Source organism: Panulirus ornatus, chromosome 18 (genome assembly GCF_036320965.1).
Source record: "Panulirus ornatus isolate Po-2019 chromosome 18, ASM3632096v1, whole genome shotgun sequence".
Lineage (NCBI taxonomy): Eukaryota > Metazoa > Arthropoda > Malacostraca > Decapoda > Palinuridae > Panulirus > Panulirus ornatus.
In genome coordinates, this window is record NC_092241.1 from 32,599,946 (window position 1) to 32,744,124 (window position 144,179).

The 144,179-nt window shown below is 42.0% G+C and overlaps 2 protein-coding genes across 2 annotated transcripts; both read right to left on the reverse strand.

The window, feature by feature from the left end:
- Positions 1-2,639: 2,639 nt before the first annotated feature.
- On the reverse strand, positions 2,640-9,079 carry LOC139755025 (uncharacterized). Its single transcript, XM_071672963.1, has 3 exons — positions 8,689-9,079; positions 7,887-7,991; positions 2,640-3,511 (listed from the first exon to the last, which is right to left on the reverse strand). The coding sequence occupies exons 1-3, from the start codon at positions 9,077-9,079 to the stop codon at positions 3,312-3,314; spliced, it is 696 nt and encodes a 231-aa protein (XP_071529064.1). The 3' UTR covers positions 2,640-3,311.
- Positions 9,080-13,691: 4,612 nt separating this feature from the next.
- Positions 13,692-92,536, reverse strand: LOC139754934 (paired box protein Pax-2-A-like). The gene is made up of 10 exons (XM_071672754.1): positions 92,476-92,536; positions 51,585-51,750; positions 43,930-44,127; positions 38,968-39,185; positions 25,036-25,121; positions 20,836-20,942; positions 20,484-20,633; positions 20,213-20,319; positions 14,503-14,886; positions 13,692-13,804 (listed from the first exon to the last, which is right to left on the reverse strand). Exons 1-10 carry the CDS (start codon positions 92,534-92,536, stop codon positions 13,692-13,694), a joined length of 1,590 nt encoding a protein of 529 aa, XP_071528855.1.
- Between the last annotated feature and the right edge of the window lie 51,643 nt (positions 92,537-144,179).

Sequence of the window (144,179 nt, forward strand, 5' to 3'; positions counted from 1 at the left end):
CCATTGACGTTCATGGTGAGGATTTTCCTCAGTAATGAAGAAGCAGCCGATCACAATTAGATCCATCATGGAAGATAAAAGTAAGGATTCATGCAACACACCATGTCAACTTTTCTAACATTAACTATACGCCATTTGACGGCAAAAAGAAATCTAACTCGAATGCATGGGCCTCCTTACCACAATGATGTAATTGCCCTCTAAGGTTGATTGGGCTTTAGGCCTATCAACTACCTGGGTCATTAAGGCCGTCAACGTAAGCAACATCCACCAACCGAAAAATCTTTAAGACCTTCTTCAGGTGTTATAGATAGTTCCAAGACCACATATGTACAGTCACTATGCGTGTGCCATGCCTTCTAATGCTAAAACGAAGAACGATGAATAGTTCAACTCCAGGTATGAACCAGGCTGGTGTTCAGATTCCAGTTATGTGGAAGACAAACTTCTCTGAAAAAGATGTAGTAAAAAAAGCCAAAATGGAAGCTTATGTTCTATAATTAAAGAAATATATGAGAAAACCGTAAAATATCACAAGCAAAATAATATTCATTTGGTGAAAATCAGAGAGAGTCTGTGTATCTGCGTACTGTCATGTCTTTAATCAAGCCCTTATAGATAATGATATATATAAGATATGATGTACATATTAATATGAGCCGCCGCGAAAGGCTGCTTTAGGTTTGAAAAATACAAAAAACGACAAAATGTATTAAGATTATCAACCCACAAAATGAACTGAACTGAAATTTGAGTTTTCTGAGGGTCTCAAATCATGTAAGAATTGTAGAAACTTGAGATGATGAAAGTTATCTTGTAGTCACGTCTTTTCCATACTCATTTCATATATGAGTAAAGTTATGAATTTTTTACTCAAAGACTTACGAATGATTTAGGGAAAAAAGGAAGATACCGTCCTACTAGGGATGCATAATCAAGTTTCCAAGACAACATACAATCAAACTGCATCACACCAGACTCATACGAGGTTTGAACCTCCCTCAGAAGGACGATATGTTGCTGGTGACAGCAATAGCATAAATGATAATTTCTGGATTAACGTCTCTTGATGGTGAGCGAAGTTCAAAAACTCAGATGTTGTAGAGGGTAACATGATTATCGAACGACATGAGAGTCACATACGTAAAGTAGCAAAATAGTTCTCATTGCTCTCGCAGATTGACAAAGGAATATAAGAGAAATAGAGGCTAACAAATTATGAAGAACATTTATCACATTTTAAAACTTAAAGAACCGTTATTACTGGCACTATTGCTAACTGAAGGTTTTGGGACGTATTTTTGCATTTCCTTCAGAAGATGAAACTTTCGATACCCGCTTATACTGCTGAATGTTACATCTGACATGAAATTCATTGGGATCTGCTATTTGTTTGGGAGTAATTCTACATTCGTGTATTCAAAAAAATTTCTTTATACGTACTATGTAATTTCAGGAACTGATTCACACCGCAACCTTCTTGGAGATTTGCCGTGAGGTTCCATGTAGTATGTTTGCCACATTAGCCGAGCTGCAGTATATAATTTCTCTATATTCTTGATATACTTAAATTTCATAGAAATCTGAAATAGAAGAGCATCTAATTAGTGAACAAAATAAGGAAGAATGTGTGGCTTAAAAAGAGTTTTTTGAGAAGATACACAGTCTTGTCTGCATTTGCAAGACAATTATCATTTCTGGATTAGTTTCATCTCATGGATTTGTAGCATCACTGAAAAAGCTGATTTGACACTGATTTGCAGACAACTGCTAGTAGAGAGGCAGACATTTTATTGGAGGGTTTAGATTGGCCACACTGGAAATCATCTATTGTGGCGCTTGTACAGACCCCTTCTCGAACAAATGTACGAGATCATTTAGACGACTGTATTAGAAATATGATGCTATGATTCATATATGTAAGAATGTATATTCACTGACTGTACTCGAATGATCATTATCAAAAGTGCAATTATTTTCTAGGTCGGACACTCTGCTAAGACACTGTGGCTTATTGGTCTGTGAAGACCCTCTGTCAATATAAGAAATGAAATAGTGATAACAAACAACAAAACTATATGCGAGAAAAGATAGCTCTGTAGTATGATGAACTTAACATTTTTACTGAAATCCAGCTGGGTTCCAATGTCACTCTTATATATAAGGAAAAAAAACAGTTTTTTTTACCTCAACATAACGGTGCACCACAGCACAGAAGAGATGACTTGATTTTTTCAGTGCATCCAAATGAAAATAGCCAACGACAGAGTATAAGGTTGTCTGTTGTTCTTATGATTTTTTTGTTATTTGGTATTTCGATTTATGTATTTATATGATACACCAGATTTCACATCAATTTACAGAGACAAGTTCTGGAGAAGAAGACAGAAGACAGATCTTTAGTAAGACCTATTGAATGGTAAAAAAAAAAAAAAAAAAAAATGCATCTACCAGTTAGAATATGATATTGACAGTAATCTTCTCTCTGTCTCCTGTCGTTCCTATCCTCCTCTGATGTTTTTATATGTATAGTGTATGAATCATATGTGAATATATATATATATAGGTATTCATCAACTTACCGTTAACTTCTTGTGCAATTATACAGTGCATATTATAAGAGGTAATCAAATCTCAAATCATTGTTTTACAAACTCTTTTATTAGAAAAATAGACGTAGGGATTAGGAATGCCTTAGATCGATGCTAAACACCCATGATCTAGACCTTGACAGAGATAAATCCCGAGACCTGAGAGAGTAAGTTACTGGCGCTGGGGAGATGCCAAAAGCCTCCGACAACGGGAGGACGGCTTCCCGCACCCAGAGTGGAAAGATATGGGTGTGTATCTGTGTGTGAGGAAGATCTCCATGAATCTCGCTTACCTCCTTCAGGTATGTGAGGAAGGGTTATGAGGTGCTATGTATAAAAGATGGGGTTTTATGAGGTTCTCTCCCGAAGGTATGCCTAAGGAAGAAAGAGCCCAGTGGAACCCTGGTTCAAGTGAGCTCTTCGTTTCAGAGATATCTTTGGTATCCTAGCCAGAGATCGGTCCGTGCTGCCAACATACACAGTCAGAACTTGTTTTCTCGCCGCCCGGTGGTTGTAGAGACGTCCTAGATTAACCTACAGCTCTTGCTCCTCTCTTCTCTCTCCTCCTTACGAGCTTCTGTACCTCCTCGTTCACCAGATGCGTTGCCGGACAACCAGTACGCAGGAGGCGAGGTAACGAAGCCGTTTGTACTCGCAGTTATCTTGATGAATCAGACATCTGTTTATTAGCTAAGATTACAGCGATGTGGATACGTAACGCTACGTGCCGAGGTCTTGACTCAGGCACGCTGAGGAGCTAAGAGGCGACTGCAGTGTCCTCAGACGAGCTGCATTGTTACTGAGGTTACTACTGTTGTTGGTGCTGTTGTTATCGTTAGTGATGCCACCGTTTGTACTGCTACTGCTGTTGTTCCCAACTCCGATGTTGGTAACATCGTAGCTGCTACAGTTTCCCATATCTGTAGAATGCAAATCAAACATTAGGACAATGAAAAGTATACACAATCGACGAGCATCATCGGTAAGACCGAAAGATGTAAATGACGCGTATTATATAAAACTAGAAAATAGTCGTTTAATTAAGTATGTAGAAGAAAAAGCTAAGAAGTATCTAACATGGTGCGCTAATGATTATCAAAAACAAAGAAGCATATAAAGAGAAGGAAAGATACATTTAGAGCAGAAACTCGTAAATGATATACGAGTAGGTTCACTACTGAACTTAGAAAATATTTTAAACGCACGCAAAAGTCTTGTATGAATATTATCAAGTAACAACTGAAACCAATTTGCAAAAGCGTCACTCTCACACGGGTATCACTACCACCCGCTACAAGCAGTGTGCATGACACGCCTCTGCCAAACTGGGGCGTGATACTTTCGCCCCAGTTGATATCGCTCAGCAATGTCTATGATTCATTGAGTGACTCTACACAGAAAGCAATGGTTCCTAAGCATATACCAGGGAAAAAAAAAGCTCATCAAAGACAAAGTGATCAGTGAAATGACACGATCATTATCTTTGAAAGATTATTTTGTCCCAGGTGCTATATTGATTCACGTGAAGTCTTACTTTGGGTCTGTTTAGGTTAGATTTAGAAATACTAACGTACTATGAAAAAAAATGCTGGGACGTAAAGTATTTGCCCGTCCTATGAAGTTAGGTAAAATTAGTTCTCAGAAGATTGGTAATTCAAACTCTGCAAATAAATTCAGACGGGATCACTATATATATATATATATATATATATATATATATATATATATATATATATATATATATATATATATATATATATATATATATGTTCATTTATGTTCATTATACTTTGTCGCTGTCTCCCGCGTTAGCGAGGTAGCGCAAGGAAACAGACGAAAGAATGGCCCAACCCACCCACATACACATGTATATACATATATCATATACTCCCACAACTCCTGCTTCAGAAATATTGTTACTCCTTCCTTAGGTCTTGTCCTCTCACCAACCCCTGACATTACTCCCAAGACTTTTCCGAACCACTCTTTCCCTTTACCCTTGAGCTTCGTTTCACTCAGAGCCAGAACATCCAGGTTTCTTTCCTCAAACATACTACCTATCTCTCCTTTCTTCACATCTTGGTTATATCTACGCGCATTCAGACACCCCAATCTGAGCCTTCGAGGAGAATGAGCACTCCCCGTTTGACTCCTTCTGTTTCCCTTTTTAGAAATTTTAATTCAAGGGGGGGGGCTTTCTTTCCCTCACTCCCGCGCCCTTTAGTCGCCTTTAGTGAGTGGTGGGATTAAGAAGCAAGATTGTTATTGAAAGAGAAAAGACAGGCGTTTGGACGATATTTGCACGGAAGTAGTGCAAATGACTAGGAGATGTATAAAAGAAAGCGGCAAGAGGTCAAGAGAAAGGTGCAATACTTGAAAAAGAGGGCAATTGAGACTTGAGTTGAGAGATTATCATTAAATTCTAGGAAGAATAAGATGTTTTGGAAGGAGGTAAATAACGTGCGCAAGACAAGAAAACAAATTGGAATATCGGTGAAGGGATCAAGTGGGGAAACGATTACAGGTAGTGGTAGAGTGAGTATTCTGAAGGTTTGTTGAATGTGCTTGATGATTAAGTGACAGATATAGGGTGTTTGGGTCAGGGTGGTGTAAGAAGTGGGAGGGTCAGGGAAAATGATTTGGTGAACAGAGATGAGGTAGTGAAAGATTTTCGGAAGATGAAATCTGGCACGTCGGTAGGTTTGGATGGTATTGCAATGGAAATTATTAAAAAAAGGGGGTGGCTGTTCTTGATTGGTTGGTAAGGATATTCAAAGTATGTATGGACCATGGTGAAGTGCCTGAGGATTGGCGGAATGCGCGCATAGTGCCATTATACAAAACCAAAGGGGATAAAGGTGAGTATTCAAACTACAGAGGCATAAGTTGGTTGAGTATTCCTGGGAAATTATATAGGAGGGAATTGACAGAGTGAAGGCATATACAAAACATGAGACTGGGAAAGTGCTAGAGGATATGTGGATCAGGCGTTTGCTTTGAAGAATGTATGTGTGAAATACTTAGAAAGCAAATGGATTTGTATGTAGCACTTATGGATCTGGAGAAGGCATATGATAGGGATGATAGAGATACTTTGTGAAAGGTTTTAAGAGTATATAGTGTGGAAGGTAAGTTGCTAGAAGCAGTAAAAAGTTTTTATCGAGGATGTAAGGCATGTGTACAAGTAGGAAGAAAGGAGAATGACTGGTTCTCAGTGAATGTCGGTCTGCGGCAGGGGTGTGTGATGTCCCCATGGTTATTTAATTTGTTTATGGATGGGGTGGTTTGGGAGATATATGTAAGAGTACTGGAGAGAGAAGCGAGTATGCAGTCTATTGTGGATGAGAGGGCCTGGGAAGTGAGTCAGTTGTTCGCTGATGATACAGCTCCAGTGGCTGACTCGTGTGAGAAACTGCAGAGGTTGGTGACCGAGTCTGGAAAAGTGTGTGAAAGGAGAAAGTTGAGAGTAAATGTGAATAAGAGCAAGGTTATTAGGTTCAGAAGGGTTGATGGACAAGATAATTGGGATGTAAATTAGAATGGAGAAAAATTAGAGTATATAAAGTGTTTTAGATATCTGGGAATGGATTTAGCGGTGGATAAAACCATGGAAGCGGAAGTGAGTCACAGGATGGGGGAGTGGGGTGAAGGTTCTGGGAGGGATGAAGAATGTGTGGAAGGCGAGAACGATATATCAGAGAGCAAAAATGGTTATGTTTAAAGGAATAGTGGTTCCAACAATGTTGTTTGGTTGCGGGGCTTGGACTATGGATAGGATTGTGCGGAGGAGGATGGATGTGCTGGAAATGAAATGTTAGTGGACAATAGGTGGTTTGATCGAGTAAGTAATGAAAGGGTAAGAGATGTGTGGTAATAAAAAGAGTGTGGTTGAGAGAGCAGAAGAGGGTGTGTTGAAATGGTTTGGAGACATGGAGAGAAGGAGTGAATAAAAGAGTGACAAAGAGGATATATGTGTCAGGGGTGGAGGGAAGAAGGAGAAGTGGGAGACCAAATTGGAGGTGGAAGGATGGAGTGAAAAAGATTTTGAGCAATCTGGGCCTGAACATACAGGAGGGTGAAAGGCATGCAAGGAATAGAATGAATTGGAACGATGTGGTATACCGGGGTCGACGTGCTATCAAAAGACTGAACCAGGGGATGTGAAGCGTCTGGGGTAAACCCTGGAAAGGTCTGTGGGGCCTGGATGTGGAAAGGGAGCTGTGGTTTCGGTGCATTGCACATGACAGTTGGATACCGAGTGTGAACGAATGTGGCCTTTTTGTCTGTATTCCTGGCGCTGCCTCGCTGGAGTTGGTGGGGGGATGCATATTCTTGTGTGTCGGGGTGGCGACGAGAATCATTGAAGGCGGCAAGTATGAATATGTACATGTGTATATAGGTATATGTCTGTGTATGTATGTTTATGTATACGTTGAAATGTATATGTATGTACATGTATGGGTGTTTACGCATATACATGTGTATGTGGGTGGGTTGGGCCATTCCTCGTCTGTTTCCTTACGCTACCTCGCTGACGCTTGAGACGGCAATCAAGTATAATAATGATATATATATATATATATATATATATATATATATATATATATATATATATATATAGGGGATTAAGAATACTTCCCACGTATTCCCTGCGTGTCGTAGAAGGCGACTAAAAGGGGAGGGAGCGGGGGGCTGGAAATCCTCCCCTCTCGTTTTTTTTTTTTTTTTTTTTTTTTTTTCAAAAGAAGGAACAGAGAATTGGGCCAGGTGAGGGTATTCCCTCAAAGGCCCAGTCCTCTGTTCTTAACGCTACCTCGCTAATGCGGGAAATGGCGAATAGTTTGAAAGAAAAAAGAAATATATATATCCTAGCCTGAGCCAGGTGCCCATTTTATCGATCGACCCCTAGGGGTGAATGGACAACTGGTTCGACTGTGGACCGACTGCTGCAACCAGGATTCGAACCCATGCGTTCGACCCTGGGCGGCCCGTGAATGCGCCATGGTCAGGAACGCTAACCGATTCATCACAGGAGTCCATATAGCTAATGACGTCAAGTTTACTTTGAAGACCACATATCTTTAGTGAAAGCTTTCCTTTCTGCTACGTAGGTAGGTAATCAGATTTCAGTCAACAAGCAACTTCAGATGAAATTTAGCTACCCTATCGATGGCAAGCAGTGAGAGGATGTAATCATAAGGGACCCAAAACATAACACAATGCCTCCGTGGCACATACTTGGAGTGACAACAACACATGTAACCGTAACTTACACCAATACTCACAGTTACTTACTGAGGAGGCCTCCGGTGCCATAGCCATAGGCTGGGTACGTGGACGGGTACTGGGTGTACGGCGAGGAGTACGTGTAGTCTGTCATCGACGCTATGCTGGCTGTACCTGTAGAGAACCAAAGGATGTCTGTGTACAAAAGCATTTCCCTTTTACGAGTGTTACAGAGAGGACGTAGGGTCGTGAAAATATTTGTAATCACTGAGTTGGACCAAAAGGGAAGTGATGAGGAACAAGTAGAGGAAATTTTCTCTTATGATTTCATCCAGGAGTTTAGAATTAAAGTTTGAGGGATGTTTTTAACCAAGGAATGTGGAATGCAAGTTGGATCTAAAAGACAAAAAAAAAAAAAAAGAATAGGTCATTTTGTAAAAGATTGACTATCAGACATGAGGGACATGTAAATCTAATGGTTATATCAGCACATAAAACCCAAATGAACGTTATCACACCAATTCTAGATTTTGGTTTCCTATGAGACAGAAACAATGAGAGATGTCACACATATTGTATATCAAAACCAATGTTTTGCATGTGACTGGTATTTCTTATTCGAAACCAAAGTTGATAATTCACGATTGATTATGCGAGCCCAAGGATAAAAACCTACAGTAGGCCTTGAATGATCTGAAGATGGGAACAAGATGCAAGAACGGAGATGTATCAGGGAAAAGTGATGAGCAACGGCTGTCTTTGCACCGATACAGGACGATCAGGTTTCGCTGCTGACAGATACTTTGACGATTTTTTTTATAGAACTTAAGATAGAATACCAAGACGGATGGGGTATGTAGGTGCAACTTACCTGAGTAGTGTGTGATGGGCGAAAGTGTGGTGTACGTTGGGTCAGGTGGTGTGGCTGCTACATAGGCATGCATGGGTACGTGGGCATGCGTTGAGTGCACGTGGGTAGGTGCATGCGCCTGGGTGGATACATGGGTATGGTCAGTGGCAGCGTGAGTGTGTGATGGTGGCTGTGGGACCATGATGGTCGTGGAGCAGGGTGTGTCGGCCTTGAGGGGCGACGAACACGGCGCCACCACCAGGTTATCCAAGGGCGTCACGTTATCGCTGGTGCAGTTGGTGGGCGACACGGGTGTTTGCTCAGGGAAGGGGGTGGCCAGAGTGCTGCTGTATCCGGCGTTGGAGGTAGGCTGGGTGGTGCTGAGGGACGTGTACACGGTGTCTCCTGACATGCAAATAACAACTGACCGTCACAATCACAGTCTACTACTGCCATAATGGTACACTCTACGTACTAACGCGACCATGCTCTAGTAAATAACCCTCTTTAGATACTCCTCTTTTCTTAACTTCCTATAATTTATGATACTAATCTATATGAAACTTAGTATTAGACTTAAGATAATTTAGAGAATATTGAAGGCATTTAGCATTGGAAGATTCTTTAAAAAAAAAAAAATAACCAACAAGGATTCTGCACAAGATTCAGATTGAAATATTTGATTACGTGTGATGTCGGCTCAGAATGGATAAGGGCAAGTAATACAGTACATCTGGTTTAGATAAAGGATACATTCCCGACTACTGATCTGTATAACTGGCGACAGCAGGAAAGGTGTGATCACCTAACCCCTAACGTGAAGGAGGAACCATGCAGGTGAAGCACATCTTCTTGCGAGTCAAACAACGTTGCTACCACCGCTCAGTTAGCTCGAGTATGAATTTGACAGAAACTATGGACTGTACTAGATGCATTGTATCCTCTCCATGCGACCCTGAGGTGCAACTTGCAGATATTTATTAAGTACATACATGGTCAGGTGCAACGTCAGTTACAGAGTTCGGGAAGGTAACTTAACACATTGTTATCTAATCTTTGATCTGGCACCTGAGATTTCTAAAACTCAAAGATATCAGCGATATGGTAGTAGCGAGGCATGCGTGATCATGCTGGCTAGATCATGCCTTCTGAATTCCCATATAGAGTCATGCAAACATGCGGTGATGGATACAAGAGGTAGTACTTGTGTGAGGAGAGATAGGCACTACACCAGCAGGGTCAGGACAGAATGGCGTCAACCAGACAAGGCTGACCTGTAGGAAATAGCTTAAACTTTGACCAACAGAAGTGTGGTTATTTGGAGGGGGCAGCAGCTAGAAGGTTTGAGTGAATGACACGTATCGGAGATACGATTAACATATCAAGAGAGGATGGTGGTTATCATGGATCAGAGTTGAGGTGGCAGGTAGAACTGGATGAGCAAGAGATGTATAGAAGCAATCCGTTGCGTCTAATGATAAGAATACTATAGTTAGTAGTGTGGATGATCATCGATTGATTCTGAAAGAGTGCTGATGTGGATGAAGCTGATGGAGTGTCCCTGAACGTAAAACTTATAATGCACAAACTGTGGTACTGATGCACTGCTCTGCACTTTAAGACACAGTCTACATTCATGACTTACAGGCGAAGTTTACTACGTCTTACTATGCTATGAGCGAGCGCCAGAATTCAATCAATCGATCAAAACGTTCATAGATTTCTCTCTTCTTTTCCGTTCAGCAAAATGGTGATAAATTCCTTGGCCGAATATCAATTGGCAACAATCACACTCACCGCGGTCCCGGGCATTTTTTAGCTAACGTAAGATGATTCACATTCCGAAGCAGACCGTCTCTTCCCTTTATATAGCTCGTAAATCTGTAAAGCTGACGTTTCTGAGGAAGCCAATGAAGCACACGAAAGGAAAGGTCTTCTATGTGTCTTTTTTATCAAGTTAAATCCTAAGAAAAGTGAGGGAGGGAGAATTAGATATGGATCTCCTTGGTGTTGTGATGGTGACTGTGACGCATTCACGGGCCATCAGGGGTCGAGTTCGCAAAAGTTCGAATCCTATTAGGTACAACATTTTACCCAGCTGTTCATCTTCCGCTAGGGGCTGGTCGATAAAATGGGTGCCTTGCTTAGGTTAGGGTATGCACACACACACACACACACACACACATATATATATATATATATATATATATATATATATATATATATATATATATATATATATATATATATATAAAAGAAAGAGACAGGAGGTCAAGAGAAAGGTGCAAGAGGTGAAAAAAAGGGCAAATGAGAGTTGGGGTGAGAGAGTATCATTAAATTTTAGGGAGAATAAAAAGATGTTCTGGAAGGAGGTAAATAAAGTGCGTAAGACAAGGGAGCAAATGGGAACTTCAGTGAAGGGCGCAAATGGGGAGGTGATAACAAGTAGTGGTGATGTGAGAAGGAGATGGAGTGAGTATTTTGAAGGTTTGTTGAATGTGTTTGATGATAGAGTGGCAGATATAGGGTGTTTTGGTCGAGGTGGTGTGCAAAGTGAGAGGGTTAGGGAAAATGATTTGGTAAACAGAGAAGAGGTAGTGAAAGCTTTGCGGAAGATGAAAGCCGGCAAGGCAGCAGGTTTGGATGGTATTGCAGTGGAATTTATTAAAAAAGGGGGTGACTGTATTGTTGACTGGCTGGTAAGGTTATTTAATGTATGTATGACTCATGGTGAGGTGCCTGAGGATTGGCGGAATGCGTGCATAGTGCCATTGTACAAAGGCAAAGGGGATAAGAGTGAATGCTCAAATTACAGAGGTATAAGTTTGTTGAGTATTCCTGGTAAATTATATGGGAGGGTATTGATTGAGAGGGTGAAGGCATGTACAGAGCATCAGATTGGGGAAGAGCAGTGTGGTTTCAGAAGTGGTAGAGGATGTGTGGATCAGGTGTTTGCTTTGAAGAATGTATGTGAGAAATACTTAGAAAAGCAAATGGATTTGTATGTAGCATTTATGGATCTGGAGAAGGCATATGATAGAGTTGATAGAGATGCTCTGTGGAAGGTATTAAGAATATATGGTGTGGGAGGAAAGTTGTTAGAAGCAGTGAAAAGTTTTTATCGAGGATGTAAGGCATGTGTACGTGTAGGAAGAGAGGAAAGTGATTGGTTCTCAGTGAATGTAGGTTTGCGGCAGGGGTGTGTGACGTCTCCATGGTTGTTTAATTTGTTTATGGATGGGGTTGTTAGGGAGGTAAATGCAAGAGTTTTGGAAAGAGGGGCAAGTATGAAGTCTGTTGGGGATGAGAGAGCTTGGGAAGTGAGTCAGTTGTTGTTCGCTGATGATACAGCGCTGGTGGCTGATTCATGTGAGAAACTGCAGAAGCTGGTGACTGAGTTTGGTAAAGTGTGTGGAAGAAGAAAGTTAAGAGTAAATGTGAATAAGAGCAAGGTTATTAGGTACAGTAGGGTTGAGGGTCAAGTCAATTGGGAGGTGAGTTTGAATGGAGAAAAACTGGAGGAAGTGAAGTGTTTTAGATATCTGGGAGTGGATCTGGCAGCAGATGGAACCATGGAAGCGGAAGTGGATCATAGGGTGGGGGAGGGGGCGAAAATTCTGGGGGCCTTGAAGAATGTGTGGAAGTCGAGAACATTATCTCGGAAAGCAAAAATGGGTATGTTTGAAGGAATAGTGGTTCCAACAATGTTGTATGGTTGCGAGGCGTGGGCTATGGATAGAGTTGTGCGCAGGAGGATGGATGTGCTGGAAATGAGATGTTTGAGGACAATGTGTGGTGTGAGGTGGTTTGATCGAGTGAGCAATGTAAGGGTAAGAGAGATGTGTGGAAATAAAAAGAACGTGGTTGAGAGAGCAGAAGAGGGTGTTTTGAAGTGGTTTGGGCACATGGAGAGAATGAGTGAGGAAAGATTGACCAAGAGGATATATGTGTCGGAGGTGGAGGGAACGAGGAGAAGAGGGAGACCAAATTGGAGGTGGAAAGATGGAGTGAAAAAGATTTTGTGTGATCGGGGCCTGAACATGCAGGAGGGTGAAAGGAGGGCAAGGAATAGAGTGAATTGGAGCGATGTGGTATACCGGGGTTGACGTGCTGTCAGTGGATTGAATCAAGGCATGTGAAGCGTCTGGGGTAAACCATGGAAAGTTGTGTAGGTATGTATATTTGCGTGTGTGGACGTATGTATATACATGTGTATGGGGGGGGGTTGGGCCATTACTTTCGTCTGTTTCCTTGCGCTACCTCGCAAACGCGGGAGACAGCGACAAAGTATAAAAAAAAAAAAAAAAATATATATATATATATATATATATATATATATATATATATATATATAGGGATAGGGGAGAAAGGATACTTCCCACGTATTCCCTGCGTGTCGTAGAAGGCGACTAAAAGAGGAGGGAGTGGGGGGGCTGGAAATCCTCCCCTCTCGTTTTTTTTTTTTTTTTTTTTTTTCAAAAGAAGGAACAGAGAATTGGGCCAGGTGAGGTATTCCCTCAAAGGCCCAGTCCTCTGTTCTTAACGCTTACTTCGCTAATGCGGAAATGGCGAATAGTATGAAAAAAAAAAAATAAATATATATATCCTAGCCTGAGCCAGGTGCCCATTTTATCGATCGACCCCTAGGGGTGAATGGACAACTGGTTCGACTGTGGACCGACTGCTGCAACCAGGATTCGAACCCATGCGTTCGACCCTGGGCGGCCCGTGAATGCGCCATGGTCAGGAACGCTAACCGATTCATCACAGGAGTCCATATAGCTAATGACGTCAAGTTTACTTTGAAGACCACATATCTTTAGTGAAAGCTTTCCTTTCTGCTACGTAGGTAGGTAATCAGATTCAGTCAACAAGCAACTTCAGATGAAATTTAGCTACCCTATCGATGGCAAGCAGTGAGAGGATGTAATCATAAGGGACCCAAAACATAACACAATGCCTCCGTGGCACATACTTGGAGTGACAACAACACATGTAACCGTAACTTACACCAATACTCACAGTTACTTACTGAGGAGGCCTCCGGTGCCATAGCCATAGGCTGGGTACGTGGACGGGTACTGGGTGTACGGCGAGGAGTACGTGTAGTCTGTCATCGACGCTATGCTGGCTGTACCTGTAGAGAACCAAAGGATGTCTGTGTACAAAAGCATTTCCCTTTTACGAGTGTTACAGAGAGGACGTAGGGTCGTGAAAATATTTGTAATCACTGAGTTGGACCAAAAGGGAAGTGATGAGGAACAAGTAGAGGAAATTTTCTCTTATGATTTCATCCAGGAGTTTAGAATTAAAGTTTGAGGGATGTTTTTAACCAAGGAATGTGGAATGCAAGTTGGATCTAAAAGACAAAAAAAAAAAAAAAGAATAGGTCATTTTTGTAAAAGATTGACTATCAGACATGAGGGACATGTAAATCTAATGGTTATATCAGCACATAAAACCCAAATGAACGTTATCACACCAATTCTAGATTTTGGTTTCCTATGAGACAGAAACAATGAGAGATGTCACACATATTGTATATCAAAACCAATGTTTTGCATGTGACTGGTATTTTTTATTCGAAACCAAAGTTGATAATTCACGATTGATTATGCGAGCCCAAGGATAAAAACCTACAGTAGGCCTTGAATGATCTGAAGATGGGAACAAGATGCAAGAACGGAGATGTATCAGGGAAAAGTGATGAGCAACGGCTGTCTTTGCACCGATACAGGACGATCAGGTTTCGCTGCTGACAGATACTTTGACGATTTTTTTTATAGAACTTAAGATAGAATACCAAGACGGATGGGGTATGTAGGTGCAACTTACCTGAGTAGTGTGTGATGGGCGAAAGTGTGGTGTACGTTGGGTCAGGTGGTGTGGCTGCTACATAGGCATGCATGGGTACGTGGGCATGCGTTGAGTGCACGTGGGTAGGTGCATGCGCCTGGGTGGATACATGGGTATGGTCAGTGGCAGCGTGAGTGTGTGATGGTGGCTGTGGGACCATGATGGTCGTGGAGCAGGGTGTGTCGGCCTTGAGGGGCGACGAACACGGCGCCACCACCAGGTTATCCAAGGGCGTCACGTTATCGCTGGTGCAGTTGGTGGGCGACACGGGTGTTTGCTCAGGGAAGGGGGTGGCCAGAGTGCTGCTGTATCCGGCGTTGGAGGTAGGCTGGGTGGTGCTGAGGGACGTGTACACGGTGTCTCCTGACATGCAAATAACAACTGACCGTCACAATCACAGTCTACTACTGCCATAATGGTACACTCTACGTACTAACGCGACCATGCTCTAGTAAATAACCCTCTTTAGATACTCCTCTTTTCTTAACTTCCTATAATTTATGATACTAATCTATATGAAACTTAGTATTAGACTTAAGATAATTTAGAGAATATTGAAGGCATTTAGCATTGGAAGATTCTTTAAAAAAAAAAAAATAACCAACAAGGATTCTGCACAAGATTCAGATTGAAATATTTGATTACGTGTGATGTCGGCTCAGAATGGATAAGGGCAAGTAATACAGTACATCTGGTTTAGATAAAGGATACATTCCCGACTACTGATCTGTATAACTGGCGACAGCAGGAAAGGTGTGATCACCTAACCCCTAACGTGAAGGAGGAACCATGCAGGTGAAGCACATCTTCTTGCGAGTCAAACAACGTTGCTACCACCGCTCAGTTAGCTCGAGTATGAATTTGACAGAAACTATGGACTGTACTAGATGCATTGTATCCTCTCCATGCGACCCTGAGGTGCAACTTGCAGATATTTATTAAGTACATACATGGTCAGGTGCAACGTCAGTTACAGAGTTCGGGAAGGTAACTTAACACATTGTTATCTAATCTTTGATCTGGCACCTGAGATTTCTAAAACTCAAAGATATCAGCGATATGGTAGTAGCGAGGCATGCGTGATCATGCTGGCTAGATCATGCCTTCTGAATTCCCATATAGAGTCATGCAAACATGCGGTGATGGATACAAGAGGTAGTACTTGTGTGAGGAGAGATAGGCACTACACCAGCAGGGTCAGGACAGAATGGCGTCAACCAGACAAGGCTGACCTGTAGGAAATAGCTTAAACTTTGACCAACAGAAGTGTGGTTATTTGGAGGGGGCAGCAGCTAGAAGGTTTGAGTGAATGACACGTATCGGAGATACGATTAACATATCAAGAGAGGATGGTGGTTATCATGGATCAGAGTTGAGGTGGCAGGTAGAACTGGATGAGCAAGAGATGTATAGAAGCAATCCATTGCGTCTAATGATAAGAATACTATAGTTAGTAGTGTGGATGATCATCGATTGATTCTGAAAGAGTGCTGATGTGGATGAAGCTGATGGAGTGTCCCTGAACGTAAAACTTATAATGCACAAACTGTGGTACTGATGCACTGCTCTGCACTTTAAGACACAGTCTACATTCATGACTTACAGGCGAAGTTTACTACGTCTTACTATGCTATGAGCGAGCGCCAGAATTCAATCAATCGATCAAAACGTTCATAGATTTCTCTCTTCTTTTCCGTTCAGCAAAATGGTGATAAATTCCTTGGCCGAATATCAATTGGCAACAATCACGCTCACCGTGGTCCCGGGCATTTTTTAGCTGACTTAAGATGATCCACATTCCGAAGCAGACCGTCTCTTCCCTTTATATAGCTCGTAAATCTGTAAAGCTGACGTTTCTGAGGAAGCCAATGAAGCACACGAAAAGAAATGTCTTCTATGTGTCTTTTTATCAAGTTAAATCCTAAGAAAAGTGAGGGAGGGAGAATTAGATATGATCTCCTTGGTGTTGTGATGGTGACTGTGACGCATTCACGGGCCATCAGGGGTCGAGTTCGCAAAAGTTCGAATCCTATTAGGTACAGCAGTTTACCAAGCTGTTCATCTTCCGCTAGGAGCTGGTCGATAAAATGGGTGCCTTGCTTAGGTTAGGGTATGCACACACACACACACACACACACACATATATATATATATATATATATATATATATATATATATATATATATATATATATATATATATATATATAAAAGAAAGAGACAGGAGGTCAAGAGAAAGGTGCAAGAGGTGAAAAAAAGGGCAAATGAGAGTTGGGGTGAGAGAGTATCATTAAATTTTAGGGAGAATAAAAAGATGTTCTGGAAGGAGGTAAATAAAGTGCGTAAGACAAGGGAGCAAATGGGAACTTCAGTGAAGGGCGCAAATGGGGAGGTGATAACAAGTAGTGGTGATGTGAGAAGGAGATGGAGTGAGTATTTTGAAGGTTTGTTGAATGTGTTTGATGATAGAGTGGCAGATATAGGGTGTTTTGGTCGAGGTGGTGTGCAAAGTGAGAGGGTTAGGGAAAATGATTTGGTAAACAGAGAAGAGGTAGTGAAAGCTTTGCGGAAGATGAAAGCCGGCAAGGCAGCAGGTTTGGATGGTATTGCAGTGGAATTTATTAAAAAAGGGGGTGACTGTATTGTTGACTGGCTGGTAAGGTTATTTAATGTATGTATGACTCATGGTGAGGTGCCTGAGGATTGGCGGAATGCGTGCATAGTGCCATTGTACAAAGGCAAAGGGGATAAGAGTGAATGCTCAAATTACAGAGGTATAAGTTTGTTGAGTATTCCTGGTAAATTATATGGGAGGGTATTGATTGAGAGGGTGAAGGCATGTACAGAGCATCAGATTGGGGAAGAGCAGTGTGGTTTCAGAAGTGGTAGAGGATGTGTGGATCAGGTGTTTGCTTTGAAGAATGTATGTGAGAAATACTTAGAAAAGCAAATGGATTTGTATGTAGCATTTATGGATCTGGAGAAGGCATATGATAGAGTTGATAGAGATGCTCTGTGGAAGGTATTAAGAATATATGGTGTGGGAGGAAAGTTGTTAGAAGCAGTGAAAAGTTTTTATCGAGGATGTAAGGCATGTGTACGTGTAGGAAGAGAGGAAAGTGATTGGTTCTCAGTGAATGTAGGTTTGCGGCAGGGGTGTGTGACGTCTCCATGGTTGTTTAATTTGTTTATGGATGGGGTTGTTAGGGAGGTAAATGCAAGAGTTTTGGAAAGAGGGGCAAGTATGAAGTCTGTTGGGGATGAGAGAGCTTGGGAAGTGAGTCAGTTGTTGTTCGCTGATGATACAGCGCTGGTGGCTGATTCATGTGAGAAACTGCAGAAGCTGGTGACTGAGTTTGGTAAAGTGTGTGGAAGAAGAAAGTTAAGAGTAAATGTGAATAAGAGCAAGGTTATTAGGTACAGTAGGGTTGAGGGTCAAGTCAATTGGGAGGTGAGTTTGAATGGAGAAAAACTGGAGGAAGTGAAGTGTTTTAGATATCTGGGAGTGGATCTGGCAGCAGATGGAACCATGGAAGCGGAAGTGGATCATAGGGTGGGGGAGGGGGCGAAAATTCTGGGGGCCTTGAAGAATGTGTGGAAGTCGAGAACATTATCTCGGAAAGCCAAAATGGGTATGTTTGAAGGAATAGTGGTTCCAACAATGTTGTATGGTTGCGAGGCGTGGGCTATGGATAGAGTTGTGCGCAGGAGGATGGATGTGCTGGAAATGAGATGTTTGAGGACAATGTGTGGTGTGAGGTGGTTTGATCGAGTGAGTAACGTAAGGGTAAGAGAGATGTGTGGAAATAAAAAGAGCGTGGTTGAGAGAGCAGAAGAGGGTGTTTTGAAGTGGTTTGGGCACATGGAGAGAATGAGTGAGGAAAGATTGACCAAGAGGATATATGTGTCGGAGGTGGAGGGAACGAGGAGAAGAGGGAGACCAAATTGGAGGTGGAAAGATGGAGTGAAAAAGATTTTGTGTGATCGGGGCCTGAACATGCAGGAGGGTGAAAGGAGGGCAAGGAATAGAGTGAATTGGAGCGATGTGGTATACCGGGGTTGACGTGCTGTCAGTGGATTGAATCAAGGCATGTGAAGCGTCTGGGGTAAACCATGGAAAGTTGTGTAGGTATGTATATTTGCGTGTGTGGACGTATGTATATACATGTGTATGGGGGGGGGGGTTGGGCCATTACTTTCGTCTGTTTCCTTGCGCTACCTCGCAAACGCGGGAGACAGCGACAAAGTATAAAAAAAAAAAAAAAAAATATATATATATATATATATATATATATATATATATATATATATATATAGGGATAGGGGAGAAAGGATACTTCCCACGTATTCCCTGCGTGTCGTAGAAGGCGACTAAAAGAGGAGGGAGTGGGGGGGCTGGAAATCCTCCCCTCTCGTTCTTAGTTTAACATAAGAAGGAACAGAGAGGGGGAATAAGTGAGGATATCACCTCGAAGGTTCAGTCCTCTGTTCTTAACGCTTCTTCGCCAACGCGTGAAATGGCGAATAGTATGAAAAAATAGAAATATACATACATACATATATATATATATATATATATATATATATATATATATATATATATATATATATATATATATATATATATATATATATCATTGATGAGATAGCCTTGATTAGGGAATTTAGTTGTCCGTGCCGTCTCGAATAACAATAAAAAAAGATGGAGATAACTGGATGCATAGATAGATAAGCAGACAGGTATATAGACAGATAGATTTGATATACATCTATGTAGATAGATAGATAGACAGATAGACAAATGCATAGAAAATAGTAAGGCGGTTAAGTAAAGAGAGAGAGAGAGAGAGAGAGAGAGAGAGAGAGAGAGAGAGAGAGAGAGAGAGAGAGAGAGAGAGAGAGAGAGAGAAAAGGGGAATGAAAGAGTAGAAATGTCCAAGGGAACGAGGATTATAAAATCTTAACGTGTGACTATAGATGATCTTGTTGTGATGCGATTTCACCGAGATGTTCCTGGTTCAAGACTAACACACCAGTTTATCAACAGGGATGTGATACCTCTGACTCTACAGCGTACAAGTGGCTCGCACGCTGACGTCTTCAGTGGTTTACTATACTGTATATCTAACAACGTGACATTATTAATGAGGAAAGAAAAAAGAATGATTGCGTAAACCTACAATGTTTTTTTCATGAATACCAAAAGTTTCTGCATGACCCAAATTTAAACTTAGATTATGCGATGGTTCTTAAATAAACTCTGTGATCTAACTCTTCCACGTACGAACTTATGGCCAGCAGTTCCCTCGACTTTATCGCCAAAGTTGGTCCCCCTTTCTGCCTTAAGAGGTAATTCCCACAGGCGCAACAGCTTGACCAGACGACTTCCACAAGATACGCTGTGCTGTTCTAACTGTTTCCAAGATTTACTTGGCGAGATGATGATGATTTCAAAAAGCATTCCGAATTACATAACTGCTTTTTCTACAAGACGGAAGATATAAGGATGTAATTCTCTGTATGGAATCGTTGATGGTAATGAAATGTTTCTTTTGATAATGATCATTTTTTTCTAATGTGTAACTGATCACACCTAATTCCCCGAGAGCTGATGTTAGCCATGACAGTGATGATGATAGCAGTAAGATAAGAGTCAGTAGCGGGCGATGGTATTGGTTATGGACCCTTACCTTGCTGATACTGAGAAACAGTTGTGTCAAGTACTGAAGATGTTGCCGCCATGACTGGCTTGACGTCTTGCATAGTGATGGGTGTGAGGGGCGTCAGTCCACCTGCGCTACCTGTAGATGGCAAGCCAGAAATAGAGACAATTAAGACTCTGAATTATGCTATTTTGGAACTACGGACCATCATACCCATCACCATGAATATTAAATTGATATTCCCATTCATGAGGAGATTTACGAATAGAATATGATAGAAACAGCTTTTCAAAGTGACCTACCAAGTGTGGCAGGGAGAGGGGGAGAGTAGACGTGGCTGTTGTTGGACTGAGTCACTGACATGGTCTCATAGAGAGCGTCCGTAGGTATTGAGGAGGCCGACACCGACGGGTAGCTGGTCGGGTGATCTACGAACGATTGTATGCTGCTGGAGACAAAGTGAGGGTTAATAATCTTACCTAGGAAAGTAATCATTATAATCATCTCTTCATCATTTTCGTCCATTTGAAGCACAACAGCACCTAAAACAAAGGTTATCATTGTGAAAATGAGATCATAACGTCTTCCTGACATGGATGGAGAAAATGAAAAACCTTATATAAAAGCCCCCTGAAGGGAATCTGACTTACCTGTAGGGGGACATGGCGGCGCTAGGTACTCCTCCTCCAAGTTCAGGTAGGAAAGCCTTAGCCTCGTCTTCGGTCTTCAGCGTCGACCACTGCTTCGACCACAGCATCTGCGGAGATCAAGTGGGGTTACTGTACTGTACATAAATCACATAAGGAAAACAGAACGTGAGTCTCATTCAAAAGTGTTATATGAAGCTGCTGGGTCCATGCGTCCCATCTAGGCCGACAAAGCTACTCTTGGTTGCTGAGGGCTTCGCGTAAACTAAACTTTACAACACTCATACATCAGGCAGATGGTAATTACAAAAATCCAAGGTAATCGTATGGATCTATTATGTCGACCTCAAGCGCAATCCTCTCCAAGTCCTTGAGGAGCAGAGTATAATAAATGATGGGGAAATTCTCTTTGATAGCAGTTCGAACCACTCAGAAGAACGTTCGAAGGAGTTACCTGGGGCCTTTCTTACTGTTGTGAGTATATCAGCACAAGCATGTTCACACGGTCGCTACTGTGTATGCAGTCTTTGTATGACGTTAGAGCGCAGGGATGTTCTGTCCGTTACTTATTGCTTAGGTAGCTCAGGATCTTAATATGCAAATTATATTCATACTGAGGTAATAGCGTGTGGTCCCGGCCGTGAACGACTGGCGCAGATGTTGCTAACCTCTCTCTCTCTCTCTCTCTCTCTCTCTCTCTCTCTCTCTCTCTCTCTCTCTCTCTCTCTCTCTCTCTCTACTTTTTTATTTATTAAAACTCGCCCTTACAGTTTCTCAGAATTTTGTGACGTCAGTACAACTCATTCAGATTTCTAGGATCAAAATATTTACAAAGCGAAGATAAACAGCAGAAATAGATTTTCCGTACTGGCGTTTCTTTGTATCAGTATCGTATATCGTGCTACACTAAAATGATACGACAAAGTTTCATTTCTCTAACTGCAAACGATTTTGGTTCGAAAAGCAAACAACAATAGTAGTAATGTCACTGAAACGTTGAGGGGGACAAGGTACCTTGAGTGCGAGATAAGTTTAACTAGAGGATTTTCAATCGGTTGTCCAGCCATGATCATTGTCGTACAAATCGGCTTAACTGGGACATTTGTTGGCACTGTAAGAACGATCAGTTTGGATACGAGAGAGTTGGTGGATCAGAACTTAATGATGAGGTGTGTTGATGACGGGAGGTCTATTTTTCATGACCTTTTATCTGTTAGTGTTATATCTCAGTGCTCATCAAACATGCATAATGTGAACGATGGGTTGGTATACAAAATAGTAGATATATATATATATATATATGTGTGTGTGTGTGTGTGTGTGTGTGTGTGTATAGTAAAGTTCTCTGTGCTTTGAGGGCGTTGGACAACACGAAAGAATGGCATTAAGAGCAAATCAACCAGTTTCACGGAAATGGGAAAGAATGGTAATGCCGGTCCACACAAAGTGTTGGAATAGTACTGTGACTAGGTAGCTGTGGCTAAACAGGGTCCATCGTGTTCCACCACCACAGCTGTTACCACTATACTGGGAACTTTAACCACTCCCACCACGGAAAGAAAGCCTTGGGTTTCTCCAGCACCACAGGAGAACATCAGCAACCTTCAATACTGTGTGGGAGCCTCTACCACAACCACCATCACTCCACCATCACTGTATGAAAACCTCAATCACCACTACCACTTTATGACAACCTAAGCCACGAGTATCACCTCTATATGAGAACCGAACCTCAGCCACCAACACTACCACTGTATGAGAACCTCAGCCACCAACATCACCGCTGTATGAGAACCTCAGCCACCAACATCACCGCTGTATGAGAACCTCAGCCACCAACATCACCGCTGTATGAGAACCTCAGCCACCAACATCACCGCTGTATGAGAACCTCAGCCACCAACATCACCGCTGTATGAGAACCTCAGCCACCAACACTACCACTGTATGAGAACCTCAGCCACCAACACTACCACTGTATGAGAACCTCAGCCACCAACACTACCACTGTATGAGAACCTCTGCCACCAACATCACCACCGTATGAGAACCTCAGCCACCAACACTACCACTGTATGAGAACCTCAGCCACCAACACTACCACTGTATGAGAACCTCTGCCACCAACATCACCACCGTATGAGAACCTCAGCCACCAACACTACCACTGTATGAGGACCTCAGCCACCAACACTACCACTGTATGAGGACCTCAGCCACCAACATCACCGCTGTATGAGGACCTCAGCTACCACTATCAGTTTGTACAAGATTCTCTGCTTCGGCACCATCCCCGCAGGGATCTTCTAACATCACCACCTTCGCTGTACTAGACTGCACACTATCAACTCTAGTGTATGGATCCTATGCTACCACTATCCTTCAGCGAGACCCTTCGTCACCATCATTACCACTATACCGGAACCTCCGTTTTAGCAACCACGATAAGGGATCCAACGTCACCATCAACACTGTGGGGGATCCTCCTCTATAGCCACCACTAAGGCGCCACTATACAGGATTCTACAACACCGCTTTCCCTGTAGGACCACCACTACCACCACCAGTGTGCGGGATCCTCTACCACTACAGACAGAGACTTAAAGCAAAAAATTGCGCCAAAGTTAAGTCGCAATGATCCCTGCGCATATAAGTGGGCGAAAGAAGACTGTTCAAGGACACATAAAAGGGACTGTAACTCTCGTAAATTAGCTACTCCAACAAACTGAGATTGCCACGGTGCTTCTTGGAAATTCATTGCAGGAAATAAATCCTCTGATTGGCTCTCGCAGAACAGGAAATATGATCCAGAACGTCTGATTGGCTGCCTTTGACCCGAGCTTCATATCAAGGGATGGCAAAAATATTGCAAATGACCTCTCTACTGGGAAACTGTGAAAGATATGATAGATGTTTTTCGGATGAATTGGAGGACCAAGGAATCATCAATCTCTTTTATGGTTCAATTTTGTTGTAAAACATCTGAGCAGCTCACTATTTTCGTCGAGGAGGTGGAATAGGATCTCTTTGTCTTCGGCCATGAGACGGTGTTGTGCCAGTGGGTGTAGAATCAGTTTTAGAAATCAATTTCTCTAATAGTCAATGGAAAACAAATTACTCCAATTTACATTCGACATGCTGATGGGCACTTGGCTCATAGGTTTTGCATGTGTGATATTGTGGACATATGTCCACAATATCATTTCCGTCTTGATCCCGAAAAGAGGACATTTCTCTTCTCTTTTCTTTCTGGATGAAGTCCACTTCCTCCAAGAGTTCTGTCCGGGTGTCATACATCAGAAGGTGAACTTAGATGAATTGAACTAGTATGGATTTGTCTTTCCCGTTATATATTCCATATAGCTGCAACTGTCGTGTGGCACAGCGCATGAATAGATATAGTTAGGTGACCAAGGATATTTTAGTTGCTTTTTGTACTAACGCCAACAATTGCTACTATAAACACTATCAATATATCTTCTATCACTACCACTACTATTGATATTGCTACTGCTGCTGCTTCTACTATTTCTACATTCACTTCCGGATACAGTCTTCTAATGATGTAATTTCTCAGTTCCTACTTGTTTTGGCAGGCATCTCAGCGAGTCTACACATGCGTTTTGGTAAAAAAGTGAAGCCTGTTTGGATCAGGCCCAAAATGACTTCCACTGGTACTTTTTCGCGATAATTCACAATGACTCGTAATAATCTTCTACGTGTTAGAGCAATTAAAGAAAATTCATATACGAAATAAAAGAAATCATTATTGGAATGATAATGATAGCAACAGCAAAAACAATAAAAGTAATAATGATAATACTGATAATAATGATAGTAAAAAGAATAATGATAATGATAATAGTAATGATAATAATGATGGTAAGGATAGTAATGATAATGATAATAATAATGATAGTAATAATAATAATGATAATGACAATAATAATGATAATGATAATTATCATTATTATTATTACTATCATTACTGTTATTATTATCATTATTATCATTATCACTATTATAATACCTATTATTATTATTATTATTATTATTATCATTAGAATGAAATAAGAACTGTTCTCACTGCAGTGATGATTGGGATAGAAATTATCCGTCATTAACATAAACGCAGACTCTCCCACTGCCAACACTGGTAACAGTCATCACTATGTTAGGCATCAGTAGTGGTATTCTACTCACATTAGTATAGAGGGGGTCGGTGTTGTACTGAGTTCTGGGGCGTTTGAGGTCATCCTCCTGCTGGCTGGTCACGTCTCGGTGTTCGTCTGGAAACAGGAAGATCAGCTTCATGGTTGGCCAGCAGAATCAATGGAATATGACCTGAACACCAATGGCAATGAATGACTGTCATACGAATGGGCAGCAGACCCAAAAAAGAATATTGCCTTTGATATGGTGATGATATTATTGTGCAGGAGACTTTGATGACAGTGAGAGATTTCTCATTAGGTAGCAGACCTAAATGATTGGGATGATATGAGTCATCTAGGAGGCCTAGAATTATAACCATGTGAAGAAAGGTTGAAGACTAGGATGATGGTGAGGATAGTATGCTGTACAGGTTAACTAAGTTGTGTGGAAGGGTGGCAAGAGCACCATGAGCAACTCGTCTATCCTATGATGAGGACTTTAAATATTCAATAAAAAAGAATATACATATAAATATATTCTATAACTGATCGCCGTTTCCCGCATTAGGGAGTTACATAAACGCACGCCTCGCACACATGAGGGGGGAAGGGGTTGTTATTTCATGTGTGGCGAGGTGGCGATGGGAATGAATAAAGGCAGACAGTATGAATTATGTACATGTGTATATATGTATATGTCTGTGTGTATATATATGTATACGTTAAGATGTATAGGTATGTATATTTGTGTTTGTGGACGTGTATGTATATACATGTGTATGTGGGTGGGTTGGGCCATTCTTTCGTCTGTTTCCTTGCGGTACCTCGCTAACGCGGAAGACAGCGACAAAGCAAATAATATAATATATATATATATATATATATATTATCCCTGGGGATAGGGGATTAAAAATACTTCCCACGTATTCCCTGCGTGTCGTAGAAGGCGACTAAAAGGGGAGGGAGCGGGGGGCTGGAAATCCTCCCCTCTCGTTTTTTTTTTTTTTTTTTTTTAATTTTCCAAAAGAAGGAACAGAGAATTGGGCCAGGTGAGGGTATTCCCTCAAAGGCCCAGTCCTCTGTTCTTAATGCTACCTCGCTAACGCGGGAAATGGCAAACAGTTTAAAAAAAAAAAAAAAAAAAAAAAAAAAAATATATATATATATATATATATATATATATATATATATATATATATATATATATATATACACGATGCAAAGGAGCAGAAATATAATAAAGCTGACTTCATTTAAAGGCTTAAATGAAACCGTGAAGTGGAGTAAACGATACTCCAACACCAGATTTGTATTAAGCACGACAAATGATTCTTATAATGAGTTTTGAAAGGAAATCTGAGAAAATTCCAAAATTGAAGGGTAAACTCTAGCTCAATTTTTTTTTTTTTAAATTGAAAAATAAGATATTCAAATACTTCTATACTTGAAACACTCATAACATAAGATATATGCTCTTAGTCACCGGGACATACACAGTGATACGATACAAAGGAGTAGAAAGTATTCATTACTGAATTCATTTAATAGCTTAATTGAACGTCATAAAGACGACTAAACGATATTCTAACGCCAAATTTGTATTCAGCATAAAATATACTTCCCATAATGAGTCTTAAACAAAATGTATTATTCTGAGAAAAATGCAAAAAATTGAAGGTAATTCTTCCGGGTATCTTTTGCCTCCAAAAACGTCTTGTTTCAAAATTGAAAGATAAAATATATTTAAACACTTCTACACTTGAAATAATCATGGAAAATAAATTATACTCCTCTCAGTTACCGATACACACCCAGCAAATGCGTTGCAAAGGAGCAAAAAATGTTACGAGATTGACTTCATTTATCAGCTTAATTGAATATCTAAAGACCACTAAACGATATTTTAACACCAAATTTGTATTACTCATGATATATACCTCTTATATTGAGTCTTTAAAAGAAATTTATTTCTCTGGCAAAAATGACAAAAACAGAAGGTAACAGTTCACGGTATTTTTTAGCTCCAAAATCTTTGTTTCAAAATTGAAAGGTAAGATATTCAAACACTGCTATACTTGAAATAGTCATGTAAAGTAAAATGCTCTCAGTTACTGATACATACCCAGTAAATACGATGCAAAGGAACAGAAAATATTATAGAATTGACTTCATTTATCAGCTTAGATGAATATCATAAAGACGACTAAACTATATTTTAACACAAGATTTGTATTCAGCATGAAACCAGTTTTATAATGTTAAAAAACTATTTTCTCTGAGAAAAATGCCAAAAATTGAAGGTAATAGTTCAATGCATTTTTTAACGTAAAATCTTTTGTTTTGAAATTACAAGATAAGATGTTCAAGCACCATTGTAACTGAAATACTCATGGAAAATATATCATAATGCTCTTATTCACCGATACAAACCCAGTAAATACGATAGAAAATATCAGAAAATATTTCAAACTGAATTCATTTAACAGCTTAATTTGATTTTATAGAGACAACTAAACGATGTTTTAACACCAGATTTGTATTCAGCACAAGATATACTTCTCATAATGACTTCTTAAAGGAAATATATTTTTATGAGAAAAATGCCAAAGATTGGAGGTAATAGTTCAGAGTATCTTTTAGCTCAAAAAACTCTGTTTTAAGATTGAAAAATAAGATATTCAAACTCTTCTATACCTGAAATAATCAAGGAAAATATATCAGTGTTCCCAGTTACCGACGCATACCCAGTAAATATGATGCAAAGGAGCAGATAATATTTTAAAAAAGACTTCATTTAACAGGTTAATTGAATGTCATAAAGACAACTAAACGATATTTCAACACTAGATTTGTATTAAGCAGGAAAGATATTTCTTATAATGAGTTTTTAAAGGAAATCTATTTTTCTGAGAAAAATACCAAAAAATTAAAGGTATTTTTTAGCTGAAAAAAATTTAGTTTCAAATGTGTAAGGTAAGATTTAGAAATGATTCCATACTTGAAATAATCATGAAAAATATATCAATGCTCTTAGCAAGCGATATATACCCAGTAAATACGATGCAAAGGATCAGAGACTATTCTAAATTCAATTAATTTACAGCTTAATTGAATGGCATAAGACGAGTAAACGATGTTCTAACACCAGATTTGCATTAAGCAGGAAATATACTCTTGATAGTGAGTTTTTAAAGGAAATCTATTTTATGTGAGAAAAAGGCCAAAAATTGAAGGTATTTTAAGCTGAATTTTTTTTTTATTAGAATTGAAAGATTAGATATTGAAATACTTCCATACTTGAAATAATTGCGGAAAATATATCATAATACTATTAGTCACACGTACATACCCAGTGAATAAGATACAAAGGATCAGAAAATATTTGAAAATGAATTCATTTAACAGCCTATTTGAATGGCATAAACACGACTAAGCGATATTCTAACACCAGATCTGTATTCAGCAGGAAAAATACTTCTTATGATGAGATTTTAAGGGAAATCTATTTTTCTGCCAAAAATGCCAAAAACTGCAGGTAACAGTTCAGGGTACTTTTTAGCTCAAAATTATTTTTGTTACAAAATTAAAAGATACGATATTCAAACACTTCTATACTTGAAGTAATTATAGAAAATATATCATAGTGCTCTCAGTTACCGATACATACCCAGTAAATACGATGCAAAAGAGCAAAAAAAAAAAAAAAAAAAAAAAAATCTACACTTAATAGTTTTATTAAATGTCATTGAGACGACTAAACGTTATTTTAACACCACATTTGTATTCACCATGAAAAACACTTCTTATAGTGAGTTTTCAAAAAGAATATGGTTTTCTGAGAAAAATACCAAAAATTGAAGGCAATGGTTCAGGGTAATTTTTAGCTCCAAAAACATTGTTTCAAAATTGAAAGATAAGATAATCAAGCACTTCTATACTTCAAATATTCATGATTACTATGCCATGATACTCTCAGTTACAGATATTTACTCAGTAAATACGATGCAAAGTAACAGAAATATTCCAAATTTGACTTTTTTTTATCAGTTTAATTGCAAAAATACAAACGATCTCTCTAATCATGGAAAGTAGCAAATGTAAATAATGGAAAAGATCACGGGAAAGTTGGCCTATGACAAGAAGAAAAATGACCAGAGGATATTAGTGATGGAAACTTATTTTTCTGTCAGGAGGTAGACTTTGTAGGTGACAACTGAAGGTGCAAGGAATTTGTGGCATAGATCATTAAGAGAATAAGATCTGCTGGCGAAAGGGAAGAGGAGTGAGGGGAGAGAGGGTAAAGGATGAGAAGTGTTTACGTCCACTGGGGTCAGGAGGTGGAGGGCGTCTGGCCGTGCTGCCCCAGTGGGTACAGCTGTCAAGCCTTCCGCCCAGCCGTCCGTTCACCCTCTCTTGTGAATGGGCATTGTGTCCCCTCACTTCCCCATCCTGCCATCATTTCCCCTTACTGTCAGGCAGGGTCATCAACGTCATCAACACCAGCAGCAGTGGCATATTTCGTGTCACCATCATCAACATCAACAGAGGAAATGAAAATAATAATCAAGAGCATTATTGATGATAGCAGAAAAGAGCAGAGAATGGACAATGACTGGAAACTTTATTAAAAGAAGGGAAATTATATTTAGAGCAGCAGAACTTAAATGAAAACAAACAGCAGTGCGAGCTATGAAAAAATTAACGGAGCAACAATGTTTGGAAGAAGCAACGTAACGGGAAGATTGATAGTAGGAGTTGTATGACTTTCAATAACTCAAGGCGGAAGAACAATGCAAGAACAATGACAGCATCTTTGGTGGTGGCAGGAAGGAGAGCAGCAAACAGCAACAATAACAGTACTTTTAATGATAAAACCACCAATACAAGAACAACAGCAGCATTAGTGGCGAAAAGTAATCCAATCCAGCAGCAGGAGATATTGAATGATAGAAATATTACTGGTGGTACGAACACAAGCAGGTGCAAGAGCAGTAACAGTAACATTACCGATGGCAAGCACGACCAGCAACAAGAGCAATGGTTACACTATAACCAGCGCCACCACCAAGCTAGTCGACAACGGAGTCGTCTTCTATTGCAGTCCATCCACAAACATCAACCTGGTTTTTTTTTTTTTTGGCACATCGTTGGTAGTGCAAAAGAATTACATAGATTATGAAGGATCTTTATCAGACCCTAGTGGGCAGATAAAGACAAGTATTTTCATAGAATAGTTGATAAGAAAAGTGAAAACAGTCTCATCTTGTCAAGCATCATAGTATCAACTATAAGAAGCTATTTCTTTCATTTCTGCGAGTCCCATGTCAATGTCCTATCTTATCATGATCGATAGTGGATCTACAAAAGCCTGTCTATACCGTCCTACTTGCTTTGGATTCATCTACTGGCTATTCCGTGATGGGAGTTTTTAGGCAAGCATCTGAAACCCAATCTTTGGTTCAAAAGTCTGTATCTAAATCTAGCTTAATTGACATATTAGCTCCATTCTCCTTGGAAACTTATGAAAAAGGGAATCCACAAGGGTTCGTCTCCAATCCCTTCACCGGTAATGTGTGCATATCTACATCTGGCTTTCGGAACAAGCACGTTACATTGTGATATCATGACATTCAGGGCAATATTAGGGGCAGAGTCAAAGTGATTTTACTGTCAGACTGTGGTGTTTGCAAGCCCAAGCGAAATGAGTAGAGGCAAACCTCTCACTTGTTGCGAAGACATCCAAATGTTTATTCTTACATTCCTCTCCACTCAGGTATTACTTAGCTGAACTACCGCGACAGCATTTCCAGTCGTCTATGTGTTTGTGTTGAAAGAGTTGTCAGTACAGAGTTTTTACCGATCTTCAGTTTTCTTTTTCATATCGAAGGCTCCAGCAACGGACAAAAAAATTCGTTGATGCTAAGCTATAAAAACAAAACACACAAATTGAACAATAAAAAGATTGAATTTTAGAGAGAGAGAGAGAGAGAGAGAGAGAGAGAGAGAGAGAGAGAGAGAGAGAGAGAGAGAGAGAGAGAGAGAGAGATAAATAACTTGGGACTTTTGAAGTGAATTTGCCTCTTACAGAGGGGCAGACTGCAACTGATAAGGAAGACATAGGAAGGTAAAAGGATAAGTGTACGAGTCATCAGCAGCCATGCAATGATCATTTGAAGCAGTAGCTTACCTAGTATTACTTGGTGTAGCTAATGGCGGGTGTACAATGGTAGCCAGATAAAGAATAATGATGTTGTGGCGTAGGGCAAGCGAGTCAAATTTAGAGGACTGATGGGTGCGCTGATACTGATTGCGTAAGAATCGTCTCTATCAAGTAAGTATGAAGGGCTAATGCCTCTCTAGATGTGCGAGCAGTTCTCCATACAAAGACAATTCAAACCTTTGCATAACTGGAGCAACTCCTCAGGTGCGAGACTTCACGGGCTTCGAGACGGAGTTACTAGAGTCTTTGAGGGAGACTTACCGAGCTAACTGAATACTGCGGGTTCCCGAGATAGATTAGATATCAAGGTAACAGCAAATATGTTAAGTGTGTGGAATGTGAAATAATAGAGACATTAGAGATAGGTTGTTAAACTGTGTTTCATAGACTCGAAGTTACATAGAATAACTGAACAAACACATACAAAAACACACACACAACCACATATACCAGAGGATGACTCGGGGCAGAGGTCGCAAGAATAAAGGAAACACGAGTGGCCAATGGAAGAGCTCCGGAAGACAGGGGGAGAGTGGAACGATTAGGGGTGAGGCTCCTGATGTGATCATCTTCCCTTCCTTACGACTTCCTCTTCCTTTCTCAGCCTTTCACCTACCTCCTCACACTCACTTCATCCTTCTTCCTTTTTTTTTTTTTCGTACCAGACGAATATCTCTTGTCACCAGATTCTAGATGGTAAAGTTACTTGTTTTCTTTATTTCGTGATATCCCCTTTTCACGTTCGGTCATCACAGGAGCCTGCATATCATACTTTAGTTAGACAGGGCACGTGAGTTGTGTTTAGAAGCTTGCTTACGTCTCCGTGGCTAATTTGGGGTATTGTTTACTTAACATCTTTTATCATCTGTGGCAATACTGTGATGATGATAATCTCAGATGTTGTTTCCCAGATGAACTCAAGCTGTAGCCTCGATCCCGTATGAACGTTATATCGACCTACCTCAGTACTCCCCGTTTTCTTTCTCTCCATTTTTCTCTCTGTTTTTGGATGTCGGGAGGGTCAATAACGGCTGCGCAGAGACACCACATTCAATAGCTGTCAAGTTTCGCTCCTTTGGTCCAGGTAGCTATCTTTTCTGTCACATCCTCACGTGCGCTTCTGGCTATCACTCCACAAAACATGAAATTTTTCCATCTCGCATACATCACTTGAAAACACATGACTCGTTCTTTACAACTCTAGAATTTTCTTCTCGGAGCACTACGCGCTAGTCCTGTCTTTCGACAAAATGTCGTCGAGAGCACTCGTATCTAAGTACTCTCTCGTGGCTCAGTATCACCCAATGCCAATTATCGACGCCTCGCATCCCTCTGTAAAGATCTCAAAACACCTGTTTTTGTCTTATATTGACAACGACCGCACATATTCATAATCCTGGCTGACATTTCTGATTCCGTCTTTGAGCATCAACGACAAGTTCAGATGCACAGTTTCGGAATGATATGTGAACGATCCCAAGTGATACGGGGAGCATCTTTCACGATATTTAGCAATCAAGAGGGCGTTAAAGGGGTTTCAGCAACGAGGAAACACAGTATGTGCGATCGGCGTAGTAGTTTGGCCAGCGGCCATGATAGGCTTGGGTTAGCGGATACAGATGCACCTTTGGGAGAAGGATGACGGCTCAATGCTAGGGGCTTGAAGACGATAGTAGGAGGAGGAGTGAGAAACTTGGAGAGGTGGATAGAAGGGAAGTGAATTAGGATGGCTTAGGGAATATGGAAGGAGAGGGATGACTTTATGAATAGGAAAGATATAGAAATTCTAAGGACCAAATTAGTTTCTCAATGTGTGTACTCTGAGCTTACAGTAGTAAAGTCAAAGAACATAAAGTCCACTAACCAGGAGCAGTGATCAAACTCATCATACAACGGGCAACTGGTACTTAAAATTCATAACACCAAACGGAGAACTTGAGGAGGTCCATTTCTCGCACCTCTCATCTTTTGTCAGCAGAAAACCCTCCTTAGATACTTCTTCCCTTTCGCAAGATTCCGGTAGGATTTGTTTCCTTGAGGAGTGTCCTCCCATAGGCTTGTCTTTCCTTCGAATTTCCTTCCTGTACGATCCTTTTCCAGTGATTTTCCTCCCCTGTTCGTTCCATTGTTCTCCTTCTACTGTATAGTTTTTCTGGTACATCTACTAGATCTTATGAACCCACTGACAATATAATTTTTCTATTTCGTAATGATTATTGCCATAGTTTCGAGTAACGGATTTGACCATTATTATAAAAGATTAAAGCCTCCAAGTTATTGCTTAATCATTTTCTACAAATCTACTAGTTATAGCAACCAGATACTTGTGCTAAGAATGATAACATTATCCAACATGAGGGGAGCGTAGTAATAATACCGTGATTTAATACAAACTTGGATGACCTTATACGAAGCATTATTCCAGGAGCCTTCGTTCCCTGTCCTCTCACCATCTAACCTTCGCTCTCCCTTTCTCGACAAGTAGCCTCTGCCATTTCCCCTGACATCACCCAACGCCCCTCCCAACCAAAAAGCCATTATCCTCGCGAACCGTATTGGTAGACTGACCATTATGACCATCAAGAAATAATTGATTGCTTGTTACTGGAAAGTTGAATAAGGCAGGAGTGATGGATGGGTTGAGCATGGACGGGAAAGGGGAGACAGTCGGAGTGGAAGATGGGGAAACGCTGATGAAGTGGAGGTCAGCCCGAAAAGCTACTGTGTAAAAGGCAGATACATGTGGACGAGGTGTGGTGTGGATGAAGAGTTGGGGTAGCAGTTACATCCCAGCTTCCAAGCAAGTTGCAATTCGAATTATAAGTACCGATCCAATACTGGGGACTGTCAGCCCCACCACATAAACTACACTGGACGCACAACCTGCATCCTGAGCCGCCGCCCCTCGCTCCACTTACAAGAAAGTGGAATCATACATCATGAACAGAGGCGTGGAACGAAATTAATGAGGGAGATCATAGTGAATGATACCAAAATCATTACTAGTTGCAGTGATCGAAGGAGACTACAGATATTAGAAGTCATTCACATGAGAGAGTAAGCACCTGTCATCAACACACAGACAAACATGACCACCTCCATACAGCTCTTTGATGGCCCGCCCGCCAATAGGACGTAGACCTAATGCAGTTTTAGGACTGATGAAACACGTCATTGGCCCGCTGCAAGCTACCGAGTACGCCATTTCTGATGGTGCCTCTACGAAGGCAAAAGCTTGATTGAAATGAATGGGTAACTACGAACAACTGGTGTTTGAGCACCCACCTTGTGGTGGAACAATGCCGGGAAAATTAGAGAACATAAGAAAGAAGATTAATAACTTTAAGTATGCTGTCGTATTCAATTTCATGTGCCTTAGAGAAAACCTGCTCCCAGTCTGCACTAATATATATATATATATATATATATATATATATATATATATATATATATATATATATATATATATATATATATATATATATTTTATATTTGTGCCTGACTAAACTTCTGTAACTCCAGTTCTACCATTGCTAGCCATCATCACTCGTAATCGTTTTTCCTTTACGTCATCCGCTTTTCCTCTTTTTTCCTCTTGTAAGGCACTGGACCAAGAGCTTTCGTTTCTCGGAACTAATTGATTATATATTCCCACGTCACTGAGGTAAAGATGGTATGCGTATTAATATTTTTTGAATTTCCTCGAGGAATTAATAATTGCTCAAGAAGAATACAGGTCCAAAAGGCCAAGACAAATGAAGAGAGAACATTTCACTGGGAACGGCGAGCGTTAGAGGCGATGATCACCCTCGTCAAGTACTCCAGGACCGAGCAGAGAGGCAGTGCACCCGGACCCCATCCCCTGTTCGAGTACGACGCTCCCCTCACACTCCCTAATGGCTGCCATATCTCAGGCCGCCACTGCCAGCCAACCTCTCCCTCTCGTCTGTTCTATCTCCGTGATGAGGTGGTTGCGACGATAGTGATGGTGTTGGTGGTAGTAGTGTTGGGTCTAGTGATGTTGCTGGTGGTGACAATAGTGTGGCCGATAGTGACCTGAGGTGATGATGAATGACTATGATACATTTAAGTTCGTGATAATGGAAACGTTGGCAATGGAGTAGTTAGTTGGGGGTTGTGGTTTTTTTTTTTTTCTCTCGATTTAAGTTGTTCTGATATTACCGAGTGTGTTTACTCACAGCTAAAAAGAGGAGAATCTTGTTGAGAGTATAAAGGTTGTTTTATACGAAGATATATAAAGGTGACCGTTTTCAGTAATCGCACAACGTTACAAAAGAAAGGTAAGGGTAGTGACTGCCTCGCTGAATACCAGTCAGAGTAATGAGTTGCCACATATATACATGCAACAAAATACTGACTAATCAAAACTTATTATGATAAAGAGGAACGACCCATCTAGTTATTCGCAACCTATTATACATAGCTCATTCTTTTATTATAAAAGTGTAAGCTTAAACCAGAACTCTGCATTCTGCTCTTATTTCTGTCATCAGTTACAACTTTGCAAACAGTAATGGAATGCCATTATATATTAATGGTGAATCAGAATGCCATAAGAAAGGATGGCCCCTGGTACAACAAATACTAAAATTTCGTGTCATGATTTTGCGCAAAAAATCCATGAGCATTCACGAGTATTTCAGTGAAGATGTTTAAGTAACTAGTGTATAATACCTGTGAATACGAACGTTTGATACACTCTGAACGCTGGCTTGGCCACCCTTTCCACCACATTCAGTTGTGGCCATATCTATCCACCTACAAGTTAAGAGGGATATGTTCTGCTGATCGTTCGCTTACCCTGGCGTATTCACAGCCTGGCATCGCCTAATCTGCATATAAAACGACTGGAAAGAACCGTGGGATGTTAGGGACAGGGAACAAAGGCTTGATATAATTTTCTACTTTCAGTTCTCCGTAATCTAATATACTCCTCAGTGGCACGTTTAAGGGAGTCAGTGTATACAGTCAATCAGGTAGATACCTTGTTGGTGTTATATAGAAATTAGATCTGCTACGGAGACGAGCTGTTTCGTTTCGGACTTTAAGCAGTGTGTCTTTTTGCTGTGAAGTTACGTAGGTGAATAATCCTGAGGAGTTCCCAACACTGTTGACTGGGGATGGATGTTAGATCTTCGTAGATGATAGTGTGTTGCCTACAGCATCCCAGCTGATCTGATGCGCAGTTATTTAACACAGACTCAGATGCTGAAGTCTCTTTCTTTTTTACAGAGAGGATCATTGGAGGTAACCGAAATGATTAATTTCTTGGGCTTTTATGTTTATCGGTTACATTTCACTATCAAATACTGGAACGATAAAGTTTTGCAAATTATTATCATTATTTCTAACAGTGCAGACAGTGAAAATAAAGGTAGAAACGCCAACAATCGCTATGGGGGAAAAATAACATAATTCCTGCCCTTCGAAAGAGAGGCGACACGCGGACAGATTCTGAAACAGTGATAAATATCGTTGTTTTCAACTAAAACATAAGTATAAAGACATAGAACTGCATACTCTATTACTGTTGAAGGAATGAAACTGAAAGGCTGAAAATGAGAGGAAAAGTGATGGATTATGGGAAGGCAAATGCAAATCAAAAGCTTGGAAGCGGAAGAAGGTGTAGTATATTCAAATTCAACAAAAACAATCATGAGCCTAAACCAGGAAAGAAATGCTTCATTGAAATGATACAAGATAATCAGTTCAGGTCACAAGTGAGCTCAAAATGCTTCTTTAGCGAAGCAACCCATCCAGACAGCGGCTAATCTTCTGAATTATCCCTGGCGGAACGATACGTCTTACTGGCTTTCGAAACAGCACGTTTATACAATGGATTCTCCCCCTACACGCTCGCATACCATCTCATTAACCTGATGGAATACTGGGGGGCGTCTCGAGCTTCCTCTTAGTTTTAAAAGAAGCTTGCGATCGAAAGTTAATGACCAAACATATATCTTTATCAACCTACCACTTTACACGCTGTGCACGGGAGTCCTTCAGCGTTATCTGTTGTTACAACTAATCGATCTTATGCACACAACGGATACGGTCTAAACTGTTACGTTTAATATCCTAATGATCTTGAAGCTCGTTCGTTTTAGGACATCAACCTTTTGACGAGGAATCTGAGGGTATAATCAGAGTCGCTGATGTAATTTTCCTAAGAAAAAAATGTGATTGAATAAATAGGTTTTAATTGTTAGTATCCCTTTCACCTCGTGCAAGGGGATCACAAGAGATTTCCCTGTGGTGCTGTTAGCAACGGGTCGGTAAAACTGAGAAAGACGGGCTGGAAAAAAAAAAAAAAAACCCATCGTGATCCCTTCTTGATTATGGATGTCAGCCTAGAAAGACTTCACGCTGTTCATAACTTGTTTCATAATCCCCTCTTGGAGGATTGTATCTTCATATGGAGATGGCAATGAATATTCACGATTGTTCTATATAAGGCATCGAAATTGTTTATTTTAGAATGCTTAGAAAAATGAGTGAATTGTATATATTCACTGATGGAGTACTTGGTTAGGTTAGTGGCAACCACGGCCGTGGAGTCACCAGCTTCACTAACTGTGTTTCTGTGGCAGCTGAACACAAGGGATTATACACTTGTGGTAATACGGACTTTGAATTCTAGGCAAAAACTAGATCTCATCACATTTACATTCAAAAGTCTCTCTTTTAAACGCCTATCAATTAATACGTAATCTAATAATACTCGTTGACTATCTCTCCTACTCACATGCTCACTTTCTAAACCAGGTATCCCCAATCACCAGTCGTTTTTCATCATACAGAGCCACAAGCTCTTCACCATTTTCATTCACCTGCCACATTGCTCACCTTCGAATTCAAATTATCCATCACTATTACCCAGTTTCGCGCACCAAAAACGCTGACACACTCACTCAGCTGCTCCCAAAACACTTGCCTCTCATGATCTTTCGCCATCCACTTTCGTTTTTAATCACATCGACCTAGGATTTGCTTGCTTGCACTATATCACATACTCCCACAACACCTGCTTCAGAAATAGTGCTATTCCTTCCTTAGCTTTTGCCCTCTCACCAACCCCTAACTTTACTCCCAAGACGTTTCCTAACCATTGTTTCCCTTTCCCCTTGAGCATCGTTTTACTCGGAGCCAGAACATCCAGGTTTCTTTCCTGAAATATACTGCCTATCTCTCCTTCTTCTTATCTTGGTTACATCCGCGCACATTCAGACACCCCAGTCTGAGGTTTTGAGGAGGACGAGCACTCCCACTTGACTTCTTCCTTTGTTTTAGACATTGAAACCCAAGAAAGGGAAGGTTTTTGAAAAAAACAAAAAAACAGCAGCTTTAGATGGGTTACAAAAGAATTCCAGTATGAAATGAGGAAGAGCGAGTTAGAAAAATGAGTGTAGGAAGGCCTGGTCAAGTGGAATCATGAGTTTTGCGAGGCTACATTCATTAAATTGCTACAGAAGTATTCGTTTCCTTACTCTAAATACAGAGGATGAGATCCCCGAGGAGAGAGGAGACTTTGGAAACTGGAGGTTGCAACCCAGCTCATGCTACTGAAGAGTCAAAGCCCTCCAGCTCCAGCCGGTGCTGGAGGCTACAGGTATATCACCTACGCAAGACTGGGATCTAAAGGTATGGTAGATAGTGTGGGTTTACCTACGATGCTCATATCTAGCTGCCCTGTTTCAGTTACTTTATAAAGGGAATACCACTTAAGATACTGTCACTTACCTGATTCTTCCCTCTTTCTCTTTTGAATATTTCCATTAGGATCTGTGAGGGGAGGAAGGCCGAGGATGCCGGTGATGGAGTAAGACCCGGGGCGCTGGAGGGCGGTCTCGTGGGGCGTGGTCTGGGCGTGGGTGATGACGGAGGCGGTCTGGGACACTGGCGAGGGCGTCCCCGACAGCCCGTGCTTGGCCTTCTCCGCCGCCTTGTTGCGCACTATTCTGTGGGCACGTGAGGGCAGCGTGAGTGAAGTAGCACCTTAGAGCGGTGGTCAGAGGATGGTGCTGGGCGTATGACTGGTAGATGTGAGGAGGTTTGAAAGTAGGTGAGGCATAGTGCCGGGAAATGTGGGCATGACAAAGTAGCGGTGTTTCAGGCGGTCAGGAAGATTTGTTTAAAATACTGAGTACAAGAACAAATTTGTGGTAAAAGAAAATAATCATGAGTCAGTTAGCAAATCAATTCTTATTGAAATATATTATAAGACCGCTATAAAGGTAGCCAATACTTCTACCGACACCTCGTACGAAAAATAAATGCTCTCTAATATAGGAAAAGAAAAGGTTGTGCCTGGCCGCCTCAGCCACAAGGAAATTAAAAGAAACACATACTAGATTTCTAATGTTTTCACGTGTGTCCCAGCCTCATCTCGGTGTGGGTAGCATGGACTTTAATATCGCGCGGCTCCGATGCTGTGGCAAATAGGTCGATGGCCAGACAAATGTATCTACACCGACTGAAGGATATATTACTATAACCTACAACATCAAGGTACCTGTATCCACGGTGGAGCACCTCATCCGTGAGAACCTCAACACTCGTAGTACACCAGATGCATGGCCACGGGGCCAAGATCAAATACCTGCCCGCACGCCTCGCTAATCAGCTGTGGCCACTTCCGACGTTAGCACACCATACACATTTACCCATGCTCATCAGCTACGGCTACAACCCCACATCCAAAATATTAACCACACCACTGCTCCTCCCTCCCTTAGTCTGCCCCAAACAAATTAAACCTTAAAGCCATTATGAACATTCGTAAGTGTCAGGCTTTGAAGAAAAAAAAAAAAAAAAAGAGCGAGGCCATCAAGATCACCAGCAACATTGTAGCTGTAGAGACATTTTCATTATTATGGATAATGATAATTTGATTATCATAACTATAACACACACACACACACACGGACTGGATGTCATAAATAACAATCACCGTTTGTCCTCACGACCATCAGCAAAACACACAGACAAGCCATCACCAAAACTAACACCATTTGTTACCAGGACCATCAACAAATCACAGATTGTCAGGAACGCCACTATCAGCTGTCATCATAAAATACCACGATGATAAACACACCCAGATTGGCCGTCCTGAACAGACAAACCGTCATCAAACATCAGTGGTCATTACCTCAACTACCAAGGTCGCTCACGCAATGACTATTGTATCATTATCATTTGTTACCATAGTCACTGAGAATGAACTTGAGAAGCTACACATATCCTGCCATGACATATTAACAACGTAAGCAGCTTGGCCGTCATAATATCACTTATCTATTTACACATCCAGAAATGCCGCACACAGGTCACCCATCATGAACGCTGAAATATTTCGCTTTCAAACACCATGAATGCATACAGATTGGCACCACGATCGTCAACGACGTTCATGCCATCAAGAACACAAGAAGGTCACAGTCGTACATTCATTAACTTCAGTAATATCTATTTCTGATCCTAGAACCGGACTGGACATCACTAACAAAATGTATAAAAAGGATACTGAAAAAAAAAATGACACTGCGCAGTCCGAAGTGATGCCAAAGACGCCCGAAGACTGGCAGCCACGGACATCATTAAACGTCCTATTGTCATGATGGGTAACTATCGCTGAGAATGTGTAAGGACCACCAATAGCCTCTCGACTGCACGAATAAGAACGTGTACAAGATGAATGTCACACATACCAACAACATGCACGAGTCGACTATCACGAATAGCACTAACAACGAGATGAAGTTGATCATCACGATCACGAACAACATGCAAAAGCTAGCAACTACGAGCACCGGATGCACGCACCATACGACGCTTGTTTATAACCGGTCGTGAGTGAGGCGAGTGAAGACTCTCAAAGAGATCAGTTCACACTATCCGGGGTATCAGTTTTACGGTAAGCAACCCGCTCAATCCTAGAGCTCCTCTCATTATTTCTGACCAATAACCGGAAGTTTATAAAGAAAAACTATAGCAGGGTAAACGACTTTTGTTCCATTGATAATCTTTGGGCAGATATTTGATTCGTATGTATCAAATAGGAAATGTTGCTGATCTGTGCATAACAGGTAGTCTTTCGTTTGATAGTGCCGTCAGGTGGATTTAGGTTTGTCATGTTTCCTTCTATAAGATGGAAGCATATTGTCTTTTGTTTTTCTTTCCAACAATTATTCCCAGAACCCTTAGCGTTATGTAAAAAACATTACCAAAGCTACTAGCAACAAGGGTTTTACTTTTCCATCTCTTCATGCGCTGCAGAGAAATTCAATTAGTTCTGCTGAAAGCTTTTTCTGTACCAAGTTAGTATGTTTTGCAGTTACACCTAAAATGATATATTAAAAAATAGCAGTAGGTACATTTTGAAGCTTTTTATATTCACCCTATATCAATTTAATTTCTTAGATCTCGTTCTCAGCTGACACAGATCGAACAGCAGAGTCTCCCAAAATCTTCGCGGTTGATCAGTGAAATGGTTCTTTTGTGGCAAACAATATCGAGCACTATTTCACCTCATACAATACCACGAGGAGGTCTCATCCAAAGGTTGAACATAGAATTCAGAAGCATAAAGGCCGTCATGGGCAGCTTCGCAGCCCAGACAAAAGCAAGCGAAGGTTTCTAGTTTTCCTCGAATTCATTATGGATGTTTTGACACTTCTCAACCAACTGCTGTGTTTAGACTCCACATTACTAACGAGTTTCCTACAGGTGAGTGCGGGCTCCAAAATGAGCCACATATTTCTGTACAATTAACCAGAACGAGTTGAAAGTATGAAAAAAAAAGTAGAATTAGGAGAGAGATGATGTCCCTAATGTGTTGAGGCATTATGGTGGTGCTTCGAACCCTTCTCCTGCACCGTCACCGCGCGCCTCACTCCTACCGCCAGTTTAAGAGCCATCTCGGCCAATGAGGACCTAAGCGAGGGTCATCAGCTTCTCACATGATGGAAGGTCCTCTGACTGTGATTGGTCTCCAGGTCTGGAGCACCTCGGCAGTTTTCTTCTCAGGCAAAAACCGAGTGAGGTCATCAACGATGCTACCAACCCCATGATGATGATGTTTCTTGTGAGTGATGACAAAAGAATAAAAGGCCAGTGAAACACTGCTGTAATCTGGTATATTCTAGTGGAATTCCTCCTCCAGCTTTCGACGAATGAAGCGCCTCCAAACATCTTTTTGTAAGGATATTTGCCCAAGGCAGATTTTATGTGTAGAGTGAGAGGTTGGCAAGTTAAGCCCTGCCACCTTCGTGGAGTGGGAGAGTCGCCTGTGCCTGTCTCCAATGCAAATCAGGTAAGCGGAGGAGGATAACGAGACGGTCGGCCCCGTATGAAACATAAACCTCGTTTTATTGTGTTTCAGTCAGCGATTCAAGTCATTAGGAAACACCAAGGGCTGGTCGCCCTCCCCATATGACAGTGTTGAGAGGGATTAGTATAATGCCAGGATGAACAGCCATCTCTCATAGGACCATAAATCCCGTGGTGGGCGTTGTTTGAGTCATGAGAAAATTTGCCTTGACGGTATGAGTGCACCGAAAGGCAAAAGAAAAAAAGATAAGAAAATTGATCGTGACACATAAGAGGGGAATTCCTCTGGCTGCTCTCATATAGGCTAGGTACAAAATCCGAACGACCGATTGTTTCGACTGATACAATTGTGTCGATCCCTGATGCCAGCTAAAGAAAAAGATTGTGTCATTCTCACGTGTTTCCAATACCATCTTCAACGCAGAGTGGTGACAAGTGACCTGCCTTCCTGTGGCTGTGACAGACCAATGAAGTCTCTTTGGTGCTCCCCTTCAAGCACTCTCATTTGTCAATACTTTCGGAAAATCAGGTATCGGGTATACAGAATATGTATCGGGGATACAGAATATGGCTCTTTACCGAGACTGACTGGACGTATTTTATGAGGCGATTTTCACATAGAGCACCAGAACACTCGTCAGTAACCTGAAGAACGCTAACAGCTCAGTAGATGATGGGATACATTATTCCTGCTTATAGCAGTAGGATCTTGCCTTAATGATAAGGTATAACTGACGTCAACTATGTTCAACAACAAACATACGTAGACATATAGAGACGACCATTTACTTCCTCTTGCACAATTCTTTGATTCTATGAAAGCAGCGTCTTCCTTGTTCATTATCAGGGTTTTTTACACTAATTTTCTATATCTTAGCATCTTCCTTTGGATGTATAGCTATGTCTGGATTTTCACTTAGAAAAGGTATGTGATGATATATTCTCAAAACATTTTGAACACAGGTCCGAATTTTATTTATCATAATTCTGCAACTAAATGGAAAAAGTGCACATTGCAACATTCGAGTTTCATAATGACAGAAATGCTAGAATTAGGTGCAGCAAAAATACTGACTTTATGAGTACCTCCCTTCGACTACAGCATTCAGATTTGTAATATTGCATGTAGACAAGCAAACAAAAGTACAAAAATGTGGCAGGCATCACATGTACATGAGAACAGTGCACTAGTGGTCTGAGCAGACGCCGCTGCCATATGGCCCAAAGAACATACGAGGTGCAGAAAAACGATGGCCTCTTCAGGTGGCGAATATAGGAGGTGCAGATGTTGTTTGTGCAAGACAGGGCAATCATGCAGGCAGGCAGGCTTGGCAAGACACATGTAGGCCTCCAGTATACTGACGACGTTACCTGTTGATGGAGGACACTGATGGTATGTTCTCCTGGGTACATACATTCTCCGCGAGCAGCCTGTCTCGGATCTCCCAGGCGAACATGGTCGGGTTCTCCCGTTTGTACCTGGCAATGGCTTCCACCACCAAGGGAGTCGCTACTTTGGGTTTGGAGCCGCCGATGACACCGGCTTTGTAGCTGCCGGTCTCGTAATATCTAGAAGAGAACGACGGGTAATGGGTTAGTCAGTGTTGGCCTTCACCCACCTGTTAATACTGGAGACAGATGGAACGCCCTCCTGGTCACACACACCATCTGCCAGAAGCCGCTCCCGGATCTCCCAGGCAAACATAGTGGGGTTCTGTTTCTTGTAGTTGGCGATGGCTTCCACCACTGTAGGTGTGGCCACCTTGGGCTTAGACCCGCCGATTACACCGGGTCTGATGGATCCCGTCTCATAGTACCTGCAAGAAGGAACGCTGTGTTTGTGTGTGTGGCTAGAGTAAGGTTCATGAACCTTGGTTAATGGTCATCAGGATCCGTGCAGCACAATCCACAGGTAATAGTTGTTGGTTAGTTAATATCGTCGAGAGAGGAGATTATAATGTACATACGGTTAGTTAAGAAATAAAAACAGAGGATACATTATCTTTATCCTACGTAATTCTATGAACTCATAATCAAATACAAACACGCGCACACACACACACAATGGAAAATACATAATCTATTCTATCTGAATAGGTAACAATGCCAGTTACTGTATCAGCCAGCCAGCTTGAAATATGTTTTATATGGATACATTGTATACCGAGCCAAGATGTTACCTAAAATGTTGTTCTTTTCATTGCAGGTTAACAAATTAAAAATGTAGTGTTGATTGTACCAGGCAAATTGTCATAAACCAAGACAAGAAGATTTAGACCAGCAAGTAGTCAAAGCCTGTTATGTAGGCACACACCTACAGCCAGGCAATGCAATAATCATCTATTTCTTAAGTGATTTATGGATAAAACTGGATTAGCAATTGAGAATTCCATGATCAGACAATGGTGACCACCTCCTCAACAAGGAGACTTGAGGACAAGAACCAAGCGAGTCTTACAAAGGGCAGGGTGATGATGAATAGTGAAATGAAGGACAGTTCATCTGAGACTACAGACTGGTGAAATATGTAGGATCTATCGAGAAACAGGATTAGAAGCTATTGTTGCAGAAGGAGTTGTAGAAGAGTTCATCTAAGACTACAGACTGGTAAAATAAGTGAAATGTATTGAGAAATAGGATTTCAAGCAACTGCAGATGGAGGAGGAATTATGATATATTGAACCATAACATATTCAAACACTTCTTGAAATACTTATGGAAAATATATCAATGCTCTCAGTTACCGATAGACACCCAATATGTACAATGGAAATTAACAGAAGATGCTGTGAAATTGTCTTCATTTAACAGTTTAATCAAAGTTCATAAAGACTATCAAATTATATTTTAATAGCAGATCTCTAATTAGCATGAAACATTCCCTCAAATGAGGTTTTGAGAGAAATCTATATGAAAATTCTGATAGTGAAATTTTGGGGTACCAATAATTATTCGCTTCGCATTTATCGGTTCTCTGTCGACTGGGGAAGCATTTAGCGATATTTTCCATGATTACTTCAAGTATAGAAGCGTCTCACTGTATATTGCAATTTTAGTAGTGTTTTCTTGAGGCTAAAAAATAGCCTGAACTATTACCTGAAATTTTTGGTATTTTTCGGAGGCGATATATTTGCTTGAAAGCCTCTGTATAAATAGAACTATCCTTTTCATCATGTAAACATCGAAATGCTTTATTGCAGAACTTAATGATCATTGGGCAATATTTCAGCCCCAAAATCCTATTTGCCTCGAAGAATATTATAGACATTATGAAAAACAAAATTTCTAATAAAAAACTAAAAATGAATGCTTTACACATGACAGCTAGAGACTGAGTGTGAACGAATGTGGCCTTTGTTGTCTTTTCCTGGCGCTGCATCTCTGATGGTAATAAGCTGACTGTAACGTATTTAGATGAAGACGGATTAGTAAGAAATAGCGAATGATTTGAAGTTTGGGAAATGTATTTGGAAAAAGGTACCTGATAATCTTGGAGTTATGGAAACAAAGCTTTCTAAAGAGGTAAGATATCACCTGCTCCGTTCAGAAGGGTACATGATGGGGAGGAGAGGAAACACGAAGAAGAGTTGAGGACTGGTCCTCTAAGAATAGGTTTCCTTGACTTTCATGAAGTAAAGGAAGATGACCATTCAGATCATGGAAATGGAAAGAGTAACTGATGAGAACTGCACAGTCGTGCATAATGGTGTTTTCTGCTCTGTTTTGAAAACGTCATGTGGTGAAATTCACAGAATCTTGTTTTCCTTAAGTTTAGGGTACTTGAGTTGTTCAGTTATTCTTTTTTCTATCAGCAGCTATTTCTTATCTGTAGAGATTTCATTTGCATAAGAAAAAGAGTACTGCTCGCATATGTAGGTGGCTCTTCGTCCACCTTCTCTTTGCCATAGAGATATGGATGGATCAAGAGAAGATTCTCCTCTCAGTGACAAGCTTTCCCTTCCCTTTTACGGCAGTATCTAGATTCCCTCCCTTCCACGGCACTGGCAAACCTATCTTCCTCAAAAATGGGCAGTACTCTTCTCCTGTGGCAGTGGCAATATTCTACCTCGGAGAATGATGAAAGTCTTCCTTCGCGCTTGTGTGACAAACTCCCGTTTTGCAACCCTGACATTAGAGTGTTCCCTTTCAACATCAGTGACAAGATTATTCACTTGCAGCAGTGACGAGATTCTCCTTATCTAACAGTGATGGTATTCCTTCCTGTAGTAACAACATGACTCCTTCAATACATCTGTGACAAATTTTTCATCCTGTATAAAAGATCGAAATCCATCGAAGCATCACTAAAAGAAAAGAATAATCTTTGACTTCCAATAATGATATGGTCCTTATCGTGCAACAGTAGCAAAGAAATACATCCCTCTTGTAATGATGACAAGTCTCTTCATGCTACATTGAAGGAGTTTATTCATGAAGCAGTGCTTTTTGTAGTAGACATGTCTTCCTTCTCGTTGCTAAGAATCAAAACTCATCATACGACAGTGATATGAATTACCAACCTACCTTCAAGAGTAACAAGAATCCCTTCGTACAGCTGTGACAAGAATCTTCTCTTGGAGCAATGACAATAAACTCTTTCTTCATAAGCGAGAAAGCTCCCTCTTGCAGCAGTGAAAACTTTCCTCTGCAGTGGTAGTAACAAAAGCCTCTTCCTCCAGAAATAGAAGACAAGAATCTGCTCAAGACTTACTACGGCAAAAATTAGATCCATCCTGCAGCTGTGGCAAGACATTTTACGTACAGAAGTGACAGGACTCCTTCCCTGCAGCAGTGAGCAATGAGCGTCGTTATACCAACGGTTAACCAAGCCCTGTGTGGTCTTGAGGGTATCTCAGTGCTACAACCAACAGAGGGAAATAAATGACACCCCGAGCCCGCCTCCTGACATTAGTACCGCCCTCAAAGACGCCCAGTCTATTCAAAGGGACGACCAAGTCCACCCACACATGCATCAAGACCTGAGCCTGTCATATGTTGTAAGTGAAAAGATTATTGCCAAGATTGACATTACCACTAATGATCTCAAGATGGGAATCGAATGTTTACGTTGCGAATGTACCAATTTTCTTCTCTGTCAACATCTAAAGAATATTTTACTAATGCAGTTTGTACACGATTAAGTTTATTTATCGAGTGGAAATGCCGACACTTGTTTCCATTTTTGCTGCCACAACATTCACTATTCACTAATCCTGGGAGAAAGCACTCATATTCCCCGTTCTCTTTCTCGTCTATCTTTCTCATATATTTCATACCCTCTCCTCCCAGGAGTGTGCATACATCAGTCCCAATTCCTACTCTCCCTTCAAATACTACACCCTTTGTGCATTCTTCATCTGGGTGAGCGTAGACGCCTTCGCAGTTCCCTGATCCCCAATACTAGATCATTAGCTTGGTTCTCCCTAAGGCCATATCTCAAACGATATCTGTCGGGTATTCACGCAAGAGGGTCGGCCTGAACCAGTGGCGGAACTTGTTCATTCTTCAACTAAAACTCGGATGGCACTCATGGAGTTTGTCAAGCGTCTGTGTTGGGTAGAGAAGTAAGGTGCTTGTTTGCCCATATGGCTGACTGCTTCCTCTTTTAGAAACTTTTTTATGGCTTGTTCGTAAGTCGTAGTCACCTGGCTTTTGGTGTCCAGTTGCCTCTGATATGTGCACTTTTAATGATGTCTTGGGACCAGTTTTGTAGGAGAGTCCAGACTATTGTTGTTTGTGTGTACAAACAGTGGACACAAGCTGTAGGTAAGGATACATGGGTATTACAAGTGTGCACAGCTCGATAAGGCTAACATAGCTAGATCATTGTTGTTGTCTTTCAGATTTGTGCTGTTGATGTTCACAAGCCAGCATTGTGTACATAATGAGATGTGTTTATTGATGGGCAGAGAGTAGTGCTCTTAAGGTACACATAACACTGATGCTGATTTGCTCTGTATAGGGTTTTACGTTACTAGTGGGCAGAGGTTAAGTACTTTTTTGGTGACATTTCAAGGTGCTGTGCTGCTGGTGTATATGAACCAATTTGGTGTTCAGTCTGTTCCTGGCGTGCATATCGCAGTTTTGTTTGTTAGTGTGTATAAAGCAGTCAGGCGTGTTGGTGAGCAGAGACCAGCTTTGTTTGTTGTTAGTATGAACTTCCCAGCAAAGTCTGTTGCTGGAGCGCACACATCAGTGTTTTTGATCTTGGTGTGTACAAAAAAGTAAATGATGTTACTAGTGTCCACAGACCAGATTTGTGCTCTTTTGATATGTATTTTGGTGAATGTGTTGCTGGTGGTATGTACAGTTTAGAGCTAGTATTCGATGCTGAATGTCTAAGCTAACATGGGAAGAAAGAAAATTTCATAATATCAGGTGTGATTTCAGTATGTGAAATTGTTTGTCAGCTTGATTTGGATGAGAATTCCACAGCTTTTGAAAGCTCAGTAAATTCTGAATTATATATATTGTACGCTGTGCTCTGCACGCTATAATTTCCAAAATATTAAGAAAAATATACTGAATCTCCATAGGCAAAAACATTATCTGAAGGTTTGGACCAGCTTGGCTGCTGTAGCCTGGGTAATTGATGAACCAAAGAGCACTAAACATGCCACGCATCTCACACCTCGGCAAAGAAACAACTTGTCAGTGACACCTTAAATGTCCCCATACTTCTCAGACAAACTATGAACTGCAGAAGAAGTGAGCAAGTTGGCACTCACTACACCATGGGGACCCTCTCTGTCGACCACACTCTGTCACTCCTTATTTTCATTTTTTTTTTCGTCTACGTTACAGCCCTTCTCCATACCGGAAACACACCTCTTCTGTCTCCAAGATCAATTACCTTCGCATGGATATTCGCTCATGTTAATAGCGGATGAATGGGGGGGAAATTTGTTTCGAATAAGGTATGACAGATTATTTCAATCCATCATCGTGATCTTTCTTCTCATCTACATGGGATGGATCACGTGCATTCAGATATTCACATTATCATGAGGATCATGCTTTGCAATACTGGAATGCCAAACCCCAGTCATGCAGGACATCCAATTACCTGATGCAGACTTGCTACGCCTCTACCCTCACATGGATGATAGAGGCATACTTATAATAAGGAAGATAGTAATCAGTGATACGTATCTTAAGAGAAATGATGTAGGGATACTTTTTCCTCTCGTATGATTCGAAGTTGAGGAACTTTGGCTCTATCGACATCAAAGTCGTGAAAGAGTATTTCTTGCCAATGACGCAAAATCTGACCAAATTTGGCTTATTTCAGCATGAGAGTCGTGAAATTCTTCTCTGTATTCTTCATATCCGACGAAACAGAATAAAGTTATAAGTGGCGAGTAAAATTGCTTCCTCCTGATTTCCATTTGTTTGTCGTAGCCCATCTCATTAATCTTGACTTGTTCCTTTTTCAGAACTCTCCGTCTTGTCCGGGTCATACCATGGGCTAAAGGTCAGAAGAGGGGACGTAAGGGGCTCTACTGGAGCTATCAAAGAATTTACTGTTTAGTATGAGTGTCATGACATCAGGGCAAGTTCCTCGTTGTTCATTACAGCCAGCATATGGTGCATGGTAGTCACCCGGGACACAACATGACTGCACACAACAGGCCTTTATTGGTCTTATTTTTTTATTTGAAATATCAAATATAGCTGTACAGTAATCATTCCAGCAAAACCTGCTGATTGGCTGAATCATGTGTAGAGAACAGTAGTGTCATGAGATGAGTGAAATGAATACACTTGTTCACAAAAAGATGAGGAGGTATATAATATTCGGAGGAATTTCCCTAAAGCGCCCCTCAAGAACTTTTCTGAACGTCTTTAATGCCCTTTCTGACCGTCTTTAATGCTCTTTTAAAACTTTAGTACCGCGATGTATGGGGGACTTGGTTAGGGAGTGGCTGGTGGCGATTAGCAGGAGACCAGAACTGCTCTCGAGGTGACAGCAGGCCTTTCCTAATGATGGCTGGGAGTTACGGGGAACGCACTGGTGCCAACGGAGCTCATGATCTAAGCCGCCGCTAAGGAGCACATGTGGTAGCGTGCAGAGCGTAACGAGTTAGCAGATTCTTTTAATGTGCTACGACGTATTGCCATGTTAACAGCTGTGGCAGTGGGATCCGGGAACTTTAAATAGGAGCGCAGGTGTGCTTATCTGTAGTAACAACAAGAGCTAATCTATACGATGTGTGTTTATCTGTAGTAACAACAAGAGCTAATCTATACGATGATTATAGTCTAGAGAGGAGAAATGCTCAGCATCACAGAACAGTTTATCAAGAAGATATACTTCAGCCAAACGAAGTGGACTACGTAGATTGGAACGTAAAGAGTCGCTTCTCTGGGAGTCACGAGTTGCTAAGCAGCTTCAGAGAAGCATTGGAGGTAACGATTAGAGTGAGTGAGGTGTGGGTCCAACTTTTTAACATATGAAACATGAACCTTTACACAAACCAAGATTGAGAAACTTACATCAGTTTACCAAAGCATACTAAGCTTCATTGACAGTTTGGGTCGTGACATCCAGTCATCATAACGTGACTGAACTATGGCAGCACAAGAGAGGAAACTGTACCGTACATGCAAAAAATAACGTTGTAGATAAGTTTAAAGTGTTTTCAGGGTAGTGTGCACTTTAGGAGAGATCTGTAAAACGTAACCTCTATTGGCTTCTGACCATAAGGGAAGTTAACCACAAAGTATCAATTGATGATACTGTATTTTCATTCCTGTAAACCTCCCTCATTTTACAGTAAAGAGTAAACTCTCAAATCTTTATCATCCTCACTATCAAACCACATTCAGACTGCTAATCACCATATTGCATGCTACTCGCATAAGAAAAAAAAAAATCACTATCATGCGTAAACGATAGTTTTCTTAATCAGGTTAGTAATAAGAGCACCGCTACTGTCTTGACTGCCACCAGAACTATCGCTGATGCAATACCTGTTAAGACTATCGTTTTTATACTGCAGTAATGACCACCAGAAGATACCTACCTGGAGAGGATCTTGGAGACGCAGCCGTGGGAGACGCGGAGCTGGCGGGAGATGTCGCAGGGGCGGACGCCGTTGTGAGCCAGCTCCACGATCCTCTGACGAACCATGTCCGGGAGCGGCCGCCCGTTCACGAACACTCCTCCCAGCTGGTTCACCCCGCCATGACCTGCGGCAGAAGGCGTATTGATTATCATAGTGAAAAACTGGCGTACGAGGAGTAAATCCTGTGCCCGATCAGGCAGGGGAAATGTGAGACGAAAGATTATGCAGAGGTTTGAGAGACGGGGAATTTAATTTCAACGGTAAAGGAAAAATGTTTGAGCTACGGTATGTAACATGTTAGGGAGATCCTAATATAGTCTATAAAGGGAGAACTATAGAACTGTATCGTCCTTAACGTCAGCTTAACGTACTATAGTTACTACAAGAAATGTCATTTTGTATTTTGAGAAAAATGTATATTTTTTTTATTCAGAGACTGTAGATTCAATAACATGTACCTCCTTTGATCGCAAGTCACTGGACATTATATAAGCAAATTTGAGGTGAGAAATATTGCTTTTTACTAGGAGTAGTGGCAAAGTTTAAACACGTTACGTGGTGAGTAAAACTTTGTCTTCAGTGTTGTAATCCTTTGTTGACCAATGTTTCTCTCCTCGTCCTCACAGTTTCATGATGCCTTACAATGTAATCCTTTGTTCCCTACTAGATTCTATGTAGCATATGTCCGCTGATATCATTCAGGAAATAAGTAGTAATCAACTTTGTTCTCGGCGACTTTAGAATGTCGCTCAAGAGGGAAATGTCCCACTATAGCTAAGTACATGTAAGCAAAGGTCACCAGGAAATTACATCTCAGTTCACTAGACCTTTTTTTTTCTAGCTTACATGCAACATTGCTGGGAGCGCTAATAGAAGTGAAAATGAGCTTTGTCACGGTTAACTTAAATTGTTCTCCTTCATACCAAGAGAATTAAACTCCATCCCTTATTGTAACGAGCTGCTAGACTCCATTCAACAACACACCGAATCAAATATACAGGCGCTGAAGGGATGTTTAAAATGATACGCGTGGAAATAACCTTTTGTGGAACCCTGGTTATGATCGACTTTGTGACCCAATTTACCATTCGACTCTTAAGGGAACTGTCATCTCGTATGAGGGAACATATATACATGAAACACCGAGAAATGAATCGATGGTGTGCTAAACAATAAACTAAGTATTAGAAACTGAGGGCAAGACTGCTGGAAGTTTGCTGGGCAGTCACACGTGGAAGATGAATGACTCGATCCCCGTCACTTCACTGACTCGATCCCCGTCACTTCACTGACTCGATCCCCGTCACTTCACTGACTCGATCCCCGGTCTTAATGAAAAAAAAATAGAGGTTAAGGAAAGGGAAAAGAGAAACACGGAAGAGTATTTACGATTTTAGAGAAAGTGAATAACCTGTCTTTTTAAAGAATGTCAGATCATAGTTACTAGGTAAGACAAGAGAAGGTAAAGGGTTCCAAAGCTTTGATGTACAGGGGAAGAAGCAGTTATCAAAATGGCTCACCCTTGAGTTGCCCACGGCCACACAGCAATCATGTGACACGGTAGCTAGCTGATTATTGCGTGGTCTGCCTAGTGGTGGTGGCGCTGGCACACGAGCAGCCAGCTCTTGGAAGCAAAAACCAAAGAAATACGTATAGAAGAGGGAAAGTGAACTAACACTGCGGCGTAAGGCAAGTGGGTCAAGTTTTGAAGTTAGTCTGGGAGAGTTGATATGTCCGACCGCTTTCGACTTTGCGCTCAAGTAAAGATGCATAGCTAGAACCACCCAAGATGTGAGAGCAGTACTCCATGTAAGCAGAACACTTGATCCTCTCGAGGCTGTTTAATGTAGCTGAAGAGACGAGAAACACATTACCGTGGTAACAGTAGGGAAGCAAACAGAAGATTTAAGGAGAAAAACTTGTCACCTTATTTGCAACTAAGAGGAGGCTAATCATGGCGGCAGTGGACCTGAAGAAAAATTTTGTCTCTTTTGGAACTTATATATGATGTTGCTCTTGACTGATCTTATTGGTAGATCACTTTTTATGTTAGCAGATCTCGGGAAGAAAAATACTTTGCCCCAGTGGAAATAAAGCTTTGGCCGACAAGTTTATATCGACTACTACTATTTGAATCAAACTCATACAGCCTCGAGTCGTCTAACTGGTTCTTGTTTCTCAGGACGGGAATCCTCTGAGCAGCTTACCTCGTTCAGTGTCTGTCTGTCTTTGTAAGGCAGAATGACCAAAAGTGAGCAAAATATTCGAAGTGAAGACGTGTCAGTCAACTGAAAAGAGTGAGGATTTTTTTTCTAAAACTTGACTTTGATCGCCTTACCGATGAAATCTACAATTGCGTTCACATTTTTCTTTTTGCTTCTACGCACTGTCTAATTAGCTTTAGGTCATCGGAGTCCTGTGGCTTTTTTCGTATGGAGATTGACTTACTGGAGAGAGAGGTTAAGAGCTTAATTTTCTAAGTCTTTGATTCTTTCATTACTTCCTCATAGCAATTATCAGTCCTCGCGGTTTTATTTAACCTCGCTCAATTTCTCTCCTAGAAATGAGACTAGATGTGCCATGTGAGATGTACTCTCAATGTCTGCTATGGATACGCCCACTTCCTTTATCATGAAGAGCTAAAGCAAAATGGTCTCGGGTATCCAGTGCTCAGGATAATTAGCGACACCAACGCAGAAACTCATGAGGCGATGATATTTTCAGGGTGTTTGCATCCTCCCCCATTCTTCACTGTCCTACTTTTCGCGACCATCTATGGTGGGCACGTTACTTGCCATATGAATCTTTTTCAAATACGTAGCTTAAAGACTTTCAAAACGAGGAGAAGGCAAGATGGATATGTTATTTGATTCCTATCATCTTCTGAGGGATGATCTCGTAGAACATTCACCCACAGCCTTCACTCAACTCGCTTCTAATATATGTACTTTATGATACCCAGTCATTCATCTTCACATGCTTAACAAAATGGCTGCATGGTTGCAGCTATTGATTAAAATGCAACAATAAAGAATCAAGTGATCATACAACATAGTACGATAACATGTTAAAACAAAGGTGATGGTGGGGCGGGGTAGCAGCCTGGGAACTGTGATTTATTTATAGTTGCTCTAAATGTGAAGGCTTACCTAACGTTTTAATATAAAACGTTTCTCCACCACACTGTTGTTGTGCATTTGCTAACATGGTAGATTTGGACATTCACCGTGATTTAGAGCACGGTCATGTCATGACATGTTTAATTGCCTATTTTCAAGCGTGTCCTTAACAACAAAAACATGCCATATAAACATGTTTCGACCATTCCCTCGCCAGTCACGTGAATGGTGTCAATCAGACGCGCGTCCAACCAAGGCGTCCTACGGTTCCGACCTCTTCCGCTCCCTCCTCACCTCCACCCCCTGGACAGCACCAAAATGGTATCCTCTCCTCCCCAGCGGGGGACATTCCCACCCTCTGTAGTACTCTCTCAGTGCCAGACGGGGGAGAACACACGCGTGGGTCACTTCTGCATGGGGTCATTTCTAACAATAGGCCTTGAGGACCCGACCAGCTGGCTTGTTTACTTCTGACTACTAAATTTCCCATTACCAATGATAGTGTGAGAAGCCCACTCATACTCCCAACCAATAGGAGCCCCCAGTACTCACCCCAGCCCGTCAGGAGGTTAATGATGCATACTCACCCCTGACGCTAATAAAGGAAGATTGACAGATCAACCAATCAGAGTATACTACGTTCTACACATTATATATATCATAAGAGTCACATGATTGTCATCTGCGCGTGTTAGATTAATTGCGGTGAATGTAGAGATGGAAGAGTAGCTAAAGATCAGATGAGGAGGCCATAAGATTTTTCTATATCGAGAAGAAAAAAATCTGTTATATATCCTTGAGGTAAAATGTAACTCCTGGAAGTTACGGTGGTGTATTGCCTCGTAATATAAAGAAACACAAATAGAATCACGAGCAACAGACTCAAGGGTCACTTCATGGTTGCTTTTGACAAGGGAAACTCACAGGTTAGTGCAGTTATAGTATTGAGGCACACAGATGATTCTAAGAGAAAAACCTGCATACTGTTTGTGTAACTAAGGAGGCGCAAATAATGTTAGTCGTGGACTTGAAGCGAAATATTTATCGTCTGTCCTTAAACGAATAATGGCTTCAGTAGGTGTCGTGGATGATCACACTCAGCGTTTACAGCAGTAAGACTATAATCTTTACTTTCAGTTTTACTGAGAGAAACTACTAGACAACTTCACAAGTGATGCCCAATCTGTTTGTTTATCCAAAAGTGTGACTGAAGAAAAGAAAGAAAACGAAGTTATGACGATAATAATAAAAATGTAAAAGACCTAAGTATGAAAGAGAAACTCCAGGAAATGAAGATTATGTTACTGGGGATAAGATTCAGGGAAGAATGTTACATACCGGAGAATCGGACACAAAAGATGAGCAGATGTGGAGAAGAAAGTATTATACGTCATGTTTACTGAGGCAATGTTATACTGGTAACGAGGAAGGGGAGGGAGACCTGAGGTGGGAGTGAGGGAGGTGTAACGGTTTCAGGCAAAGAAAGAAGGAAAAAAGAAAAGAATTTTGTGGAGGAGGGAGGTTTAGAAAAGTGATGAAAAGGAGGGAGATCAGCATCTGTCCGTTTTTGTTTTGTGCCTATGATTATCCTGAGAGGCTACAGTCTATGTCCTATTTTCTTACTTTTGTCTTGATAGGCTGTGTCATCGGCTGGTAGCTGCCAGACAGTGATCCTGTTGACAACTCCTGGGTGGACTGTGGTGAGTGATCCTAGTGATAGCTCTTAGGTGGACTGTGGTTAGTGGTTCTGGTAATAACTCCCTTGTGAACTATGGTTAGTGGTCCCAGTGATAACATTTTAGTGGACTGTGGTTAGTGGTGCTGTTGATATCTCCTAGGTGGACTGTGGTTAGTGGTCCCAGTGATAACATTTTAGTGGAATGTGGTTAGTGGTGCTGTTGATATCTCCTAGGTGGACTGTGGTTAGTGGTCCCAGTGATTACTTTTGGGTGGATGGTGGTTAATGGTGATGATGACCCCTGGGTGGAGCTGTGGTCAGTGGTGCTGACAACGACTCCAGCATGTGGCCCTGGTTACTGGTAGTGCGCTTCATACTACGCGGTTCACCGTGGTAGGTAGAGAGAGAGAGAGAGTGTTCTGTGAGGTCCGGTACCTAGAGAGCCTTATGGTGGTTTATATCTGGTGTGATCATGTTGTATTTCTGTAATCAAGAGACTGTATAATATTGTGATCGTTGTGGTTGAATATCTAGCAATTTCACCTTTTAACACCGAAGATACTGACGCTGTCTGTGTAAATAGCAAGACATTCTATGGCTGGAGGAACGAATTTCAGAGAGTAGGAGATAGAAGTCGTATGATTGTTAATGGTCTGTGCGCTGGATAGGAAGTCAAAATGGTGTTAGTACTCAGAACGCTGGGCTGTGTCATATAGTTAGCATGTATTGCATTAGGTAATGGTTAAGCAGCTGTTAATGGTTAGTGCGGTTAACAGAGGTTGTTTGTTTAGTTAGGCGAGTAACGGATTGTGTAGCTGTTAGTAGTTAATGTACCGGGTAATGGTGATATTGTTGCTAGTGGCCAATCGTCGTCAGTGGTTTATGCACCTGTCAGTACAGTCAGTTGTGCTAATAACTGGTGAAACGTTGCTGGCTGTGGTTTTGGTAGTGGCCCAAAAGTGACATGAAAAAGAGAGGTTGTTTAATAGTTACTGCCAAGGGGAGTAGCTCACAGCTAGGAGTTCTCTGGTTGACAGTATTTTCTAAAACACATGGATGGTTTGGAAACAAAAAAACAAAAAACTCCAGGTTTCTTGCCATTTTCTCCGTTACACAGTGCTAAAGTTCTCTCTACGGGTTTACTCATTTGATTTGAACGCAGATGAAGCTATACACGGCCAAGAGTATAGCTGGTTGTTGAAAAAAGAAGTATAGTCACACTATGTCAAGAGAATGTTCTTCTCAAAGAACTGAGGGAAGAGTACAGGGACCTGAGGTCAGATGTTGGGGATAGAATACCCCCGGGGAGCGTGAGGTCAATGCCTCCTCTCCACTGTCCCTCCGCCTCATTGATGGGGAGGAAGAAACAACACGCATTAACTGCTTATCAAATTCTTTTTCACGAAATGGGAGAAAATCACCAAAAGATCATTTCTTACTATGCAAGGTCTTCATGCCAGAGATGTTTTCCTTTCAACTCGTCGTCAAGCACTTGCGCGTTATCACTCTATTAATGTGTGTGTGTGTGTGTGTTTGTACGTTATAGTAATGATATGGTATATATGAAAGGTTGAGACGGGGCAGCACGAGTATAAAACGCTTTCCCCATTACTCATGCACACACACACACACACCATTTATGATAATGACGTATGGAAAGACAGCACACTATAGTTCCAAATTCACATTCACTTTTGGATTAATCATTAATCATGATATAGAGACGTAAGGGAAGTGGCACTACCACTACCTCACGAGAGATTGCGTGTACCCTGATGATAATCACTTGGGAACTCCATTTAATCATCACTGCTGGCGCTGCAGGACGCTCATTACAGCTCTTACGCGCCTGACGACACAGACCGGTAAACAGAACACAAGGAGTTGAAATTACGGATAAATGAACCACTCAGCAAATGATGAAGGTAAGAGGAAGGTGGAGGACACACGTACAGAGGCTTGCGTGATAATGTCACTCGGGAAGGGATACGCCCATTACATTAAAAGCCAACGCCACACGCAGGCAGCTTCGCCAACCTGTTAATTAGAGTGTATTTGTCAAATTGTGTGTGGCATTTTACGAGTTTCTGAGAAGGTGTATTATGTACTACGTGTAAGTGTAGTATTGGTGTGTTGTAGTCAAGGTGAGTAGGTGGAAGGATGTGTGTTGGGTATGCTAGTTGTGGATGGGAGAGAGCAGTAGATGACTGTGTGGATAAGGATGTGTTGGCTCTGCTGGCGATTTGATGTATGGGGTAAGGCTGTGTGCCGAGTGTGCTGGTGGTGAGTGGAAGAGGGTGACGGACGACTAGATAGAAGGATGTGTGTGAGGAGGAAACAAGAAGACTGGGATAACGCATACAATTCTACTTGTTACTCTGCCTGATGTAGAGTTATGGCCAACTCGTTTCTGTTTCATGGAATGATAGGGGAAAGTTTTGCAGATATTGCCTATGACAAATTCATGTATAGTTTTCCTCTATCTGACATTTCATTTAATTCTATGATATATCTATACGATATATTACTCCTCTGAATTGAACTGAATCAAAAATATGCGTGCATATGTATTTGCATATATCCACCACAGATATTCGGAACTATATATATATATATATATATATATATATATATATATATATATATATATATATATATTGTTGTTTGAAGGTTGCGCTGCGAACAGTAACAGAAAATGATGAACTCCATTGGAGTAAGAAGTTCCTTGACGAGACTGTACTTATCTATTTTCACTCACGATTCTGCGACCTTGCAGAGTCCACACACACACACACACACACACACACACACACCTACACATACACACACATAGATGATTTTCTACCGGGAAAAATTACCGAGGTGAGAGACAGCATAACGTTTTAGATCTGTACGAGAGCCCGAATCTCTGTTTTGAACAAAAGAGAAGACCTGGTAGACTGTTTTTATTTGGAGTCCCAGAAAGCATTTGGCACTGCCGCATGGGTGTCTGATTAAGAACCTGGACCATCAGGGAAGAATAAGTGGATAAAAGATCATTTCAGTGGAAAGCAACAAAGATGTTCGTATATCAGACGAACATTCTCAAAATGGGTTGAGGTTGGCAGTCGAGTACCGCAGGGTTCTGTTAATTGCTTATTCCTCTTTTAGAATCTGAGCTACATGGCGATTAATAAGGACGTACAATCCTAACCGTGCCAACAAAAGAGAATCTATGATATCCTAAATACAACCTAACGTGTGCTGAAACCTTTCGTATGGATTATAAAGAAAGTGAAAGATAACTTCTGTATCTGGGCTTCACGTACTCAACATGGAACATCTCTAACTATGAACAAAAAGAGATAAGAATGATAGAAATGGAAAGGCTAGCAACAGTCTATATACCGAAATACTGTAAATACCGTAAAGCTGAAGGATATAAAGATGTGGAGAACATGAACTACGGGAAGTAGGCGGGATATAGGATATATTTATGGTTTTGCATCTGGCGTTCGTGAGAGTCTGAGGCTTGGCAAGCTTTTACACTTGTTTGTGATCAAATCTTTTTCCAAACCAGAAGCAGATGGAATCTGCATGATAGATCAACCCACTCGTGATACACTGCGTGCAAAGTCCTGATACGGCAAAACCACCAGTAGCCATCTTCGGCGTTTTGTTGATGACAGGGAATGAGGTCATCACACATAGGTACTGGCATGGAGAGTCCTTGAACATGTCTTTCAGCCGACTGCCCTTGGAACTGTATATTGGACATTAACCCCTCACCACGGACAGAGATTTGTGACATTTTTTTTTTTCTCAACTCGTATGGTTATCCAAACACAGTTGCTGGCATAATGCTTAGCTGGATATATTGCAGACCTTGATGTGCGTAGACCATGCTAAGCAACGGACTCAAATTTACCGATGCATATCTACGGTATATAATGCTTCTCCACGGAATTTACCTGCAGCTACCACCTTATGAGCAGTATTTTTATCTATGCACAATGCTACAGGCAAATATCTCTGCAGCTGAACGTACAATGCAGTTGACCGTACAAACTTATACCACACTTGTCACACCCAGGGTCTTTAGAGGAATACCTACACATATTCGCGTCCAGAGATGGGAAGGATCAGTATAGATAAACAGATTTCCTCGGAAAGCCACGATTGATGTAAATATTCTCTTTTCAAAAGACACATACATACCCATCGAGTCACACCAACGTCTTGAAATTGTACAAATCCGCGTACACGCTTCGTTCCTTGGGTGAAAATGATCAACGAAAGCGACAAACACTTCTTGAATAAGGAAGGACGACATACACACATTTGTAGGGAAACTCTTGTAACTCCGGTAGCATTATATGTGAGGGGTAAAGCATTTCATATGTCGACGAAAAAGCAAATACACACGAAAAATCCCATAGACTAATATGCATGCACACGGCTGCCTGGATTTAAAACATCCAGAACTTTGAAAGCTTTTAGCCCGGTATTTTGATGTGTAATCTGAAAAAAGAAATGCTGAGTGTGTAGAACGTTATACTGTGACCTTTCGATCAAACAAAAATAATCAAGTGTGTATAATGTACGTATATATTGTTTACATACATAACTTTAACATTACAACAATTTTGAAGTGTTATTACACAGTTCTTTCGACGGTAACATACACGTCTTTTGAAGATCCCTCACTGAGTTGTATTTACGATAACAGCAGAACTTTTGAAATTAGTTAAATGAAAAGCTGTATATTGTCAGATACAGAACAAAAGTCAAGGGCTGCTGATTTCTATACAATTTCTATGCAATCTTCTATATTCTGTTTCATATAGATCTGATGGTTACAACGTGTTGGTGGCTGTGATGCCCATTTCGTTGTAAGGGGGTGTGACGGTCACTCCATTGTAAGTGGTTGTGGCGGCCACTCCATTGTAAGTGGTTGTGACGGCCACTCCATTGTAAGTGGTTGTGGCGGCCACTCCATTGTTAAGTGGTTGTGACGGCCACTCCATTGTAAGTGGTTGTGACGGCCACTCCATTGTAAGTGGTTGTGACGGCCACTCCATTGTAAGTGGTTGTGACGGCCACTCCATTGTAAGTGGTTGTGACGGCCGTTCCATTGTAAGTGGTTGTGATGACCACTCCATTGTAAGTGGTTGTGATGACCACTCCATTGTAAGTGGTTGTGATGACCTTCATTTCCTCTAACCAACCAACAAGTAAACTTGATCAACTTACACGTATAATATTTCCTGTGGTCGTAGCGGTATGCACGAGTCAGATCCATGGCTGTCGATGAAGGTTCCAGCCCAAACAAGCCCATGCTCGACTGTTCCAGCCTGGTAGCGACTTCGAAGGGGTCAACCAGGCTGGGAAAAGGCAATGAGCACCGGTGACGGTGGCGCTGAAGGTGAACACAACAGATCCTGATGACTTCACTACGGCGCGCACGGAGGCAGAGTACACACGGCACTAGAGGGAACGGGGCACTGGGGCAGCAGTGAGGCTCACTATTGACCAGTATTCCCCGCGGCAGCTTCGGCTGACCCGTTAGAGTGGTATATTACGATACCCTGGTGATGGCGCAGGGGCAGGACACACACTGCACGGCCACACAAGCAGCAGTGCGCGGGTCATAACTGTGGATAGCGAGGTTGAAACGCGGTCGCAATGACGCCGTCTCGCTCCTTGGCCCCCTGGCCTTAGCACCACAAGAGCGAGTCTGAGCTGTTAATATGAATTTATCTTTTTCCTCAACTAAATCTAAGGTTCCAGTCAGTTTTGGCCGAGTCAGTAGGGACAACTGGATGTGACTTATGAATGACGCGGACCAATGAGCGAACAGCGTGATCCCGGGGAACCGTCTCCTGGGTCCGTCAACACAGCACGCATCATTGGCTTATCCAACGTGACCGCCTGGGGGGGAGGGAATCAAGTGTCGCCTGGCCGCCCACCGTTCCGGAGTCCTGGTTAGCACATACACCACTACTTGGCCCAGACAGCGGCACGAGTTTCACGACGGCTGATTGCTGCTCCCGAAGACTCTTGCTGTTCCGTCGTGTGGCATACGAGGCCGAGGGTGGTTGGTGGCGTGACTTCTGGTCACGAGCTGCCATGTTGATGTACATGGCAGTGAGAACCATTGACCAGACCCATCTTATCCACCCCCTCCCACTCTCCAACGATTCTGAACACAGCCAGTCTGTTCTCAAGCCTGCCATTACCCTTACGTCTACAACCATAATGACAGTGTACTTATCTTAGGCCATATGCAACGACACACTCCACTGCAGTGGACTCGTACTCGCTCTGGTTCATCCACCATGCCCACACCAAGTGAGACCTGTGCTCTGACACGCTTACACAAACTCCAATCCACCCACTATACCCATACCTTACGAGATCTGTACAGCAGCGGACCCGCACATACTCCGTTCCACCCACCACGCCCTCACTTAAGGAGATCTATATTGCCGCACGCCTACGCTCACTCTGGCCACCCACTTCGCCCGCAACGCTATTTGGTCTGTAGCAGGACACCCACACTCTTCCAGGGTCACCTCTTACCCTGGCCCACAAAGAAAGAGAACCACACGCAAACCTTAGGCCACGCACAGCCTTTTCCTCACAACAAGGACAGTACGGATCTCCGCACAACCTCACCAATCACCACAAGTTCTGTTCGGTAGCTCGCTTACACTCACCCTAAGCCACCCAACATCTATACAAAGAACGCAAACCTTATACAGTAGTATGCCGACACCCATCCTGTGACACCCACCACGCCCCTAAACAAGGCGTATACAGCAGCATGTTTATACTAACCACAGGACAAACAAAACACCCATATTCAGTAGAGGCCATTCTCAACGCCAGTACACTACAAAGTCATTACAAAAGCATATCCGAGGTAGAAATAAACACCATATCCAGTCACTATGAGGTCTATATTAAAAATAGTCTTCCGATCCTAAAAAAAACATTCTTTCCACATAACACCCAAGGCCATGCAACGAACTCTCCCACAGAAACACGAAAGAACATCACACAGAGACCTCATTGCCAGACACAACTTTATGTCTACGTACTCTAAATGAATATTAGAATACTAATGTAAAGCTCACGCTGTCATACCAGGCATATTCACACCCACCACTACTCACACTAGTCGGCCCTTGTTCCTATAAACACCAGTATAGAAGCACCATATTCACTCTTCTCCATTCATCTCCCTCATACACTATAAAACCTAAATAGCTGCACGTTCATATATACCAGCACGTTCCCACTACCACACATTCAGATAACCCAACACTAATAAAGAAAGAATGACAGAAGTTATCATGCCTGCTGAGAATATGGCAAAATCATTTGTTTCACTGGAAAAGAAAGGTGAAAGAGGCATGAGGCAAAAGACTGGAATTCAATGAAAACATCCTTTTCTATTCTAGACGCTGTGTTTTTGATGGAACTAGATCATAGATTATAAGACTTAATACTAGTACCCTTAATCTTTTTAAATCTATATGCCGATTTGGCATAGGTTTCTTAGATGAAATCTTTTTGGTGTGTGGCTTGAAGAGGACAGAAAGCAAAGCAATTGGTAACAAAAGTGATATAATAAAGATATCTCAATGTCTACTTACACAAATACTTCTTTAATACTTAAGGGTTGAACAAGTAGTCCAGAGAATACCATTATAACATCTACACTACACCTATCCATATTTCTACCCCTGGGATGCTACTCTGTGTTGTAAGAATCTCCGTCCCTCTAGTCTACTAGAGTCTAGACCAACCAAGGCTACCAGGGCAAAGCCCATATGAAACAACGGGCCACAAGAAGCCGACCATCATTTTAGTGAATCATACTTTTCGGGTAGATCTTTTCTCCCTACGATTTCCCCTAAGAATAGTGTGGGCTTAAGGCGGAACGACAATGGCAACGAAATATAAAACAAGACATTTTCCGAATTTGTTCAGTTGGCCTTGGCCACGGCTCAGACCATGCCAACGTAGCTTAGCATCAGGGCTCGCTCATTGACAAGCTTAGAGACGCTTGCACTTAGTGAATTTAAAGCAGTTTTGACTTTTTTTTTCACATTGCGGTATTAGTCTAATCTGTGCCTTCTTTCACTACTCTGAAGTGGAAGCGCCATCTACGTATAGTAAGCAACGCCACTATCAGGAGCTATTCTCCATACGATTTCCCAAAAATAATATGTTGTTACGGTCAAGCTTAAGAAAATACTTTCCCTTTACTCACCGATGTTCCATTTGGGATGGATATATATATATATATATATATATATATATATATATATATATATATATATATATATATATTATATAAACTACTGCACAGTGTATACAGATTTATGATAAAAGTACACTGTACACTACCCCTAACGGCCCAAGATGGCCCACACGCTGGTCCACTCGACCAACTGTGTGCTGCAGCTGGCCGGAGATGCCTTTCTTAACAGCATCAAGCACATGTTGAGCACCGTGACGCAGTCTTCAGGGAAAAAGAGTATTATGGTAAAAATGGCTTCCTCCTGGGGTTTCACGCTCGGCGGAGCGAAGCCGACGCTGAAGACCCTTTGGAAATTGTGAGAAACTTGCCTTTCCTTAATGTTTTAAGGGCATAAGCTAACTAGAGGAGGAGATGCGACCTACTGGGGTTCCTCGGTCTCCAAACGAGGAGAACGGCTATAGGCGTAGCTTGAGTGTAGCCTATTGGGGGCTTGTGTTGCGAGTTTCCCAGAATGATGGGTTTATCTTGATTGCATTGTTAAGTATCGTCATGATGAGTGCGACAATATGGTACTCTAGAGGTGATCCTAGGTCGTGAGTGTTATGGAATGGCTATTTTAGATGATGAGTGAGAGAGAGAAGGGCCGTCTCGAGTCACAAAATGGACAAAGAATGGTCGTTTGATATTGTGTATACAAAAGTGTTGTTCTTAGATCAAGAGTGATGGCTTTGGGCCAAGAATGTACTCAAGTAGTGATCCAGGGTCATAAGTGTGACACAGGAAATACATTATACACAACAATGCATAATTTTTTTCAAAGCAGGGAAGCTGTCCGAGTAGATAAAAATAAAAATAAAAATTGATTACAAAACAGGGCCAAGTTACAATGGTTGATAAGTAGTAGACTGTATATAAAGAAGACGAAGAGACCTACTTTGTATAAGGTATTACAAAAGAATGAGGACCACAAAAAACAAAGAAAATAATCGACCGAGGAGAAATATGATGAAATGGGGGCTGTTGCAAATCTGAGAGACGAACCAGATTATGAGATGCAGCTTTGTGCCCCATGTCTCCGGCATGAACTCAGCTTCTGTGATGTCTAGAAGCGATCAGAACCCCCTAAGGTTCTAGACCCACTGGTTTATACTTGAATATCAATGGTCCGTCCCAGGGAAGTGAAGAATCCAACCTTCGAAAAGCCTACCCACAACCAAAGGGACCGAGGAGGATCTACTGGGATTGTGTCACCCAAAGATTGATTCAGGACGCATTATATGTGAAAAACAAGATGGCTTTAGTTCACAAATCTGTGTCAGTAGTATATGTAGTCTCGAACGTTTCGTATTTGACTATTCATTCAATAATGAGGACCAGATGATTCACTGCAAATCATCATCTGGGTCTAATCATAAGAGGGAGGATGATATACCAAAGTATGGGCAAATGGTGTGTTTGATGCTGAAATTGTTGGCTATATTCTTACATTGTCTGTTGGGGCACACAAGTGTGTTGTCTCTGAGCTGTGATGTTATTCAAGGGTTTTGCTGCAAGCGATTGTATAGGCCTGAAGACCTATGGAATGTTTATGCTTCGACAAAAGTGGTTTGCGTTATATAGCAACTTTAGGAACCAATACTTCACCGCTGGGACCAGTGTTCGTGGCCGAACGGAATAATTTCATAACCTGGTTGTAAATAGAAAGATTTCACGTGATAAGGTCACAGCCTTCTCTGCGGAGGAATACCAGCAGAGGTGATGATGAGGCTCCGTACACTTATCTCGATAACTGGAAGAAGAGTGTCGACCAGAGGAAGGGCTAACTGAAATGTTAGGCTGATCAACACGGATTAGAGATTATCACTCATGGAATTCCTCGTCCTACGCGCAACGCGATTCGCCACACCAAAATGATGTATACAAATAAAAGAACTTTGAAGAAAGATGAAAATAAGATAATCATCCGCACATTCTGCTTTATGAATACCGTAAGCCGTTTGCTTGGGAGATAAAAGAGCTTGAGCTGGGGACACGGGCTGTGTGGAAGAACCCGAAGCTTCTACCGCAGTTAACGATTTCACTCCATCTCCTGTGTCGTCAGGCAGGTCATGCTGGCTGGTCCCCTACACTGACTATTATGCAGGCTACTTATGGCAGGCATAAACTGTGTGATGTTGTGAGGTAAAGTTTGTGTTACATAGTGCTGTAGTGTAGTGTGTGGTGTTATAGTGTGTGATGTCTTATGAAGTGATCTGTTGGGTGAAGTAGCGCTATTGTGTGTGGTACTTTCAATTTCGTGGTGATCATCATGAAGGTTTTCTTTGTGGTATGTGGTGCCGGTGTGGTATGTGCTGCTGGTGTGGTATGAGGTTCGGTAGGTTATGGTGTTATGACCTTTGTCTGATCACAGACCCATGGTACACCAGCACACACACAAACATGCTTTTCTTATTCTAAACTCAGTGATACGCGAGACTTTCTGGTTTCATTTCGTAGTCAAACTAACATAGGCCACTGTAGGCACAGAGGAGAAGTTGTAAATATCCAGCAAAACAACACGAATAGTATATCTTGTTGAATGCTAAATCTTTAATTTGTCTGTCCATTAGGTAGCTGTTAACTTTGGGAGGGTAAGTGTATTACGACACTGGTCCTTCTCTGCCAACGTTATCAACCGTATTTTGACGATAATTGTATCAATTCTGGGCTAACACGATAAGTGCTCCTCTCCTCTCACTCCCCTTCCACTCCCCATTCCTCCACACCCATCCCTTCCTTCGCTCTTTTTCGTTTTCCTTTCTCTTCGTCTCTCTTCTTTCACGCTCCATCCATCTTTCTCTTCCTCTCATTCTCTCTATTTTTCTGTCCGTTTTCCCGAATGTCTTACCCTTCATCTCTCTCTCTCTCTCTCTCAGCTGAATAACAAGTTATCACACAACCGACAGTAACAAGCGGTGGGGAAGGAATGAGCTATCATGGTGTGTTTTCCTCCCATGCTGACTCCTGAATATACATATTTAATTGCGGTAGTATGTAATTAGCAACAGCCAGAAAAAAAAAAGAAAATGTTCTAAGAAGACTTTTCCGGGACTTAGCCTGCCACATGTTACCGCTGATGGAGGTTCTGCTTGGTATGTATGTGTGCCACTGATCCAAAACCTATCCGTCACCAGATGAGCTGAAAGTGTCATGTCCAAGGTTAGGTTTTAACTGACCACCAAACCCATATATCATCTAAGCGTTAGCCTCAGACATCACTTAGCTCTCGATACTAGTTTAGCATCTTCTGACCATACAGAAAAGTTCCCATCGTTTTCCAACAGCATTCCTGGTAAAGCTGTAGTGTTGAGCCTATGTAGAAGCACTAGCCATCTCTGTGTTATTGATCATCGGAGGGGGCCATAACAATAAGACAACCATCTTTATACAAAATAGTGGTCAAGATGACAGACCAGTGGCTCCATCATAACCAGGTTGGAGCTCTCAGTTAGGGCTGTAGAGATGGGCGGTGATACCAGGTTAGCATTTGGAAATATACAGAGTTGTGGCTTTTGTGCATTACACATGGCAGCTAGAGAATGAGTGTGGACGAATGTGGCTTTTCTTTGTCAGTTTTTCCTGGCGCTACCTCGCTGACGCAGAGGTTGGCGCCGAGAATGGATGAAATCAAGCAAGTATGAATATGTACATGTGAATGTATGCATACATCTGTGTATGTGTAGGTATATGTATGTATATATACATTTCGTAGCCAAAAGCACTCAACTTCTGCATAGTATGATAAAGATCCTCCCAGTACAATCCACCTTGATATGCTCGGAACCAAATTCTATGCAGCAGTATCATACTCCCACCCAAACCACTCACCAACCAGCCACCAACACCAGCGTGGAAATGAAAAGTTTGCCCTTGCCTCACACTTCAGCAACCTATACTCACAGAACCTACCACTCCCAGCAAATACAACACTAAGAAAGCTAAGACATACTGCAGTAAGCCGACAAACACTAAGCGTCCTACCAGTCATACGCACAGCTGAAGCCACACTCCCCAGACAAACACGAGTTACACTTCTCTCTCTACGTTCTGGACATCACCGGTCTTCACAACACTACAAACACTGTTTCAGCATATACCAAGACCATGCCCACGATACCAATACTATATGGAAGACACTGAACATTTACTTAATTACCCGGTACATTTCTGCACATTAACGCACAGGCATCACAACACTTAATGACCTGCGGTCCCGATCGTCGAACGTGGCGAGCTTCCCGAGTGCTGAAGGAACTTTTGTAAAGAAGGGATTCATGGGTCAGGCAGAATATATATTTGGATTTCTGAAAGGGGAAACAGAAAGATGAGTCATGCGGGGAGTGTTCATCCTCCTCGAAGGCTCAGATTGGGGTGTCTAAATGTGTGTGGATGCAACCAAGATGAGAAAAAAGGAGACATAGGTGGTATGTCTGAGGAGAAGAACCTGGATGTTTTGGCTCTGAGTGAAACGAAGCTCAAGGGTAAAGGGGAAGAGTGGTTTGGGAATGTCTTGATAGTAAGGTCAGGGGTTAGTGAGAGGACAAGAGCAAAGGAAGGAGTAGCACTACTACTGAAGCAGGAGTTGTGGAAATATGTGATAGAGTGTAAGAAAGTAGACTCTAGATTGATATGGGTAAAACTGAACGTGGAAGGAGAGAGATGGGTGATTATTGGTGCCTATGCACCTTTTCATAAGAAAGATCATGAAAGGCAAGTGTTTTGGGAGCAGCTGAGTGAGTGTGTTAGCAGCTTTGATGCGCGTGACCGGTTATAGTGATGGATGATTTGAATGCAAAGGCGAGTGATGTGGCAGTTGAGGGTATAATTGTTGTAGATGGGGTGTTCAGTGTTGTAAATGGAAATGATGAAGAGCTTGTAGATTTGTGTGCTGAAAAAGGACTGGTGATTGGGAATACTTGGTTTAGAAAGAGAGATGCACATAAGTATACGTATGTGAGTAGGAGAGATGGCCAGAGCGCGTTATTGAATTGCATTTTAATTGATAGGCGTGTAAAATAGAGACTTTTGGATGTTAATGTGCTGAGGGGTAGGGGTGATGTGGGTGGGCAGCTGAAGGGATGCGTGATAACTATCTTTTAGAGGCGAAGGTGAAGATTTGTAGAAGTTTTCAGAAAAGGAGAGAATATTGGGGAGAAGAGAGTGGTGAGAGTAAGTGAGCTTGGAAATGAGACTTGTGTGAGAATATACCTGGAGAAATTGAGCGTAGAATGGCAAAAGGTAAGAGCAAATGACGTAAGGGGAGTGGGGAAGAAATGGGATGTATCTAGGGAAGCAGTGATGGCTTGCGCAAAAGATGCGTGTGACATGAGAAAGGTGGGAGGTGGGCAGATTAGAAAGGGAAGTGAACGGTAGGATGAAGTAAGATTGTTAGTGAAAGAGAAGAGCGGTGTTTGGACGATTTTTGCAGGGAAGTGGTGCAAATGACTGGGAGATGTATTAAAAGAAAGCGGCAGGAGGTCAAGAGAAAGGTGCAAGAAGTGAAAAAAGGGCAAATGAGAGTTCGGGGCGAGAGAGTATCATTAACTTTTAGGGAGAATAAAAAGATATTTTGGAAGGAGGTAAATAAAGTGCGTAAGACAAGAGAACAAATGGGAACATCGGTGAAGGGGGCAAATGGGAGGAAATAAGTAGTGGTGAAGTGAGAGGGAGACGGAGCGAGTATTTTGAAGGTTTGTTGAATGTGTTTGATAATAGAGTAGCAGGTATAGGGCGTTTTGGTCGGGGTGGTGTGCGAAGTGAAAGGGTCAGGGAGAATGGTTTGGTGAACAGAGAGGAGTTAGTGAAAGCTTTGAGGAAGATGAAAGCCTGCAAGGCGGCGGGTTTGGATGGTATTACAGTGGAATCTATAAAGAAAAGATGGGCGATTGTGTTGTTGATTGGGTGGTAAGGATATTCAGTATATATATATGGATCATGGTGAAGTGCCTGAGGATTGGCGGAATGAGTGCATAGTGCCATTGTACAAAGTCAAGGGGGATAAAGGTGAGTGTTCAAATTACAGAGGCATAAATTTGCTGAGTAAACCTGGGAAATTATATCGGAGTGTATTGATTAAGAGGGGTGAAGGCATGTACAGAGCATCAAAGTTGGGAAGAGCAGTGTGGTTTCAGAAGTGGTAGAGGATGTGTGGATCAGGTGTTTGCTTTGAAGAATGTATGCAAGAAATATTTAGAAAAACAGATGGATTTGGAGAGGGCGTATGATAGGGATGGATAGAAATGCTTTGTGGAAGGTTTTGAGAGTATATGGTGTGGGAGGTAAGTTGCTAGAAGCAGTGAAAAGTTCTTACCAAGGATGTAAGGCATGTTTACGAGTAGGAAGAGAGGAAAGCGATTTTTTCCCAGTGAATGTCGGTTACCGGCAGGGGTACATGAGGTCTCCATGGTTGTTTAATTTGTTTATGGATGTGGTTGTTAGGGAGGTGAATGCAAGAGTTTTGGAGAAAGGGACAAGTATGCAGTCTGTTGTGGATGAAAGGGCTTGGGAAGAGAGTCAGTTGTTGTTCGCTGATGATACTGCACTGGTAGCTGATTCGGGTGAGAAACTGCAGAAGTTGGTGACTGAGTTTGGTAAAGTGTGTGAAAGAAGAAAGTCGAGAGTAAATGTGATTAAGAGCAATGTTATTAGGTTCGGTAGGGTTTAGGGACAAGTTAAATGGGAGGTAAGTTTGAACGGAGAAAAATTGGAGGAAGTGAAATGTTTTAGATATCTGGGAGTGGACTTAACAGTGGATGGAACCATGGAAGCGGAAGAGAGTCACAGAGTGGGCGAGGGAGCGAAGGTTCTCGGAGCGTTGAAGAATATGTGGAAGGCGAGAACGTTATCTCGGAGAGCTAAAATGGGCATGTTTGATGGAATAGTGGTTCCAACAATGTTACATGGTTGCGAGCCATGGGCTATAAATAGGGTTGTGCGGAGGAGGGTGGATGTATTGGAAATGAGATGTTTGAGAACATGAGGTGTGAAGTGGTTTGATCGAGTAAGTAAAGAAAGGGCGAGAGAGATGTGTGGTAATAAAACGAGTGTGGTCGAGAGAGCAGAAAAGGGTATGTTGAAATGGATTGGACTCGTGGAGAGAATGAGTGAGGAAAGATTGACAACAGGATATGTGTGTCATAGGCGGAGGGAAGGAGAAGCGGGAGACCAAATTTGAGACGGAAGGATGAAGTGAAAAAGATTTTGAGCGATCGGGACCTGAACATACAGGAGGGTGAAAGGCGTTAAAGGAATAGAGTGCATTGGAACGATGTGGTCTATCGGGGTCGACGTGCTGTTAATGGATTGAACCAGGGCATGTGAAGCATCTGGGATAATCATGGAAAGGTCTGTGGGGCCTGGATGTGGAAAAGGAGCTGTGGTTTCGGTGCATCACACATGACATCTAGAGCCTGAATGTGAACGAATGTGGCCTTTTTTGTCTGTTCCTGGCGCTGGCTCGCTGGAGGTGGGGGAATGCTATTTACTAGGTGGCGGGGTGGCGACGAGAATGAATGAAGGCAGAAAGTATGGATATGTGCATGTGTATATATGTATGTATACGTTGAAATGCATGTGCATGTGCGTGAGTTTATGTATATACATGTGTATGTGGGTGGGGTGGGCCATTCCTCCTTTGTTTCCTTACTTGCGACGGCGTTTAAGTATAATAAAAACGCTCACGAGTAGATATGTGTGTGTTTGTGTAATGAGGACTGTGTTGAGTGAAGCAGAAGTTTCCTCTTTTCTAAACTGTCTGGAAATCATTAACACCACCTCGCACCCATGTGGTCGTTGCCACTGGTCCTGGCCGCCAACGACCTTGGAGGTGGGTGATGAAGGACCTCAGAGAGAAAGTAATTATCACATATGGTTGTGGGAGGTCACGGCTGGCCTGATGGTAGAGGCGCCGACAGTGAGATGCCGCCCGCCACCCTCGACACGGGCGGGCGAAGAACATGTCGTGGGTCACCGCCAGTCAAGGGTGGCTCGGGAGCCCAGCTAGGGTGTGGCATGTGGGTGGAGGGACCCAGGAATGACGTAACCTCAGCACTCGCACACTTATCGTTGAAATGGCGCAACAACAACAAGAACCACAGCAATAATAATGATATTGATATTAGTAGTAATAACAATATGATGATAATAATAATGATGATAATAATAATAATAGTGCATCCTCGAGCAGGTGAAACCATTTCTCAGTCTTGCATAAAGACACGTCCACCGTCACGAGTAGTTAGGTAATGAACGCAAATTAGTCATCAAAGCTGAGAGCCTTTAGTTGCATCACTCATTTGTCATATCCTATTAAAGATGAAACGCGACGTTTTTTATTGAGGAAAGTGGAGTTTGAGGGAGAAGGTAGTCTGCGTGGCAATTACACGTTTCACCTGATATATTAGGCAGGGCAGTATTCTTTGGTAGAAGAATGGGGGAAGGAAAAGGTATTATCAACATTGGAAACTTGCTTGTGAGGATGAGTATCTAAATTTGGTACATATGTTTAAATGAATGTATTTATAAACACATGATTCATCTCAGATGATGTGTAAAGTAAATGATACGTAAAGTAGATGATCTCATTTATAGCTCGGAGAACAGACCGACTTATATATATATATATATATATATATATATATATATATATATATATATATATATATTTATTTATATTGGTTTTGATTTAGTTCTTACTAGGCATTACGTTGTACTTGATTGAAAATAACTTAGCTTTTCTTTATTCGAGCTGTAAAAGAGAGACTTTACCTCTCGATGTCTGTAGGTGGAACAAGGTTGGCAATACTAACACTCACCTGCAAAGAAAAGAAAACGAGGCTTAGTTACACATCCGAGTTTTCTGCAGAGTATCTATCTCATAGCCATTTAGAGAGTAAACTAATATGGCGTGTAAGATGTCAATCATTTTTCAAAGAGTTCTTACTTTGTATAGAACTACCATCAACATTTCAAAAGAATAATGTATCTAGCATGATTTTTGGATGAATTTCATGCAACTTTTGTACCCACGGTAGAACAGCTGTGCCCTCTGAATACCCAATTACAATAATCTTATAAATCCTACGAATAACAGAAGCTTACTTGACACAAAGCCCATAAAGTCTCAATATACCATGTGTAATTCATCCATATTCTCTATTGATGTATTCTCTGAAATACAGTGACAAATGAATCTTGTAGCATGTGGTAAACAGTTTCTTATACGTAAAGATAAATCCTACTCCAAGTCATTTGTGTTTACATCATCGTCTTATGAATGTTCACTCATGAAGAACATAATCTGCCTCTACAGAGGTCATGTGTAGATGTGAACATTAAAGCTGCCTACCACTTTCCCTTTGTCCACCCCCACTTCAATATGATGCTCTTCGACTGTGTCTTGTCTTTCTTATCGTCTCGTTTAGATCCCTACCCACTCTCCTCTAAACAATTTCCGGATTAGAGCCGAGGATGAGGGAAGCAGAGTGTGTGGAGCAGCAGTAGCAATGATGACACGAGCAAACCGTGTGGCGGCCTGGAAGTGCCAGGGACACGAGAGGCAGATCATGTAACCCAGCGAGGCCAAGGAGAGAGAGAGAGAGACACAGGAGATGTGGACCGGTGGTGCCGAGGGTAAACTGGCCACAGGTCACATGACCTAACACTGCAGAGTATGCGAAAGGCAGGACGTGTTGTAACCTCTCAGTGTTGACGATGAAAAGCGTAGTGTGTGTGTAGGCGGCAGTGTGGCTGAGAGAGAAAGAGGGTGTGGCCTAACAGTAATGGGGATGACGGAGGGAGAACATGTGGTACGACGCTACCATGGATGACAGATGTGGCGGGAAAGTACTGAGGATGAGAGGGGCAAAGGGACTGGCTATCGGCAATGCAGGGAGTGGGAACACGCTGTAACCAGAGTCAAGCCGCTGCTGCGATTTCCTCTCGAACACTACTAACAAAAGCGCTGCCCATTCTCATGGTTAAAAGTACTAATACTACGAGATGATGAAATGAAGTAAGTAGAATCTCCCGCAGAGTTCGGACCTTTGGTGTAGATGGCAGGGTTATTTGCTGGTGGTGTAAAGTCCTGGTGGCGGTATCAGGGAATGGTCAACATGCTGGCCAAGGCCGTGAGGCACACTGCAGTGTTGTGGTCTCTGGCTGAAGCTGCTTTGCTATTTTCCTTTGGGTTTCCGAGCTCTGAGAGACACTGGTGAATCTAACCCCATCCACATCAGTGTCGTGCATATAGTATTTCCCTTTCTTCCGATACCCAGTAATTTCTTGAACATCATTTATGTACGAATCGTTTTCCTTACTGCATCTATCCATCTCTATGGTCTACTTCGCCTTCTTGTGCTTTCTAATGCACTTTCATATATCTTTCTATACACACGTATCGTCTGCAATACGTTCTACATGACCATGGCACCTAAAATTCTTTCGTTCACGTACCTTTCTAATGATTTCTTCATACAAGATATCCTTCTTACGTCTTTATTCTACAGATCTCTAATACCTGCTCCATTTAGGAAAGTTTCCTTCTGTGCTGCTCCACGTTTTGAATTATTATGACCTGTCTAAACTTGGGCGACATTCGTATCTCAAAACTGGACAACTAGTCTCTCAAGCAAACTGCTTGTTCATTTAGAAGTTAATCTTTTCTCTTGTATAGAACTTTCAGTGCATCTTCAATTTCTCTCATTTGCTTAGCTTTGATATCATCACTTTTCCATTATCATCACTTTTCCCATTACCATCCTTAAGAAATTTTCATCCCTCCTTCAAACTCATCTACAACTACCCATTCTTCCTGAACGCAAACTAATGAACTGTAGTTTGCTTGCTCCCGCGGAGAGCTACCATGTATATCCTCCCTCACCACCACCGCACCCTCCCTCACCGCTACCATTCCCTCACTCCCTGGCTATCACCACCTCCCTCACTACATCTCTCCGGCAACCACATCCTGAACAGTGGATGGGATTGTTCAGTGGTATGACCATTCATCCCATCATTTTCCCTCTCTATATTTCCCATATAATCGGCAGAGCCTTCCTGCTCAGACCAAAAATCTTTTCGAAAATATTTTACCCCAGCCCGCCAGTATACTTTCTACGATTCAAGGAAATGGTTGAATTAATGGCAACTGCGTTTTGGGATTAGTCATGTGCGTCTGGCAACTTCGAGTCGTCACATGGGGGACGGACGCACGGATCACCTCTTTATAAAAGCATATCAAATTTTATTTTCCTACACACGTCAATGAAACAGTAGACCAGTCAAAGCAGCGCTTCTTTTGATTTCTGTCGCAACATAGCGTCAACTCCATTACAGAAACTGTACCACCCTCCATTCTGTGCCTCCATGATTAGAAATTACACAATGATCATCCCACCTCGATGCATCTTACGTCATACCACACTGATAAGAACACTCGTTAACTATAGGGACATCACACTATCCTGACGCATTTACGTATTTGTTTCACACTACGCATTCATCCATTCATTACTGTTACACGTGCACTATGTCCATCATAGAAGCCATATGTAGTATCTATCCGTTTTCTATGCACACCAAAAGAAGTCATAACTCAAAAAGCTTTCCTCATTAGTTTTTCATACGACTCCTAAATCCGTACTTTTAATTTTTTTTTTTTCATGAAAACTTTAATACTACGTGTCTGAGTGCAGAAACCTTTGTTTAAACACTGTCTTACCTTCGTAAACCCATGGTGTTTTTCGCCAACAAGAGGTTCACCGACCCTTTTAACACGATCGAATCTTAACCTTACTAAGCCACCTTGCTAACTGTGCTAAGGATACTTATTTCCATGTATTTCTTACAATCACTATTACTGGAACAATTACTGCCTGCGTCCACTCATCAAGCACCTGACTACCTACTTTTCTATGCTTCCATGCACACTCTCCAGATCCATTTTACAGCGCTTTCATCTCTCTCCATTATCTCGTTCACCCATCCATCTATAACCCTGGTGTTTCCATTCTTTAAGAATTCAGATACTCTTTACTTCCTCCTTTGTATGATCTACCACGTCTATATATATGTATATATCTCTCTCCTTAACTCCAATCATACCACACCAGCAAACACCTCTTACCTTCATTGCCGATGAGTTTTTTGAAATATCCTCTCCATCTTTTACAAAATTCATAATTTGCCTGTAGCAAGCTTCAGTACCCCTTCTTTGTGTGCGCACGCGCGCGCGCGCACACACACACACACACACACACACACACACACACAATCCCCGTTCAAATCTCATTTACCTCCATGCATGTAATAATTTTCTAAGTTTTCATACATTTTTCCGAATTCTTCATATATATAGTCCTTTCAGGTTTTCTATTTAGAGCGTTTTTACATTCTATTCTGCTCTAAACTTTATTTTTTTTTTCGAATATTTCGTCTTTTCTTCCAAATTCATTTTTCCCCAGCAACTTCCATATGCTATAAATTTCTTTCCACATGTAACACTAAGCATCGCATAACCCCACGTACGCCTCCAATGATGAATAGATTCTTACCCTCGCACTACATTACCTCACCCTCAATTCGTACGTTCCGGATCATCTCAGCTTCTCATTTGATTTCTCCTTGAAGTTAATTCTCTTCACATTCCTAATCCTATACAGTCTACAATTAAAGGAGAACCTGTATATTTTCGTTTGTTACGTAATAGTACCATATGATCTAATATACACTTACCCAGCCCTCTTACCCAGACTGCGCGTCATACACACTACCTAACATATTCCTCAAATCGGTCATGTTTTTTTGTTTACCTGTCTTCACTGTATCTTTTCTCAGTGCATCTACGAACATATTTATGTTAACGTATTTGCAGTAGATGGTGCACAATCCACGTATCATTTTTCCATTACATGTAAATGTATTACAAAACTTTACAATAGAGAGTAAAAGAATACATTAATTGAATATTACAGAGACATTCGGAAAATAGATAAATACAATTTTCACACATTTCTAATTATGAGGCGATATAAAGCAGGTTGTGGTTTCCTCCACCTGCCGCTAGTTGGCAGCAGGAGATGGGCCGTGATTATACGCTAACACCATCTGTTGGGCTGAGTGGGAACCGTACGTTCGCGCGCGGTCTGACCAAGATATATTTTTTTTTCTTTCTGACTGCTGATTGAAGCACGTGAGTACCATGACAATATTTCGACACTGCTTCATAATAGTACAGATATGTATATCGTGACACTGTGTCCTCAACCAAGAGCGATGACATAATAGTAATAGGAAGTTATATATATTTTTTCCTAGTTTTCCAAATGTTTGGTACGTGTGATCACTGATGAATGGCAACAATACGAGGAAAAGACCAACGAATGAGGGAATGACAAGCTGTTTCGACACACAATGATACAGTGTTGCCTCGTGCTCACAAACTGTCGGAAATATTCACATTTAGCTTAAAAACAAAATATCAGGTAATATTTGTAATAATTTTAGCGGAATTTTGGACAATCGTGCGAGAAATTCGTTTTATTTGATCAAATTGTGGTAGCTTCCTGAAAAGCTGTTTTCTGTTATCAAAACTTCGAGCAGGAAGAATCAATGAAACACTGGCCAGCTCTGCCACAGGGAGGAACAATGGGACAGGTTCACCTTTAACGAGCAAAAAATCGAAGGAGAAAGAGGGACAGAGTACTTATGACGAGATCTGGTCAGAAGGCAAGGCTAGGGCGTAGGGTTCACCGCAGGAAACAACAGAAAATTTAGTGACAAAGAACGAGTAGTTTGAATTATGTGTTGTCAATAATTACTATGTGTGAACTGGAAACAGTTTACGTTTCTGGATAATGTCAGTAGCCAACGCGTAGGTGAAGCCGAGAGAAACAAACTACCTGGGCCAAAGGAGCGACACTTGACATCCACTGAGGTGCTGGTTCATTAAGCAACCGTTATTGACCCTCTCGAGACCCAGGCGAGCAGTACCAATAGTATACCTAATTGTTCGGTGGCTGTCCACTACCTGCTACTACTTACCCACCTATCGAGAGAGAGAGAGAGTACTTACTTGTAGTTCATTAAACTTGATAAATTATCACGTGTTCGTCCCCGTCCATCACCACTCGTTGGTGCGGTAGTGCGTCCATACAAATCGTCATTACTCGAAGTTCTGTTGTCTCTCACTATACTACGCAAAGGGAATCACTGCAGCTCTGAAGCTGTGTCCATCACACCAACGTTTTGACAATCTCACGGAATTGATCACACACCGATTGCCATGATTAGGAGGGAGTAACGTGACCCTGTAGCAGTGTGGCCTTGCAGCAAGCAGCTCTTAACCAACGGTGTGTGATGTTTTCTGCCAGGTCCAGCCACCAGCTAACTCTCCACATGTACCCGACCATGGACCAACTTTTCGTGGTATTCACGCTCGATCCAGCCAGCAACTAACCTCAGTTTTCATTGGAAAGTCTGAGTACACTGCATTGAACGGCTGCTCTGAGCTAAGTGATTGTTACACGGTTTGTTTCCCTCCCACCATGTCATTACGCAGAAATTTAACGTGGTCGGCAACTTTGAGATACTGAGCACAAAAATCGTGTCAACTTGGCAACCTTAAACCAACTCTGCGTGAAGTTCCAGGTGTCACTGGCACGTATGACGTTCCTGGAACATATTTTACGAAATGCTCCAGGAATGTCTAGCATTTCTGAATTTTCCGGACCGAAATCCTTATCGATATCAAAATCTAATTCTAACATAGAATGGCCAAAAAAAAAAAAAGAAAATTGAGAAAAGAGGAACCTTTTCCATTATAGAGACACGGTAAAGAGTTTCATAGCTTAGTTCAATAAAGAAAGCAACCAGCATTACGTAATGCAGTAGCTTGGCGTGGTTTAGCTAAAGGTTAGGGCACACAAACTGCTAGTTCTCAAGAGAAGAAACCGGAGTAGTATCTACGCAAGAGGGAAATACATACAAACTTGCAGTCAAGGGCAAGCAGATCAAATCTTGGGTTCACCTTGGGACACTCGGTAAACCGGATTAATTTAAGCTTGACTCTGTCCAATAACTGTCGTAAGCTGACCTACATCCTGCCTGGATGTACGAGCAGTACTCTCTGCGAGGAGGAGTCAGTCAGTCCTTTGTATAATCGTGGCAACCGTCTAAGAGAGAGAGAGAGAGAGAGAGAGAGAGAGAGAGAGAGAGAGAGAGAGAGAGAGAGAGAGATGCTAAGGTTCTGAATAGGATTTCCAAATTCGTACCTAGCCGTATCATGTAAACATTTCAAGATAGATTACGTGTTACTGTGATACCAGGTGTGGCTGTTTCATTTACCAGAGGATGTATAGAGTTCACAAACAAGCTGGGAAACTTGTGGGTAGTTTTTTTTTGAGAGAGAGAGAAATGAGAAGGGTGGGATTTTAGAAATGGAAAACGTAAATGGGTTACGAAGCCCCGTGGGAAATCTAATCTAAATCTGAACTTAGGTTTTTTTTGTCTATTTCATCCGAACTCAATTTAGTCAACTAAAATGAATATGATAAGACACTACGAAATTATAATCCTAAATAAGAATTCATGAAACAGAATTAGAAACAGTCGTACCAACCCCAGTAGCATGACAGTGTTACCATTTAGAGAAAAAGACGTAAACAGATATAAGACCAATGACAATCTTCAGCGACGGAAAAAAAAGAGAAAAAAGTAAGCTTTATATACTCGATCCCCACATTACCATACGAACCACTGCGGGCAAGCGTCAGCCTCGCTCCCTCATGTTACAATGAGTATGTTAGGTTAATGCCTCGCGAAAAAGACATTGATTTTAGCACAGCAGATGAAGATGATGATGTCTTATGTGTTATCGGGAAACGAGGTTTCTTATGCGGTAGGACCGCGCGGTGGGAGAAGTGGCTGGCGAAGAAGGGTGGATGTTAAGGGAGTAAGGGGTTTGGGGGAGGAGGGGTCTTAGCCTCGTATCACCCACATAATGAGAGTTCCTGACGTGTTGCTAGTGTCAGGAATGTCTCCATTCATCCTGTGGTGGTATAGCCTTATCGGGTTCACCATCTCCAGGAGTTTATGATGTTTGCTGCCTACATTGCATGTCATATCTACTGAGGTCTTCCTTAGCGCCAACTGGACATGAAGTTACCAGCTAAAATGTCTCTTTATTATTTCCAGAACTGTTAATGTTATCATTTTCCTGACTGCACAGCTGAAATCATTCTCATATTACATCGACAGTTAGAGAGAAAATCAGATCATGTCTAACGCATTGGTTAAGTTACCTTAAAAAGGTTAATTGGCCCTTAAAACAGCTTATTAGCTAATAGATATGCGTGCCAGCGATAGTTCAGAACCAAGCTGAACATCAATTACCTCAACAGAATATCAGATTTCTTTATGTAGCTAAAAGAATTCCCCTTGGCTAAGATTCTAATGCCATATACTTGCATATGTCCATACAACAAAAGACTTGAGATTCTCAGGTGTGATGTTCACTGAACAAGAAGAGAGTGAAACATCCATCACTTCCATACGATACAAAAATAGGCAGTAATATAAACACAAGTCGGTCCGCTTTTATCCTTCGCTTTACTTCCTCAGATGCCACAAGTAAGCAAAAACACTATGCGGACAGTAAACAAAGCACGATTTTTTCTGGCTCGAGTTTCAGCGCATGATAATGCGAGGATCCACCTAGTTTGACCAGTCTGATCGGTCGATGTGGCTACGTAAGTCTATTTTTGTTTGTGAACGTGAGTTTATAGTTGCATACTTCCTATCTTAGTGTGTGTGTGTGTGTGTGTGTGTGTGTGTGTGTGTGTGTGTGTGTGTGTGTGTGTGTTTGTGTGCTCGCGCGCTCGTAGAATGATATCTTACTAAACTAACTGCTAGATAAAAAGGACAGACTGATTCTGTCGTTCATCTCCCAGCCGCTGGGCCCCTAGGGCTCCTGGGACGTCATCATGCTGAGTCATACCTTCTGAGGTGACTTATTGCATCAGCGAGTTTGTTGATCCTCCCACGGTTGCATGAGGACGGCAAGCAACACAAGGAATATATGCTCAACACTGCTATCGGCCAAGTGTTTATGTTAATAACGGGCGTCTGACATAGTCATCTTCATAATGATCCCTTAAAGTCTCGTCCAGGTCTCACCCTAACTTACGAGATTTTGTGGTAAAGTATTTGGGTCTTAATCCAGCCCAGTTCTGTTGTAACAAGACGCTCAGATACTCATGATCGGAATCACTCTGCACAACTGACTTACCCTTTCTCACTTGTGGTTGTTCTAATGAACTAATTTCAACAAGGACTTAGGGTGTTCATTTCGACCTGAGAAATGTACCGGTTGCTTTGAGAAGCTGACGGAGAGGATTATCAGTCTTGATGACTCAACATTAGGGGTCCAGGTCAGTGTAAACTTCGGTAATGGGAGTGTGTGATGGAACCTGCGACAATCAGTAGTGTCACCATTGACTATTAAGATGTCAGATTTATCTGGTCCATCCACCCCAACAGCTGACGCTCGTTTTCTGTATTGCAGACTATTCTTAAAGGGATCATCCTTAATACAAACTAAATAACATCTAAGTAACTACTTTCCTGTTTAGTTTACTGGCTTCAAACTTTGATTCTGTGCTGTTAATTGCTGTGGCACTGAAGGTCTTTCTTACGTATTATCAGCAGCAAGATAGGGTACCAGGACATGTTCCCAAGCCATCCTACCCAAAAAAAAGAGGATTAATTGGCCTTTGGGTAAAACTCCCAGGCAATAAATATGAATATCAACGGTAGACTAGGATCATCTTGCACAATAGTTACTTTCACATATTTCGCTTTATACTGTTAATGAAGACTCTTAACAGACCTTCTGGAGGCTTCTACTAACATGTAATATATATGAGCCAGAGTGAAATTGATAAGTGACAGCCTCATGTAAGAGGTTACCAATACTAGAGCTCCAAAATATAATGCCGTTCAATACCTTATATGGAATGGCTTCGTTCCAACAATTTCTGTGAAGCTTCGTTTGAAAGCATTACGGTATATACTTTAATCGCATATGAAACGATGGTGAACGTGAGGAAAACTAAAACCTTAAACATTAACAAAGCTATTCAATCAGCCAGCAGTCTCCAACTGTTGGCTCGGATGATTATATTTTTCACCGTCATTTAGAAAATTCTGAGTTTTGGACGATTACGGATCCGTTGAATCTAGGACTTAGTCGGATACCATCAGCATACACATGTAGAAGAGGTGTCACTGTGATCGTCGATTATGTGTTTACGTCCCATAATATAGGAGTGTATTGTATCACGTGTTATACTACGTACATCCATCATTATCAAGTAATATGAAATATAAATATTGCAAATGGGACGAAAATTCAGTAACTAAGATTCATGACCAGTTTTTTTGTGTCTAGATTTCCTTTAGGTGAATGAAAAGTAAGTCTTATTTCCTGAGGTGAATGAAAGGTACGTCTTACTTCCTCAGGTAAATGAAAAGTAGGTCTTACTTCCTCAGGTGAATGAAAAGTAGGTCTTACTTCCTCAGGTAAATGAAAAGTAGGTCTTACTTCCTCAGGTAAATGAAAAGTAGGTCTTACTACCTTAGGCAAATGAAAAGTAGGTCTTACTTCCTCAGGTGAATGAAAGGTACGTCTTACTTCTTTAGGTAAACACACATGAGGATAACGCCAGACATAGTATACATTTTGTGGCAGGTGTCTTGTTACATAATGACGCGAGCGTCTTTAGAGCTAGACAAGTCTGAAGGATGCATGTAGCTACGTTAGCATGTCTGGTCCATATTTGCATACTGTGTATGTGACCGTGTGTATAAATACTGAGTGTGCACATGTGGAGGCACAAGCTTATATAAAAGTCAAGGAACAAGACTGTCTAATCGTACCATACGTCTCACTGCTGCTGCTGGGCCTCCCGCTGGGAGCCTCATCCCACTGATCCACATGTTCCTGGTTGACTTTTACAGCACCTGCATGGTCGTAAATTCACGTCAACTGCGATACTTTTAAGGACGTTAGATGTGAGGATAATTAGTAACACAACAAACATGCTCAGCTCAGCCATTAGCCAAGTGTTGATCTTAACAGCGTCCGGCTGACACAGTGTGGTTCATAATGATCACATAAAGTCCCGTACAGACCTCGCCATAGCTTACGAGACGGTAGTAAATGACTTTAATCTGATCAAAGTTAGTCCCGTTATAAAAGCCACTACGGTATTCGATGCCTTCTAATTTCTCCTTACGGAAGATTCACCAGTTTTCGAATTATTTATCTTCGTATGCTGATCCTGCCGTGACCTTGCGTTGTTTAGTTTGACTCGAATATTGCACCAGTTCCTTTAAGACGTTGATATTTGTATTCACAAGAGGTTGACATTTGTTTTCAAGAAAAGAATATATCGTTCAGGTGTATTTAGCTGGTGTTCGCCAGATTCTGTAGCCAAAGGCAACATCTAAATGAAGATTGCCATAGCATTTTCATTATCATTAAGACGTCTTCTTTTGTCATTGAATGGATTCAAAAGTAATCAAATGGAATGAGAGCAAACAAAGCCTTTCTTCATCAGCGCAACTTGACTACAACAGTGATACTATAATGACATTGAACCCATGTATACATCTGAATACACCCTGTATACACCAACGACTCTAGGACAAGTGAAAGGATTGTATATAGACTTGAACAGTGTTTATGTATGCTCTGATGTAAGTAGGACTAACAGTAAGGGCAACCAGCTGAGGTATCTGGAGGAGAGGAGTTTTCAGAGACGGCTGGTGGTGCTGCTGTGTGAGGGAAGGTTTATCTACACTGGTGACACATTAGTCTTTAAGAGGACCAGTATGATCTGGGACAGTCTACACTAGTGTATGATCAATTTTTCATAGCTAAGTTTTTGCGACATGTCTTTTATTTTTCTAGACATCCAACAGCATTTAAATGCTTCTATGTCCAAGAAAAAATTGCCTAACTTGAATCATGAAGCAGAAGATAATTCTGTGTTTAGAGTAAGGAAGTCATATATGAATCATCCAAATTTGCTCGTTCTTGGAAGACCTGGAAGTTATTGGAGAGGCCCCTGGTAACCTTGGAACTCACATCAATATTCTATACGTCAAAGATTAGTACAGTACTGGTGCGTTGTCATGGTCGACAAGTTGCACGTCTTATCAACTGTAGTGATTAAACATATCCTCAATGAGGCCGACCATGATACACCGGCCAGCACAAGGTTGTCGACAAGAAGAGTGGTTGAAAGCTGGTTCTCAGCCATCCTCTGCCCTCCTCTCTACTGGCTATGTGCCATGAGTATCAAACTCTCTCACAGGTTATGATATCAGGCAGATGATAATCCTGTACCATTTAACCTTAAAGTAAAGTGACCTGCGATTCAGCCTACTGATCTAAATCTTACGGCATAGGGCACCAGGTACAGCAATTGCAGGCTTCTGCGAGGTGGGTTGAAACACTGAGTGGCAACAAGAAACCCACGTAAAGTTCACTCAAATAGCATCCGCCTAAAAGTCTTCCCAGCTAACGTAATTAGCTATGTAATTTGAATCTGATATCTTCGAAATCGCAAATAGAAATTGATGAAGCTTGGACGACAGAATTCGTATGAGGCAGAGGAAGACAATACCAAAGAATGGCATTCATTCTGGTGTCTGGCTCAGTCAGACATCCCAAGAGGAATCATTAGACTCATGGGCCACAAGGGTGCAGAACACAGAAGCCAAATAGTCCCTGCGGTCACTGTGCTTCACACATTCTGTGCTCTCGTTATGCATTTGTTCAATCCTTTTTTTCGAGCAGAAATCAATAGTGAAAGGAAGTCCAGTTATTCCAGGTGGTCCCATTAGTCCCACAAGATTCGGGATGATTTGCCCTGAGAACTCGAATGAACTGTCTGAGCAATGAAATCGTGGTTTACACACGTAATTACAAGTGTTATCTTTTGATTAAGTTTTGAAATAAAAATGCCTCATCAAAACACAGAAACAATTGATAAGATTCCATCTGATGGGTAACATTAGACTTACTTATGAAGGGAACGCAGTTAACTATATCTTGTGTGAGTTAGTCAGTCGATTTTGGACTTACGATGTACAACGTCCAATATATCACGACAGCAATAGCAATACACCAACAGTAACAAGTATCTTGTTCAACTTCTGACCCATCAGACTACAATAGAAAGACTCATAAAGAAATGATGATCGTTCGGAATTATAACGTAAGAGATGATGTTTCACGAAGTAGGTAGAAGACACAGGGCGATTACTATCTAGTCTAAGGCTTCCCTAGAGAGAGGTCACAAACCTCTTCCCGACAAGAGCATCGATTGCAACTAGGTATCAATACAATTAGTTTTTCGACCTGACCTGCGTGTTGTGAAGTGCGAGAGCATATCCCTCTGTAGCAGTAATTAGTTGAAGTAAGCTACGCCTAACATGGAAAGCGAAAATAATCATGACAAGAAATGTTCAAAATCAGTAAAAAAAAAAAGATATGATACATTGAGTATCCGACTTTACCTAGAGTGGTACTGTAGGTCGTGAAGGGTATGACTTGTGAATGTTGGGGTTACACATGTGTCTGAGAAGACCTGGTATAATCCCCGTGGCCATCAAATTTCGTGATCTTAAAGGGTGTTAAATTACTACTTTGGCTTAGGAGACCACACTTCTTTAGAGAAGTTAATGAGAAGATTGGACGCTCGTCTGACTGACATGATCCCACCGCCGTCATCACCACCATCAACACCAACGTCATCACCTCCATCATTATCTCCATCATCACCACCATCATCACCACCATCATCACCACCGTCATCACCTCCATCATTACCTTCATCATCACCACCATCATCGCCATCATCATCACCGCTGTCATCACCTCCATCATTACCTTCATCATCTCCACCATCATCACCACCATCATCACGGCCGTCATCACCACCATCATCACCTCTTTTATTGACATGTCTACCACCAAGTCCGGTGGCTTCTAGATGGTCATTCGTTGCAGCTAATTGACTCGCTGGTGCTCTTAAGATACGAGGCCTGCTCTGGGAAACTCCTACTGGGACCTGTTGTGTCGAGATAACAGACATAGCACAGGTCAGCTCCTCCAAATTGTGTACGCATGAGGGACTTGGGAGCTGTACCGTGACTAGATGGTTTGTGTCAGTCGTCACCCATACGACCACTGCCACTGTGTGCTACTCATACATCCATCCTTCCACAAAAGCACTTTAGTTTGTGTCTGATAAAGTTCCTCTTTTCACACAACTCACTTCGTTAGTTTGCACTATTGTGGTAAGATGATTTAAAGAAACTCAAAAGAAACAGCGAAAAGAAATCGTCTTACTCTGATGGCACGGAGAAGACCAGGATGTTCAGGACTTGTTGGAAGACTCAACATTGATATTTTTCTCATCATTGGTCACATGGAAATAATTCATTCTCATAACTGAAGATGAAAGACTAAAGGTATCTCTGCCATAAATGAGTAAGAATTGTATTAGATTTATATACACAAATTCTGAGCATAGCTCAAAGATGAGGAACATGATCAACATGGTTTACATTACAGAGAAAGACAATTAGCGATCCGTTGAGAAGAAACTAAATTGGAATAGGGCTATGAATTCCTTCACTATTGTCAAGGATTAGGTAAGTGCAACGGATTGCTCTCAAATTATCATTGAATAATACTATTCAAATAGAAATTGTGTCTCTTTCCTGCGTGTATTCTTCTATTCTCGTCATGAATAAGATTGGATTAATCATTGTCAGAAAGTGAACGATGTCACTACTCCGGGAATTCCTCTGTGTTGCCTGCCCATCACTTCATACGAGAACCCTTCCTTGTGGACCAAGATTTATGTACCCTATTTGGGGAGGCTTTGACCATCATCTCTCATGCCTCTCCAGGTTCTTTTCGAGTGCTCTGTCATTGTAATATTCCTCCATAATCATTGGTTCTTCAGAAGTCATACTCATCTTTTTTGTGCTGCTTATGTCCCCTGCGTCTTCTGCATCATCCATTTACCTCTATTTTCTTTTTAAGTCAATCAAGCTCCCTAATCTCTCCTTCTTCCTTGACTTTTCTGTTGCCTCATCTCTCATACATCCTTACGTTTCGGATCTTTCTCATAATCCTTCCAAAATCCCTTCCCCAAGCGTCCATCAGGTTTATAACATGTCCAGAGATGGTCCTCTCAGGCCTTTCTCCTCGTGCCGTAATCACAGTCGTTACCACAAATCATGGGTCTTCCACGTTGCATCCCCGGACCGTCACGTGGGATTGCGCATCACTCCACAGTTAACGACTGCACCGTCGAGCCGGAATGAATCACTTCGTTGTCTTGAGTGAAAAAGCTACAGGGGTCCGAGATAAGATGCACTGTGCACTCAGCTCATTACTGGATAAAATGTCTTGTAAAACTGGCTAGAATTCTTTTTTTTTTTCTCTTGTTGTGAAAGTTTATAGAAGAAACTGCAAGAAATATGTGAATTTACGTCAGTTAACCGTGGTTTAGGCCGGTTCATATATTGTATAATGTGAAATGCCTTTGTTCGTAGAGTTGAAACTTTGCGAAATCTTTGTTAGCATTTCAGAAATAGTACTGTTTTCTTTTTCGCTTCTCACTGAAACGTGACCCAAATGAGTTGCCAGGTATGGCAGGTTTTAATTACGAAAAACAGTGGTTCATACATAGTTCCAATTATAGAAAACAGGAATCCGGTCACGCGGCGAATACGTAAAGTCTGTGTGTATCCTGACTGTTGAGCGACATTCCATAGAACCATTAAGCATGTACCTTTTTGTAAGGCGCACACGCTCTCTGTGTGATGTCTGGTAATCAGCACTTGTGGAGGGTGGAGGGAGCGTCGAACTGGGAAGAGGAGGTGGGAGGACTGCCCATTCTTTCGCTTTTACTGTGCAGGTTTCTGTAGCGGCAGGTGTCTGAATTTCAGTAAATCAGTTTTTCTTTTCCGCTGATACTTGCTAACTTTTCTGAGTCTCTCTTTTCCACTTTTGCTCTTCTCTTTTTCCTCTATGTTTATGTCCCCTTCGACCTTAAGCTCATCCGCCCAGCAGTTTGCCACACTCCCAAGCTATCATGCAAGCTATCATCATAATTTGCATAATGACCTTCCTAGTCTTCCCACCTTTCTTAGACAAACATAACAAAGCTGCAAACTGCACAAAATAGAGCACTCAGAGCAATCACTATCTGGCTAGCAACCACAAACATTAATCAGCACCTGCTCAGTCAATCCAAGATACTCCCAGTGCTATCCACCACCTTCAACATCCACAGCATTTCATACATCGCAATATCGTTAGACCCCCTCCCATCCACACCACACCATAACAAACCAGCAATCCCCAAGTGGAAGTTAAAAAGTCCATCGCTGTCTCATATTTCAGTAACCATTGCTTACAGATTCCCCCAAGTACCAACCAATGTAACACACAACACACGTACACCAGAATGACCCGACAAGCACTACACAACCGTGCCCTCCCAACTCGGTCATAAACCTCACCCCACCAGACATATACGTACACATCAGAAACCATATCCCTCAGAAAAACACGAGCCATACTTCTTCGTTTACATTCTAGACATCACCCATCCACACGATACTACAACCACTGTTTCAATATATCCAGAAACCCTTCATGCTCACGATGAAGCTACCACAACGAAGACACCGAGCCTTTACCACTCAATTGTCTCGCAGTATCCCCATAAAGACAGACTCACAAATCATTGCAATTTATGACCGATGATCCCGCCCCATGGATGTGGCTGGCTTCATGAGCGCTGCGGGAGTCATTTATAGATAGAAGGAACTCCTTGAACAAGAAGAAAGTATACGTACATATATATCTTGAGGATGTGATTTTTGCATTGTGCGCGCAGCGTTGAGGAAGGGATCCTAGTGCTGGGAATGGATTTTGAGTAGAGGGTACTTGTGTTGAGGACGGGACAGTATTGTTGAGAATGAGGTATCGATGTTAGGAAGGAGGCACAGGTGATAGACGAAGGAAAGTGTTTTTGCAAGAGGCGATAGTGTTGTGAAGGAGGTGTGGCTGGTGGGAAGAGGTTACATGGGATAGAGAGGAGTTTCTGGTCAACTGTAGAGAAGGTCCTGAGTTAAGGCAGAACTCGCAATTTTAGGACAGACTTAAAGAATTTTGGATGAGATGATAAAACTGAACTTTAATGGAGATGCAACAATCAGAGCTATTGGGGTGACATGAGTGACACTTTATTCTGTTCTGCCTGTATTGTGTGCACACAGACCCCCCTAACTGACCCCAGCATTCCACTCTGTGACGACACCCGCCTTTGCAGCGTACAAACAGACGCCATCACCGACCAGTAGCACTGTACTCTGTTCAAGTACCTGCCAGGTCATTGTGTGCAGACAGACGCCCTCACTAACCACTGGTGCTTCGGTATGTGCTAACACCTACCTGTTGACTGAAAACATCGACTTTCACTGACCAATGGGACTCCCTTCTAAGCTTGCATTTACAAATCACATACAAGCCCCTTGAAACACACTGAATACACTCACACTCCTAAAACAAGTTCATAAGCAATCGTTAGAAAGTCGACACAAGACACTATTAAGAATCGAAGTGCTGAAAAACACACGAGATGAAAGTAAATATCAAGGAACGCAGATGCAGAGCACGTACAGATACACACATACACACACACACACACACACACACACACACACACACACACACACACACACACACACACACAATGCATTAGTCTGCACTGTACACAATACTGCACCATTCACTCTCCCGCCTCCGAGCGGGCAAGTTTCCTTTTATGGTGTGACCTTGACAAACGATCCTGCCCCCCTTGCCTCACATACACCATGGGGTAAACAATGTCAGGGAGATAAGTACAACAGCGAAAACGAAGTCGATAGTTGATCGGTATACTCCAAGTAAGGTGGTGAGGCAGGTCAGAGTGTAGAGTCGATGTACCAAGGTGTTCTGTATATGACAGTATCTTTGGTGTGCCTTGGATGTCGTTGACTCGTGTAGTCTTCATGGCGGACGTATGTAATGCTGGTGCTCTTCATGTGTGCCTCATTCCTCACCTCTATCAGGTTTACTTTATGAAGGTGGGATTAGAAACCTCACACATGATCATGTAAAGAATGGCTTTTATATTCATGACTACGTTAGCACCAAACGATGTGTGATCTTATGCGTAATATGATATCGCTACATGTTATCCACTGTGTACAAGAACGCTTTGAATTATTGTCGTAACTGATCGTCACCACCATACGAAGATCAGAGGTATTCGTGTGACTTAAAGCTCCATCTATGATTATGAATGGAGAAGAGGAGCGATGATTGAAAGACGGTATAACGAGCAGTGCGGTTAGAATGTTAGGGGATGAAGAGGAGTGTGCGATAAGAGAACAATGGATGGGTGGAGGATGAGACTAAGAAAGAAGGATGAAGGAAAGGATGAAGAGAACAAGAGGGTGAAGACAATAAAGGTGGATAGATAATCATTATTATCATTATCATAATCATCTTTATCATCGTTTATAACCATGCTGTTCATCATCATTCCCTCAGTAGCAGCAGCAGCAGCAGGAGAGAGGTGCGTAGGTCAGCAGAAGAGGTGAAAGCAGTTACCTGAACTTGTACTAAGAGTGTTATGACACTAAACACTCCCTTAGCAACCGCCAATCCGCACTCTCTCAATACTCGACATGGATGTGTTTGTAACCTCGTCCCTCTTTTAGCTGAATCCTTACTTGTCCTTAGAAAATGATTGATTAAGTCTGTTACTTTAATGTCTTTCCGTTACAGGAAGGTGTATTTCAACATTAGTTGTACACAATATGAAGACATGAATGCTACGTCTTCCTGCTATATGCCAAAATTGTTCTGGTATATATGTGTGTATCTACCAATGTGCGTGTGTACATTTGAGCATATGTGTGATCAGAGTTTGGAATAATGATTTGTGTGTTGTGGTGAGACAGTTATATAAACTTGTATGCCACATCTCTTAACCATGCATAAGTACAATGATTTTACTCCTCTGTGTGTATGTGTGTGTGTGTGTGTGTGTGTGTGTGTGTGTGCGTGTGTGTGTGTGTGTGTGTGTGTGTGTGTGTTCTTAATGTGAGCACAGTCATCACAGGTCAGAATCAGTGGGATCTAACATCACAGTAAACCGGCCCCATCTTGACCATGGCCGTCCTGGCGCAGGTCTCAAGAGCTCACGTACTGTTTGCGTGACTAACTGCGTCCCGGACACTTCTCCAGCATGTTGACAAGAAAGGTAATTACACGAGCGAGGTAATAGGGCCATCATCATCATCATCAGCCGGAGGAAAGAGTGACAAAAAAGAGTATCTGACAGACAGTCTTCCAGCGCTCAGGTTCTGAAATGAGCATCTGAGCACAGGAGATAATTCCCACTTAGGTGTCATGAACCTCTCTCTCTCTCTTCTCTCTCTCTCTCTCTCTCTCTCTCTCTCTCTCTCTCTCTCTCTCTCTCTCTCTCTCTCTCTCTCTCTCTCTCTCTCTCTCTCCTCCGTGCCCCATGTACCACATTAAGTCCTATGTTAGTTACCCATCACAAGGCCAAAGCGTTAAACTACTTCATATTAGTGGAACATAGTAATTCAAGTTTTCCATACCTTGCTCCTGCTGACCACTCGAGTAATCTGACAGGAAGAGAGACACACTGATGAGGAGCATATAATCACATAGGCTACTGAGGTATTAAGCACACAAGAAATAAATGATTCTGTGATCTTTATACCTCTGGGCACTGATTTATCCTATCCTACACTCGAAGTACATCATAATTGCCTAAATGTATTTAGTACAACAAAACATTAGAAAACAATTAACAATTGCAAGATATGATGGAGTCCAGGGAACTGATTATAAACAAGGTTTAAAGATTGATTTGCCTCATAGCTGCCTGGCTGTCACAGACCAATCATACTTCACAAGTCCCTGAAGATTAGACCAACATCCTGAAGGTACATCATCTGTGCAAATATATATATATATATATATATATATATATATATATATATATATATATATATATATATATATATATATATATATATATATATATATATATATATATATATATATGTATGTATATATATATATGTATATATATATATATATATATATATATATATGTATATTTATATATATATATATATATATATATATATATATATATATATATATATATATGTATATATATATATATATATATATATATATATATATATATATATATATATATATATATATATATATATAAAGCCAAAGGTAGACGACTGCACATATGTTTGAGGTCTTATGTTGGTTGGCTGCAGACACTGTTTTTGTTCAAGGCCAAGTGAGTGTAGCGTTGGGGCCCAAGCGTTTTTCCTCCTTACCGGTAGCGAGCTCCTTAGAAACTGCGTCACCACCAGAATTATTTTTCCACAGATGGAGAAAGAATTGTGGTAGGAAGAGGAGGCATACAAGGAGGCATATGAATGGACGGAAGGAATGACACAGAGCTGTAGGTGTTGATACGAAATAAAATGCAAGGAAGACAATGAGGAGGAAGAGGAGACAAAACGGAGACAAAAGAAAACTGAAAAATTTAAGGAAAATGAGATAAGGAGAGGAAGAGGGTGGGGGAAGATATAAAAAAAAGTGGAATGGAAGATTCATTCTTTCTTGAAACCATCAGAGTAACTAACGTTATATAACTCATTTCTGTCACACCTTTGCTTTTCAGAGTAGTTCCCCCCCTCCCACACCTAACGTACAACACACCCTCACGGATTTAACCAACAATAAACCAGTTAACATCTGTATCGCCAGATTCCAAGGTTAAGTTTCGTCGATTATGGATAACCTGGAGATATCAGACTGCAAGGGACAGCAACTCTTGAAGTGCATGACCAAGAAAAGACACACTTTATGGAGTATATTTGCATCAGGGGATCAGGTGAGAAGTTGAATGCAGGTGAATATCGCTTGAGGAGGAGGGTGACCGGCTGGAGGCAGTGGTCACCCTGCCTGGAGTGGCGAGACAACCCTCTCCTGGGCGACCGTGCGTGACGCCGCCCACCTCGCGCTCCTCTGTCTGTTATCATCAAGTTTCAGGCTCATGTTGCTTTTATTTCCCATGCTGCTGTGGTTGTCCCAGCCTCCCCTCCTTCTGCTATAGTTGGCAATGTTAATATCACCTCTGCTGTGGCTGTTGTTACTGTCTGTCCTTCACTTTTACACAGTAACTACTATTGACCTTCTACAGCTGTGGCTCTTGATCTCCTTTCATGCACTGCTGTGGGTGTTCATAACCTTCCCTTGCTTCATTGGCTATTATTGTCCCTCCCTTGTTGCTCATGCTGTTGCTGTACCTTCCCTGCTGCTTTGGCTACCACACTACGTCTACTGTACTGTTGTGGTTGTTGGCCACGATCCTTCTCTACAGTCATGCCTCTCTCCCATCCTCTGCTGTGGCTGCTGCTGTGTCTATGGTTATTCCTCTAATGACGCAGAAACCACTGTCGTCCTCCTATTGGTATGGATGCTGCTATGCCTCTGTTGATAACTTGATGCGTTTTCTGTCAACTATCAAACAGCTTATTGTTGTTGTTGTTGTTGTTGTTGTTGTTGTTGTTGTTGTTGTTGTCGTCGTCGTTGTTGTTGTTGTTGTTGTTGTTGTTGTTGTTGTTCTTCTTCTTCTTCTTCTTCTTCTTCTTCTTCTTCTTCTTCTTATTCTTCTTCTTCTTCTTCTTCTTCTTCTTCTTCTTCTTCTCCTCTGTTGTGACCGCTTCTGTTTCAGCTCTACTGCTGTCTCTCCCATACTACTGTGGTAGCAACCATCTCCCACGCTGCTTTGACTATTTTAGTTCCTTCTGTTGCCGTGAGGATTGCCATATTCAGGCAGTGATTCTGTCACATTCCTTTCATACTGAAGGGAAGAATGAATAATATAATGCTGTCTTTCCGTGGGTAAGACTGAAACCAAAATTTCCAGATTTAAAATTTCACTTATTACTCTTCCGTGTACTTTTCTTCAGTCATGAATTACCAGATAATTTCATCATCAGTTACCCGAGGACACTATAGGACACGGTCTGTTGGGATAAAGTGCTCTTTTTTGTGGCGCACCACGTCATAAAAACGCCTTTCTACGAATTCGTATATTCGGTATAAGGAAACTGTTACTATTATGCCTATATACATCAAAAGAATCAATGACTTGATCCATTGTTGTTCTTGACTGCTGTGTTTGTGTATACATATATCAATCGGTGGTATCACTTTACCCAGAAGGCCTTCCTTCCTAGAACCTCTCTCTGCCACCGTTATCGTACACTTCATGAGACCGGGCGTAAGTACGGCTGGCAGCGAGGTCTCAGCCTCAATCAGTATACTCAAGGCAGCAACCAATCGCTAACATTATTCATAACTTACACACAAGACATTCACTCACCCGCTGAAGACACGAGCAAGGATATGTTCTACGCAGATGACCGCATTCAAACAGTAGTCTCAAATACCCAGCTTCCAGAACAGACTTGCTTGGCACAGTTAGAGGTTTTCAGACCAAACTAGTTCGAAAAGGATTGGAAAACGAAAACATAAGATCAGTTTAGTAGCCCTGTGAAGAATAAGACCCAGCGATAGAGCAACAGAATATAGCAACATAGGATACAGCGATACAGCAACAGGACAACGCAGCAGAAAGCTGCAAAATCCAGGCCATATTGTTACATCGTGAGGCCTGGTCGTATATCATATCAACATAAGAATCACACAAGGGAAAAGCTATTCTTATCAATCTGTACAGTTCCTGGCACCTGGCGAAAGTCATGATCCTCCCTATCTTAACCATCCCTCCAGTACCTACACATTTCTCCTCCAAATCACTCACCCTGAAGCCACAGAAGTTACAGGAGAGAGCCCTACGAATCGTCACAGACGAGAAGTAACGCTGCACCGAAAACACAGGAACGTATAAGTTAAGAGGTGCAGCACAGAGAGTCTGGCAGAAACTAAAAGACAAAGGAGACACAACTTCTAGGTACAAGCAAGACGTCACCACCAGTACATACATGGAATTCCTTTTGTTCCAGCGGAGTCTCAAAGTACTAAGAGAGGATGCAGCTATCCATTGATGTACAAGATCACCAATGCTAAATTGAGCTACGCTGTCTACTTTCCTTTCCCAAACCATTAAGCAACAATGTTACACACTCACGCCTTTAGTTTACCGGGGACATTTACAGTAAATAAGGCACCAAAGAAACACGCATCCAGTAAACTTCTAACTCGCCTCAGTATAACATACACGTGTACGATTGAACCACTTCATTGTTTTCCCTTGTCTAAACCTCCCAACCCCCACAACTTCAAGAAAAAAGTCTAATCACATCATCCAGTGACGTGTGGCCACTGTGGCTTTCGTTTCTTTTGTGCATGAGTCAGCTCCTATGGAGCATCAAATCAACAATGTGGACTGAGACTAACTTCATTTCTAACCATCGGCCTCAAAACTGGGTTTCCAAAGGCATGGGAACAGACAGCGAGAGCTTAAAGGGAGAGGAAAATTTGATAATCGACGTAAATTCCAAACTAACTGTAAGTTATCGATTATAAAAGATATCCTAACCAGAGACAAGAGAACTAACCTTGAAAGAGATACAGGACATGATTGGCTCAACGGTAAAGGATGAATCTGGAGGCAGAAAAAAGACACCTTGAAGGTGTGACGCAGAAGGTGGTCAGAAGCTGAGTCACACAGGAGAGAGACGGGAGTTAATGTGCAGGAGCCTCCAGGAATACGCGTGAAAACTAGAGAAAATCATTTCACAGTTGAGGCACTGAACAGATGAGACACAAAGAATGGTTCAGGAGAAGAACTCAGGACTTAAAAGCGTGAGGTGGGAGAATGGAGAGATAGAACAGGGTGCAGATGAGACGCAAAGATGTTACAGATGTGAGTTAGATGAAAGATAAAAAACATCAGGTCAGACAAATGGTGTAAGTTATACGCAAGTGAAGCAGATGAGAATCAGGGAGATGAGTGTAACAACTCTCTCTCTCTCTCTCTCTCTCTCTCTCTCTCTCTCTCTCTCTCTCTCTCTCTCTCTCTCTCTCTCTCTCTCTCTCTCATAACATATTAGAGCTGAACCTCTCTCATTTATTTCACGATCAAGTTCGTTCACATCATTTCCTGGTAACCCCTGAATAAAGACGTGTGATGGATAGCAAGATACTTTTAGTTATCTCTCGAGGATCATAGAAGTGTACTCAGTTCCATGGTCCTGCGGGTGTTACGCAACATATCAGATTTTCCTTGCTGCATAAAGTACCGAACTCACTTTAGCCAAGGTACGAGGAAACATCCTGCTCAGGTCTGAGACATGTAGAGTTCAGGAGTGACTCTCGAGACCGACCCGCTTCCTCACTGTCTTTTCCTAGACCTTCGTGCCAGCCACCATTGCTGACGACGACGCCCTTCCTGTATGGGCTGCAGACACGCCCGCGCACTATACTCGGCCGTCATGTACCATACTTGTCTGCATTACTCGTTCATGAAGATTCTTGCTCTTTATGGAGTAAGGCTTTTACATACATACGAATATTCAAGCTGATATCCACTGCTGCAGATTTTATGTAGATAAGGACTGATAATGATGATGGTGTTGATGTTGACAATAATGATACCAATGATGATTAAAGCAGTTATATTAACGATAATGACAATAATACTACCATAATGAAGTTTATTTGCTGTATTGAAGACGTTGAATATCATTATATTTCCTCGCTTCAAGGTTAAGAACATGACAATAAGAGTTATGATAAGAAATAGACGGAAAACTACGAATCCTTTTCCCCTTCTTTTCTCTTCGTCTTTGTTTTCTTCTCCGCTTCCCTTTTCAACTGTCTTTCCACGGCTGTCCGTTATGTATCCTGACTGGTCACCTCACTCAAGTCCATCTCCTCTGTTTTCCTCGTTCTCTGTCCACATAACTATATGCCTGCGTATGCATACATGAGTGTTTGTTCCGGTTTCTACCGCACTGATTGCATCCCCAACTCTGTAACTGAGTGGCACCTTCCCTGATTGTATGCCTGACTCTCCAGGGAGGTTATACTACAAATGAGGTTTCGAGGCAACTGAAAGAATCTGAACTGAGATCAATTCTTCCGCCAAACTATACCTGGTTCCTTCCCATTACCACAAATCCACGTCGGGCACTTTAACGAGGAGATGATATTTTGATGAAGAGAATTCTTTTGCAAATCCACATCTCTTCATGACGTCTGCCCTTGTTTGGGACAAGCAACTGTCCTTTTGATAAAATCAAAAGCTATTATGTCCTTGTGACTATGCGAGAGATACTGTAACTTAACTTTTAAAGCCATGAAGATGATATCATTAAACTTTCAACCATTTTGAGGCCAAGGTTGCTATCAAGATCACATCAACATTCATACTGAACATCACCTGCCTGTAAGAGTCTCCCAGCAACGTCACCCAGCACATTATAACAAAACACCAAGAAGAAGAGCAGTTTATTCCTTGATACGTACAAAGCGTGCGAGCATTACTTCGAGAAAAGACCATATTTGGCCTCGGCTTTGTTCTGTCCGCTAACAGATTGCGGGAGATATATGGACTCATGGACTCTTATTGTTGGAACCCATGCGGCTCGTTTCTTTGTTTTGCCTGCCATATCTGTACGTTTGAGTCCCTGGATATCCTTACATCAGGGAGTTCATTCGGTTCGTTGCTGTTTGAGGCTTTGCAGTTCATTTGTCCTAAGTGCGCTACGGAGCTCTGTAATTTGGTATCTTCAAGGAACTTACTCTGCAGTGTTTAAGATGTAGCTTGAAGCATGGAGCGAAGAGTGAATTCAATTGTTCTTTATGTGGTAGAGATACGGTTGTTATATTCGAAACGTGTTCATGAACGGAGTTAAGTTCGTAGGAATGTTTTCCATGAAGGCTATTATAAAAGTTCTCTGTAAACAGGCGGTGCCCGATGTAAGAACTGTGGATATCTTCTCGACATAGGAGAAGGTCAGTGTTTCTTGTTGGGGATATTAACAGCACACGATATTCTTTTGTTCAGCTCTATACGCACTATAGGAAAATGGTATCTAGTAATCCACTGCATGCTGACGCTTTTAAAGTGGTGTGTATAAAGTAGATAATTTCTTTCATGGAAAAGCAGTTCTTCTCAGAGCCATATCCTCCTCTGCTTCATGCCCTGATTGCGACAGAATATGTCTCACTGTAAGTACTTACGTGGAATACTAATAATGTCTGAACATATATTCCCTGGGAAAGCTACGCTCCCTTTCAAGAGCAGTGCAGCATCACGGACCCTAGGTCACATTCATCGAAGATGCCGCGTAATGCCATCTTTGAGTAACCCTTACAATTACGATGCGCTGCCCTCACACTCCGTCCACAAATCATTCCTCCCCAAGCACCTGCTTGTCAAAAAGGACCCGTATGAGCTACACTCAGAACATTTTCTGACGACGACATATGATAGATGACACGAGAGAAAAGTACAACACATACATGACAATTGCGTCAACGTACTGGTGAAAACTTCACAGTGATAAAACCTGTAACTCAACAGGGCACAAACGATTACCACATGTCCAGTGACTTCCTTATCTGAAAAGCTCACACAGAAGAATTCTCTCAGTTTCTAAAGTTCCTCAGCTCGAATCTTGACAAAAGGCGGCTTGTACAGTGATAGATGATGTTATTTCATTAGCATAACGGTGGCTGGGCACGGGTTACGCCTATTAACCTTTCCCGTTGGGCTCCTCCCGCGTTGGCCCAAAACAAGACCCCTGACCCCTGACCATGGCTCACTAGCTTGTATATATATATATATATATATATATATATATATATATATATATATATATATATATATGTCTCTCTCTCTCTCTCTCTCTCTCTCTCTCTCTCTCTATATATATATATATATATATATATATATATATATATACGTATAATGTCGAAGATAAAAATCAAAAAGGAAAAACCTTGTTTGATGGCGAATGTTCATGTTTTCTCGCCGACCTCCATATAGAAAACGCTCTTGCCTTCTTTGCTGACCCAAGTGTTACGGAACAACACTAAAAAGTGTCGAGCTCTTGAGATATAAGAACGTTTTAAAAAGAGGGGTCGACTGGTGTTGATTAAGTCAACCTGCAGTAATTCTACTCTCCCTCCGGGCGGCAGACAACACGCACACATGCCAGCCATCTATAGTCTCTTATACACTTCAATGCAAGAAACTTGGGTGATCCTCATTCGTTAGATAATATAACTGAGATAAATTCTCCAGTTGCAAGGTGAGTGGTTTTCTTGCGCCTGGGTGAGAGGTCCATGGCCGAGGAGGAGACCGCACGCCACATTACCGTTCCTCGAGTGACTGCGGAAGGCCCGCTCGTCAGCTCCACAATATGATCCACAGTCTTCAACCCCCGCGCTCACGTCCCATGATTCGTTAACCCCGCGTTATGGTCTGCTGTTCAACCCCAGGTTATGATCAACACGTCAACCCCCTCATCCACTCGTCAAACCCTGAAACGCTACAGATTAATCCACTCCTCATCCTTGCTCTATGGTCAGCTTATGAACTCTACGCTTTTGGTATATTCTGTAACCTTACGATACCATCTGTTCGTTAACTCCACGCTATCCCACGGCACATAGGTGAGGTGGTGCCTAACCAAACCAACCCCTTGGAAATTATTTTGTAGGGTCAGAATACAGAGTAATGTATGCACATCGCTCATACTTTGTGAAATTAAGGAGGGGTACTCAGGACTCTATATTTTCATAGTTTCACAATATACAGGAGACAGCAAAGAGCATGATACATAAATTTCTATCAAGAATAATATTCTTGTTGCATGTCCATCTAAGATTATAATACGTGAGTCAAATCCTTCGTGTTTCACTCATGCATTTCAAGTAAGAGATGTAGGTAACGGACCGGGCAGTGGTGTGGGTGATGAGTGAACGTGGAGAAGACTACACGTGAGCCACGAATGAAACAGCGGTAAATAGACGTCAACACGCCCGACCATCGTACATCTGTGGTGAGAAAAGTATGCGTGTTCTTCTCTTTCGGTGACGATAATTGCAAGCCGAAATCTGGATAAGAACACCGTGCTGTGCGTGTCCAATTGAAAATCTGAATAAGAACATCGTCCTGCTCGTGTTCCCCTGTGTCCTGGATTTTACAACAGGCAGATCACTCGCCGGGGGAACTTCTTGAGAAGTTGATTTTGTAGTCTCGAACCTAAACTCACCTCTAATATTCTTCTCTTTATAACTTATTACTTTATCTGGATCATCAGAGCCTGAGAGGAGAACGTTATGAAAGCTCTCGTGTAGGGTATGTGAGTGACAGATATAAATCTAAGATATCCTGATTTGATATTGCCAACCATTCACCAATCCTGTGATATTCGCTCGTGATCCTTTTGACCACATTTCAATTGGCAGATGCCAAGACAGCAGCTGGAATGTCACGACTGTAAAAAGCACAACTCTATTGATCATGATGGTAATAAACGGCGGCCACCAACCCTCTTACTTAAAAGCCCACTTCATTTCATTTCGCAATATCACATGCTTTTATCATTTTCCTTAACCTTCCATTCCCTATCATAACGTCTTCTCCTAACCCCATCAATCAACGCTATCATCTGGTATCAACGGAAGAGCCGTCAATTGACGCATGATACAACTCATATCACAAATATGTGGTCAAAACCTAACCTAACTTAATATCAACTCTTTGCATCATCACTTAACAGCATAACCTGACGTCTTCATTTTGCTGCTAGCGCCACCTGGCATCACTCCCTAACACCATCTCGTTCGTACTACCTGCCAGCCTTACGACCCTCTACTACCACCCATTAGCGGCACCCTCTGACAGCAGCCCCTGAATTCACGTAAAACTACCAGACTGACATCAGCTCAAGACATTGCTTCCTGACACCATATCCAGGCTTCACCTCAGTACGTTACCCCAGCACCACAGCCACAAAATGCCTTCGAATATCATCTCTTCGGATCCACTTCCACCGAGTCCACACTTCATACATTCATGGTGTCTGAAATGTTTACGTTTTTTACTTTAGAAACGGTTGACTTTTATCTGAATTTACTCGAAAAGAAGTATCAAGTAAGTAAACAAAAGTGAAAAATGTGTGGTTTAACATAAGATTACAGAGGAAAAATATGACCGACCATTTTTACTTATCTTTTTCACAGTCCGTTTAAGTCTGTGCGAAGATGTGATCGTTGGTAGAAGCTGAATCACTGTCCTTTATTGTCATCAAGAAGACGTAGGGAAGGTATTTATAGCAGCTCAACTAGATCTTATTGTTAAAGGTTCTCTCTGGTGAACGATAGAGAGAAAATAGATGCCAATGCTTTACCATCAGATTCCATTAGCCTGTGGTTAACGTACGCCAAGCTTGATAGCATTTGGAATGAAAACTGATACCGTAATTGCATGGTATCAGGTTCTTAAGCGAACCTTTGGAAAATTATCCTTGTATGAACTTTCATTTGCTCCTCCACCCAAATCGAGGCGTTGGTGCATTTGGGCCATTTCTTTTTGAAATCAAAATTAATTTTGAATGAAAATTTTAGTTTTAAATTGAAGTTGATGTTACCGGAATATTCTGAAATCATTATCTACGGAAAATTCTTTCGAAACCTAGGGAGACTATGATAATTTTTGTAAAATCTCAGAAAAAAATTGAATCCAAGCACTAAAACTTTGAAAGCAAGTTTGAACGAGACTCAGAAAATTCTTTAGAAAATTGTTATGTTATCTATAACTTAGAGATAAGATAATGAAGGAGAGCCAGAGAATGAGACATTCCACTCTAATTATTTGAATATTATGTAAACTATAATCTATTTTTGTTATTCGTGATTATCCTGGAAAAAAGCAAACAAAACAGGAGACTAAACCATGGATTACAAGAATGTTTCACCTTCCACAGACAATCATGATTCTAGGGTGGAGATGGAGGCACGGGATTGCTGGTTGAGGAAGCCAGATGACTCTGGTTCTGGCATAAGAGAGAGTAGCGCGTCGTGCTGTGTTTCTTGAATACATTATGGCGTAGGAGGGACTATAAGGTCGAGCTGGGCTCTGCAAGAGCGAGACATTCATTCCTTGACTGCAGAGTTGGGGAGAACTGATAGCGGTTTCTAAGCCTTGATTTGGAAGAGAAGGTCATGACGGGTGCAGGAACGAGGAAGTAATGTCCCCATATGAGTGCTGAAGGGAGCGGTGAGTTCTGGGTTCTGCTGTACTCAGAGATGAGGGATGATGAGGGTTATATGGGAGAACAATGGGCCCTGCCAGGCTCTTGTGACGGGCGTTTGGTCATGACAGGGCGAGGGGGGAAAAAACACACGCCTCTCTGGCAGTGTAGAGGAGAGTAGTAGATCCTGCTGGATTTTGTGGTGGAAAGGAAAAGAAGAAGGAGGGTAGGCTGTGATGGAGTTCTTGGAGGAGAAACATTGCTTCTGCGACTATGGGAAAAATCAGCCGGTCTTATGGGGTTACCAGATGGAATGGGTATGCTTGAGTGCAGGAGCCAGGGACTCGAGCCCTAAAGGTAATGTGGCAGAAAGCGGCAGGTGTCGAGGGAAAGAAGGAGGTCATGATAGGAAGGGTGAGACCCACGCCTCAAGGGAAGGTGTGGAGGAGAGCAGTTAGACAGCAACATGAGGCCCAGCACAGCTGGATACTTAATCATATTGTTGTAGCTCCCTCGAGCAGTCGTTCTTCACATCCATGCTATTCCCTTACCTCCAATTTCCACCCATCCGTCCTTGGTTCATCATAATTCTCTCTAAGATTTCGGATCTAGAGTATATATAAACATATTTTTGTATCGAAATATTTGTCAAATAAAGTGGTACGTTAGTATTTTAAGTGATAATGTAAATTCACAAATGAAAAATCATAACGGCATACTTCGGTAACCTTTTGGTTAGATCATCTCGACGTAGAGTAGAACATCTGCTTGAGACCTGAGTTTTACCTCGTCGTTTCCGGCCACTTAGAATGCAAGCAAACAAACAGGATTTAGAAATACATTAGGGTAGATATACAACATCATTTCGGACACCAACAACACCAATAGCTGTTTTGTTATTAAAAACAGCTAAAAGGGAGGAGAGGAACAGTAACAGCAACACCACTTTAAGTAACACCACTAATAAGAATTGCAGCAGTTAGTGTGATAACGTCTAGAATTGGAATTACAGCCACTAATAGTTGTAGCAACAACACCAGGAACACCCACATCGGGAGTGGATGCAGCCGTGACAGGGAACAACTATAACTGGTTCTACCAGCAGCAACAGTAACATTAACTTCAGTTATATGAGTAACATCTGATACGAGCGGTGCTAACATCATCCCTAAGGGTAGCGGCAACATCTACATAATCGCAATATCAACACTCATTAACAACGGAGATCGGCAACACTAGTAATAGCAATTACAACATTAGAAACAGCAGAGGAGGCAACTAAGGACACTCTAGGAGAAGAGCAATCCACACGTCCTAAGAGAACGTGGTTTAGTCGTCTGCATATAAACGGTGGCTTAACAAATGAACAGAGGATTCCCCAAGAATAGGATCGAAGTAACAATTCAAAGGAGAACCAGTGAGCTGCGGAGTCTTTATGAAAGAAACATACTTGGGCTGAGGAGAAACTAAGGGAGTTCTGGAGGATTCACGGAGTGGCCCTACGAAATGAAAGAAAGTGAAGAAGGATATCCTAATATATGAAGAGTATTCATGAATGATGCTTCAGGAGCAGAACAATGTTTACAGAAGGCTTCTCATGAAGTAGCTGAGGAAGATTCCTTAAGTACTAATAAGCAATCAGTGTAGATACCATAATACATAAGGAATCAATATGAGAGAAACATTAGTAGAAGGGTTGTCTGAGGAAGGTATTAAATGAGCTGAGGAAGAAGTAGGACAGAAATCTTAAAAGTTCACGCGTAAATATAGGAAGTGCTCCCAGAGTTGAATGGTAATATCCTTGGCAGAAACTCCTGCAGTAGAGTTTGGTCATCCTTTAGTGTTTAGAACATGAGACAACATAATGCCGTGGGCCATAGTCCATATGTACCACAAACAAGCCGCCAGTAATTTTCCTGACACGGCTAAGATACCCTCAAGATGAGAAAGAAGATAAAGAAATGGCGACGTTCCTCACTATTAAGATGAAATGTGAACTATAAGTATAACGCAGAAATCATTTGCTGTTACCCATTTGTTCCTACTAGACTACAGGGATGTCTCTTTGATTCAAAGTCTTACTTTTTGTTTTAGAAAGTGAATCACATTTCCAGTTACTCTTGGTATGAAAACTTTCCACGTCCGCTATTATGTGATTGATGTAGTTATGTCTTGTCCCTTCTTGTTTGTTGTTGGCGCTATGTGTCATGAATCAAATTAACAGTTTTCTTAACAGCTGATATGTAGTAGCAATTACTGCAGTAAACATTTCGTGAAGGACATACGGACATATATTGATATCTTTACATGCTCCTTCCGTCTGATGATCACTCTCCGTGTCTCAGTTTCAAGCACTGACAAGCAGCTATCACAAAGGAACAAAATAAGAAATTACTATTTTTTTTCTCTCTCTCTCCTTCGAGATAGGCGAGCGATGGTGCGGTGATGAAGAGAGGTCGTGATAGGGACGGACTTAATGGCCAATTATCGTGTATTACAGTGGGTTTTGGCCGCCCACAGCCCCGGGCCACTAGACGAGGCAGCCCTCACCCAGGCGGACCACCAACGCGCCGCAGCGTCCAGATTTGCATTAAGATTTTCCCGTATCAGGAGACCACACGTAAGGCCTCGAGCACTAGGGCACCTTTTATCACCACGTCAGCAAGAGCAACTTATCATCTTGTGGGAAAATCCGGCTGGGATCCTCTTTGGCCTAACAAGAGTCCTTTAAAAGGGGTTAGAATGCGTTCGTACGAGAGTCGACTGGCGCAATGAGGCCTGAGGAGAGGCATTTGTTTTGGAGTTCCATGGTGTAGATCTGCTGATAGCGAGGGATCGTTGGCCTTTAACCTCCTCCAGAGAAGATAAGGAAAGGAAATGATTCAATATACTTGCTCCGCAGGTGTGAGATGCTGTTGAGGGTGTTTTTCGAAGTAATTCATTTGTCTTAATTGTCGATAGTGTGCAGTACTGAGCAAAAGTGAATGTCTGGACGTGATGAATATTCTTGTAAAAATTTAGGAGCATACAAAGAAAATGTTCTCAGTTAATGAGGATCTAACACAGTGTAACCCAATGCGATGCACACAGTGACGATTCTTAATGACATTCAACTCTTGGTGAATGGTCCATTTTGTTATGACATTAGGCATACTTTTGTTAATAACCAGTACTAGTACTTGTGCCAATCCTCTCACACTATACAGGAGAAAATAGGTGGGTAGGTACTCAAATACATGTATTGAAATATATGTCGATGATTTGCCATTCTGTTACACTTGGTGTTATGAAAATGAGAGAAAATGCCAGACAAGGCGCAGAAATTGGATGAGCTTTGAAGTGTGAATTAGAGCAGTTTCCCTGGATGTTTAATGAGCTAGCCTGCATACATGATCAGAATCACCGCTGAGCCACACCAGTACAATGTTGTTTGTTATGACATGTTATTTATCTCCCTTTCGAGGTGTGATGCTTCACGTTTTATCGTTTCAAAAACCTGATGGTTCCGGCTGATACCTTGATGTCCCTGCACTTATAATGCCTCCAGGAGAAAAGCTTGCTCATATCAGGCTAGGGGAAAGCAATCGACAGCTGCAATGTGTTCGTGAAAGAAGAATTCAAGTGTTTGGGCACTGAATATGCAAAGCCGAACAGGATTCTAGTGAAAGATCCCAAGAAACGGCGAATAATTCCCTTTGGATAAATTTTTTGATGCTCCTCCAATGCTCAAGACTGAACACCTGGCGTCGAGGATGCGTTAAAGCTTTAGACCAATGAGATCATAAACGTTATCACCAGTCATGATATCAAGTGATAAAAGTATCAAGAGTTCCGTTCAGGTTGTATAACGCTCAGAAAGTTATGAAGAAAACAGTCTAGTACTTTACACATTGGTTTTCTTGTCGTCCGTTCACTGTATGTCTTAGCCTTGGCTGCCAATCCCTCCAGCGACAGGTATTGGAAGATATAACTAGTTTACGTTCCTGGCCGCGAAAGAATTGAGGAGTTTTACCATTTCATTTTGTTCCCTTCATATGTAAACTGGCACCACGTTGCGGTCCAGTGTGAGGCGGGGATCACGGCCTAGTAGACTGGTGGCGTGCATACCGGAATTAGAAACTCATTTACTTGAACATCGAAAATAAATTATGAGCGTTGTTCGTTTTTATCTTGACAATCATAACAGAGTAAACGCAGAGGGATTTTTTTTTCCCACATAATCGTCGACTGCTGGATACTTTCGAGAGAGATAATATTTAGTATCATTACCTCAAGCGGTGTGAGCTTGTTCAACAATATTCCCAGAGTGGCGGAGCGGTGAGAACAATGGCTGGACGAGGCGAGGAACAGAGGCAGCCACAGAGAGAGAGGGAACAAGTCTGTTGCATGATCCAGATGAGTTACTGATACCTGGGGAGCACCGCCGGCTCCTCCTGTTCCACATCCTTGTTGCCGATGGGCTGATGGTGCTTGTGGAGGGAAGGACGAGGTTGTGGAGCACCGCCACCCCTTCCCTGAACCACATGAGTGTTACTGATGCTGGTGAAGGGAGGGTATCGGAGGCGGAGAACAAGAACAACATAGTAGAGCGCCACCACTCAGGTCTTTAACAATTGATCGACTCCGTGGTTCTGGTGGAGAGGAGGGCGAGATTAAGCACGAAGAAAAGAAGTGATGCTTCAAGAGGACGTAGATTATGAGGGAAGAGGTAGGGATATAGGGAGATGGTGGTGGACTTTAGCAAAAGGGATGACGAAAACGGGTTAAAGGCGTTAAGACGGAGTGGAATTTGAGCACAAGTAGGAAGACTGTACAGAGGAAGTGGATTATCACTATCATTACTGGGAGAGGTACGAAACAAAATTAAATTTGAGATATCGTAGAATTTACAAAAGAAAAAAAAGACTAAATAGATAAATGACGTGACCATGAGTTGCAACTTTAGGGAGAGAGAGAGAGAGAGAGAGAGAGAGAGAGAGAGAGAGAGAGAGAGAGAGAGAGAGAGAGAGAGAGAGAGAGAGAGAGAGATAAATCGAAGGGTGAGATTCATTGTACACCCTTGATAAGAATAAGGAAAAAAACAATGTTAGTTACGAGAAATCTGACAAGATTACGTACACGTGATATCAACGGGGAAAAAGCAGACTTGCATTTTCAGCAAGTGCAGAGCCGTGAGACTGAAAACTGAAACTCTTCATAACTAAGTCTGAAGAACAGATACTATAACCATGCGTATGTTGACAGCTGTATTCTTAACAAAATGGGAAAATTCCCTCAGGTAGTGTTGGTCAGGACTAACTTAAACGCTTCTGCCACGCCCAGTTTCTTGCAAAACCTTATTCACGTTCCAGTACAATTCTGCTCGTCAGTCATTAGCTAGCTAACTTCTATACAAACTTAGTTTTGATAACGTTGTGTTCTCCACCTCCCCTTCCCTCCCTCCCCTGCTCTGTATTGTTTCACGGAGATGAATTTTGATCTTGGAGGGTGACAAGGGGCCGGGGAGGGAAAGTAGGTAGGTAGATCAGGGAAGGGTGATTCAAACAGACAGTAAAAAGGGTGGGAAGGGAGAGAGGGTCTGTAGTGAGTCATTAACTGTGTGGGTCGAGCTTTCTCCAGTGTGAGCTACAATCACCAGATGATGATGATGATGATGATGCTCGGGCGTAGCTGGAGGCACAAGGAGACTGACTGTTTCGGTTGGTTCCATCGACTATTCTTTTTTAAATGGATCAATCAGAAGGCTTTTCTTTTTTCATCTTAGTATCGATGTCTAATGCATCTTTTCAGGTCTCTTTGTTTCTTGATTCATAGAATCGACAAACTCTAGAACAGAATCTTATAGCTTCCTTTCATTCTAATTTATTCTTTTTAACAATACCATAGCCTCAACATTCAGTATATTCGTTCATCTTCTCATAATAATAGTCTCGCCATTAAGAGATTCTAAACTTCTTACTCACCCAGAAGTGTATGCCTTAACTAGTTACACAACCCCGCACGTTACACGCATCTGGAGCCATTGTCAACGCAGAATATTAAAAAGGTTGCTAACATTAACGCGAATTTTTCTGACGTCCCTCAAGATAAAGGAATAGTTACCGACCAGCCTTTACCAGTCCCATGTAACGGTGCGGCTTTTGTGAATTACACATGAAGTCCTTGGCCTGGCTGAGAGTATACAACGAACACGTATAACCCGTAGGACATTTCACAGAACTATTGAGCGAACATGTGCCAAAATCTGGATTGGTAATGAGTATGATTTCGACAAAATGAGTGGAAGAAATCAGTACTGAACATGGTTGCGTATCAACTCGTAAAAGAATGAGGTAGAAAAAGTGTTGTGATATTTGTTCAGATCATGTCTAATTATGAGGTTAGCAGTTTTCCTCCTGTAATGGATAAATCAAGTTTACCCTTTAAAACATGAAAATGAAAAACCTAATTTAGTCAAATGAATCATGAATTCCACATGTACTTTATTCTAAATGTTTCGTTCCTTCTCTCCTATGAATTCATAATAAAGCAATACATCGTTTCACACCGCAAATGAATATTCATCTGGAGACTTAGGAAAAGGGTTAATGCGTGTAAGGGAGTCTTTCACAGTGAACCAGTCGCTTCCTAGTAATTATGTTGCCATAAAACTAGGCTCACCGACCCCCTGTTTTAAGATAGATATAACTTCTCAGAACCTGACATATACTGGCCCTTCACAGTAATGAGATTTTCCCACTTTAGAATAAAAGTATATCCGTAATTTCAAGAGGATAACTTAAACGTTTAAACATAACCATAACAGAACACAAAGCGGGAATAAGACTTTCGGCCCTGGACGTGAAAGAAAGACGCAGTAAGAAGATTTAGTTGTCAGGCAACATAGCTGGGAGGAAGAGTGGACAGCGGAATGACTTAAAGAGAATAAGGACGAGAAACACAGCTGGAAGAGGAGGACGCGACGAGAGGAAACGGATGGAAAAAGAGTGTGGATATGAGGAACCAATGGAAAAGGGAACGTAAACAGGGAACACAGCCGTAGGAAGAGGCAAACGGGAGACAGAGCCGGAAGAAGACGCGATGGGGGAACATGGAGGGAAGAGGATGTGGACAGTAGAAGCAACAGAAAAATAGAAAGCAGACAAAAAATATGGTTTGGGGGTAGGAGGTGGATAGGAAACCTAGCCTGATGTGGAAGACAAGTGAAAGAAAAGATCTTGATAAAGTGCTAGAGGGGGAGAGATACTGGAAAGAGGAAAGAAACCAAAGACACGTTCGGAGGATGTCGTGGACTGAGGAAGTTAACGATATAGACAGTAAGATAACGTAGACGGAAGACTCATCTAGAAAAGAACACGCACAAATTAACGTTAGAGCGAAGATCAGGTGGACAGGTGGCAGAGAAAGAAGTACACATGGGCGGAATACACAGATGAGAAGATAAAGGCTAGAAAAAGGATGTGGAAGAGATACACACGTGGCAGGGACAGTCAAAGGAAGAGGAACACGGCGAGAAGTTGTATATGAGAAACAGAGAACAATGATATTAACACAATGCGGCTGTGAAGAGAGGAAAAGGATGGTGTGAGAGGGAATTGAAAAGTCCACTATAATGTAGTGAGAGACTAGATATTAAGGAAGTTGGATAGGATATGAGGCTTATAGAATGAAATAAAGATGGGAAGTATGTGAAGATTAGAGAGCTAATGGCTGTCCTAGAAAAAAAAAAAAAGGGCTGAAGTAGATATAAATCATATATTGTAAAAAAAAATGATGAGTAGAAGATTAAAGGTTAAGAGAGGAGAAGACCATCAACCGTAGAAAAATAACCCCCAACAAACTGATCACCTTTAGAAAATACACAAAGTAATTGGCTTCAACCAGGTACCCACGGACCCTCGTCTATGGCCCGAAAGTACCAGTAATGACAGGTGAGGGTAGACTTGCAGGGATCGCCGCAGGACATCTTATATAGTACACTATATAACTTGCAGTCATCCGTCGAGGAAACAGTTATCTTGCATCAAGGAAGTGAGTCAGGTCAGAGATGATTACGATCTCCATCTTGATCATCTACAATTAATGTCTTATCTTCTATATCTACGATAATTTAGCATTCGTGCGTATGTGAGCATATATGGCGTTGATAGGATACATTCAATGAGAAGAGGTACTTCAGTAAGATGGTACTGGAATCATCCACTTTAAAACAAGCGAGGAAACGGGAGTTTGGAGGGTTTGTAAGAGGAAAGAGAAAGGTTTTGGCAGTGGAGGTTGTGGGCCATGTGGGCAGGGACGTTCCATACTGGTGTATAAGAATATACGACCCACAACACAGTCGCACAACCTCCCACTTAACAGTGTCATTACCTCTCCACAACACAGGGTGACAATCTTTCTATCAATATAAGATCAGCATCTTTCAACAAACGAGTGCCAGACCCTCAGTTGTCAAAACGGCGTCATAACCTCGCACACACATAAAGTTCCAGCCATGTGATATCACATGTGATTGCTTCATCTAGGATAAGGACTGTTACCGAGGGCTTTTGTTCACGCTGATATTCTGACCATGCTTTTGGAACGAGTCTGAGTATGTTTCACTCCATGTAAATGAGGGTGGTGTGAGAAAATGATAGCAATGCCAGACATCATAACACACGATATCGTGTTCACTAAACTCATGGATTTATACAAGCAAGTGATTATGATAAACGAAATCTATTCATCATCAACATGACTAACACATTTACTGTGGCAAACAGCTTTACGTATTCTATAATAACCAGAACAAGCTAAACACCCTCGCTATCCATCCCATCGCTGATAATCCCTCTAGCCTTGTGTTCACAGCAGTTTAAGCTTGCTTTCGTCCATTACCTCTCCATCCTTAGATGATGGCAATGATGAGTTGCTATATCCTTCACAATTGGATCCACGCGCAAATGTTGATAGCAAATCTCAATAATCCTTTAGCATTAGTCTAACCATGAGAGGAGGGGAGTGAGGTATGGTTCTTATCATCTCTTATCAATATCGTCCTATCTGAGAACGTGAGGAAAGGACCTACTACCCACCACCACAGATTCCGTCGTCACAGTGGATGGGGTATCTGTGACTTGGGTATCCCATTATCCTTCACTCGTTGTAACACGACCAGTGAAGGTTAGAGACGTGATTGTTGAAGCAAGTTGGATTACTTTACACCGGTGGTCTTATCACGGAAGACGTGCATGCAACGGGAACGAGACTAAATCCAGAATTGATGATGCTGATAAGGGAGGATTTCCATACACCCATGAGAACGGAAGTAGGAGCAAGTTCCGACGCCTCGAGAAGCTGCTGGGTCTTTGCTAATGACTTCTCCAGTGTCTCTTTTTTTTGCACCTGCAATACACAATATTTACCCAGCGATTCTCGGGTTTTCCCGGCAGATGGTGTTTGAACAAGGCGCCGCAGGCGGCGAGCGGCTGATGTGTTGTGGTGGTCAGTTGCGACGGTGATTAGTGAAGAGCAACTCAATTGCCAGGGTTACGGTACTCTGAAAATGGTTGTGTGTGTGTGTGTGTGTGTGTGTGTGTGTGTGTGTGTGTTTACGATGAGTGATTATCACTTTACGACGCGAGGGCGTGTTTTGCACTTGTGTTTCCCTTTTCTTAGTTTTGTATATGTAACATGTCCTTATGACTATACACGTTCATATAAACTTTAGCCAAATACTCATCTACCAACATTTGTTCATATTCACCAGTGCTTTTACGTCATTCAGAAGAGATTCAAATGCATGATGGTGGAGAAGGACTATCATGTTGCATGGATCTGACAGACGTCACCGTTATAAGGGATATTTATGATTGAAATTTATTAATTACGTTTGGCAATGATTTCTAATCTAAAGAAAGTAAAAGAGAGATAAAATGTCATTAGTGCACAAAGGTAAGTCTTCATACTTTGCTGGTCAAATATTGACCATTTTTGTACCAGATTGTGAATATGTTTTTGTTATATGATAATCTATAAAATATAGCTATGGATAGTGATATGGATGAAGAGAATTGATTATATTGATGGCGATGACTAGTCTAGAAGGCACCGAGAAACTGATTAACACAATAGTTTGGCTGGTTGTGGAAGTTGTTTAAGTGATAAGATTACAACTACTTCATCTCCTAATTTTTCTTTTAAGATAACTATTGACCGTTGAAACATTGGTTCCCCTATGTGAATTAGATGATAACATGAGTCTAATAAAGGAAATAGTATTCGGAAAAAAGTTCGATAACTTCCACTGTTTATTATGAAAGGTGATATACGTATACGAGTTACGATTGATGGATGGGCTGAAGACGATTTGTACATTGAAGAAAACTTAACACGATATCGACATGAGATCTACTCACAGTCCTACTTGATAAACGCAGTGATGCAAACAGTTACTTAAAAAAACAAGAATTCCAAAGGATCTCTTAATAACCTTTACTTCTAAAGTCACAGAGGAGTCAGGCCAGGGTAGGCGTCACCAACACCTTCAGCAAGCCACCCACCAGGTTATTTTCAGCAACAGCTAGAGCATAGCATCTTTATCTTCGAGACTTTCAGGTTTTTCTTTTTTTTAGAGATGGGGACTTACACAAAGTCGCAGTCACTCTGCTGGGCACTTTCCCTGAATGGCGTAAGCTTATGACACAGTAATCTCTTCTACCATGTGAATTCACACCGTAGCACACTCCTCCACCCCTGTAAGGTTACGACCTAGTAAAGTCCAGTGGTATGAGGTTTTAACACGGTGTATCCCCGCTACTTGGAGGGAAGGACTCGTTTATGTTCCTAAAGCCTTGTTTAAAGGCACTTACGTTTATCTTTGATGGGATGACTCTTGTCTTCTGACAAAAATGGTATGAAATTCTTTCAGAACGCAGGTTGTTGAAGATCCTAAACCATACGTATTACAATGTTAATGTTTACTTCATTGAAGTGGTATTGAGTTAGCCATGGTCAAGCAGGCCATCTCCTGAAATCCTGAACTAAATCACAAAAAATTTGTGTATATACCCATGGGCCCTGAGACAGTTCATGGCTGCATGTTGGCTGCATTTACCTCCTCCATGGCCTGCCTTGTAGCGGTTGCAGTTACTGATGTATCCAGTCTAATTACAGGATCCCGAGGAAGGGAGTCCACATTCGCAGTAACTCATGATGAACCTATCAGTTAAAGTTGAATCGTCCCGTAAAAAGAAAAAAAAAAAAAAAAGAAGAAGGATCAAACTTCGAAGATGTTGGGGTTACAACGGGCGAACTCATAGTGAGTGTACTTTTACTGACACGCTTCCAGTAATCGTTAATGCCAATGTGATTCATCTCTTAGCTCTCAGGTACATTAATGACGGGGTCTAACAACATAATTTCCGAATGCTCGTACGAATTGGACTACAGGAACATTTCTTTCGAACGTAGACTTTCATAATGCCAGTTGATTTACAGTAGTTTCTAATGTAGGGTAACCAAACAGTTATCTTTGATCAGGTCTCTGAGTACATGGTAACTCGTCAGGCTTAGGGATCTGAGGGTGGCAGAACCCATGGGGATCATAATGCGACCGAGACAACGGCCTCTCGTGTTAGGTAGGACGACCATCCATACGAAGATATATAATTCTGTGATTCTTATGTCTCATAAAAAAAGGATATTGCAGATGTTGTTCTGAAGTCACAGGCAATCGAATAAACCACAGGAATTATCGAACACTTGGGGTAGAATTGGTCCTGGAAATTATAGGATTTGCAGCATTTATGGCTGGCTCTTTAAGAATAACAGATTTCCCTTCTCTGATAACAGGCTCTTCGTGATTGAAGACAGAGACATTAAAGTTTACTTTCTAATTATTTTCATTTCACAGGCTACTGTGAAGAAATAAAGATTAAGGGCGTCTTGGCCACTACATATAAAGTAATATCACTGCGCTGCAAATTCTAACCGATGTAATCACGTGCCTCCTGCTGATATATATATCCCGGGTTCACAGTAGGCGGATTCCTCACGTTATCTTGCCACATAAAATATGTAACTCTGTGGGGGTGGGTTCTTAAACTGCACCTGAATAACCTGTGTGATTTTAACTCACCGAGTCGTCAGACATTGTACGGTCCTGGAACATTCAGGGGATATATGAGTTCCTCACAAACTTGAAAGATGTGTCATATGAAAGATGGTATGGACTTAGTAGAGAAATGAACACCTGCTAGAAGGGAGATGCATCTACGTCTCACGCCTCAGTTGCTGCTATAAGATACCGAGCAAATTATCATATACTCACTTTATTTACTTTAGAAGATGAAAGATCCCATTTCTAATAACTGTTTGAGAGTTTCTCTTTCCTCCAAACCTACTAGATTCTCTAAAACCATACCATATCACAATCATTTATCAGCAGATCAGCGTCTAGGAATGGATATAAATTCGGAGTTTCAGTTTTCTATTTGTAACGAGATTTGCTACACCTGTTACGTATTTGGTTTTAAGATGTCAGGTGGAATTTCTACAAAAGCATAAAAGTTTCCATAAAAAAATTAATCGGGTTCCAAATAGATAAAGGCTTTGAGTGGCGAAGTACTAATTCTTCACTGAGGAAACTAAGGATGTAGAATTTCATAATGATATAGCAAGAAAGCGACAAAAATTAGAAATCAGAATTGTGAGAAGAATTAGGTTCTCATTTGTATGAAAATCCACAACAGACAGTGCAGAGGATACCTTAAAGCTTCTATGATTAGCTTATCGAATGATCAGCTGAAGAAGTTACTACTATATGAATTACAGAACAAGCCTCAAATACATATTTGAATACAAAGAGGATCACACTGATGGACGGGGTCCACTTAACCCATACTTACAGTATGTGTTCCATCATTGAAGGAGAAAGTTAGAAAAGTGAGGCACTTGAGCGTTGCCACAAGTGTGACCTGAACAGCAGAACTTTTATAGCTGAAAGCTGATGCAGGTGTGCCTAACTCTAATGTGTGATGAAATGGCACATTGGCTCTGGTGCTCAGGGAGGAGGGTTAGAACATGACTGATGAGCTCCAGATTTTTGTCACTGTCTTCATGCCCTTAAGGGGAAAATAGACTTCCTTACGGCTGAAGGAAATATGAAGAAATCTCAATAATTAGCTTTCTATCATGATTACTCTATGTATAGTTCCATGAGGTGAATCAGGCGTATACAGTCTCTGGTGATAAATTACTTACATATATCCTCTACCCAAGCATAATGTTATAAGTGAAGCATAGACTTCAATGATTACAAATCCCCTACACCCATATAAACCGTCTCTGTGATGGACGAAAAATGAAAAGTTTTTGCGGCAATAAATACCCTAGCATTAAGAACTTAACGCAATTATCATCATTTGAATCGTGTCCAGTCCCTTATAATGTTGGCCTCTAATTACTGGATTCAAAACTGAACCATACACGGCATGAGCCTTTCTGATATGAATATCTCTCTCTTATACCTGAAGAAATGTATAATTCATTTCTATTACTGAACATATCTGGAATACATCAGCTTTCAGAGGACCCAAAGAACAAGCGTGTGGACATAGGTAAAGAGAGACTGAGTAGTGAGGTGGTTGACTGGGATGTGAATACTCACGTTTTTTCTTGGCGTCCTCTGGGCTAGGACTGCTGCATGATGGTCTGCGTGTGTACCACTTGGTGGGGGGCGGGAGGCGGCGGAATATCCATGGTAATCATGAAGAGCGCTTCTTCTGCCACGGTTACAACAGGAACAACAGTGGGTGAGGGCGGATGGGAAGACTCTCTCCACGTCCCACTTGGAACGGTGTTGGGTAAGGAGTCGGTACAGGGCGGCTACTGGGCAGCCACTGGACAAACTCACTAACAGACCCTAGTGACGGAGGTGGCAGCGCTGACGTAGGTAGATTGACCCCGGAAAGAAGTCCTGACAGTGTAAAAGTCTCCTGGTGACGGCTGGTGAACAGGACCTTTGGTAGCCTCGCTCTTACACTCGCAGCACCTGAAGGAGAAACGTAAATTTACATTAGTGCAAGATAAGCCACAAGCTGCCTCATGAGAAGGTATAGATCAGTCCATCAGGAACCGCCTTGGGTTGATAGTTTGCATCCTGGCGTGACACACATGATCTGTGCCCTCGGGAGGAGCTGGACGCTCCCTAGTGACCCTGCCTGGAAGGGAAGAGCTGGATGCTCCCTAGTGACCCTGCCTGGAACTTATTTTTTTTTTCCTCCCAAGAAAACGCAACTGATTCTACCAAGGATTGGACATATAATGTAGCTCATGCGCAAATCATTGTCTTCATTACAGCAGAAATTTACGTTTATGTTGATATATATGCGTTCCAAGAGATTATCCTATCAAAGACAGTGGCTAAGCTTTATATGTTCAGTCCCAGATTTCCAATTTTTTGTGTACCCGAAGAGAGAGAGTATCTATCGATACTCCAAATAGAGCTATTCATCCCCTGCACAGTTGATCTGGCTCCAGAAATATATATATATATATATATATATATATATATATATATATATATATATATATATATATATATATATATATATATATATATACATACATATATCGACAACTACTGATTCTCCGGTTAAATGAATATGAAAGCTGGCCGCTTTAGGTCAGCTTGGCGAACTGCTAGTTAACGTCACCAGTCCTCGTACAGCTCTCATGCTTTAGTGACATTTCCAGAATGGGAGCCTGAAGACACATCTGAGATCCTGTCGCAACATCGTCCTTATGGGGGAAATGTTGAAGGAAGGAACGTCCATATTAGGCACTACACCAGATCGCAGAGACCTTCAAGATACTCGAGGCCCTTTACATCAAGGAGAGAACCCTGAGTATGAACCTGTAAGGTAAAAATCTTCAGGTTTTACCCAGCGCTCGACATCTGACTTGTGTCAGCGAAAGGGGGACGAGAACTGGGGACGAGAACTGGTGGCGTCACGTAGCAGTGCGCGCTGCTGTCCCAAGACGGCCAACTTTCATTGTTCACAAAAGGGAGTAGCCGCCTACCGCACTTATCAATTACTGGTCAATAATCTTTCTTCTTATCTTTGACTTTTGTACATACATCTTAACCTTACCGTACTGTCCTTACACGGAGAATGCGACATGAGTCACAATACGCTGCGTTACTGTTTACCTAAGAATGATTACATCACTGGTTTCTACGTGACTTGTCCTATCCCTGCCATGAACTTTGGTCAGCTGATTGGTAAACTACCTGAGCAGTACAGGAGAATCGTTAGACAAGCTGAGAACATCACCAAGAAACTGATGAATGCTGATTATCAGTCATGTTCAATGAAACATGTTAGAGAGATCTCCTGTCAAGATTAACACACACACAAACACACACACGTACACCCACACACACACACACACACACACACACACACACACACACACAAACACAAACGCGGGAGACAGCGACAAAGTATAAAAAAAAAAAAAAAATAAAATATATATTATCCCTGGGGATAGGGGAGCAAGAATACTTCCCACGTATTCCCTGCGTGTCGTAGAAGGCGACTAAAAGGGGAGGGAGCGGGGGGCTGGAAATCCTCCCCTCTCATTTTTTTTTAATTTTCCAAAAGAAGGAACAGAGAATTGGGCCAGGTGAGGGTAGTCCCTCAAAGGCCCAGTCATCTGTTCTTAACGCTACCTCGCTAATGCGGGAAATGGCGAATAGTTTGAAAGAAAAGAAAGAAATATATATATATATATATATATATATATATATATATATATATATATATATATATATATATATATATATATATATATATATATATATATATATATATATATATATATATATGATTCCTGCTTAAGCAGTCCTTTCTATCTTAACGAGGCTTTTGCAGCCGTTGATCGGGATCAATGTGTGGTTTATGTCTTTGATGTGATATTTGAGAGAGAGAGAGAGAGAGAGAGAGAGAGAGAGAGAGAGAGAGAGAGAGAGAGAGAGAGAGAGAGAGAGAGAGAGAGAGAGAGAGAGAGAGAGAGAGAGAGAGAATGTTTGCACCCATGACGTGTGCTACGATATTTCAGTGGTTGGGGTTAAGAGAGGATGATAGCACGACCTGGGTGAGTGGTGTGCATAGCCCGGTCATAACTCACTCGGGGCGATCGCTCATCCGCTTCAACAGACGTGTACCGCACGCTGGTCTGCCCATAAATAAGATCTCAGGCGGTTACATTTGTCGCGGGTGACAGTGAAATGATTCTAAATGCATCGGGTGTGGGTTCGAGTGCTGTCGGTATAGGGAACTGCTTGGAATCCACTTGCGTCTGTAAAGATACAGCTTGTTTTATGTTCCATCCAAGTAACGATGATTCCAAGTCTAGTCCTGTGCGATGTAGCTGGTATTTTGAGGGTTAAAGGTTAGCGATTGGAGAGAAATTGAATCTCAATATACTTATAGATCACAACCCTTATCAATTATCTTCATTCGCGTTATGACCACTATTTAACTAGTCCTTTCCCGGCAGAATATCAGGAAATATCTTTGATTATTTAGTTCTCTGCTTTCGCCATCACTTCCTTTTCTGCCTCTGTCCCCATCACCACCTTGTCCACGTTGGTCCTAACTTAAGTAAAGACCGAGGCAGAGGAGCTCCCTCCTCCATCCCCAGTAACATCCCACCCCTCACTCATACAAGGGATAGCCCAACATGCACATATATATATATATATATATATATATATATATATATATATATATATATATATATATATATATATATATATATATATATATATATATATATATATATATATAAGATTCGTATTAAAGACTAGTGCACACTAAACACTCGCTAGCCTTTTCGTTTTTCTAATTCTTTCACCATTTGTTTTGCTTCCTCAGATAGTATGAATCAAATGTCTTATATCTATTTTCAGTTTATTCTTGAAATACGTGAACACTGTCCGTCTTCAGTCAACTCTATCATAAATGATACAACACAATATAAAGAGCAAAACAGAAATGAATCTCATCTTGAACTGTTACAAATGAGAGCGATGACGTAGATAATGTGTTGATCGGTGGACCGTGTTCCCTTGGAGTTCATGCGTGGTGGTGTGATCGGTAGGGGGTCAAACTCGTTGGTTCATTGGTTGGGGCGATTTGCCTGAGGTCTCTTCACATGGGATTGTCCGGTGGAGGCAGAGAGCGGGGTCATTTGGGGATGCGGTAGTGAATGATTGTAGAATCCTATCTTGTCCTGTACTTTGATGATTCATAAAGGGATTATGTTCTTTTATTTACATGTCCTCTGTTTTCTGTGGTCTTGTTAGGTCGTGGCAATATTTCAGCATTATCGTGTTATTTAGTAAGGTGCTGACAAATGAGATTCATGTTACGTTCTTGCTTACGTAGTTTAGGGCCTCCGTTTTGAAGATGAAGTGTTAAACGTCGACTGAGTGATGTAGTAGTCATACCGATGTATTTCACATTATTTTGAAGTTTACAACCTTTAACATGGGCGGGAGCTCTTGTAAACTGCAATAGTGAATAATTGTTCTGTGTGAGGTTTTCTCGTAATGTTGGCACTAATTTCTTGTTCTTGTAGTAAATGTTGAGTTTGAGACGATTTTCAGGGATGCTGGAGGTAATGTTTCTTAACCTTGCATATGAGTATGTGTATCCTGTTTTTACTGCCATGTATGTTTTCACACACGCCCCAGCCAGGAACCTATTTACAAACTAGCTGCTAGAGAAGGATAAAAACCTAGGTTGCCTGTAGGCCGACTGGCACACGGAGGATCCGAAACCATGCGGGTCCAACCCTGGGCTGGCCATGCTGACTTATGGTCAGTAACGATAACCACCATGTGCATATGTGTGTGTGTGTGTGTGTGTGTGTGTGTATGTGTGTGTGTGTATGTGTGTGTGTGTGTGTATGTGTGTGTGTGTATGTGTGTGTGTGTGTGTGTGTGTGTGTGTGTGTGTGTGTGTGTGTGTGTGTGTGTGTGTGTGCATTTTGTGGACGTCTGCACGCCAAGTTTTCTCATATTCTTTTTAATTCGATGCTGTTTTCTCCTATCGGAGGGACTGTGCTGATCACCAATCCCCAGTGAGCCCAGCTGGATGATTAAATTTTACTTCGATAAATCTGTATAATCTGCCCACAGTGGAGCTGGCGGGCTAGCGTCTTCACCTGAGGTAGTTCGATTATCTAAACCTTTTTGTCTCATGTGAACTGGGGCTTCCAATTTACCAGGAGCGTGATTATAGTCTCTCTATAGCGAAGAGGAAGACGTTACAGGTGGATGGTCAGGTTGACTAAGGAGGAGGTTTCTGTTGTCGAACAGAAGTACTGAGAGGAGGTGGTGGTCGGGCATCGAGAGACAAAGGAAAAGACAACAACAAAGATAAAGAATGGGTGTGTGAGGTGGGTCGAAAAGCGTGTCGAGATCTCAAAGAGGTTCTGAGTTGCGGAGGCATGAGCATTGTGGGGAGGCGGGGAAGAGTCATGCTGATGAGCGGAGGTATAATCACTGTATGGAGGGGCGGTGATGTGGGTCAGAGAACTGCTAAGGCGCGAGGGGTATACATACTAGAAGGGAGGAAGTGTGAAGCTTTGCAAGAAGGTGCTTTAGTAGTGTATGGGTTGCATGGGCTGAGGTACAGGTGTACTGAATAGCGAAGATGTGGGTAGTGGGAAGAAAGATGTCTGAATGGAGTCAGTAAGCTAGTGAGGTGTGGTAAATCTAATCACTAGGAGGAATGGTGGATGAGGCGGGGAATAAAGGTATTGAGACAGCGATGTGGCCGCTGCGAGGGAAGAAGCGGATCAGATGGTAGTGCATACCTCGGTAGAGGAGGAATGAACTATGGGAGAAAGGGTATGCGGTTGGGGTAGTGATGTACTAAAAAGAAGGGGTGGCAGGTGGCCTCTTGGAGGAAAGGCAAGAGCGGCACTGGAGAGATGTGCTGACGGAAGGAGATGTGGCTGCTGGGAAGGGTGGAACGTTCGAGAGAGTCCTTGACATCCTGCTCAGCTTTTACCGCTTTGCTGAGTGATAGACACACACATTAGTGTCATAACGAACTTAGCGCACTTTTGTTTGCATGTTTGCTCATTCATATACAACCTTAGGGTCGAGCGCATAGGTTCAAATCCTGGTTATGGCAGTCGGTCCATATTCAATCCAGCTGTTCATCCACCCCTAGATAAAATGGGTACCTGGTTCAGCCCGTGCCCTCTCAGCTAACATAAAAAGAATAATCTTATGGGAACCTCAATGTGCTAGTGGTTTACAAAATGGGATGATTAGTACCAAACAGATGAGTTTAGACATCCATCAATAGACTGAAAAGGGAGGAAAGCTAAGACCGGACTGATCATTTATGATAGAGTGACACCCGTAAACAGAGAGGCGGAAAAAAAATCGTACTGATAACAGATTTCTTTTGCTATCGTTGGATTTAAGCAGTGGCAGTGGAACTCTCATCTGTGTTACTCTTGGTCGTGGTGATGGTAGTGGTAACTGTAGTTCTGGCTCCCGCTGGTGGACGCGTGTCTTATGAGGCGTGGGTCATACATGTGATTATGGTAACGACGTCAGTTTACGAGGGGCGCGGATGCATTCTGTTTTATCACAAAAGATAAGTTATCGGTTGAAATACAATATTGACTGATCTTAAGATATCGAGGAAGAAATGAGATCATTATAGATAATTAATTCTTTATCAAGGTTTTCCAATTAAGGGAAAACGTCTCTACTTCATTCCTATTAATCATACCAAGTAAGGTCATATCGGGTTTCCCACAGTATTCGTGTACAGGTCCCAGAAATATTGTACAGGGAGACTGAGCCAGGATTAAGAGAGTGGGTAGTTCCCATGACCCGACCATTGTACTGTGTAGAACATTGCGCCGAAGCTACTTTGGTGCAGACGGTGTTAGCGGGCGCACGTGATGTAGCTGTTATCCCATATTGAGAGAGAGAGAGAGAGAGAGAGAGAGAGAGAGAGAGAGAGAGAGAGAGAGAGAGAGAGAGAGAGAGAGAGAGAGAGAGAGAGAGAGAGAGAGAGAGAGAGAGAGAGAGAGAGAGAGAGAGAGAGAGAGAGAGAGAGAGAGAGAGAGAGAGAGAGAGAGAGAGAGAGAGAGAGAGAGAGAGAGAGAGAGAGAGAGAGAGAGAGAGAGAGAGAGAGAGAGAGAGAGAGAGAGAGAGAGAGAGAGAGAGAGAGAGAGAGAGAGAGAGAGAGAGAGAGAGAGAGAGAGAGAGAGAGAGAGAGAGAGAGAGAGAGAGAGAGAGAGAGAGAGAGAGAGAGAGAGAGAGAGAGAGAGAGAGAGAGAGAGAGAGAGAGAGAGAGAGAGAGAGAGAGAGAGAGAGAGAGAGAGAGAGAGAGAGAGAGAGAGAGAGAGAGAGAGAGAGAGAGAGAGAGAGAGAGAGAGAGAGAGAGAGAGAGAGAGAGAGAGAGAGAGAGAGAGAGAGAGAGAGAGAGAGAGAGAGAGAGAGAGAGAGAGAGAGAGAGAGAGAGAGAGAGAGAGAGAGAGAGAGAGAGAGAGAGAGAGAGAGAGAGAGAGAGAGAGAGAGAGAGAGAGAGAGAGAGAGAGAGAGAGAGAGAGAGAGAGAGAGAGAGAGAGAGAGAGAGAGAGTGTCTCTATACGCACAAAACCGGTATAGCAGCTCTGTTATATTGAAAAACATCCACAAACTACCTTTGCTCATCTAGGTTACACCACCATATGGGTGTGTTCTACGGGGTGTGTATGACAACGGAACCTCTGTGTCACTCCAGGCTAAGGAATGGGCATAGTCCAAGCTCTAAACTGCTTCAGTGTTTCATACACCAAGCCTTCTATGGCTCTATCAAAGGGAAGATTATCTTGCGAGACCTGCTCATAAATCTTGAGCCAGAGAAAGAGGCGCGTATCACTTCTCTTCAACTCGCCGTGACCTCAAATGCCATCATGACCTCTATAGGTGACCTCTGACATAATACTGTGTGTAAATAATGTTCATGAAAGTGTGAGCGTCGTCATCTATTACCTCCCATGATGCACCATGGTGTGAAGAGATGTTTTATTTACGATCTGAGCATGATTATCGACCTCGTGCTACATTCATCACATGCTGGCATGACACACACACACACACACACACACACACACACGCACACACGCACACACACACACACACACACACACACATACACACACGAACACCAAGACCAACAGTTGACGCAGCGTGTTCGCGTACAGGACACTCGATGGCTGGAGTTTGTCGCTGTCATATACGTGAGAGGTTCCCACCAACTCAAGAATACTTGTACTTCATTACTCGAATGTTTCCTCCCAAGCATTCGTCGGGAGAAATCACTCTTTCCCTATTGCTTCCTCTGAAGGTAAGGGCAAATTGTTGCTCATCATTGCAGAGATATCGTATACCAAGCCTCAACAGTGTTATTCTGTTTATGCAGGAATGGTGCCTGACTATCTCCCACTAGAGAGCTAAACGAGATATTATCAAACATTTATAAAAGCTTCATTTCCACAATATAAAGTTATTGTAAATATCAACACCAGGGATGCCTGGTCGTGAAGGGTGCTTGAATATATAAGAAAGCGCTGACTCAGTCAAGGACAGAGACAGATGGAGTGATGACTGTGTATGAGGTGTGTGTGTGTGTGTGTGTGTGTGTGTGTGTGCGTGCGTATGTATGTGTGTATGTGTGTGTGTGTGTGTGTGCGCGTATGTATGTGTGTGTGTGTGTGTGTGTGTGTGTGTGTGTGTGTGTGTGTGTGTGTGTGTGTGTGTGTGTGTGGCTTTCTCCTTAGAAATTTCATCTTTATTTACTTATCATCTATGTTTGCACCGACTATTTTCCTCACCATCAAGTTAGTCCATCGGTTTAAGGCTCCCTCTCTTCACGAGCGCACCTATACCATATCACAATTTCTCCTATATTCTTAAACTTTTAGGACTTAGACGCTTACTTTCTTTTGTTTATTTCTACCACTTTTGGACTCCTTCCCTCACTTGCGCACGAGCGTACATGAACTTCAGATTGCCCCCATCGCATGTGCATTCGTATCTCTTTTAGCCTTGCTTCCTCACATGTACGCTCACGTTACTTTCAAACTCCTCTCTTCCCGCATTCCTTTGAGACTGACACCAACACTTGCGCAATCTCTTATATACTACAGAAAACCTTCGTCCCTTCCGAAGCTTCATTTTGTTTCCATCTCTCCTTCCTTAAGCATTTCATTCATTCCTAACTTCCTTCTTCACTAAGTGCATTTCTTTATCTGTCAGATTCTCTGCTTCCCTTACGTAGGTTTGATCACTCGAACTCCATCTTTCTTCAGTTGCACACTTTTACCAGTTTTTGGTCCCCGTCATCATTCACACACTTCTATAACTTTCAAACTCTTTTCTTGACCTTTCACTCTCTTTTTTCTCTACATTTTCGACGAATCCTGATTAACCTAAAAGAATCAATACTTCCATGAACTAAAGACAATTTATTCCAAGATTCCTTGTCGCCTATGTCTATCTGATGTTTCTCTCACTCACGTATTCACATATCTTCCACCATGACCAGCCTCCCATAGATTCGTATGTTAATCCTAACGCCGGTCCAACGGTGAAAAGCACCAGATTATTCACGGTACCAAGAGTTATGTCTTGAGAAATCCGGTCGAAGCATAAAATCTCTGTGCACGAGCTGCAGACATATGGAGGAGATATGGGGGAAGTAAGTGACGACGTGAGTAAAGTAGGAAGATGAGAAGTAAAGACGTATCAAACTGTTAAGGGATGAGGCCAAAGATAGAGTTGGAAGAGTAGGGAAAAAGAAGAAAGTCGAAGGACATAACTAAAAGGAAGAGAAATTATGAACTGAGAGATGGGAAAAGAAATAACTGATTATGGATTATAGTTGAGTAATATAACAAAAGGATCGGAGAAGCAGATATAGACAGACGGACAAGTATATATATATATATATATATATATATATATATATATATATATATATATATATATATATATATATATATATATATATATATATATATATTATTTATTTATTTATTTTGCTTTGTCGCTGTCTCCCGCGTTTGCGAGGTAGCGCAAGGAAACAGACGAAAGAATGGCCCAACCCACCCACATACACATGTATATACATACACGTCCACACACGCAAATATACATACCTATACATCTCAACGTATACATATATATACTCACACAGACATATACATATATACGCATATACATAATTCATACTGTCTGCCTTTATTTATTCCCATCGCCACCTCGCCACACATGAAATAACAACCCCCTCCCCCCTCATGCGCGCGAGGTAGCTCTAGGAAGACAACAAAGGCCACTTTCGTTCACACTCTCTCTCTCTCTCTCTCTCTCTCTCTATGTATATATATATATATATATATATATATATATATATATATATATATATATATATATATATATATATATATATATATATATATATATATATATATATATCTCGAGAAGTTTTTTTTAGCAAACTGCTTACAGTGCATTTTAAGCTAAAAACAGAAGATGCACCTCAAGTTTGATAGCCACAATCAAAAACAGAACAAATAGCTAATATAGAAGGTCTAAGGAAGGCAGATGAGGTGGTACAAGAACTGAGATATGGGTTACAATGAGAGGAGAGATGGAAGAATATGTCTACCATGGAAGAAAGTAGAGCAAGGGGTGACTTGATCACTTCATAATATCAATAATGAACAGCAAATCGAAAGGTAAAAAGATACAGTAGCCACGGACCGTAACATGATACAGTAGCCACCGACCGTAACATGATACAGTAGCAACCGACCGAAAAATTATACAGTAGCCACCGACCGTAACATGATACAACAGCCACCGACCGTAACATGATACAGTACCCACCGACCGTAACATGATACAACAGCCACCTACCGTAACATGATACAGTACCCACCGACCGTAACATGATACAGCAACCACCGACCGTAACATGATACAGTAGCCACCAACCGTAACATGATACAACAGCCACCGACCGTAACATGATACAGTAGCCACCGACCGTAACATGATACAACAGCCACCGACCGTAACATGATACAGTAGCCACCGACCGTAACATGATACAGCAACCACCGACCGTAACATGATACAGCAGCCACCGACCGTAACATGATACAGTAGCCACCGACCGTAACATGATACAGTAGCCACCGACCGTAACATGATACAGCAACCACCGACCGTAACATGATACAGTAGCCACCGACCGTAACATGATACAACAGCCACCGACCGTAACATGATACAGTAGCCACCGACCGTAACATGATACAGTAGCCACCGACCGTAACATGATACAGCAGCCACCGACCGTAACATGATACAGTAGCCACCAACCGTAACATGATACAACAGCCACCAACCGTAACATGATACAGTAGCCACCGACCGTAACATGATACAGTAGCCACCGACCGTAACATGATACAGTAGCCACCGACCGTAACATGATACAGCAACCACCGACCGTAACATGATACAGCAGCCACCGACCGTAACATGATACAGTAGCCACCGACCGTAACATGATACAGTAGCCACCGACCGTAACATGATACAGCAACCACCGACCGTAACATGATACAGTAGCCACCGACCGTAACATGATACAACAGCCACCGACCGTAACATGATACAGTAGCCACCGACCGTAACATGATACAGTAGCCACCGACCGTAACATGATACAGCAGCCACCGACCGTAACATGATACAGTAGCCACCAACCGTAACATGATACAACAGCCACCAACCGTAACATGATACAGTAGCCACCGACCGTAACATGATACAGTAGCCACCGACCGTAACATGATACAGTAGCCACCGACCGTAACATGATACAGCAGCCACCGACCGTAACATGATACAGTAGCCACCGACCGTAACATGATACAACAGCCACCGACCGTAACATGATACAGTAGCCACCGACCGTAACATGATACAGTAGCCACCGACCGTAACATGATACAGCAGCCACCGACCGTAACATGATACAACAGCCACCGACCGTAACATGATACAGTAGCCACCGACCGTAACATGATACAACAGCCACCGACCGTAACATGATACAGTAGCCACCGACCGTAACTTGATACAGCAGCCACCAACCGTAACATGATACAACAGCCACCGACCGTAACATGATACAACAGCCACCGACCGTAACATGATACAACAGCCACCGACCACAGCATGATATTATGCAAGATAATTGTGAGATTAAAAGATGTAGAGAAGTACTTTTATAGACCCAAATTAGTGAGGGAAATGTGAATAGTTAAGTGATGAGACTGTGAAACCTGACGACATACACGAGTTTAGAAAGTGTAAAACTCCTCCCTCCCCAACTGTACATATAGGTAATTACAAATATCTAATCACACACACACACACACACACACACACACACACACACACACACACACACACACACGAGTGTCTGCATACACATAACTTATACCTCATTCGCTCTACAGACAGGCAGACAGTGAGACAGACGAACACTGTATTGCGTAGTCCATGAGTCAGAGTTGACTCACAACCAGTCATCAGCATTTTTGTGGTAATCAGTTCAGGCAACGCGGGCTTCCCCTTCCTCCAGGAGCCTTAGTGTCGTCTGCCTGGCATCATGTCCACTCCTGACGTCATCCTAAATAAAGGTTGTGACGTCATAATGATGAGGTATCACGTCGTAACATATTCCATGTGACGTCACAGTTAGTATGATACCACACATACTTTCAGTTTTTTTGCTAAAAATCATTGGTATCTTTAGTGCAAAATATCTTTATATTCTTTTTTTTTGTGTATTGCGTAAGTGGCAGGCTGAGAGGCGTCACAGATATTGTCATTATATCTCAGCAGCAAAACCTTCAGTGATGACATCACGAGTCTCGAAATCAAGGGTAAGCCACCGAGGTGAGTATAAAGTACACTCACGTACACGAAGCAGTTCTGGTGCACGAAGGTGTATACTGAAAGATAACGTGTGGTGTATCATTGAATAGAAAGGTCCAGAGATGGATATACAAACTGCTGAGGAAGAGGAGAGAGAGAGAGAGAGAGAGAGAGAGAGAGAGAGAGAGAGAGAGAGAGAGAGAGAGAGAGAGAGAGAGAGAGAGAGAGAGAGAGAGAGAGAGAGAGAGAGAGAGAGAGAGAAATATGGCAACCTTCAGCTCAAGACAAGAACATCTATTCACCGCTCCTCCTTCCCCGTGCTCCCCCTCCACCTCCTCACCCCCGGTATCTGCTGCATTCACCGCTCCTCCTCCTCCTGCCTCCCTGCCTCCCTCCCTCCCTCCATCTCCTTCCTCCCTCCTTCCCTCCACCTCCAGTACCTCAGTTCACCACCACCTTTCCCAACCCTTCACATCCAATACCACCACTGACCACTTTCCATCCTCCTTCCCTCCACTTGGTCCAGAGCCTCTGTTAACTATTCTCCATACAATTGTTCTGCAGTTCAAGCGCCTTCAGTTATCGTTCCTATTTCTGTCCCTTAACATACGTTCATTCATTACTCTTCATATTTCTCCCGCCCTATCTCTCCATTACCTCCATCCATCATTCTCTGACTTTACCTTGCCTTGCATTTATAGTTCACCCTCTGCTATGCACAGCCAGTACCTTTATTTACTGCACCTCTTCCTCCTGTTCTCGAGCCCCAGTATCTTTAAACCTTTCTTTTCCAGACCATCTGAACTATATATCCATATGTGTCTGAGAGCTTGCTTTTCTCTTGCATTTTCAAGGAGTAAAACGTTTCTTTCTTTTTTAATCCTTCAAGAGACCTAAAGTTTTCTAGTCTAATGAAAATACACAAAGCACAAAAACTTCGTGAGAACTTATAGCTACTCAAAGAGCTATGAATAATCTCAAGGCTTGATTAAAGTATAACAAAGAGGAGCTTGGGCGTAGCTGTTCCTCTCTCTTGGGAAGCACTCGAAAGAATTTTGATTCTTGAAACGGTTCCGTAAGTGTGATTCTTGTCGATGTCTTTCGGAATGAATTTCGTACCTGTGGACTAGTCATCTTCGTCATATATATCAAAGACGAGTCTACTGCTCTACGTCATGTATATCACAGTAAGGCTAGTCTACCGATCTACGCCACTACGTTCATAAAGAAAATATATTCATCGGTACAATAGCCGAGGTCATCAATAAAGTTCGAGCGTATGAGTCGGAGGTTTGGGGCGAGCTCGTCGAGGTGGCCGTAACTGGTCGTCTCCATGACTCCCGTGATCGTAAATTGTTCCCGACCCGAGGTACCCCTCATGCAGTCTGTACAAACGTCGTTAGAAGCACCTCGTTCGCGTCGCTGTAAATCATCGGTGCGTGAGAAAACATAACTCTTCGGCGGGATTTTGAGAATTTTTTTTTTTCTCTTTTCGGCGTCTTCAGCTGATCAGCGGTCGTGGCTGCTAAAAGGAGTAATCCAGATGGAAGAGTAAATGCCGTGGTATGGGATCAAGCATTACAGAAGTGAGCAATAAGTAGCATGTGAGGAGAGACGCATGAGAAAATGTGGAAGATGAACCGTTACAGAGGTACCAAGGATGCGTCAAGTGAGGAGTGGAAAGTCTTAATGTACGCAGAATAAGGAGTGACGGCTTGTGCTGCTCACATGACTAACGCAGAATGTTCTAAGCCATTCGCACTACTAATATATAACCCTACGTCGTCCTATAGATCAGGGATACAGAAGAGTGAGACGATTTTTAATCCAGCATATAGTGACGAGAGTTCCCTGATGACCCGGAGCTGACTGTTTAGCGTCGTTACATCCCATATCCTCATGGGCTGCATATCAGGGTGCCCTGGTGAACACGGGCCAAAAACTACCATTCAATAACTCAAGACTTGAAAACCGTTAAGAACATAGACTAAATTACTGTCTGTACTAAGTTATATCTCTTAATAGACGAAAAGCAAACCATTTTTCATATCATATTAGTTGTTCGATTAGCGTCCCAGGGTTTTATTCGTTTACAATACAGTTATTACTTATATCACAAGGAAAAAAAAAAGGTATAGAAAACGGCATTTACAAGGCTGTCCCACCCACCGTTTTCTATGAGCTTGGCCCATTTTCCTTGTTGCTGCAAGGTGCAGCCGAGCACGGTGGACCGCGCGGAGGCCGCACCTAGACCTGTCAGTGTCCCCCGCGGCGTTAACGCCCAGTGTGTGGGGCTGACCTGCCTCTCCCTGATCATCGCGGTCTAATTACTAATAATGGCAAGTGGGAATGTGATAAAAGTCAGGGCCATGAATACATCCTTTAAATACGTACTACTGACAGAAGGGAAGGGTAGCAAGCCACGGGGAAGTGAGAGGAACGATGGGGGAGAGAGAGAGAGAGAGAGAGAGAGAGAGAGAGAGAGAGAGAGAGAGAGAGAGAGAGAGAGAGAGAGAGAGAGAGGTACTGAGAGCAGCAAGTTAGGCTGGAGGTCACAGTTACCCAATAAAGATATATTTTTTTTCTATTCTATTTCCTTGTTTTGTTGATTTATGAAACAAAAAATGTATTGAGGTTTGAGCTTTTTTTCTTTTAAGATATTGTAATAAAGTTTTCTTTTCAGCCTTTGATGATGGATGCATTCGCTTCTTTATTTCAAAGGTGTATATCCATTATGTAGAATTTCTTTTTTCTCTAATGTTACTCACAGGACACAGGACTTGTGTTGTGCTGTGGTTCACAACACCTATTACAGATCCACTCCCCTGGCCTCTATCCACGGTGCAAGCGCACGGATCGAAGATTTCGTGCTTGGTAATGGATGGGTAACAACTGTTGATGGTAGCAGATCGCTATACATGACGGAATAAACCATCAGTTCTTAACTCACCTTGGGTGTTTCCAAGTCAAGAGATCGTGCCGATGCCAGTAGGTTTTGGCCTTGCCTTACGGAGGCAGGTTTTTTTTTTTTTTTATCTGCCACGCGCAGGATGAAAATAGCTCGTGTTTATCTCATTTTTACGCTGGTTATACTTTTTCCATTTCAGCCCACTGAGAGAACCTATAGCGTTAAAGCTGATATGATTAACATCCAAAGACTGACGACTGATTAGCACTGTAATGTATATAACAAATTATGCACACTGTCGGTTGCGATGAGGTACGTTATCTTGTTATGGTGACTGAGTAACGTAACACTGAACAGTGAATCGTGATCAGAAGTACTTTTTCAAACACACCTGTTGGTCATGATTTCGGTCAGCGTTCATCATGATTTGGGGTGAATTCGTGGGTTTTCATGGTGGCCACAACAAAAACATCTGTTGGATTCTTGGTGTCGCATGACGAGGGCGGTGGACATGTGACATAATGGATGTTGTGCATGAAGCATTTTCACTTGGGGAACAGCGTCATGAAAACTCATATGAAATGTAATTTTCTGAACAAGATGCGCATAGAACGTATACAAACATAGTGGTTTTTTTTTTCTTGTCCTTCAGAAGCTAGACACTTTTTCAGCTCTCGTCATGACGCCCAAATATTATTTACATATTTTCGCATCTAAAGGAAATACCTTCAGTCAAGAATATCAGTTTTATTCGTTCTCGACAGAGGGAGAACACTCCCTCTGTACACTCCAAAGCCCTGCCTGCATCTCGGGGTCGAGATAATCAGATAGTGTCACACTGGCATGGTGAATTCGTTCGTGCCCTGCTGGTGTTACGTCTCTCGAGCAAGACTTTTGTAAATATGTCAGTGCCTGAAGCCCTACGGATTATTACAGGATGCTGATGGTATCACATATCTTTTTTTTTTTTTTTTCATGTTCCATTAGGACTGATGGTTACCCAAAATGACTGTCGTGATTAATGAAGAAACAAACATCCCAGGTATCGAGAGATTTTTTTTGTGGAGGGCATTTTGAAATTCATACAGAAGAAACCTTGGGAATTGGAGTGTAATTTGTTAGAGTGGTTAGATTCCAACTGATGTTTGATATAAGGGAAACACTAGAACACTGGTTGCATTCCAAATGATTCTAAACTATAATTTTGCAAAATCGTCCTATTGATATATTTATAGAGGATGGAATTCTTTACATCTTTAAGGGATTTTTTTATATTTAGCTTTGAGGTAGACTGGTCTCGTAAGAGTCAGAGTTGCTGCCAACCCTCTGGTACAAGATCTTTTTCTTCTTTCTCAACAAGAACAGTAAACCTGCTAAACTTTGATTCCTATTCTACACTAGAGAGAAGAATATGACGTAAGATATAAAAATGAGAAAATGGTTATATTTTGATAGTAGAGCCACATATACACCTCTTCTCCTTCCTCAAAACTTCAACACCTCAATCATTCTTGCCCCTTCCCAACTTACCTACTTAATGTCTACCCTCTCCTTATAGATTTCCTAAGCACTTAAATCTCCGAGGTAATATACCCAGGAAAAAGACAGCTTTTCATCAAAGATTTGTTGTGAGACTTAAGTATTTCCACATTACACATCAGCTGTATAGTTTGGAGGTGGATGGTTAAGGGCCGAAGCAATGGTGTTTTCAATATAACCCCTTCCAAATCACCGTCAACCTTACTACAACATCTATTGTGTGGGTGGACGTGGATTTGCGGAGCATTCAATAAATCCCCGGGTACTGCTCCACAGTCACCATCAGCCGCACAGCAATACCTACTGTGCGACTGGGCGTGGATGTCCAGAAGCTTGATCGCTAATGTCACTAGTACCAGTCTTAAATTCTCAGCTACACCACCTGGTGTGTGTTGAGGAGGGACGGCTGGTGACTGCAGTGATGATGTCATAAGAACCACGCCAAAGGTCACGGCTACAACACCTGTTGTGTGACTGGGCGTGGACGACCAGGGAGGTTGGAGCAGCGGTGTCCCCTGTATTACGACGTCCGAGGATCCCAACAGCTTCACCACAACATTAATGTAGCTGGGTGTGGCTGGCCAGAGCCTGCAGCTGTGATGTAACCAGCTCTGCCTCCTGGGTCACCATCAACCGAGATTCTAAGTGTCTAAAAGATGTTAACATTTGAGTCTGTCACTATCGATCAGCTTTAATAGGTCAGATTGTACTCATCTCGCACACTTGGTCTACAAGAGTGGTACATCATCATACCATTACAAATGTCAATAATATTCTTATTCTGAGTTTGTTGTTCCGATCATTCTGGATGTAATTAATCATAAAACCTAGTTAACCTTGGGAGAATCTGACCAGTTCTTATGATACGATGGACTTGTTATTCGTAAACGGTGAGTCTTCTTCGTCGAAATGGTGTGTCTCATGATGAACAACAGGGTTGGAAGTGACTCTTAAAAGCCTTCGGTCAGCAGTCAGTGCCCATCACTAATATCAGTTCTCTGCGATAATCAACCCTTGATCGCTTTGCATAAGCTTTTCCTTCGTACTTTTTCATGCGAGGGGAGATGACAAGTGTCATTAGATTACAAATGGTGGAGCGGCATCGTACATACCATCACGGTTGGCTCATGAACCAAATATTCATTAAGTGTCATCTACCGGTTTTTTGGTAACAATCTGAAAAGAATATTTCAGATGCAAGACGAGAGAATATGTCGCATATCAGGTCATCCAACCATGGAAATTAGTTCGGAAGTTCATCTCGGATGAAGACTTTCTTCTTGATGCTTTCAGTTTACTCAGTATGGAAAGTAAAGTTACTTCACTGAAGTAGAGGACGAAAAGTTGGTCTTGATTACTTCTTTCCTGACAACGATTTCATCACCGTTTATAAATGTCGTGTTTTTTTTCTTCGGGTTAGAAGAACCAAAGTCTTGGAAGTCAAATTTTCAGAGAAGTATCGAAGGTAAGTTGTCGTATTGCATCTACAGCTGTTAGGCGCTGCTGCATCTGGACACAACTGGGAGTAAAGAAACCAACATAATCAGATGTAATTGATGTCTCCCTTTTATAAGAGGTTTATATCTTATTCATTGTGGAGTCAAGTCCTCCAACATGGTTACATGACGACCATGTTGGAGAGAGGGAGACGAGGTATTTTTTCCCTCTCTCTCTATTTACTAAATAGGATTTTTTTTTCCTTTAGAAATACCAGTTACTAAAAGCATAGAATAGGAAAGAAAATACTAAGTTTCAGCCATACATCAAGTAATAGTAAACTGATAAGACGTTACGTAACCATTGCTGCTGCTGCTGCTGCTGACCCAAGTTGTATAAGTAACTGTTTCATCTCCACCCTTTCCGGTCTCTGCGAGTCTTTCGCTGCCTTTGTCCACAAAGATCCCATTATGTCCTCCTCTCTTTAGTCCCAGCCGGTTTTCTCTCACCTAATCCTTACGTAAGTCATGTAAATCCGTGTCCTGTTAAAGCGAATCCCGTCTTTTCCTACTCTGTCTCAGCAAGTTAATCCTCCACCTGTCAAAATCTAGCAAGTTTAACCTCTACCCCACTGAAAAATGATCCCTGCCAAATTCTTCCTTTTCCCAAGAGATCTCGTCCGTTTTGTTCTCATTCGGCCTTGTACAAATTTTACCCTGTTTCGTGTCCATGGGGTACCTACTCCGACTCAGCTTTACCCTGATCCCACTTACTTTTGTGGTCTACCTTGACCCTCACTGTGGCGGCCCACACCAACAGCGTTCTACTGTTTCACTTCACACCTACGCAGCCATTCTGACCCTCATTATATCCCAGTCACCCACCCTCACTACCCCGGAACCCATCTCCTTTTACAACACTATACCCATTTATCATCATCCATCACTTCACCCCATATTTCATCCCAACTAATATGCCTCACTTCACCCCACTGTTTACGTGTACCGAAAGCCTTGCACCAGCTTACACTCTCCTTTGTCTTTCGGCTGCAGTATATTCATATTCAGGTATATGCTCGCTACATCCACTATGTAACTCTTACGAGCCGCAACAGATGGACTCTTCAGCGAAACTATGCTCAGTGACACCAGCTCATCACCTCTTTCTTTAAGTCTTCAACTCTACCGTTACGCCTGAAAAAGAATTCTATACCATTTTCTCTCTACCATCCTCGACTTACTACTGCACCCGGAGCGAAGTAGATGAAAACCCCACCGTGGCCCACTCCCGGTCTACCCATCTCCCAGGGAGGAGGGTCGGTTGACCCCAGTGTCAGCATCACTCCAGCGGAAGAAGCGGTCCGTGATGATGCACCACAGTAAGGTAACCTAATATTGTTCTCTCATTCTTCCTGTCAGCGGCGTGCTTTTGATTTTGAGGTTTCCCAGCCTTCAAGACTTTCTCCCCCTATTTTTCATGTGCCTTATGATACTTAAGCTGTAGCGTTTATGAATTAGATACGAGAGTATGTTGTTTCATCGTCTGCTGTGGTATGTATTCGTGAAAAATTTGCATTACAGTCTTTTACTTACCAAGATTCTTCACGTATACACCCATATGACATCTGCCAAGTCAGTGACAGAATCTCAGTAAGACTTTGTGAAGAGATAAAAGACATCATTGTGCTGTACCATTCAGACAACAAACTGTAATTCAAACCCACAAACAACTTTAGTCGCACAAACATGAACAGATGTATTGGAATACCGACAAATTGTTCAAACTGTACGCGTACTTTCATGTTCACCTTCTTCCATGTCGTTAAAAGACTTACTACAGACCAGCTGAAGATCACCGGCTCTCATTCGTTTAAGAAAAAAAAAAAAAAAGACAGAGATCAACATGTGCCCCTCCTCCCTTCCCTCTCAACACACGCACACACACATTCATTACCTGTTAATTGACCGGGCAGACGGCCGCACCTGAGAGGTTCCCTGGTCGCTGGCGCTACTCTTGTCAATAACTCAGACCTGCCCACAGGACGGACGCAAGAGGACTGATTTATGGGGAAGTGCGATTTGGCAAGACCATTCATCGAGTATTGCCGCCACCCACCGCCCACAGTCCATATGGGAGGACGAGGACACCGTATTGAGAAGGGATGAAGGAGTTGCGTAAGGGGACGATGAGGAGGGAAATGTTGTGAGGAGGAACCAGAGGGAAGGATGGAGGTGAAATGAAATGATTAGGAGGGATGACATCAGGAGAGGAGTGGCAGGTGGATGAAGGGGCTGAAGAATGGAGAGAAAGAAGGTAGTAGGAGAAGAATGATAGAGAGGAAGGATGGAGGGGAGAAAATGTGGATGGGATGGAGGAGTGATGAAAAGAACGAATGATGAAGGAAGGAGAAGAGAGATGGTGGATGAGATGGAGGAGTGATGAAAAGAACAGATGATGAAGGAAGGAAGATAGATGAGAAGATTGTGCAGGAAGGACGAATAAGAAAGCGACAGGGAGAGTTGAGAGACAAACCAGACCTCGACACAAGGGAGGTGGGAAAATATCACGGTGAAAGTCAGTTGAACGTGAAATGTAAAGGAAAACGAGAGACTGAGTCACAAGTGAGCTAGTATTCACGAAAACTTTCATGGGATGATTCTTTCATTGTAGCAGAGTTGAGACATAGACTCACATGTCATAGTTAATTCATTCTTATATGAAAGAAATCCAGATATGAATCATTTATGCATTGTGTTATCACTGAAAATAGAAAATAGAATTTGTCTCCTTTAGATTTTCGTATTCAGATTCTATTCTACTGCATGTAAGAAAATTATTCCGGGAGTCTGTGTGATATATTTGCTTCTCAAAAGTTGAAATACGTCCTTCCTGGTAGACTTGATGGAATTCTAACATGCCGCTTTTCTGATAACATAATGCATTAGATGTTAGGTGAAAGCTGCATTTGGGTCACCGTGGCTCGCGAAATCAATCTTTTCATTTCATTCATACAAATTCTATGACATGTGTCCTTACCAAAACTTTGATCTGATTTTCCAGCATGGTAACGTCTGTGTGGGAGGTCACTATCCTTCTAGCTGGCAAGATGGTATGGCAACACTCCAGGATCTTAAGTGGGTCTTACAAGATCAATATGACCAGCAAACAAATGTGTCGGAGGCTGCAGCAGGAGAAAACATTACGAAATGTTTAAATATCGAAGACTCTAAGAGTATGCCGGCATACCTTCATAAATCGAAAACTAGCATTACCACTGTGTTGTAATGAAACGAATTTAGCACCCGATGACCAGTCGTGGGATGAAATGGTTGAAGAATATCAAACAGCCATGATATAAAAACAGACCCAGTCTAGTCTCAATATTACGCTACATGAGGAGCCACAGCCTAGAAAAATGACATTTAATCCATCTAGGATGAGCACGCCCCGCTGAGCGCCACCTTTTGCCCTCGTAAGTTTCTTTTTTTTTTTCTATTTTTGACACTGGTTGGCGGATTGGGCGCTGGAGTAACGGAATCGGACATACTCGCGCGCGGGTGGTGTTGTCCCAACCCTGGCAAGGTTGCTAAGGTCACGGTGGATGAGGACACGTTCACGTTTACGTTAGTCCTGTGTCGTTGTGTCATTCGACGTGGATGGACAGGAGGATCAACGTCTTGCAAAATGTTGAAGGTAATCAGAGATTTGCTCGATGTTGGTGTACAATGGATGTGTACGTCATGGATGAAAAAGGAGGGACTGCGATGAGGGCTGGGAACCCCCCCCCCCTCCCCCCACCTATAGGCGCCACGGACTTGGAAAGGCAAACGACCCCAGCTGGCTTTGAGCAAGTGTTCCAGGTTCTGACTGGATACTGATAATATCACGGTTTGATACATTTCAAATGACGGCCTGACAAACCGAACCTCATGCGCGCCCTCTCAAGTAGGACACTATTCTAATGTTCCTTGGACGAATTGTTGTTTACTTTGGCATAGAATCAGCTACGATCGGACTCTCTCATTACAAATTAGGCATTACTACCATTAGTCATAGAGACTCTATATCAGTAAAAGTTAAATTGGTTAGATTAATTTCAAGCTCATACATCATCATGTCATAATAAATTAGTGCAGCGACAGATGTTTTTGATAACTGAATGTTAGCGCCATGAATCCCTTACTGCTAAGACAGTTAACAATGACATCATCATGAATTAGTACACATAAAATATGTACTATTCTTTCTGATATGAAAGCGTTCGAAAGTGCCAGGAAACTAGGGAGCAATAGGCACGTCAGTAGATATAATTATCGTTAAAATATGAGTGTCTTTAAGAGTGTCTTTTGGGAAATTTAAGAAGCGACCTAAAAACTTATCTGGTATATTCTTATATTCAAACAAGGAAGCTACACTGTTGTTCTCTGCTCATAGCTTAGTATATATAAGATAGTGAGACACATCACATCATTTCAAACAATACAGTTCATCAGAGAAAAATAGGAAAGTGGAATACAGTTGGATGAACTCGGTCGGAGGAGCTAGAAACGGATGAACAATACCCGTAGAATTTATCGTGGATGTGACCCGTCCCCACTACCCCCTGCCCAGTCCAGCCATCATCGAGGGTAAGAGGTGACCAGTGGCCAGATGCAGGGTCTTCCAGGGCTGGAGGTTACCAAGAGACAGGTTCTGAGTCCTCCTGGGTAGGAAATGATCATCAGCCAGGTGGTGGGTCCTCCTGGGTAGGTGACCAATGGACATGTTCTGGGTCCTCAAGGGTGGGAGTTAACCAATTAACAGGTGCTGGGTTCTCCAAGGTGAAAGGTAACCAGTGGCTAGATTCCAGGTTCCACAGGGTGTAAGGTAACTAGTGGCTAGATGCCAAGTTCCCCTGGTGTAAGGTAACCAGTAGCCAGGTGCTGGGTCTTCTAGAGTGTAAAATGACCTAGCAGCCAGGTGCTGGATCCTTCAGGGAGGGAGGTGACAAGAAAACAGGTGCTGGGTCCATCTGATCCTAATATATAATTGTTGCTCATTAATTCTTCGCTTGTGACTGTCCTCAGTAGGAGCAGTCGTCATTGGTTAGCTTGTGTCACTCAGCTGTACTCTTCGTCAGTGCTCAAGAGTCTTTGTCGTCTCTTAACAACTAATTTTCTTTAGCATTTTATAAAAGAAGATCCTTATCATAACATTTATCAGTCTGTTCATATTACATTAATGGTGACCTGTCGTCAAAGGAGCTTCTCTAAATTCTACTGTACAGGAAATTTTGGGGCTATACCCATGAATGATTATCCTCAGACTAAGTACATCACAGTCCAATGAATTTACTTTGCTACGTAATATCTGTGAAAACAATTAACTTTTTTTGCCGAAAGAGGAGTGTCAGCAATGTAAAAATACATAAATCAATGTTTTCACAGTTGGTTCTTGGGTGTTCTTACCTCACTGTGGCTGTATAGAAGGCCGTAGGCACTGGACTGTTGATGAAGCTTTGTAGTCTTCTGTGATTACGGCAGTAAGCTCACAACAATCAAAAATGGATTAAGTCTTGAGCTGGTTTGAGTCTGCATTTGACATGCAATGAAGATTGTTTTTGAACCAAATTTAACTCTACAGTGGTGAATTTGCAGTTTTTAAAGTTCCTTATGACATGGACCCGTAGGGTTAGACTGCTGTGATTTAATGAGACACCATCAATTATTTTACTACGAAATAATTTCTGTATAGTTTCACAAAATGGACAATGATGATATTGCATATGCAAGTCATTTCGCTTGGATTCCTTTTTGGTTGCACGTTGAAATCACCAAATACAATATATTAGAAAGATTTTTCCATCACATGGAATGCGAATGCGAAATTATCGCGAGATTCACAAACTCTATTCGTATCGACATATGACTTTGAGGATACTTTAGAATGCTGGAGAGGAGAGGGGATAATGCAAACTCGGCAGGAGGAAATAAGAACAAGTGAAGTTTCATCTATCACTTAGAGAGTGCAGAATTTTCAGGAAAATAGTCATACAAATACACAGTCACATCTGTTCACTTGTGGGGTATCATGCACTGCGATAACCAGATCACTGGAATGTTGAATAAGCGGTCACTCGGTGTTGCCTTACTACTGACTTTACTGAAGGCTGCCTCTGAGCTGTATACCGTTCATCCTTCACACACAACAAGTCTAAACCTAATCGAGTCAAAGAATTAAAGTTTTGCCTGATGCTAATTTCTGTATTGTAATATAGATTGTTTATTTCAAGTCTCCACGAACCAAACAGGGTTCTTTTTAGGGTTTCTTTCCGTTTCCGAGAGACGTGAGATTTTTCGGAGGTCGGACCTTACCAGTAGGCTATCCAACGAGCACTGAGGCACTGGGACACGGACAGGCTCGGTCTGCAAGGGTTGCAAGAGCAACCGTAACGCGCGACTGGCCGAGCGAGCGGCTGCCACGCAACTGTGCGAACAGAGCGAGACCCAGCAGTCGCTCTGGAGTACACTGATCAACCCGCCCCCTTCGCCTCGTCTGCACCGCCCACGCCCGGATGGTCCGCCTAAGCCTGATCCCCTCCTCGACCTACTATTCTTACTCGTCATGCTTACCGGACACTCCGCTAGACACCCACCTTGCTAAGTAGCACCAGGAAAATCCCAATACGTTTTAAGCGTCTTTGTCCCTTTTTCTCGCAAGTATGTATGTCTACATGTATACCAAGTTTGGATTCGCTGCTTGCTACTGAAGACTGGCACTTGGTGTTGCCGAGGGGGTCTCTAGGTGTCTGCCGTCGTATATCCTCCCTCAGCTGCCAGCCCCTCCTCCTCCCACTGTCACGCCCAAGACTAGCGGTGTGACGTCAGCTCGGCTCCCTTCCCCCGCGCTGCAAACTCGCTCCCCGCCAGCAGCCAGCAGTTGTCCACGACACGGCCCGCGACTCTGACGTGCAGCTTCTGTCTCCCATCCGTTAGCCACCAACCTCTTCTGCCTCCACTACCCTTTCTCCCACAAGAGAGTTTCTCTCGTAACAACAACTAGAGAATTAGAATTAACCATTACCATACCTTTTTGTAGAACTCGAATGTATTCATTGTTATCAATACACTTCAAAGTGATGACAAGTAACTATATACACAAAACGAGAATGTTAACCCTCATGATTTGCAGCAAGTGGATGTGAGGTTTGTCTTGGTTATAATGACGGCTTCACCAACCAACCCTACCTTCCTGAAATCACCCTGCAGCTGTCGTGCTCAATGAAACCCTCAATATTTATCTCCCAAATTCACACACCCTTTCTACTTTGGCTGTATATCGTCGTGTGTTTTAACAATATTCCTTTTTTCAGTCATGCATTGTTTACACAGTTATCTGTCAACAGTCCTCACAGTAAAAAAGCTTTTGTTGTATCACAACTAAGTTCCCATCAAGAGGTACTAAACCTTCGTTAGTATATCACATCACTACTAATGAAACTTCAGTTATACTCTGTTGAATCTTCCCTTCCACAAACTTCCTTGTCACTAACATGTCTTGATGAAGGAACCTCTTCTTGTATCGAAGTCTTGGTTGCTAAGTTTCCTGTGTAGATTTCTGTGCCTCGTAAGGCATGTATTTAAAACTTTCTCTCATCTCGTTGCTGTTGGGAACGTTTTAATTGCTTCTAAGTATGCATCATTAACCTTAAAGCAGTCTGAATGATAGATGAAGTTAGATTATCTTTTGTTCAGGTAGCTTTGTAAAATGATACACTAATTATTATGTAGCTACCACGCTAGTCTTTCAGAGGTTGATTTACGATATGATTGTTCTTAAGCTCACCCACGAAACTAATGTTAAGGGGCACTGAAGGAAGTGATTAGGTGGCACAACTATCAGGCTGTCAGTCTAATCTGATTGACTTCATCCGAGGTATGGTTGTTCTAGCCTGACTCAACACCCTCCGCCAGACGATCAATGGCATTACTGACTGAGGAATCTCATTTGCTGATCTCTCCTATACCTAGTAAATTGGTATGATCCAACAGTCTATGGTATTGTGGGGAAGGAAAGAAGGAAGAGAGAGAGTCCATAAGTCTGCCTTATTGTAAAGTCTTTGATACTTTTTCCAGATGTGAATGGTCACTTTTAGATATGCCTGAAGGTTTTATTCTATCTTCGTAAAGATAACTAACTTGTAAAGAATGAAAGCTCATTCGCTTAAGAGATGAAATTCAAAGTTATAGAAACTTAAGTGCAAAAGAGTGAGTTGACTTTCTATCTCACAGACATCTACGAATATACAAAACCTATTATCATTTTGTCTGGAACTTTGATATCTACTTACAAACAATATATTTCGCATAAATTAGAGAATAAAACCATCACTGATGTGGAAGGGATGTGAAATACAGTACCACGATTCTTTTTTCTACCAAGCGAATTCTCTACTGTTTCAGAGCATTTGTCTTTACTTAAGCTGTCAAAGAAGAGAATATATGAAGTCTAAATCACACATCACAAAACACTAGATCAAGACAACGGATATATTTTTAACGTAATTCTTCTTCCCTCAGCATGGACCAGATCCACTGTACTACTGGTGTGAGAGAACTCACTGGGTTACAGTAAGACAGTAAGTAGGGTCACTGTTTAGAGCGAAAAAAAAACAACAACGACATAACCTGACTGAGATACCAAGAACAGTGTACTTTATCTTGCTCCTTGAACACTTTCCCATAACACAGACAGCATTCCGAGGAGTTACCTCTACAAACAGGTTGTGTTGTAAGTCGAACCCTTATGATCTACGGTGACCTATCAACTGCCGGAGTAATGCACATTTAGGCAGTGCGGTAACAGAATACATGAAGAGGCCGGGTAGTGAAGCTGCGGCAATAATGGTGTTGGTGACCCACGGAGCATCACACTCGTCCACAAGTTCTCACGTCTGTTGTTTCCGGCCCCTGGTATCTGGGGAAGCCCTGGCGTACCGTTCTACCCCTGGCCAGGACAGTCCTCGCTGCAGACAGCGAGAGAGGCAGTGTGGCCGCCACATCCGAGGTCTTCTTGGCTCGCTGCCGTTCTTGACTTGCATGTGGCCTGTGGAGCGCTTTAGTGGAAGAATATGTACAC

Excerpts from the sequence above, each read along its gene's own strand:
- LOC139755025 (XM_071672963.1), bottom strand. The coding sequence starts at position 9,079 with ATGTCAGGAGACACCGTGTACACGTCCCTCAGCACCACCCAGCCTACC. Across the intron at positions 7,992-8,688 it reads GCCCATCACACACTACTCAG|GTACAGCCAGCATAGCGTCG; the intron begins GTAAGTTGCACC and ends GGTTCTCTACAG. Across the intron at positions 3,512-7,886 it reads TGGCACCGGAGGCCTCCTCA|ATATGGGAAACTGTAGCAGC; the intron begins GTAAGTAACTGT and ends TGCATTCTACAG.
- LOC139754934 (XM_071672754.1), bottom strand. The coding sequence starts at position 92,536 with ATGCTCCTCATCAGTGTGTCTCTCTTCCTGTCAGATTACTCGAGTGGT. Across the intron at positions 51,751-92,475 it reads GAGTGGTCAGCAGGAGCAAG|GTCATGGCGGGGTGAACCAG; the intron begins GTATGGAAAACT and ends CTTCTGCCGCAG. Across the intron at positions 44,128-51,584 it reads GTCTCCAAGATCCTCTCCAG|ATATTACGAGACCGGCAGCT; the intron begins GTAGGTATCTTC and ends GTTCTCTTCTAG.